The 144,179-nt window shown below is 40.2% G+C and overlaps 1 long non-coding RNA gene across 1 annotated transcript; it reads left to right on the forward strand.

Annotated features, from left to right (window-relative positions):
- The first annotated feature begins 10,321 nt into the window (after window positions 1-10,321).
- Window positions 10,322-106,449, forward strand: LOC133402378 (uncharacterized). Its single transcript, XR_009768512.1, has 3 exons — window positions 10,322-10,395; window positions 12,929-13,006; window positions 106,344-106,449. It is a non-coding gene; the product is annotated as an uncharacterized LOC133402378 (long non-coding RNA).
- Window positions 106,450-144,179: the final 37,730 nt, after the last annotated feature.

The raw sequence follows: 144,179 nt of genomic DNA on the forward strand, positions 1-144,179 counted from the left end.
TTTTTTAAAACTAATGCCTTATATTTTTGACACTCGCAAGAAATGCCAAGTTTGAACTGAAATCTATTTATAATTGCTGGAATTGCCTCACTAGAAATGTTTGCAGATAAGAAAATGCAGTTTGCTGCTACATGCACAATGCAAATTTAAAAAAATACTGTTGATTATCAAAAAAAGGAAAGCAAGTGGTCGTTCATCCATCCACCCATCCATTTTCTGAGCCGCTTCTCCTCACTAGGGTCGCGGGCGTGCTGGAGCCTATCCCAGCTGTCATCGGGCAGGAGGCGGTGTACACCCTGAACTGGTTGCCAGCCAATTGCAGGGCACATAGAAACAAACAACCATTCACACTCACAGTCACAGTCATGCCTACGGCAATTTAGAGTCTCCAATTAATGCATGTTTTTGGGATGTGGGTGGAAACCGGAGTGCCTGGAGAAAACCCACACAGGCACGGGGAGAAATTGCAAACTCCACACAGGCGGGGCCGGGATTGAACCCGGGTCCTCAGAACTGTGAGGCTGACGCTCTAACCAGTCGTTCATTATTAAGTGAAATGTCTGATTTTCTCTTCTGTTTTTATAATTGCTCTGACCAAGCAAAAATATATTTTATCCTTATAGTTGATTATTCTGGTAGAATTGTCAGTAGAAGACTTGATTACTAATTGCTGCAATATTGGATGCTAATTTTATTTGTGACAGGTCTGTTTAATGTCACTTCAGAAATAAAGTGAGAAGAAGTAAGTCATACTGAAAACCAATCAATCAATCGGTTTTGAAGGGGCAATAAAATAAGCCCCGCCTGGACATGTGGCTCCGAAGATTATATAAGCTTATACAAGATGCCGCCTACCCGTGTGTTCGCCTCGGTTACGTGCTCTCTAGTATTGTCTATGTTTTTGTGTTTTTCATTCGTTTTTGGAGACAATACATGACTCACTTACACAAGGGAAGACTTGCTAAACATTGGGTAGTCTACCCTGGACTTTCTTTCACCAACCTTCGCAAATCTGCTCAGTTTTTTCCCCCCGAGTTACTCACCGGGGGGCGGCTGCGACGTAGTGACATAGCCGACGAAGGGGGAAGCGCGCCGGGATCCAGGTGAAGCTCCGCAAGAGAGGTTACAGATTGGCGTTCCCGTCGATCCACCTCGCGAATTTACGCTCCCTACCCAACAAAATGGACGAGGCTTCAGCTTCTGACAAAGACAAGTAAAGACTTCGGACGTTCCGCCGCCCTGTGCTTTACGGAGACTTGGCTTTGTGAACGCATCCCCGATGGCGCCGTAATGCTTCCGGGCTTCCAACTACACCGGGCAGACCGCGTCACGGAGTTATCGGGGAAAACAAAAGGTGGCGGGATATGGCTCTGTATCAACGAAAAATAGTGTACTGACGTCACGGAGCTCAGCACACACTGCAGCCCGGATTTAGAGTTGCTGTTTTTGAACTGTAAGCCATTCTACTCACCTCGTGAGTTCGCATCTTTCATTCTCGTCAGTGTTTACATTCCTCCTCAAGCTAAAACGAATGTCGCACTACTAACGCTCGTTGAACAAGTAAATGAAATGGAAGAAAAACACCCAGACTCAACCCTCATTATTCTTGGGGACTTTAACATGGCTAAACTCAACCACTAACTCCCTAAATACAAACAGCACATCGACTGTCCTACCAGGGAAAATAACATTTTCGACCAATGCTATACTACGCTAAATAACTCATACCTTGCCATACCTCGTGCAGCTCTGGGCTCGTCTGATCACTGCTTAATTCACTTAATACCAACATACAGGCAAGAACTTAAATGCGCGAAGCCTACTGTGAAAACGGTGAAAAAGTGGACCAATGAAGCAAAGATAGAAATTCAAACCTGTGTAGACTGTGTAAACTCTTTGAAAATTCTGCTGGCAGCCTGGATGAATATACGGACACTGTCACATCCTATATCAGTTTCTGTGAAGGTGTGTGTGTGTACCAACAAAGTCATTTTGCACATTCAATAACAACAAGCCGAGGTTCACTGCCAAACTTTGCCAGGCTAAAGAGGATGCATATCAAAATGGGGATAGGGCATTGTATTATTGCGCTAGAAACCAGCTGACTAAAGAAATTAACATTGCAAAGAGAAACTATGCAGTAACGTTAGAAAGTTGACCGCTAACGACTCTAAATCAGTCTGGCATGCATTACAATCGCTAAACAATTACAAGCGACCAACCCGCCAAGCTGAGAACAATAAAAGACGAGCCAATGACTTGAACACCTTGTACTGCAGATTTGAAAAGGACAATTTTCTGTGTTCTTCCATCACAGTCTGGTTTGGTGCTGCTACAAAAAAGGACAAACTCCGATTGCAATGGACAATCAAAACTGCTGAAAAGATTGTCGGTACCCCCCCCTACCCAATCTTGAGGACTCGGACGCTGCCAGAACTAGGACAAGAGCATGCAATCCTGGTCACCACCTCTTACAGCTCCTTCCCTCAGGTTGGCGCTACCGAATAATGTAAACTAAAACAAGCAGACATTCCAACAGCTTCTTCCCTCTTGCCATTAACTTCTTAAATAGTTAACTGACAATTGCAAAAGGCTGACAAACATTGCAACATGCTGCCAATTTTTTGTCTTGAGTTTGTTGTCACATTTCTGTTGGGCCAATTATGCATTACTCGTGTACTCACTGTAGTAGTCTCGCCACGCTGCACTATTTGCATATCTGTTGTTGACCAATACTGGCACCTCATGTGCCTGAGTAGCATCTGCAAAATTTGCACAATCGACATTGTTCCAGATTATCGCACTACTTGTCACTTTAAACTGCATACGTTTCTTGAAGTCTCTGTGCCCTTTGCACAATGGTCATTGCACTGGACTATAGTTCTATTTGTCATTTCAAACTGCTCTAATTGCTAGAGGACTCTGCGTCTATTTGCACTATTGTCAAAACATAAAAATAAATTGTACCGGCATTACCACATTACTGTTGTCGTACTAGAGCGGCTCCATCGACCGGAGACAAATTCCTTGTGTTTTTTTGACATACTTCTAAAGATGATTCTGATATATATGTATGTGTCTATCTATCTATCGATCTACACACACACACATTCCTTTTGTGTTTTTGACATACTTAACAAATAACGATGATTCTGATAGCTGGAGCCTATCCCAGCTATCATCGGGCAGGAGGCGGGGTACACCCTGAACTGGTTGCCAGCCAATCGCAGGGCACATACAAACAAACAACCATTCGCCCTCACATGCACACCTACGGGCAATTTAGAGTAGTCAATTAACCTACTATGCATGTTTTTGGGATGTGGGAGGAAACCAGAGTGCCCGGAGAAAACCCACGCAGGCACGGGGAGAACATGCAAACTCCACACAGGCGGGGCCAGTGATTGAACCCGGGTCCTCAGAACTGTGAGGCAGATGCTCTAACCAGTCGTCCACCGTGCCGCATATATATATATATATATATATATATATATATATATATATATATACACACACACACACACACACACACACACACACGTTATTGCTTGGCATAAGTTGAATGTTACTTGAAGCACTGTGTTGTATTTATTTTAATTCTTTGCACTTTACTTCTTTCCTTAAAAAGTGGTTGTACTACCAGATATTTGGAATGGTATTTATGTCCACTGGATATTTGTGTTTTATTGTATTTTTATTAGTATTTTATTGTGTTATATGAAGAAAATATGTATTTTGTGAACAAATGGAAAAAGATCATCGAAAAATTCCCATTCATCTCATGTAATTTAAAGGAAAAAATACTTTATCGGGATATAGATCATCCTCAGGAAAGTTGTCCATATCGCACAGCTCTAATACAATGTAACTGGAAACTCCTCACACTCATGTGTTCCAATCCTTTTGCTCACATGAAAAATGGGTGTATTCAAACAAAAGGTGCTCTCCTAAATTGTGTATGTATATTTGATCCAGATGTAAATAACAATTAAAAGAGAATCAATGGTTATGTTTCACTGAAATGTATTTAGTTTACAGCAAAAGTAAATTACTTGGCCCTCACTGCTCCAATACTTTTGGAGGAGTGTGTGTATGGTTCATCCACAGTAAATTAATTGGCTCAGCTGATGTAGTCTTGTTTTTCTATCTGTCATTGCAAATGAATAACTGCAGGTGCTTTTTAGCGCTTTGGCTTAAAATGGCTACGCTCACCTACCTGCCAAAGATGGATAATAATCCTGGAAATTACTCCCTTTGGAGAGAGAAATTAACCTAGATTTACATATCAAAGCATTATGAATCAAGCCTTTTTTCCTGCCCAGCCGCTCTGTTGAAAGAAAACGAGTTTGTGGAAGTAGCCTGCAATGATGTGCGAGCCGTACATGGCTCCTTTCTTATACACGAGCAACGCCGCAACAGAGGAAATCAGCAGCTTTGCGCCGTGGCAAAGAATGAGATCACTGGGCTCTCTCCACAAAGTCAACTCAGAGGCGAGGCGCGGCGCGTTTAAAATTCAGTCCCATCCTCGCCGAACACTTGAAAGACACAGTGCCAGCCGGGGGAACCTGTCGCCATTATGCAAAGAGGCAACGGACTTAAAGTAAATACGTAATCTTAATGAATGCTGGGATCTGTGGAGTTGTGGAGACGAGTTGAGAGGAGGAGGGGGGTCTCCCGAGTCAACTAGAGGAGGGTCAGACACGCATGGCGAATAATCCCCTGTCAACAAGAAGCAACTCGCTCCCTCTGTCTCAATGTATGCATGTTTACAGTGAGCGAAGTTCAGAGGTTTGTCGACATCTGACTCTTCTGCCGGAAAAATAGGTGCCAGACTCCACATATATGGAATTACTTTCCACGTGAGACGTTGTTTTGTCCACAAACAACATCTGCATGGTAATTTCGAATGCCAATAAGAGAGGTTTGTAGTCCATCAACATTTTGCTAATTGGTGCTAAAAAGCAAAGGTTGTTGTGTGTGTGTGTGTGTGTTTTTTGTTGTTGTTGTTGTTCTTTTTTGTTATCAGCAGTATGTTCATCTGTAGGCTCGGAGTTGTTTATTTTCCTTACCCATTGTGACCTATGTCATTGTCCTGGACGATCTCCGATGCACAGACTTTAAAGCAAAACGACAGCCATTAGATGACATGTCACACAATATAGGGGTCTCGTTCTGGCCCGCAGCCTGCTGGCTGTGTCCTTTGCTTTGCCCACTTGGCTCTGTGAGATGGCCAGGACATCGAGCCTGACACACCGGAACCGCTGCTGTCTCTCAGTGCCCTCTTTCATTCGCACTATCACTGAGTCAAAGCCCGTAGAGACCGAGCTGTCCAGAGACCCGGTCCCTGCCGGGTTTGGCTTGGCCAAGATCCGATCAAGCCTGGAGGAGAGGGTCATCTTCTTCCACGACTTCCACTTGCTATGATCTCTGAACTGATTCTAAAAAGGCCCCCTGATTTGATACGAGCAGACAGTCCCCCCTTGAAAGCTGCCTTCGGTTCGGCTTGTATAGCCCAGAATGGGGAGAGCGAGGTCAGGCAGGAGGAAGCCTGAACACGCATAGAGAGAGAGAGAGAGCGAGAGAGAGGGCGGGTGTGTGTGTGTGGGGAGTGGGGGGGGCCTCTTGGGCCAATAGCACTGCTCCAGGTGCAGATGGCACACTGTTTTATGTGTGGCCTCAATGGAGTATGTCAGCCAAGCTACTGGAGGCATTTAACATGGGCAGATCACACAAAAACATTGTCAACCGAAATCCAAAGCTTCATTAACAAAGGTCATTTGCGTGACAGCGAATGCCTAATAGAACGGCCAATGAAAGCACACGAAAAGAGAATTTGAGCTGTAATTTCATCGTCATTCATATAGTTTTTACAATGAGGCATACATTTAGTTCCACGCTGAAGTAAGTCTATACAAGAGCGTTATCAAAAATGTTATCAAGAGGTGCACCTCATGACATTACTGGTCAAGTGTAGGTCCTAATGATTTTGTAACTGCTGTATTCTCATTCGACGCATACTACAGGGGACCCTCGGTTTATGGTCTCGAGCTACGGTGTTTTGTGGTAGTTTGCACCGCCAACCACAGAGGTAAATGTAAGGAATTATTTTTTGTTAGTTTTTCATTTAAATATTTGATCTTCATGATGGCTTTTTTCATGCAAAAATGTCATGTAATTAGGATTTTATATCAGCCTTAACACTGGGTTAGGGATAGCGACTAGGTTGCTCCCAACTTGCGTAGAAATTCTGGTTACCTTGATGTCGTGGGAACAGCACTCCGTCATAAGCCCTGTAATTACTTCTTATTAGCAAATGAAGACTGAATGCACATACTCGCACATTCATGTCAACCTCCGCGACCAAACGAATAACCAGCCACAAATGTATTGCATCCAGATGGAACCGCATACAATCTGTCCTGGGACAAAGGTTAGATTTAATTTTTCCCCATAGGAAATTGTGTAACGGCAAAAGAAATAATACGTTCCAGGATCAAAGTTTGGATTAAGTATTAAGTCGTCAGCAAAAAAGTCGCAGTCCAGGGTGTAGCTCGCCTCTTGCTCAAAAGTCAAGTGGGAGAGGCTCCACCTCACCCGCAACCTTAATGACGACAAGTGTGACAGAAAATGGATGGACAACCTTGAATTTTGAGACTCCATTGTGTATTAGCTGCATTTCCGGATATTGGAGTGATAAGATGGAGTCAGACAGTGGGCCCCAAGGACCCTCGGCTGCAGCAACTCCGAAAAACCAATAAGGGTGAGAGGTCAGCAGAGGGGAAGCAAAGATCCAAGTCCCGTCCCATTGTGTGACATGTTCCCTTCGCCCGCTCACCCCAAAGGCTTAGTGTCAGTGTTAACACTTCAAACGCTCAATATCTTCACAAAACACAAAGGACACAAGCGCCTCGCTATCCACATCGTTTCCTCCAGGAAAGGAAGATATGGATCCTTCCCAAAGGTCAGCGCTGGCTGAAGTTTCAATGATTAAGTGCAGCTTTGTTGTTTGACTTTTTTGCCGCTAAGAAATCTACTTTTAGGTGCAAATCGTGTCTTTTACGTCAGCGTTATGAGAACCGAATATAATCTTTTTCTATATGTCAATGTTAAATTGCAAAGGGTTGGCATTTTTTTCTGTAGTTGATAACAATTGTGTTATTAACACTGAATCAAAATGTCAATGAGGGGAATATAACGATAATATCACGCGCTGCACGGGAAATGGCATTTTTAAACAGAATATCTGAATAACAGTAATGCTGTTTGCCAAGTGGAATATAGTGATTAAAAAAGCAATCATGTATACAGTACATATGCAGAGGGCAGTTTTGGGGGGTTGACTATACTGTATAGCATACCACCACTATGTTGCTTAAGCGACGGTACAAAACATCACATTTTTTAACGTTAAAGAGCCAACAAATGACATGGACGAAAATCGTCAAGTGTCTTTTATTGTGGTGAATGACTTGTGAGACACATTATACAAAGACTCAACACTACCAGTTGCTCCTCAATCTATGTCTAGCAACAATTCAAGATTCAGCAAGCGTGCTAATTGGCTATTATTCCACTTTCGTGTCACAATCATTGGACTTGGTGTTCACCACACACATACTGTAAGGAATTGTACTCGTAAGTATTGAACAGGTTTAACATTTCTGTTTTCTGGGGAGGAAAAATCACTCCCAACACACCCCATGCCACAGGATAATTGTTCTTGGTCATTGAGATGTAAGAATCAGGCCTTTTGCAGTCTTAGATTGCAAGGGAGGGAAAATGCTCAAATTTGGTCCAATTATTGGTATGTTTGTGCCCTACTTCAGATAATTTTTGTCTGATCTTTTCTTGCCTTTCTACTCCCGAACCAAACAATCATGTGCCTACACTGAAGGTGCTTTAAAAGCACACTCCCTAAGCAGAAATACAAAACAAGCCATTGCTAACAGATGAGGCAATTCTCTACACTTTTTACACATTTATCAAATCATGCACCAACCCACAGACCGTTTCTGGCTAATCTCCCAAGACTGAGATCTGATTTCAAGAAAGCGCAAAGTAATTCAGCAATCAATGTGGTGAGGTCCTTGTTTTTAGCCCGCTGTTGCTCTTTGAAAGGATCTCCACTTTCCCCGGAATGTGTCCCGCCGCCGAGGTGATGATAAAACATCTTATTTTATGGGTCGCTGATTACTCACCGCATACTGATCTTGGCTCTCCACGAGCCAGCTGGAGGATGCTTTAGTTCCGGCGCACTTCAATATTGAATAACCTTTCCTGTTTTACCTGTAACCGTGCACTGTGTACAAAAATATAAAGCAGAACCTCAAAAGAGCAGCAGATAAATATATAATTGTTTGTTCAAGGGTGTTTTTGCACACTGTGAGACCTTCCCATGTAGAATGCTCCCCAGGCAGTCTGTTGAGGGAAGGTCTCATTTTTTGCCCCCCGCCGTGAAATATTCAGCAGGGCCCGAAATAATACGGGAGCAGTTTCAAGGCTTAGCACTCACTTTTCAAATATGTTGGCAATAATGGACAGGGCATTAAATGAAGTGCAGCCCTCTCATAGCAAAAGGGGGGGGGGGGGGGGGGGGGCAGCAGAGGTTTTGAGTCCACAGCCAGGGTTTCGCATAATACTAATGACGGTTGAAGTGCCGTCTACATGCAGTAGACAGCACGGCGTCGTGATTAGTTGGTGCCGAGGATGAGCACGTGAATTGCAGCCAACACTTTTCCCTGCAGTCATTCAAGGTCTGTTTGGTTTTGAAAAACAAACAATACAGCTGTAATTGATGATAAATAAAATACCGACATTTCGCCGCTGAATGCCAAAATGATACCTCCGCATGTTATTCTACGAGTGTGAAGACGGGAGCGAGAAAAGAGAAGGAACTCAAGGGTGTGCACAATAAATGCAGCGACGGCGAAGAGAAGATTGTTATAGGAGGGCTTCGTTGAAAGGATTCAAGGGTTTAACAATCCCACATCCACTCAGGCTGTCCTTCATCTCCAATAATCAAGCTTGGCCACAGAATATCCCTCTGGATGGAGACGAACCGTGTCGCTGTGTCTGCCTCGCCCTCATCTTTAAACCGCCAGTCTTGGGGTTTCCTCTTGAAGTCTTATGTCACATTTATTTGCTTCAAACACCGAGCGCAGCAGACGGCCATGTCTTTTAAACCAGATCTCTCTCTCTCTCTTTTTTTTTGTTCTACATTAGCATCAGATGAAGGGGAGCATGGTGCTGGTGATGCAACGGGTTCCTTGAGAATTTGGCGCCATTGTAAACTTTGTGCTGCGCAAAAAGGTCGCCGAGGCAAACTTTTGAGCTCAGGTAAAAGTGCAGCATGTGGCTCCATAGTGCCCCAAAAAAAAGATAAACTTTCTGCACGTATCAACCTGCAAAGAAAAATATTCCGTATGATACGGTACAGTTGTGTTGACATCTCACTTCCAAGAAATTCATATGCAGATCCTCAAAGCAAACCTCACCTATCAGGTTATACTATAGAGCAGAAATACTTGTACTGTATTTTATGCATTGTTTCTATTTAATTTAATTTCCATAAAATACATTTACCTTGTTTGCTTGCAATTGTCCTTTAATACTTAATTACTTATTGTTGATTTTCTACTTCACGCTAAGGATGAGTGAAGGGTAATTCGTGTTCAAGGACAATTCAGTAGTGTAATGTCACAAACCATGTGATGTGAAATAGTGAATTGATGACTTGTCAAAGAGATCTATCATAAATAAATACATTGTTTTTATTTTGGAAAATTATGGCAAGACTATTTTCAGACTCTCAACAAATACATTTCTTGTCAAAATGAATGAACCGAATGTATTGTCATCATTTTGTCTCTGTATATTATATAAATTGATTAAACACATGGGAAAATACTTCTTATAAGGCCATTTCGCCCCTAATTCCTATACTATTTTTTTAATGTTTCTTATTTAATCTGATTTCTAGAGATGATGAATTGGGGGGTTGTAACTTTAAACTATAATCATAAATAATATAAAGAATAAAATGATGAAATATTTCGCTGTTTCTGTAACGAATCCGTATGAGTTTCACTTTTTAGTTTGGACTTACTGAAAAATTGTCCACCCTATTTTCAATGTCAGGATCAGCGTTTGGGAAAATGGATGGATTTATTGAGATGAACCTGTCTGGTGCCACATTCTTGCAATACGGTGTTAAAGAAAGCCAGTGGCAGTTAGAACCTCGTCCACTTGGGGGCGCTGCAGGCCGCCATTTCCTTGTCTTCCTTTAATGGGAAGTTGAGGACCAATGGGCTCACTATGGGCCAGGGCGTCCGTCAGTGCCGAGGCTGAGTGTGTGCGTGCGTGCGAAGCGGGACTTTTAGCAGGATGATACCACAGGTAGGTTCACGCCAGGGTCTGTGTCACTATCGATAGGAAATTAAACGCAGAGAGAAAACAAGAGCGTGACCCTGAAATTGTTCACCGGTGCTCACGTCACCTCGCCGTCGTCTAGCCACAACCTGTAACGTTTTGGGCGGTGAAAATAGTCCAGCTGGACGCATTGTGCCCCCCCCCCCCCTCCACCGCCTCTCGTTTGACGCCTTTGTGTGAGCCCTTTACGCCTTTGCCTGCTAATAGCTCGTCCGGTTGAAGGTCAGCTTACTCTAATGAGCTGCTAGGAGGATTTGGATCAGCATTTGAAAGCAAGGAAGGCCACGTTCGGACATATTCGGACGCTCACTGGCCGCAGCATAAGGTACACAGACGAGAGAGCTGTGTCAAAATGTTGTGCTGTATTTACAATGCTATCAGTTTAATTCGGTGGGTTTTATTTTGCAAACTGGGTCCCGCGAGCCGTAGTTTGGGCGTCTGCAAAAATAATTTGCAATACATTTTTTGGTATCGTTGAAAAAAAGCGCATACCTACTTATGGGGGGACCAAGGCTTCAATAAAACCTACATACTAAATCAGTTACGTCTACATACCTTAGCTCTGTGCCGATTAAAAGTTCAGATATGATTGGGACATACTGTTAAATAAAGTTTGAACATTATGACTTTTCTCGAAAATAGGGCAACTTCAGCTAGTTTAACTAGCGTTAGGGTTTTGAAGGGGCCTTTGCAAAAATGTCTCCCCTTTAAGGAGTTCCTGTACCCAAAAGGTTTGAGACCCTCTGGTTTAACGTACACTATTGAACATGATCATGGTTAAGGAAGTGTAGTGTATACTGTTTCCCATATTTTGTCCCTCTTATCACAGAACTAGGATCATCTTTATTTGCCTAGTATTTTAAAACATGCAATAAATTTGTCCGCATTGGTTCGAGTCACTTTTGTACTATTGCCAAAACAGACACTCGAACAAAAACATACATTTAGGGGATATACTCAAATGTCCAAAGTACAGAGCATCATTAAGCAGTATAGAATTGCTACAGTGATGAATACAGCAATAATGGCACTACAAGGATACACAAAATGGCGAAGTGTCACTATGAAATTACGATGCCTATTTATCTACATAAGCACATTTATAAGTTTCTATATGACAATATAGAAAATTTGAAACCCTGAAACGTACACTTCATATACCATCAAACGTTCATATCAGCGTAGTGTGTTTAAGTCCATCTGTTTGTGATGTTTGACATGCAGGAGCACAGAGTCAAGAGCAAGACTGCTAAATTAGCATCTCAAGCCAGTCACCAAGGGTTTCTTAAAATGACTACTTTTTTTTTTTTCTTGTAAAATTACTACAATCCTCCAAATAGTTTTACTTCAATCTTAAAAAAAAACATTTTTCCCTTGTAAAATTACAACTTTTTTCTTCTAATATTAGTCTTTAAAATTGAAAGAAAGATGAAAAAAATAAATTTATACTAATTTATACTTTATACTAATTTATACTTTCTTACTTACCTTCTTAATAATTTTGAACATCACTGCACCATCCTCCTTATTTGACTTCAGATCAGTGAACTTTTCTGATGATGGTGGTAACGCCATTGCTTTCTATACACAGTTGTGAACATAATTACTGGCATTGAAAGCAGTGCACATAAATTAAAACCCCCGTAGGATGCCAACTACAGTCACAACGATAATTATTCAAATTAAATATCCTTCTGGTGGTGTATTGTGAGTTTCATTGCAGCTAAATCTCATTAAATCATCCCACTGTACCTTTTTGAGGCCTGCAAATGTATTTCTAATGCCCGTTTCCTTCAAACGTACATGTATATACTGTACATTTTTTTTATTTTTTTTTTATTCTATGGATCAAATTGAAACGAGCAATTAAGCCTCCAGAAACGTATTATGCATCATGTCATTTACTTGTGTACACATTTTGTAGTTTATTGCTATGAGTAAGCATGTAAATATGTATGTATTCTTAGAAGGCCATACGTCTGGCAAAAGGAACGCCTGTACACTTTCTACACTCCAAGCCTGTCTGGTGTCCCAAGAAAACACGGAGGTGTGAGAGCCGAGATTTCTCCGAACACATACACATTTATGTCTTCAACTTCTGCAGGGTTCGGTTCGGGGTTCCGTTTAAAAAGCCCTTTGCAGAGAGTGGGCCTACAGCCAACTGGGATGGATTGTAGGGTGGGACCCAAACAGATGGGAACTAGCGCAAAAAGGTGAAGACGAGGTCAGTCTGAGCTCAGGCGATAAAGCTGTGGGCAGTGCTCGTAGCACTGTTTTAAAAGTTAACTGGAGAAAACAGCTTGTGTGGTCAGAATAAACTCAGAAGAACATATTGGAGCATTTTTTTCCCCTCCTGCTTTTGTCTAGATTGCCACAGGCGGAAGAAGCAGACACCAAATGTTGGAAAAATTGTCTGGAAATCTGGAGTGTGTTGGATCCTGCTGGTGGGGTGTTTACCCGTGTCCCCCTTTTTTGGTCTAACCCAGATTTTGTTCTTTAGCAGGACCGTGGCACCTGAGACACAGGAAGTTGAAGCACTGTCCATACACCTCACACGTCACATGGAACAACGTCACAGGTAATTAATGAACACCTCGAAAGTTGTAGTTTGGATTTCAAAGGCAAACACAGTGGTCAATCATGATGCAAATCTTAAGAGGTTTCTCAAAGAGCTAAGTGTGTTTCGCTTTTCTTTGGCTTTTTTGTCAAAAGCGGGGGGGGAAAAAGCAGGGAGCGGAACCTAATGTCTGACTCCTGTACAAGATAAGCAATACAATACGTATGTCCAATATCCTGCAAAGCAAATTTATAGTTTTGTTTCTAAATATATTTACCTTTACATGTTTGAAGATAATTGCTGAAAATGTGCAAAGACTGAGAACTACTGTATGTGGTACTTGTGTAGATTTTTCACCATTTCAGTTTTCCTGCCTTTTTTTGGGGGGAGGTGGGGGGCTAAAACGAGGCCCAGTGATGTACCTCATTCTGGCAGTAGTCCTCCCTCTCCCACTTTACAAAAACCTGAGTGCCTTTGTTTGCATCAGTGGTTATCCAGTGCAATTGCAACGTGCAGTTAGCTAGCTAGATATGCCTCCACATGCATCTTCCTATCTCATAATCCGCTTGCGTGGCAACTTTAGAGTGCCTCGTTGTCACGGCGAGGAAAAGCCCAGCGATGACACGGTTGGATATATTCCAACCACCAGAGGTTTTAAGGAGATATATTTTCGCATCTCAAACGTAGTTATTTATTTGAAGGCATAAGAAAGATGCTAGAAAAGTGGCATTCTTTTCAGGTCATAGTACTGGTGTTTGACATTTGACAGTTGAGCATGGAATGGTTTCAGCACATGAAACAGACACATCCACTGACAGAGCGACTTGATTTTTCATGATTTTGAAGCCTCATTTTATATACTTGGCAATTTTTTTTTTAATCATTCAAATTTTCTCGGGTTTTTAACAACACTCTTCTCTGGGGTGTGTTCTACATATTTATTCTCGATTTAATTTTCAATAATGGACACATACATTTTGGCAATCAGATGCCAATGTAAGTAGTAACATGTAGCGTAAAGCATAATGGTTAATGACTAGCATGCAAATGACCAGAGGACCACATTTTTATCCTTCCTTTTGCCTTTCTATCTATGAGTCTGGTAAATAGCTTTATTTTAGCCCGTGCCGAACATCTCTTGAGACTTGTATTACAGGTTAACCATTGCCTGCAATGTTAATAAAAATGTTATTATGCATACAGTTTGACTCAGGGAACACATTTATTAACTTTACATTATATCCATCCATCCATCCATTTTCTTTACCGCTTATCCTCACTAGGGTCGCGGGGTGCTGGAGCCTAACCCAGCTATCTTCGGGTGATGTGGTAGGGTACACCCTGAACTGGTCGCCAGCCAATCGCAGGGCACATAATATCCAATGGCTAAAATTAGTTTTGAAATAATATCTAGACTTGGAAGCCAAAGAGTGTCACAGAACAGATTGTTTGACTTATGAAGGATCCAACTCACCAATTGGGTTTTGCTTTTTCTTTGGCTTTTTTAAAAAAAAAATTTTTTAACTCCTTTGAACATGGAGTGGCTTTATGTTTTAGCTTTTATTGCACCTTGGTTAATGTGTCTTTACACTTGTATGACTTGGAAGTCAAGCATGATCCACTGTAGGAGGAGGAGCTCATACAGGGTGGCGCAGGGAGACCTAGTAGGTCCACTTGGCCATTAGTGAACTCTTTATAATGCTTGACGTGATTGGACACCTCATTGTCCAGCCGCACTCATTTTCACATAACCCCCCCACCCTCCATCGCTGTAAAAACACTCGCCTCAGCCACACCAGATTAAAAGCGAGCCCCCTAATGTAGTAATTACACCAAGCCAAACATCTATTTTTCACCTGTGCTCTGCCATTATTCTCTGTCTTCCTAGCCACTCTATTGGAAGTCACTTACTCTCCTTACAATGACTTATCATTGACTGCCATTTAGACGTTCCTGAGCAATTTGTCTTTTGCTGGCTGGTGTCGTTGCAATGAACAATCTTTCTCCCATCCACTATATAAAACATTCATGGACAAAAAAGAAGAGAAAACGCTCCACAAACAGATAGCGCTGAGTGGTTTAACAGATACTATGAAGGTGACAGACAAGGAAAATAATGTAGCCAGCCTGGCCAGTAACGCCTCAGGGACCAGTAGGAGGGGGGAAAACAACATCTCCATGACACAAATGTGTTAAATGGGTCGTGTGGCTGCTGTTGCTGCTGGTGATTGCGGTTACATACAAACTAGAAGATTTTAATGTTGCCCTTTTTTACGGAAAAGGAACCTTATGTGTCAAAATTGCAGTAGAAGGAGAATTTAACGAAGAGTAAAACTAAGTTTGATGGTAAATGTAAGTTCAATGTTAGTTTGTTTTACTTACTACCATATACTGCTATATAAAGTTACTATGACTACCACAATAATTGTATGTGGTTATAATAAAGTGCAACATTTGATTACTGCTATTCATTTTAGCACTGGATTCAATGAATCAGAAAGTGCTAAACAATGACATTAGGTGAGGAGACACTGGCATTTTGGTTTGAAGCAGACATTTTGGGCTCGTCCTCCAGAGCTCGTCCTCCTACGATGAATATCTGCTAAGGAAATAGCTCAAATCACCCTCAGTCGTAATCAGGTATGCTAGACAGATGGGTGACACTAAATGGTGAAGGATTTCTTTGCCTACAGCCTAATGTGGGCAGAACACGGCCTGAGTTTGATGATCGTTTTGCGGATTCGCCTTGAAAAATTGTCACTGCTTGCAGCGTTAATCTGGCATTTTTTCATTGACCTTTAGGTTATGTTATATTTTTGTGTCTTTTGCAGTAAACTAAGCATTACACACCAAACTAATTTTTGCCAGTTTCCATGCACTGCCTAATTGGCTTGATGACTTCATAATATCAACCAACACTCAAGGTTTCCCATGCATAATATCAATGCTGATGGGTGGTTTAGCCGTGACTCCCCATGTGTACACCGGCAGCCGAAAGGGTTAATCACGTTTTAAACTGGGGGGTGGGGTGGGGGAGGTGGGGGGTGGGGGTGGGGGGGTTGTCTGATTAGTCTCTCTCACCGCTTAACAAAATGACAAATAACCACGATTCTTTTTCTTGCACTGATAATCAGGACAACTTAAACATTTCTCACCGGCCCGAGTGAGGCCATTAATCCTCCCGCGATGGCGCAGATAAGTGGCGACTTCAGAGTAATGGCCTTGTCACCTTCAAAAAAGTGGGAGAAAATGTAAGCAATTAATAAATGACACCCGTTATATATTTTTATAAGCATCATGTTTATCTGTGTCATCTGCCAGTATTAATAGACTGCGTAATGCACTTTTTTGTAATTTTGAATACGGTATTAAAAGTGATGTTCTCCACATAGGAAACATTACAAAATATTGTAAGGTTGACGACAGAAACAAAACAAAAAATCGGATGAGTGCGGAGTTAAGTGACTGGTTGTACTTTTTCCATTGAGTTTACAATATATGAACTGAAAATGACATTGATTTGTCATTGTTGACTCATTCTAAGAATGCAGCGCTTTAAAAAAACACACTTGCTTTGTTTTTGAGACAATGTTGCCTATTATTTGTGTTTCAGCTAAATCTATGTGACTCTTCTGGTGCATTATCACAATGTACTATATGTACAGTGGTAGTACCTTGACTTCCAAGTTTAATTGTTTCCGTGACCAAGCTCGTAACTCAATTTACTTGTGTATCAAATAAATGTTCCCTGTTAAAATTAATTAAAATGCCAATCATCCATTCCAGCTCCCCAAAAATAAAATAAATGTTGTTACATGTTAAAAGAAAAAATAGCAGTGTGTTGTTAAATATAAATTTAAAAACCTGATAAAACATTGAAAGATAATGTAAAGAAATAAACTAGCTTTATCAAATGTAAATAACCGGAAGTCTCACACACACACACGCACATGCATACACCGTAATACATTTGGGTGTTGATGTGCTTTTAAGGGGGTAGGAGCTAGTGAGTGACCTTCAGAAGCTGTATGTAGGTTAGATCAGGGTTGGCATCTTTTCCATGCTTGTTGTAAAGGTTTTAATTTTTAATTTGTATTTGACCATGAAGCGCATCAACTACTACGCCTTTTCTATTTTTTTTATCACACTGAAGCTCACTCGTAAGTAAAATTTTGGTTTAAAAAAATCAACCAAGAGACGGCTCGTAACGTAAAAAAAAAAAAGGCAAGATACAAGTTGATTTGGAATTGCTTTGGAATGTTATTGTTTTTGTATTGAGAAACCTTGTATAGTCAGTCAAATATCTCAACTCATTCAGGTGCTACATTGTGCCCTGTGAATTTAACTTTTTATGATTCACTGGTCACCCCCTCCCCCCCCCAAAAAAACCTGATCTTGTGATAGACAGTATGTCGAAGGCTACAGCTCTGTTTCCATTAAAAGGCTCCCGGACCCCTAGTTTCAAACCCCCTCCAAAGCCCGTTTTGACTACTCTTTGTTTGGCTCATTGGCATTTTGACCCCATGCTTTCTCAGAATTTGAACTCAAAGCTTTCAGAAAGCCGTATTTCTTCTTTAAACACATTATCAGCAGCCTTGGGTTTTAAGAATATCACTAATCACCTTAAGGTTTTAGTGCAGTGTGGCAGCGTCATCAAAGCTTTCCTGGGTCCATTCACAGGCCTGGGACACTATAATAACAATGATATACAGTATACACAAATGTAATAGTGGCTAGTCATTTGTGTGCTATACATTTAGGGCTAGACCAACTTAAATCTTATCAAAAACTGAAATCGACTGCACTACATTTTGTTAAAGTTTCATATTTCTTGCTAATACAAACAAATCAAACTCAGCCACCATCCAGTATATTGTGGGGCACCTTTGCCTTCAACTGAGATTATATCTATATCTATCTATCTATATATATATATATATATATATATATATATATATGTTAAAAAAAAAATGTAAATCAATCCGCAACGTTCATTAAGCCTGAGTCATTTGCTAGGTTAAGATTTCAACCTACGCAACGGTATCATAACATAACCACAACATAATGAATATCTAAATATATCAACCAACAAAGATTGCATGCCTTGTTTTAATGACTGAAACTTGACTTGCTTAGTATACAATGGTTGCGCATAATTACAGTAATATAAGTCAACAGTTCAAGCTGCTGTTCTTGGAATTCAAGTAGCAAGTAACAGCCGTGTTTTGGTGCACACATTTTGTACTAGGGATGGACATGGTTGTTGATGAATTGAATCTTAAGAATTCTGTGTGGTATTGAGTTTAGGACTGGCGATGACCTTAATACAAAGTCTTGATGGTAATCGGCCCTGAGTTGATCAAGGAAATGTACTCAAATGTACATTAGATATGTTCCTCGACGTCTTACCAGATTAATTTAAAATATGCAAGAGTACAGATAGTACTTAAAGAACCTGTGGAGTAGTCTGTGGACTGTACCAAGAGATTATTTTTGCAAAGTAGTTTGGAATATACTCTTGTGATCACAAAAGCCTGTCTTTTTGTGGGGTACTTTGCAGAAAAATGTTTACGCATGTGATTGCACAGTGGTCTGTTTGTGCCCCCTCAGCTCCTCTTAAAGCTCCTCAATCTCGTCAGCCCCTACCCGTGATTGCGAGTTGGCACCTCGAGTCACATTGTCTTCATCTGGAAATATTTCAGCCGCATTTGGAGAGATGAGGGATAAAAGAGGAGAGGGTAAAAACACACCCTGTTGTGTGAATCCTAGAGAAGGCCTTGAACCCTGCCATTCATCCCTTTCACTTCATCAGCTGAGTCTAATTGCCAGAGAGGACAGAATACCCAGGGCCCGATTGTTCTTTATCCTCTTTGGAGCCTCTGAGGCATGAAAAGCGAAAGGCCTGCTTTTGATCTTTTTTTGTTAGTTTTTTTTCTTCTTTTTCTATCATCCCCTACTATCCTCTCTTTTAGAGTGGGACACTCTTTTTTAGATGGTGCCCCTTCTTCATCAACACTAAATAATTATCAAGCTCTGCTTCATCAAATAATGGTGGATAGGGGAGGTCACGATGGGGAGGGCCAGAGGTCCGGAGGGGAGGCCGCTAGGATGCAGTGGCGCTCCCCAACTCATCTTGGAGGCATGCTTCTTAGTGGGGACTACCTTTATATACCTTGACCCCGGTTTTCGTTTGCCTGTCCTAATGAGACCCTCTCATGCGTACCCAGCAATGGAGGTTTCGCAATGGTGGGCTTGGGAGGCCAAAGTACAATGAGACGCAGCACTGTGCTCAAACAAGAGCGCATCTGTGCTATCTTATTAAAGCCTTGGAAAAGAGCTCATGCGTCTCAACGTCCCATAGGCACTGAGAGCAGGTCTATTGACACCTACTTGTCCTTTGCGGTCAACACCTTTCAGTCAGCAGGCAGGCACACCCGAGCTCTCGTCGCAAATAATTCTTTGTGTAGTATTTAGTGATGCAAAGTGCTTAACTTGGTTAGCATGAGGATGAAGAATGCATTTTGGTGAAGATAAAAAAACTCTTTAGAACTAGAGAAATGACGAGCAGTGTCAAAGTCCAACCCCCCCCCCCCCCCCCCCCCCCCCCCGCCCCACCAATCTCTCCTGACAAAAGCAAACATTACTTCTATCAAAAGAATGTAGGGCCACCAACGTCTCTCCTATTGCTTGATTATTTATTTATTTATTTTTAGAAGCATACAGATGCTTGTTGATGATTTTTCTTTCTGAATTACTCATTCACAACATATTTTTTGTTATCTTGCCCTTGGGTATTGGCCTTGGCACACATCCCACGCTTCGAAATGTGTGAAAATGTGACGAAAAAAATGGCACTTCGATGATAAAAGAAAATGCGCAAGAAATACTGAGACCGCCAACCTAGCTAACTCGCGAAAAAAGCGACATGCTACGAGGAGTCAAGCAAAGTGACAAACAAAAACACAAGTAGCCCCAACGAAAACCTTAAAGCAATCATGTTAAGCACGCCTAACATCTGAGCACTGTGCCAGAACAAAGCCGAGCTGCTGTCAGCGCATCGATCCACTCCTGAAGGCGCGCGCGCACACACACACACAAATATCCTTAGCTCTCTGATTGCTCCCTGCTTCTTGCCTTCTCTCCCCCAACACTCCACCCCAGGCCTCTAATGCTCCTCTCTGACTGCTCCCTCAGAATGTTCTTATTGATCTGGCCTACTTCGCCGGAGTTAACTCACTGATAAAACCAGACCGAGGACTTCCAACAGCACGATGAGTGTTTGGCTGGCTGGTAATGATGTTTAAAGAAAACATTTTCAAAACCTGATTTAGTCATGGTTGCACAACTTAATTACACCTATTTGGCAACTGCCATCCGCTCTGGCTGTCTGCTTGAAGCTTTTACTGTTGCCATGCAGGCTATTAGTTGAGAGCGTAAGTAAAGTACAACTGTACTATCAGTGAAGTAGTGTACTACTTTAAATGAAGTTTTAAAAAGTTTTTTTAAGCGTCTAAAATGTTGGAGTGACCCTAGAAATAGAAAGTCATACTTCAGACGAGATAAACTTTGGCTAGGTCCTTTGTGTGGTGCAGGTGCAACGAAAATGTGGCGTAACTACCAAGTATGTTTTTTTTTTTTTTTTTTACAAAATAAAACCCACAGTAAACACAATATAAAACAATATGTTAAGACAAGATGAAAATATGCAGTGAATAAATAACAGCAAGGCACAGTGGAATATTTTTAAGTGCAAGTAGCAGCAGAGTCAGGAATAAATAACAGAAGGCACCGTGGAATATAGAACAGAGAGTCAGATAGCACATACTTCACTGTTTCAATTTAGTAATGTTAGTATTTTAATTTGAAATAATCTCGCTGAATGTTCTGGATTCCTATTTCAATGAAAGTGTTGCAATGAGAAAACTGTTATATAAACCGCAAACACTTAATTAAAAAAAAAAAAAAAAAAAAAAAAAAAAAATTATTTTACTTTTAAAATGGCTAATTTGCAAGCAGAACATATTACATATACAAATAAGAAAGAAAACAATAAAAATGCCGGCCATACTGTAGGAAATAAGCACTAGAGGTATCAGCGCGAGAAACACAATGTATGTACAACATAACAAAAACAAGGTCCAGAATCTTAAGATAGTCACATTTATTCATCATTGTCCTGCTCACTCAATCAACTGAAATTTTTTCCTTTTGGTGTCTCGAGGTAAAGAGAAGCAGCAAAGCCCGTCACTGACTTTAGCCCCGCTTTCATGTCGCATTTTTGGCATGATGAGGGCATGTGTTTGAGCATAGCAGATCTGAATACTGACCCGATTACATCAATGTGCGCCGGTCTGTTTTAAAAATGTGAACAGTTAACACTTCAACATGGAGTTCATTGCACAATTCATGAAGAATAAATGTGAGTTTGGTTATTTAGGGAAGCTACGAATGGACGAGAACATGAAGCTTCTGAGATTAGGAAGCTCTGCAAAATCTGCCAATAAACTGCATCTTTTTTCTGTCTAAGCAGCAGGGATTAAAGCTGGGGGGGAATCATGGTTTATAGTTCCGAATTTAATGCTACCCAGAGGAGGTCTGCATGTAGCTGCTGTAGCTCAACTTCCCATAGCTGAACTCAAGACTGAATCAACAGTGGCTCTATTGGCTGCTTTGCCTCATTTTCTACGAGATGTGATTAATCCACAATGAAATCCACACATTTGATCATATTTTTTATCCCTGATTAGTATGCCCATCCTTGATTAGTATACCCATCCCTAATGCATAGTGTTGCTGTCATCGTTTGATCAATTAATAATTAAGTCTAGGGCTTGACATTTATTTAACTATTTCATAGTTTCCCCCAATTGATAACTTAATAAAATAGCTGTTAGCCGAATATGGTATTTTTGCCAATGATCTGCGATAGAATTGTGTGTTAGGAATAGTACCTTGAGAATCGTTATCAGACTAAACCTATCTTCCCTAAATTACTGAGAAATAACACTGTGTCTCTAGTGAGTGATTAAACTGTATGTCAGTTTTAGGACTTTTTTATAAAAACGTCTTTAGTGCTGTCATGTTCACAGAATTCCATGTGGGAGGGTCTGCTGACAGGCGCGCCATCTGTAGTGGGCCGCAGAATGACATGCTGTAAAGCGAGATTTGAGAGTGTGGAGGGACTTGACAAATGTTGGCACGTAATGAGACAGAAGGGAGTAAAAAAAGCAGAAGTCTGTCCAGAGATAAACAATTAGATTTGTCCCTGAGGTAAAGGCCAGGCAAAGCAAGGACTCTCAGACTAACAAAATCAATATGGCTTCCAGTAGGAAGGCTCTGGATGAGAGGGATGATGAGGTTATCATTCCTTTCTCACATAAACACAGAAACACAATGGAAAACAATTATTGCTAATGAAAAATCATTATTTTTGCTAACATGAGAGCTACACGTCCTTGCCACTGTAAATGGCACTGTAAGTCAACTGTCACCACTCCTTCAATGAATTGGCAGGTCCAGCAGCAACACATTCACAATGTGTGTTTGTTGTTTATTTTTCTTCCAAGAAATCAATTGTCTTTTGGGGAACTGCCATTGGAAAATGTATGCATGTATGTATGTATGTATGTATGATAGGGGTCCATAACACAGGTCTCCCTGGAAAGTTAGAAAAAAATAGCTCCCAACACCAGTTAGGGAATTTATGCCAATGAACTCAATTTGGAAGTAAGGTATACTCGAGAGCTGGGTGACACTAAATTTAAGGTTTTATAATGGTGACAGATTATTTCAATTGTCATTTTTCTAAACCTAAACAAATGAATAGTATATTACACATGCAATATATATTGATACAGAAAGAAAAAAAAATCTAACTCGGCATTCTTAAGCAGCCTATAAATTTGTTTCCTATATATATATACATATATGTATATGTTACTTTTTGTACAAATTTTTACTAATTTCTTGTGCTCTTCAGACAAGAAAATTGCCACTATTTGCATGGACAGTCCCTATGGGATGTATCCCCGTCGGAGGCCTGGTCCAGACTTGCAGGTCAAATCTAACATCTCACCACCACTCCCAGCAGGCTTCACAAGGGTAGCACTGCCAGGACACGGAGGGTGAGGCACGCTCATTGTGCCATTAAAGAAGTCAACTACATGAGATGGTCACGGATTTTGGGTGGGAGTGATATGTGGACTCTCCTCTGAGATGCGTGTCTGGCCACAAAAGTGTGAGTCTGTGCTTGTCACCTCCTTTCCATGGAGGCGGCGACACGACACCCCATTGGGCTTGTAGCTGCCTTGGCCTGGAGCACCAGGGGATGACACCTGGCCATCACCTGGGCTCCAGGGGACTTGGAGGTATTGGTCCAATGACTTCATCTCACCCAAAGGTAAAACATGTCAACAACAAAAAAATCAGCAAGGGATTGGTGGTGGGACATTGTTTGCTGCACCATTGTATCTTTGGACTAAGCTCTTTGTTCCGGTAGAATGAATGAAAGATGTCCTTTTCAGAACATTATCCTACCATTATTCTCTTTGCCTGTATTTCGCTTCCACACAAGGTGCTCTATTTTAGACCTGAATGTTATCTTTCAATGCAAATCCAATTCTAATGCATACAAGTTGTGTACCAATTATATAACTTTTGATTTTTTTATTTTGCCAGCATCCGTTAGATTACCATACTCACCAGATTGAATGTGGCCACGCCCTAATTCAATTTAACATTTCCATCCCAGTAATGTATTTTTTATTTTTTTTTCTACATAATTTCATGGTCTAATAACACAGCCAATTATCTAAAATTCAAAGTAAAAATCAAAGTATCTAAAATTTTAATGTGTAAAAATTAATTGTTAAGCTTAAGTTTGTTAGTTTAATGTTACACTTCACTTTTTTCAGGGTGACGAATGACATTCACTAGAAATGAGGGCATTTTTTAAAATAAATTCAAAGAGGAAAGCACAAAGGATAAGGTGTCAATTTACAGGCGGCATGCATATTGAGCATTTGTGTAAGTTTGTGGAATCAAACCAAATCAAGATCCAATCAAACTTAATTTGTATCGCACCTTTCATACATAAATATGCAACACAAAATGCGTCACCAAAAAAAAAAAAAAAGCACAGCAACACAACAGATGTGAAAAGACCTGCCCCTCATACCCCCGCACAAAGAAATACACACCCAAACACATACATACATACAAACACACAAATCCATACAGTACATATTGACTGGGTTTAGTGACATGGCTCGACACTGAGGACCCAGGTGCGGAAAAGCCAGCAAAGGGGAGTCCACACTAAGATGTGACACAACCCATGGCTGCAGGCAGCGCTGCCCCAGAGACCACCCCAACCCCGACAGACCGGGATAGACTCCACACATTGTGCAGAGCCCCCCCACCATCAGCTGGGCCTGAAATAACCAGAGGATAACGTTCCAAAGACAGATCTTACACACCTCCTAATGTGGAGGCCCCGTAGAGGAAAACACTGGAGCTAAAAGGAAAAGTTGATAAAACATCCATCCATCCATTTTCTGAGCCGCTTCTCCTCACTAGGGTCGCGGGCGTGCTGGAGCCTATCCCAGCTGTCATCGGGCAGGAGGCGGGGTACACCCTGAACCGGTTGCCAGCCAATCGCAGGGCACATACAAACAAACAACCATTCGCACTCACATACACACCTATGGGCAATTTAGAGTTGTCAATTAACCTAACATGCATTTTTTTTGGGATGTGGGAGGAAACCGGAGTGCCCGGAGAAAACCCACATAGGCACGGGGAGAGCATGCAATCTCCACACAGGCGGGGCCGGGGATTGAACCCCGGTCCTCAGAACTGTGAGGCAGATGCTCTAACCAGTCGTCCACCGTGCCGCCGGTGATAAAACAATACAAGAAAATCAGGTAAAAGACAAACTAAAAAGTTGAGTCTTAAGCCTCTTCTTAAAAACATCAACAGTCTCTGCAGTCCTGATGTTCTGTGGCAGGCTTTTCCATAACTTATGACTGTAATGGCTGAATGAAGCCTCCCTATGAATTTTTGTTCTAGGACTTGGAACGATTAAAAGGCCAGTGCCAGAGGACCTCAGGATATATGAGGGCTGATATAATGAAGGCAAGTCAGATAAATAAGATAGCCCAACACCATTAAGACAGTTAACAACAAATTAAAGAACCTTAAAATCAAACCTGAAACGCACGGGGAGCCAACGTAGAAATTTTGTCTGGTCTAATGTGCACCTGCCTTCTGGTCAGCACACGTGGAGCAGTGTTTTGCAGTAACTGCAGATTAGCAGCAATAGACTTTTTCAGAAGACGAGAGAGTTGGGCATTAAAATAATCTTGATGACGAGATAAAATCATGCATCAGCAACTCCGTGTTAGCTTGATAAAAAATTATGATTAAAAAAATAATAATGAGAAAAATTAAGGTCAGAATAAAAAATAACACCCAGGTTTTTTTTTTTTTTTTTTTTTTAAATATTGTGAGGAATTAAAATTGTGTAGTTTTGTCAAAAGTTTGACAAGTTTTCAGTGTAGGAGCTGAATTCTCTCATAAACCGAGGGACCAATGCAATTGCACCTTAAGGCTGATGAGACAACTACAGTAGTTTGTGGCCTAAAGGGAAACATGATGACAGCTATGGGAAGATGAGCTACAGCCACACTATCACACAACTTCTCTGGGCAGCATGATTCTACTCAACACTGGCAGAGTCACCAGAGTTATTTTATTAGTCCATCAACGACATTAAGTAAAAGATTCCCAGAAACATACACTGCACAGTTATTTCCTTGGGTTTTTAATTTTTGGCACATTAATGAAAGGCTCTGTCAAAGTCCCAAATTAAAATAAAGAAACTAGCTTCAATGGCGTGCATACCACATATGTTTAAAAAAAGAAATTTAAATGATTAAATACATAATCAGAGACATCAGAATAATCCCAATGTTTGTTCAAGACCATAGTTGGTATTACTGGAAAAATGACTGCCAAATGCGATGGCAAATCTCTTGCATACTCACGCCATCCAACCATTCCCCTGGGACACGCGTCACATTATCTGACAAACCAAATATAGGAGCTTTCATGGAAGAATACGCGCTTTCTTCCTTTTCAGCCAAAAAGAAATAGGGGATTTTGAATAGAGTGATGATTCTTTATGCAGAGCTGAGGCGAGGCACCTTCCAGACTGTGAAAGATGGTGATCCCTAATAATACAGAGCTATACAATGGTTCTGACAGGCGAGCAATAAAGCAATCAGGGTCCCAGGCATTCCAAATCTCTTTACCGCCCACCCTCTAACAGACTGAGAGATGGACGGCTGACCTGTGAGCTGTCAATCATGGGGGATACCTGCTGGAGCCTGATCAGGGGGAGCCGAGGGCACCAGTCCATCAGATCTGTTTTCACATTCCAGACTCTGACGTTGCAAGCATCACCATAGACATAAAAAGCCCTACCGACTTACTCTTAATTAGGCGATAGTCTATGTGTGGTGCTTTTTCTTTTTGGGCTGGGCAGCAGGTTGACTAGATAGTTTAAACTGGTATGGCAGTGTCTTGAGATGAAGCAGGGTTGCAAATGTAATCCTAGTGAGAGTGTGAGTAACCTTTTTCCTTGGTTTCGGAGTCAGACATTGATCTTTCATGCTGTTTTGTACAAGATGAGGACTCCCTGCATAGCCTCTCAATGTGTTCTCCATTTCATGTGCTGTATATGTGCTGTGCATGCGTGTTTGTCTGTTTGATGAGTGGTGAAGCTTCTGAAGGAGTGGGGGGGAAGGGGGGGGGTGTCTAAGTCTAGTTCATTAGCTGTCTGTAGCTCTTCTCAGCTAATAGTGTGTTACTGTGTGTTAATACTGTGGTTAGTTAATGGCTTTCTGGTGTTTCCTCTTGAGTTTTCCTGTCTGTGGGCTGACTGCTAGAACTCCTCCGCTGTTTCTTTTTCCAAGAAGGCAGCCGTGTGTTCTACTGCCTAATATCGACACTTTGCTTTAGCTGCCCGCGCCGCAGCCAAGACTGCGAACAGCCTGGCCACATGGACTCACATTAAAGAAATAAATGCAACATCACACAAAACATGCCCATCAAACATTCTGTCTCTCAGATGACAAAAAATTTGTTCATTTAAAGCAATCTGCAGCAAGGTTTTTGACAAAAAGCGTCTACATCTTGACTTACTGCTTCAACATTAGCCCATTATTTAATACTAAATAACTTTGACAATTTTTTTTTTCAATTGAGTCATCCATATTATCTTCAAGTAAAGTGAATACCTGATACACTTTGTGCTTTCCCATATCCATCCATCCATCCATTTCCTGAGCCGCTTATCCTCACAAGGGTCGCGGGAGTGCTGGAGCCTATCCCAGCTATCATCGAGCAGGAGGCGGGGTACACCCTGAACTGGTTGCCAGCCAATCGCATGGGACATATAAACAAACAATGGTTCGGTAAAATCCAAAATTTACAGATATCAAGGCACCTTCAATCGGAGGAGGTAGACATTTTCATTTGTTTGTATTAAAAAATGCCTGCAATTGGCTGGTCACAAGTCCAGGGTGTACCCTACCTCTTACCCAAAGTCATTTGAGACAGGCTCCAACTCATCCATCACTCTAATAAAGACGAGCACAATAGTGCTCAAAATATCATCAAAATACATTTAAGGGTTTATGGTCATACATCAGAATTGCAGTGCCAGTAGGTTTTCATACAAGCATTCTGGATGAAGCATTTTTCTATTTAGGGAACTCCAGTATAGTTGCAGAAGTGTGACAAATAACATTGGGGGGTTGTTATTAGTATTGATTTAAGTAATGGGCTTTGTACACAAAAAGAATCTATCCATGTTTGGAGCAGGCAGTCTTTTTCTGTCTAATGGTAATTACATTTTGGTAGAGCCTTTAGATGTTCATAAATCAAAAATATTAAAATGTAATTGACAGATTGTCATAGAATTGACGGGACAGGTCTTGTTTTTTCCCCTCCACAAGTGGATTAATGTGGTTTGTTGACACCTCATTTGAAAAATGTCAGTATCAGAGTATATAGTGCACACAAGTTCATAGTCATATTTTTCCATGTCCTCTTGCTGCTATATGTGTGACAAAGTAGATAGAGGATGAAAGCGGTGAATGTTTTACAGTCAATTGAATGTGGCATGCACTATACGGTATTTGACAGTGAGTGATGACTTGCATAAATCTTGACTTAAATTCTCATGAATGCTCTGTAGATTTTTTCCTCCATTGTGTGGGAAACTATCACTTCTGGGGTCAGCCAGAAATAGCCAATGAAAGGCTTGTCTTGTTCTTTCCACTTCTCTGATTTAATTGTTTTTATGAAGAACATATACATGGTATTCTTGCAGCTGTATCACCAGGAGTGTTTTTTCACTAGGAAAAAATGCTTAGTGGGCATGCACGCTCAAGTCAGGTTGGGAAGAGATTATTCGTAACCCCTTTTCTTGTCCAATCAATTCGGTCACACATTTTTGTTTAATGCTAAAATGGTGTCACAAAAAATATTGACCTAACTACATGCCCCGGGCAAATGAAATGAAATATGCTTCACGTTGAAAAACAAAAGATTTATTGAAATTCTCACAAGAAGTTGTAATGGATATGGATTTTATAACCTTTAGCTTTTCATTGATAGTGAATGTAGTTCTACACCCTGGGGTGGGTGGAATAAAACATGGGGCTAATTGTGAACTTAGGTTTAACATTAAACCGATTTTGTTTTTACATAACTTCTTAAAGTTTTAAATCATTTGAGTGAGAATTGGATCTGTTATTAAAAAATTAAACTGCCAATTTTTGTGGGACACCCTGTATTTCACACATTTACCTGTTTGCATTAATCAATCATGGGATAAATGACTGGCCAATGAATGAATCAATCAAGTGAGAGAGAGAAATTCATAACCAGTGGGGAAAAAAAACCTCAGAAAACACAGAATTTCCTTTTACATGCCAGAAGTGCTGAAACCTTGGAGCATTTATTCAACTTTAGTGACTGGTCAATCTCTGCCAAACGAGCTTTTATCTCATTTGGAAACTTTGCCTGAGGCATCAAATTTCAATGTATTTCTCATTAGCCAAATGTGAGAAATGCTGACCCCGCTAGTGTCGTTCAATTTGTTGTTGTATTCAGCAACTAGTCTCGTTCAACACAAGAAATTAATTCACTAAAACCAAATGAACCACCATCAGAGTGCAATTTGCTTTGCAGACTTGTCAGTTGTTTCATTTCTCAACTTGACAATGCACAGCAAAACCTAAACGCCTTGACAACATGCTTCTTTTATTGGCAGCTGATACATGAAAATTACATTGCCTCGGCCGAAGAAAGCAAGCACTGAGGCGTTGCCGGACCCCTGGACCTTTGTGACCAGTGGTGTGTCATCCCTCACTTTGTCATGTTTAACTAAAACCAATCCCCATTCAAAGCGGCATCCATCAGTGTTAGTTGAGAACAATGACAGATTGCTTTCCTGCCACACTCAAAGCATCTGGATTCTTTCGCTACTCCCCCTCTTTTATTCATGGAAAACAGCCTGAATAACAGCTGGGCAATGGGAGTTTACAAGTTAATCAATTGTTTGTTAGCAGCCACGGCGATGCCCAATCATGGGCCATCTGCGAGCTAATGTTCATTTACCATGCTAATTTTCCCACAGGCAACAGCATATCTTTTGATTTGGATGGTTTATTCACATTTAGCATTGCACGGAATGTTACATTTGACTGTGTTCGGTATGTTAGGTACAACTTGTTAAAACACCAACAGCAGTACAATAAATCACGTTTAAAAACATTTTGGCAGACAAACTACAGAGTAGCACGCATCACCATATGGTCCACATTCAAATTTAATTCTCTTCAAGCCGTATTTAGTTTCACAGAGTGACTCAGTTAGCAGTGTTTATACTGAACACTTTTCTTGCTGTTTAAGTGACATTGCCTTTGTCTCTCCTGTCAGGTATTTTGCGCCCGTGGGTCTCTGCCTTTTTTATAGTCTTTTTATCCGAAAAGATGACCCCACAAGCACACAGGCCTCAAAACGGTCAGTCATTTGTGTCCCTTACTATGTGGACAGCTGCCCATATGCTCGGATTCGAGTATTGGTTTTCTAATTTTACCCCATTAAAAATCCAGCTAAATTTTCTTATCATTGCAAAAAGCAGTTAGACAGGTAAATGTTAATAATAGAACCTAAAAATTAAAAAGCATAGCAAACCATTTTAGTCAGTGCTATCATTGGCAATTTATTCTGGTCCCTGTCATTTTTTTCCCACCCACTGACTTAACACTGGAATACCATCGAAACAATAAATCACCATCACAGACTGGGAGGCAAGAGTAGGGGACAGCGCCAATAAAAGTAAGCTTTGTTCCGTCCGGTTCAGTTTTTGTTGAGATATCATTTCGGTAAACATGCTCACCTTTTTGACAACATTTTCTCCCAAAATACATGACAAATTGTAAGATTGTCAAACAGTGAAGCATTTGAATTTCAATTATATTTTGTATCATGGCGGCACGGTGGAAGACTGGTGAGCACATCTGCCTCACAGTTCTGAGGACCGGGGTTCATATCCCGGCCCCGCCTGTGTGGAGTTTGCATGTTCTCCCCGTGCCTGCGTAGGTTTTCTACGGGCACTCCGGTTTCCTCCCACATCCCAAAAACATGCATGGTAGGTTGATTAAGGACTCTAAATTGTCCATCGGTGTGAATGTGTGCGCGAATGGTTGTTTGTTTATATGTGCCCTGCGATTGGCTGGCGACTAGTTCAGGGTGTACCCCGCCTCTCGCCCGAAGTTAGCTGGGATAGGCTCCAACACACCCGCGACCCTTGTGAGGATAAAGCGGTACAGAAAATGGATGGATGGATTTTGTGTCATTTTAGAAATTTCATGCATCCAATTCCCATTCAAACCTTCAGACAAAATAAAAACTGCAATGGAATCGTAAAATATTTGAGAACAAATAAGGCAAGTGGCCTCATTAGTCCCATTTTATCCGTCCTGTTTTGGCAGCTTCAGGACAATGTTGGGAAAGGGCACCATTTACAACCACGCTGTAGGCACAAGTGTTCACCTCTCCTATTTGCTGTCTGCAGCGCATCTACTTATTTATAATCCCGCCAACCTCAGTATGTTACACTTGCCCAGTTACTAGCGCTCGCATCACACAGCGAGGTCACTTCCTTCTGCACCTCTCCACCACTGCTCTTGCATTCCAACATGGCTCTAGCCAGCAGCTCTGTATGCCTCAAAATCATAAAGAGGCCCTGATCAGAGCTGATGCTGGATGTGATCCAGCCCCTCACAGCTTAGGCAGCTGGGAGCTGCCTATAATAAGTGGGAGATAATGAGAACGAGCGCGCCTCCCACATTTTGCATGAGTTTGTTGATCTAGAATTGAAATTAAATGGTTCCATTGGTTTCCTGAAGACCACACTTGATCATTGAAAAATTGTAATAAAGTCCTCATAAAGTGCGTACCATTAAAGTCAAAGGCTGGATTTACAGTGCTGGCCAAGTGCACTATTCTGATTTAATGCCTATATCCTATATATGCCTATATCTATTTACATGATTATTTCAAGTGGTACAAATCCAGTAAATGACAATTTACATTCACAGAACTCATGATGAAACAAGTAAACAATAATATATACATATAATGAAAGTCACCTTTTATTCATTGCCTGGGCTTACTCCCACCCACTGTCTGAAATAGTTTTACTTATTTATGGTCAAACCTCTAAAGTAGCGTATTTAGACTATATTTAATTGTACAATAGTTTCGATCATTTGATTGCACGAGTAATTCCATTAGTGATGATGTGCAGTACAACAGTACTTTGACTTCTAACTTTATGGATTTTACATGTCATTCCGCCTCCGGTGTTCGAAATCATTAATTTAGGCTACATTAACGGTCAGTGCTTATCTAGAATAAATCTGGGTTGTTAACAATTTGGACATATTTCCCAAAAATATCTGAATCATGAATTTGTCTTCAGATGAGGAAGAAGGCAAGAAGAAGGCAAGAAGAGGAAGCCAGAAATGTCACCGCATATTGCTATCACAATATTTTGTTTCCCTAATGTCGACATCAGAATCAGATAAAAACTAGACCAGACCAAATTGATGTACATTATAAAGCAGAACGTTTATTTAACAATTATAAACATCACAAAGAAATAAATTACTTTCCCCTGCCGGTATTTAGAAATATAATGGTCTCAAAATAAGAGAAGCAACTGTAGCAACCTGACCTGATTGTCCTTGTCCAGCTTCTGATAATTTTATTCATCTTGAAGTCCCAGTGCAATTGTCTCGCCCGTATGATCTTTGGGTGCATAGCTTGTCTGCAAACAGGTACTTTTCAGCTCCCAGTCTTAAAGGTAGTGAAGTACATTGCACTGTGCGACCTCTCCACCAGTCGGTAGTCGTAAACAGTGCTTTACAATCGATACACTTAACCGTAACTTTCTTCATGACATTATTGTAAAGTTCAGGCACTGCTTCCTCTGCAAAATATTTCCTTCAGGGCAACTCGTATCTGGGATCCAATGTTTTCGTTAGCTTTTTGAATCCATCTTTTTTCCCACTGTATAAATAGGAATCATGTCCTTGGCTGCAATATATAGAATGAGATTGTTGATGTTACCTCCCTCCATTCGGCGCTCGACCACTCATGAGAGGAGCTGCACATGCATCCTGTTAAGTTTGTTTTGTTGAGGTTACAGGAGTGGCACAGGGAGTAGCAACTCTCGTAAGCACGATACATACATCACACTTGATAACATGCTTCATTTTCAGGTTGTTTTACACGGCTATGCCTGTCTTTGTCGCAACAGTTTTCATACACGTTTGGCAGACTACAGTTGTTTCCAAATGATAGACGTTACGTGCCCTTTTGTGGGACTATTTCTGACTTGCTAGTCACTTGTGTCTTCTCCTCCATCTTGTCTCCACGCAACAAGAGCTGCCCCGGAAGTCTCGCGGAGCAACGAAATGTCGTGAAGTCGCAAAAATAATCGAATGATGCGCTTTTTCCATTACATTAATAACATTAATTAATTACATTAATAAAATATCGAGCGAATCGAGCTTCACGATATATCGCCCAGCACTCCACAGTCGTCTCGTAAACTGGCTTCGTTTTGCGTGTGGACAACTTTGTAGAACTTTAGCTCAGTCTTGCGCACCCACTAAATGACGTAGTAGAGTGGCAAGACTTGATATTATATGGCCTAATCGTCCAACTCTCTCCGTTAGAGTAAAAACGTAAAACAAGCTTCATATTTGTTTAATTTTTTGTCAATGTTGACGCTGATACTTTGGCTAGGTAGAATGTTTCACTAACAGCTAACGCCGTAGCTCACGCCACAACTATTGTTGTTGGCGGAGCCAAATAACTGCTTTAATAAATTATAATTTTTTTTGTCGGTTAGGGCTAGTCACTGTTCACTAATTTGCGCTTTTAGAACAATTATTTAAAAGCAATATCATTTTGCTTAATTGTCTGTGCTTTACTTCAGATTTACAGCTGGTGGTTTTTTTTGTGTTGTTTAAGAGATGCAGATGTGGTAACATCCCCAATCTGTTTTGATGTCATCAATGACAAGGTACATCCCATTTGTGCGTTTATCTTCATATATTGGCAGGTATTCTTTACATATCTGATTTATATCCGTATTTGAAGTAGGACTAACTCCAGTCTCAGGATATCTGATTCCACGTTTTATTCCCTCTCGCTTTACAGTGCCATTATTCAGAATTGCATTACATGATAGCAAAAAAATCGGAACTGCGTCACTTCTACCATGCGGTGTAAATCCAGCCATATTACATTTTGAGTGAATTATTTTATTTGTTGAATGGGCATCTTTTGGCTGGAACTGACACAATGAAGTGGCAAACACCTCAGAAGAAAATATTTTGCATTTTCAATTTAGAAAATTCATGTCATGTCCTGGGTGGGATTTATTTTGGGTTTATGTTACAATAAAAGGTGTCATCCAAGTCTAGTGATTTACAAACGTGCAAAAATAAAAAGGACACAGAAAAATACAACTTTCAGGGATTACAGGCAGATTTTGAAATTGCTGAAGCATAAAGAAAAAAAACATTAAACCTCTTCACTGTATTCAATCCACTTCTGATGATTTTCTTTGTTCAGGGTTTCTCTTTGCAGATATGTTTGCTATAAGAACACCTCTAGTATGTAAATGGAATGTTTTTTGTTTTTCTTTACACATGGAAAAGTAGCTATATTAAAGGTATTCTATTTTAATGAATAATAATGAACAGTTTGCGATGATGTAGGTTGTGGCGGCACTTTAACGGTCTCTTGTAGCCTCTTAAGCCACTGGTGATAAATCTCGCACAGGCTCACTCGTATAACTAAACCCCAAAGCTCATTCAACTTCACATCCATCAGTGTTTGGCTGAAAGCGATGACAAAGCACTTTCAATTACACCAGTAACTGACTCTGGAAACAGTTCATAGCGAGGTCCAGCCGGGGAGAGTGTGTGTGTGTGTGGGGGAGGGGGGGTGACAAGGAGGAGGGAAGAATGGCTGGTAGGGCATCCGTTTGACTTGCTCCCAAATAATAAAAAGGGTGGTGCGACGAGGGGACACAAGGGGCACCGCCTGCATTGCACACCCAAGGACAATTCACCTATTTTGTGTGCTGTCACCCCCGTAGTCTGATTTATGGTCGGGACATCCTTCTATAACCCATTCGTCCGTCAGCTCCCTGCTGTAAGGATACTCTGGTGATTAAAGGCTGAAGTTTCAAAATGTCCTCAGTCGGGGCTCTTGTCTGGTAGCTTGCGTGGCTGAATGGGGGAAGTGGTGCCGGCGTTAGAGAGCCATTCTTAACCCTGAGCACTAGGCGAGCGGCCAGCCAAAGGGAGGGCTTTTGGAGAATCCATCAGCTTGCTAAATGCCCCCCTTCCCAATGTTGGTGTTTTCTTTTTCCACTTTTCCCCATGGCGGGCTTTTAATTATGAGGTGAAGTGTGAGCCGCTCTTTGAAAAGTTAACATGCCGGTGTTTAATTGGAGTGATTTTTACTCCATAATTGTGTGATCCTCTCTAGCACTTTTGACTTCCCACTCAGTTTGAATAAGCAAGCTAATTTCAGAATCTGTCCTGAAAATTAATCAGCGTGTGGCATGTTTGGTATTGAAAGAGGAAATAAGCAAGAATCCGTCGTGAATAACGGGACGCGTGATCGTCAACAATAACAGCAAAGCCAGCTGTGGCGGCACCAGTCAAGGGAAGGTCTAATTCAGCAATAGATAAATGATAACTTTTCTCTTTCAAAAGGCTTTCATTCCATAAATGAAAGAGGTCTGATCCTCCCGAGTCCCTGATCTTTTAAAGCAGTTCTGAATGCAGCCCCCCTGATGAAAGGCCTGCACTAACATCAGCAGTCCAGAGCCTTTACTCTCTAACTCCAGGCAATTATGACACAGAGGAGATCTTTGCCTTCTGCACTCCCAACAACAAGAAGAAAAAAAGCATCACGTTTATTTTATTTATTTATTTCCCAAGCCGAGTTGTAAAAATAAGGTTGCTCTTCTCAATTGTAATCACCCCGTGCCCTTTGCAATAGAAACAAAAATGTAGCGGAACAAGCCACGAGGCAAAACAAATCGCTGGTGATTTACAGAATTATAAAGATTTTAATAGCTGCAGTGTTTCTCCCTCACATTGGTCTTTATTTTCAGGAGTCAAAGTTTCCTCTTTGCCCCGGGCTTTTAAGAAGCAGTAATTGGCCAATAGAGAGACTTCGGATCTCCCAGAGTGATTGAGCGTATTTGTTGCTATGAACTGCAGGGTATCACTCTAAAGATCACAGGTCCAGGTTGTGAGAAACTGCGACTTAGCAAAGCGCGCTGCTGTTTTCTACCATTTAAGTCTGACTACTTTTCCATTGTGTTTTGTTTTTTCGCTGAGTCTTAACCCGTTGTTGTTTGTCTCTTCTTTTTTATGATTAGATACGTTTCCAAATGATTTAGCATAAACAATTGGGCCCTTTTTATAAACACTGAAGTCATCCTTCATTTATTTATTACAACAAAGAGCCAGACTATTATTCAGGCATCTAATAAATGTCATCAATGCAACATTAGGGAATTGTAGTGTTCTGATCCTGTTTACCACTGACACATACATTGACTATAAATGGAGTTTTCTGCCAGATGCAAGTGGTGTTTTCTGGTTGTTTTTAGGCTGCAGGGCATAGTTGGTCATAACCTGTACCACTGTACCCTGCAACACCAACTTACACCATTCATAACCAAAACCATAGACAGGATAAAATCACCTTGTTCCTTGGCACTTTTTATTTATAGCTTTTAAGTGATCTTTTTAAACCGCTCTTCTGTATAAACTACTTGTGACATTAACAGCGACAGTTTTTATTCCTGGTGTTAATAATAACAATCTCCTATGATAAATGCGTCCAACCACAAGTTGTTAGAAACATGGTGTTAACTTAAACCTTGTCATTGGTTGAGAAGCTTGTGTTAAAAAATCAGCGGCAATCCATGGTTTTAGAGATTTGCTTATATCTCCAAATTCCCTTACTTTTGTAGCATATGAAAGAACATATTAAAGTTTTCGCGGGTGCAGGGCGTAGTTTAAAGTGCCCAAACAATACCAACTTGAACAACATTCATAACCAAAACGAAGACAGGATAAAATATGGTCACGTCGTTCCGCAGGAAATTTTTATTTCCAGCTTTTAAGTCGCCCTCTAAAACTCATCTGTAAACTAATGCTGACATTTACAGAGACGGTTTTAACCCTCTGTAAAAGCCGTAATATTTTACTATTACAAGGCTTGCAACAACAAGCACACCAGTAGCTGAGCTCAACTTACCAGGGAGGCGTAATCAAGTTTGACGCTTTACCGGTGGTCTCCTTGTTAGCGTTGTCAAATTTGCCAGCACAGGTAAGATGCGGGACACCACTTAGGGTTTATAGCTTCAGCAGCTTTTGGAAATAAACAACTGTGAACTGGCGTAGCCCTGAGCCCACATCCCCACACCACTTTCTGCCTGACAGCCACGCAATGGCGAGTGTCTGCCAGCAGACCGGCCGCAAAGGTGTGGGGGGGATACGTTGCCAAGGAGCCAGAGATGGAGATGATTACCCGGTGTCTGTTCACTGCAAGCTGATACCTACTAACAACGTGCTGTCAACATGTTAACGGCGCGCCGAGTGAAACCTATGTCCTACAATGTGCCTGGGAGTGAAAATAATATGTAAGGGGGGTCGGGGCGAGGAGTCCAAACATGTTACGATTAATGGATAGTCCCCCCCACACCACACACTGTTTAACAACTATGGTGGCTCACTTTAAGAATACTTTAATCCTCATTTTAGTTAGTTTCAAGGTCACTGTGTCAATTGATAACATAATGTACAGAGTGGGACCCAAAAATGTACTCACTCTTTGACTGGCCATTACTATTAAAGTGTTGAATTGAAAGTGTTTATTGACAAAGATAAAGTCTAGATAGAGTGAGTTATATTAACATTACATTTAAGATAATTTAATGGCTTGAACATGCAGTTTATTTTGGTCAATTTCTTGATTAAATACCTTAACTCCAATCCTTTAAAGCTGACTTCTCTGCCAAGTACACAATAAATACAGTACAGTTTTAATTTTATTTTATTGTATAAATGAATCACCTACTGGGATGCTTTGCAGATATTTAAGTGAAACGAAGGAAGAAGGAAAAATCAGAACTAACATTTTTTTAATTGCTGCCAAGAAGGGACCCGAAGCAGAGGAAAGAGTAGCTTCAATGGTTACTAATTAAAATATCGTGCCACTTAATTCCTAGTATTTTTTTCTTCACTTAAGCTACTTTAATTTTTTTAAGAATATAAGAATGATCAATTATCTACATACAAACAGGAAAGATGTTTGCTTTTTATTTTTTATTTATTATTATTTTTAAAAATATCAATGATTTTTTGGGTGGGTGGGTAATCATCTGTATTTAGAAATAGTTTAGAATTGAATGGATATTTTCAAGGCAGTTTGTTTAGTAGAAACAATAAGAATAAAATTATCTCTTTAAATATAATTAAATGTGACATACATGCAAACAACAGCAAAATAGAAGTTTTAGCTTTTATATTCCAGTTCTAACTGGAGTATAGGAGTATAAATAAAGTTTTGTCATGTGATTGGAATTGAGGGGATAGTTCTTTGCATAATACCCCCTGTTTGTTTGTTCACTCCAATTACTAAATTATACTAATTAAAAAGAATACACTTGCGTGTAGGCATAGAAATAATAGTCTTAATTGAATTTAGTTGTTTGTGTGGAATTGATCCGTCGGGACTGGAGGCAGTTGGAGCAAAATGGAGTGCACTACATGGCTGTAACCGGCAGAGGTGCTTTTGGAAAAAACGTAGCTAGTATGCCAGAAGGATTATTAAAAATGTGTATCTTATGCCATTTAAAATTGGTATAGAAATATAGCATTGTTAGGTATACTACTACTACTGGAACATACTGATTCTTCATTTTTTATTTTATTTTATTTTTTTATTGTTAAGTAAAGCAGTTCAAGTCCAATGAATAGCTTGAAATGTTACAAACTACAGTAAGTGGTAAACTACCAAAGGTAAAACAAAACAACAGGTAAGGTTACCCAAAACAACAACAACAACAAAATTACAGATTTCCTTTCATTTCAGAGTACAATGAGAAATTGACTGAATTAATTTCTATTAAAAATGACCTGGAAAAATCGAAGTGTTCTTAAACATTTGACCTGTAGCATGTATAAATTAATTTCCATTTTAGTCAATCCAGGAAATGTAGTCTTTCTTTCCAGCTTTTGCTGGTTCAGGTTCACTGTTTTGGATTAGCCTTTTCTAAATGTTCTTGCTAATGGCGCTTATTTTGTCAACTTCTGTTCCCCTTCCATTTGTTTAAGGCTCATTTCCACAGGTTTTGACGTAGATTTTACAGAAAGATGCCCTTCCTAACTCCAACCTTCTCTATTTATCCGCGCTTGGAATCGGCACTGATTCAAGTAAATTCAAATACTACAAATTCTGAGATCTTGTTTGCTGAGCAACAAAATCAAATAAATAAATAAATAAGTAAGCAAAATCAATTTGAAGGAGGGAGACAATGGAAACCAACCTAAGTGCTAGATTCAACCAAGCCCATAAGGCTCGCCGAGAAACCGCCAAGCCTAAGAAGCACTTTATTAGCCAGCAGGGGGGAGGGTCAGGAGGAGCAGCCCTATCATTGATTGAGGTTGGAGGATGCATCCACAGCTGCACTTCCTCTAAATTTTCTAAGAGTAAATATGCACCTTTGAAGTGGGGGGTGCCTGGGAGCACTCTCCTGCACAGATTGTGTGGGTTTCTGTGGGGTGCTGTAGTTACGGGAAAGATCAATGGGCAGGGCATTAGAGGGGTGGAAGAAGAATACACTGTCCAGCCCTCCAGCCTACAGAGCAACTCTGCAGCACTTCCATGGCCAGGGTTCTTTTTTTGGGCTGCAGGCACTTGAATTCTCCATGCTGTTTTCTTAGCTGCAAAGTCTAGCGGGAAGAAAAAGATGAATTAATCTCATGTAGAACTAGTTTGTAATATGTTTCCCCTTTGTAGACTAACAAGCTAATATCCTGATACTTGGTTCTTGTACATCATTTTATCATAAGCTATGACGGAGTAAGCAGGAATAAAGCTAAAAAATATGTCTGTGTTTATGAGGACTGTTGAGGATCTTGTCAATTTTCACACACCATGAAATGGTCCCTATTTTGCAAATGAACAGCACCATCTAAATGTCTTTTTCCTAAGAAATGACTACTGGCTCTTTTCAGTTGTTAAACTAGAATTCAAGTCCTTGGAGAAACCCATTTGACAGTTTACAGTTCTTTATTCTTTTTTTCTTATAATATTGTCTTTGTTCAGATACAAATTATTAAATAGGTTTTCTGTCTTTATTTTTGTAACATTTTTTCCTCTCGAAGTCTTACACTTTTTTTGGAGGTTCTGATACTCCGTATAGTAGATTTTCCTACACGGAACTTGAAATCGTCTTTTTTGTTGGTTTATATGTATATGTGTGTGTGTGTGTGTATATATATATATATATATATATATATATTGACATTCACTCGTTAAAAATAAATTTTTATTCCAGTAAGATTATGACCAAACCCAGGCAATCTCCTTTGAGAGTTAGTTCTTGAGTACTGATTGTTGCGATCAGTGTGTGTGACGTCACTCCCGTTTACCACAAGCAAAGTTCAAAGTAACCAAGCAACTGTAGCGTCCATTTTTCGAGTACGTGCATACAGAACGAATGTCTCCATTCTTCTGTCCCATCTAGCTCCGCAGCACTCCTCAAATCCACCGGGCAACTTTGCCGACGGTCCTCGCTCAGCTCAGCTCAGCTACCCCCTCGCCACTCGTCCAGTTGTAGGGCACCATCATAGGCAGTCCACCAGCTCCAACATTTCCGTGGCTGTTGCAAGACTGCTGCAGTGACAGTCAATTGTCAGTCAAAGTTATCCAATGGGTGTATATGACGTTCTTAGAGAAACACAATAGCTGGGGTTCTTGTGGGAATTCTGACATTCACTTATTAAAATTACAATTTTGTCCTTATAAAATTACAACTTTTTCTTGAAAGATACCATCTTTATGCTAGTAACTTTGCAGCATTTTTCTCTCATAGATTTACTTTCTTGTGGTACAAATACTCCTTATTGTACGACGCAAGCAAACAGTTTTGATGGGAATACTCTACCCAAGCAGGAAACTCTTGTATCCACTTTCTGAAAGCATGGAAAAACCCATATCACGCCCATTGTGCGGCTGCAGTGTATATGCGTTGCGGCGGACTGTAAGTGCATTAGGCTTGTGCTGAACACACACATCTTCATATTGTGGTTAGTGAAGCCTTTTGTGGTAGAGACACTTCAAGATGATGCCTGTCTGCTTGTGGTTTGCAAAGAGTGATTCTTAAAGCTTCTTCCTTCCTCCTCATGCTGTTTTACACATCTGAGACTTGTTTGTGTTAAATGTGTACTTTCAATGATTAACGCTGTCGGTGATGGTCATCTTACTGATTAAAGGTTAATATAGTCCACAGTGATGGGACCGTATGATTACTGTACTTAATTCGATCTTTCAGGTATCTGTAATTGAGTATTTACCTTTCTATCTTTTAATTTTACTTCCTACATTTGAAAACACGTGTACTTTATACTCGCTACTTTGTCATAATAGAGTTGTTACTTTTTTCCAACCTCTGCGGATGTCAACACAACATTAAAAAAAAAGATGGAATAGTGTGATGAAGTCAACTCCAGTTGAGATCTAGATTGATTGAGAACTTGGGGACTTATAAGGCAGAGGAATAGACTTGGAGACCAGCGGCATGGAAGCATGTGAAGAAGAAAGCATTGATGACACTGACACAACAGATTTGGAGAAGCAAAATATTACCCATCCTTGATCTTATTTAAAATAATTGTTTGATGTTAATTGCTTCAAGAATTATTTGTGGCAAATTCGTTCTGATGCCAGCCTAAAACTAGCAGCTTCTGTCTCCAAACTCAACTTTATTTCTAGAACACTTTGAACAACAAATGTGTGTGTGTGTGTGTATAAACACTCAGTTAAAAAATGGTCTGTCTGTACAAAATAGTGTACAATTGTATTTTTTCCCGTTTTCATTGGCTAATTTAATCTGCTTTTTCATTTATTGTTACTGTAATCACAACATTTGCAAAACCAAGAGCACAAATGTTGTTTTGATAGTATAAAAGTTGAGCCAATGATAGCTAGCGATGTGACACGTAATGTTTTTTTTTATCCTTAATACGAGCACTATGTAACTATGTAAAAGAAAAATATTTTGTGTGCAGACATTTTGGTTTTGTTTTGTCAACTTATCAAAATGGTTATTGTATATTTTTGACAGTAAATATTTTTACTTTAACACATTTCAGTCAGAACTTTTTTGCTTTTACTAAAGTATGAGAGTTGAATCAGTACTTTAACTTTTACCAGTCTATTTTTACACACTCATTAATAATACTTGTAAAGTACAGAGTGTGAGTACTATTGGAACCTCTAATAGTCTATGTGCCCCTGAGCTAAGGACGACATGCATCATCTCCGCAGTGTCAAAGTGTAGCGTCTCAGCACCACTAGGTGTTGCCATGCTTTGTCTGCACCAGGCCGGGAGACGCCGCCAAAGGGAGTTAGCATTTACAAGCCCCTGTCAAGCTGCACAAAACATGGTGTCAGTCAAACGCGGTGGCCAGTGTGGCATCTCCATCACTAATGTAGACGATGACATCCACTGACAGAGCGTTTATCTACCGTGTTCAAACCCGAGCAAGTCGACGTCCGAGCCCACCGACCGTGCAGTTTTTTTCCCCCTGTTCATTCCTGAAGGATGATACAATTCGAGGTCAGTCGGCCACGTCAACCCGCCACCACCATTCGCTCGTCAGTTGAACTGCATCACAGGTGTCAGACGCCAAGTTATATTTACATGACTCAGGAAGCATCCCCAGTTTATGCAGGCGCGAAACAGACCTCCAACAGTCTTATTTACATACCTGTGCCACTGTGGTTTTCTCATTTTCCTGCATTGACTCGCACATTTAGCTCCCTCATTGTAAAATAAGATGAGAGCCAATTCATCAGCTACATTAATTAATAACACAGTTGATTGCCTGACAAAAATGTATTGGTGTCATATTTATCAGTGTGCTTTAATCATAATTGTAATTAGGTTTGTGTGTGTAAGATTTGGTATCAATCCGAATTCCAGTAAGTATAAGCCAGTATTGGTGATACTTTGTAATATTGGCGCATGAATCCTTAAACTGAAAATAATGACAAAGGTTTTTGTATGCAGAACAAAATATCATAAAAAGTTTTTGTCCAGAAAAAAATTCACGTTGTCGTGTCTGCATTTTTTTCCTTTAAGTGCACAAATTATCACTAACATATTTTTGTACTAAGAAAGTACAGCACAATACTTTATTTGTTTCTCCCTTCATTGAACTCATGTCTTGATTTTTTTTTTGTAATTTTTATTTTTAATTTTTAAATATTAGGTTAAGATGTACAAAATTATTACTCAAGAAATCTTATACATTTACATAAAAAATTAAAGTAGAATGTGTTAAGGAATTAAGAGACAAAAAGTCTCCCACTCCTAAAAATGTAATTCCGACTACTGCTACTAAACTACAATGTTATCCGTTCAATGCACCTCTTTCTCCAATAAACAAAGTGTACAAATTATTGCTCTAAGAAATATTCCAAAACATTTTTTTAACTCTAAGTAGAATGTGTGTTCACGAGGTACTATACAAAAATAAAACTAAATAATAAATATCAGTCTCCTTCAAATGAACTTATTTTTGTTTTTGTTAAAAACTAAATGTATAAAGTTATTACTGCAAAACTTTATTTAAAAATAAAATTTATCAAGTAAAGTCTGTGTTTGGAAAGAACAATACAAAATATATTTTTGTATGGTTTGAATTAATGCAAAACATGAATACAATACATTGTAAATACTGGAGTTCAAAGAAATATTCACCTATATTTGAAACAAAGATTTATTAATCTTATGCTGTGTCCAGCAATGTTAATAGGAACATTGGTATCGATATTATCCATATATGGATCAGTCTTTCCAACCTGAAGAACTGCAGTTCATCATACTGAGAGCTTGTCACCAAAATAGTTTTTGTTTTGTAAAACTATTCCACAATATCCCAGTTGATTCGCATATTGTTCAGATGATACGGTATACTGTCGTCTTGAAGTTGACAAGGAAAGTTGAACATAAAAGGCAAAAAGAACAGCATCCCTCCACAACGCTCAAAGGGGCTATACGTGTTTCTATATGTATCAGAGACGGCTGATGGGTTCATGAAGAGTATGGGGCTATCTTTAGAGGATTGATTTCCCATACTGCCACACAGTTGGCTGCATTTATATTCCATGCCTGTGGCTTCGTGACCCCAGGTTCTCCTTTGATGTGGCAGGCAGAAGCACAAACCAGGATGAAGCCGAGGGAGACAAGTCTGAGGGATACCGAAAGGTGAAACAGTCTACAATGTGTGTGTGTGGAGGGGGGGGGGGTCTTCTTGGAGGATTGGATGGTAAGAGTTTGCAGGGTGCCGCACAAAGCAATGAAGCCATCATCTGACGGCTCTGAGAGAGTTCGGTGGTGGGTGGGCAGGAGAGAAGCCGTGTGTGTGTGTGGGGGGGGGGGCACAGCAGTGGAGCTGGGGCTGATAGAGACGTCAGCATCGCTTCAGTAATCTCACGACGGCAGGCCGCCGCGAGGGGCCATCAAGGGCCCACGAGAGCAGAGGCGTGATAGAGCGGACCACCCCGACAATGCTAGCAGGAGATGGGGGGGGTAGTGGGAGCCAATGTGGACAAATCAAAGCGGGAAGAAGTAATTTTTGCGAAATTACAGAAATCTCCATGGAAATTAGCATGAAACGTTTTCTAATCTCTTGCTCTTCACCGTGGACGATCGGGGTCAGCGCTTCAAGTTCTCCCGCCACGGCGTCCCTAATTTCATTATTCCCTCTTGATTTTAATTTTTTTTTTTTTTTTTTTTTTTTTTATGTACTCATTTTACAGCCTGACGCTCCCGAGTTGGCACCGCCCTCCGCTCATTCGCCTCAACCATTCATTCGATTGAACCCCCTTTTCACTGACCACAATTAAATGTTTGGATTTCAAAGGCAAATCGAGGCAGAGCCGAGCCTTGCCCTCCAAGTGACACGGGATCAAGCTGCTGGGTGCTTTACAAACAGGAGGGTGGATATCGCTCCCCCCCAAGAGTTGTCCTCTGCACCTCTTCTTTTTGGTCCCGCTGGTGACTGTCAGACTTCAGGACGCTGTTAAAACGAATGGGGAGGAGTGCGGCAACCCCTAAGGTGCCACTGTGCGCTTATTTTTAATCAGCCGCCATTTACAGCGCTACAATAACACCCTAAGCCGTGCTTCTTCTGGTCACAATCGCAGTTCTTTTTTCCAACAATGCACAACAAAAAGCAGACAATGAAAACGGCGGCAGAGCAGCATTGTTGCCGTACACGCCAGATCTTCAAACGCTTGAGCCTTTTCATACACTATTTGGCTCCTTAATGTGCTTTTATTTGGATCAATGATTTCATTGCACATCATCAAGTATTCATGGTCAAGTCATCCTACTAAACTCTGTGGTGCTGCTTCCCTGGACATTAAAATAAAAAAAAATTAAAAAACCTCAAGCACATCTGTTCACCGAAGCATACGTTAAGTAACATTAATACACACACACAGATTTTACACACATTTTAAGCCCCTATGAGTTGTTAAACTCCTTGAAAGCTATGTTTTTATTATTATATTATTATTATTATTATTGTGTTTTTGGGACGTATATAATCAATCTGGATGACTGTCTGATTTTATATATATCTGATTAGTTCTCGCGGTGTAGATTCTTTTTATTAATACTTGCCTTGCAATGGACACGGCAAAGAGACTGACTTGAGGAAATTCTATCAAGCCACGTACCGAAAGGGGGGACACACTCTTGAAGACTTGCTACAAAGAATAGAAAATGAATTGGGTCATTTTAAGTCCCGTAGTACTATAATATGTAAATTTAATTGCCTTTGATCCCTGCATTAACACATCATTCAGCTTCAATTTTTATGAGAGTTTATTTAAAACAAATTGTGTAGGGGTACTGTAAATTCCCAAAGTGCAATTATGCCTGTCTTGTCACTTTTAATTGTCTGCGATTTCTTATTCGCACATCTTTCACACATCTTGTTGGCTAAAAAGATGCATTTGAACAGGATGGAACTAATGGGTGCTAGGTGTGGAAGTAAAATAGTGGCCTTTGATTATCATTATGGGGCATGTGTGCTGATTCATGGAGAGGGAGATGTACAGTAACTGTAGTCGGACTTAATTAAAAGTGCTTGCAGACTTGGCACATTGCAGTGACAAGCAGTGGGAATGTGCGTAAGAAACCTTTTACTCACCTGTAGTTAAACCTGCTCTTGCGTTCTCACCATTTGCCCTCTAATTAAGCCACGTTTTTCCTTTCTTAATTATACACAAGAGATAGAAGAGATGTACATTTTCCTCCATGGGAAAAGACTACGATATGTGGGAAATAATTTACTATTTTGTGAAATATAAGTTTTAGATGGCGTTATAGAATGCAATAGAACAAAGGCGAAAAGAACCTTGTTGAACCTATGCGAGCCTGCATGCGGTTCTGTCAGTAATAGACAGATGGCACTGCATCCAAAGTAGAGTAAAGAGGCCCAAGCCTTCCATTCAGAATCTCCCAGGGTCCTACTCTCATTATCCATCCCAAAATTAACCTGTCAATTTATCAATCAACACCATCTTCAGTTTTCTGCCTCCTGTTTAACACAGGCATTATTGCAACAGCGACGATATCCTGGATATCTATGTGTTTTCCACTGTGTAGTGAATGAATGCATTATCACCTAAATGACTGCTATGAATCACAATCGCTGCCGGGCTGTTGATAAGAGGCGTGAGCAATTTAAAAAAATAAAAAATAAAAAAACCCAAAAAAAAAAACAGGTTTTAAAGAAAAAAACCCTGTCTGTTTTCTTGTAGGTATCGGAAAGAGAGGGGTTTTGCTATGCTCGACACCATATGCTTATAGAGCAGGCTGGACAAACTTTTGTGCTCAAGGGCCACATTTAGTTTTTTAAATGCAAAGATCATTGGTACGAAAAAAAAGTTAAAATGTGTCAGTAAAATATGCAATGTTTAAATAATTATTATGTTCCTTTAATAAATAATAATTATCACTTTTTAATTCATAATAGATTGAAATTAACATTTTTAATCAAAATATTTTTATTAATTTTAGGTGTTTTTAAATTATTATTGAAAGTAAATAATTTAACCAATAATCTAATGAAAGAAGTTAATACAAAAATAAAGGGAGAAATTTAATAAATAGATACATTTTAATTAGCCAATTTTAGGAAAAAAAGCTTGGTGGGAGGGATTAAAGAATGGAGACTGTATGTGGCCCGTGGTCCATACTTTGCCCACCCCTGTTATAGATGATACATATCAGTGTTTGTGTGTTTTGTGGACCAAAAGGTGTATAATTACCTGTGTTAATAATAAATATACAATATGCTACCTTTTATTTGAAGATCGCTTTTTTCAGAATATTATTTTTGCTTAAGTAATTTATATAATGGTCTTTATTTATAATTTGCCTACATTTTATTTTAAAAATTTGCATGAAAATAAAAGTAATACTGAAGAATTATTGACTTTGGAGTTAATATTCCATCACCACACTCAGATAAAAATCCACACCCAGATCGAAGTGTGTGTTTGCGTACTCAGCAGGCTACAGAGTTCCAATGAGCACTGTGTCCCTATCTGTCACTGCTTTAAAATGGACTAACCAAATGTAGACCCTCCAAAAAAAAAAAAAATCCCCCAAGTGCCGCTGCGGGTGGTGGGTGGGTGCAACGAGACCTCAATTGCCTTTCTCCTCTGTGGATAATATAAGCAACGGTGTGACTTGATCCTCTCCAAACGTAACACCATGAACACAGGTAAGATAGTAGAAAATAGCAGGAGGCACTTGTTTTTATTTCGCAAACGGCGTCATTGTACCGAGGTATCACAAAAATGGTGGGGCCTATTTAAAGAAAAAAATGCTTACATTAATATGAATAGAAAAGGGAACATCTGGTAATTTCTTTCAGCGTGCTTAGCCTAATGATATAAGCAGATGTCTTTTCAACAGAGTGGCAAAGGGACAGTCAGTGGCCTTAAATTAAAGAGTGAGATACAACTGCCTTAGCACCCAGTTTGTGTGCTACGGCAGTGATCGCTCTGGTTCCTGCCCCGTCTGTGGATCTTGATCAGAAAATTGCGAGGGCTCTGGCGCGGCTTGTTTTCCAGGCTATTTTAGCACAAGGAGGGGAACCTCCCCGACTATCAGAGGTGGGGATGTAAGCCACTTGATCCTGCGGGCTGCCCCCTTTGCCCAGCGAGCAGAGATCAGTGGCGTCCCCCAATTGAAAGGGAGGACAAGGAACCCGGTGCAATGAAGGGCACTTGCTCACTGTTGGCGTGAGGAGGATGAAACACGTCATTAAGACCAATTTGGAGCATTGCTCTAAATTTCAGCGAGACTGATCGATCCTGACAGGAGGGCTGCCAGATCACTTAAACCACTGCCCCCTTGCCTGCTGTTGCTTAATGTCACGTCATTGCCTATCATTCCCAGTCTTAGTGCTGGATTCCCATTCAATTACTACCTGTAAGATTGCCTTTTTTATTTTTACACATCAGCAATCAATAAGGATTTTGATAATAATGTCAAAGCCATCCCGGTATTGCATTCCCCCACCACCCACCACTACCCCCCACCCCCCACCCCCGCCCACTCTGTTCTTAATCCAAAGTGAAACCCTCTTGAGACTCGCTGTCGTGTTGCTGTATTGATTTTTTTTTTTTTTTTTCTCCCCCTCTTACTCTGTGAACATTGGAGCGAAACTTGAGTCGAGGTACAAGAGACTATAGTCTACTCAAGCGTTTCACCACTAGACTTCATGAAAATAAAAATACATTACAATTACTTTTAGAGGAAAGACAGCTGCTCCACAAAATGAAGAAAAAAAGCCCCAAAAAACATAGCTGTCAAACCTAATGATTTTTTATTTTATTAGTGTGTGTGTGTGTGTGTGTGTGCATGTGTGTGTGTGTGCGTGTGTGTGTGTTTTAAGAGTGTCTTCCAGTCTGGACTAATTCCAATTGCAGTTGGAGTGTATTATATGTCAGGCACGTCGAAAACATGCCCCTGCCGTCTCCTGGCGATGTCTGTCTGCTTTATTGTGATATGCAGAGTCCGGGAATACTCGGGTCTATTATTGCCGCGCGGCTCTCTGCAGGCGCAGCGCTGACATTTTATATGCCATCTATTTATTAGCCGGAATGTTCATCGCGGCAGCTTGGGTTAAGTATCTCGGCTCTGTGTCTGACGGAGATACTGAACCCGTGGCCCTCCTTGTCCCAAGTTCAGTTCCCTAACCGCAACCAGTTTGGCCCCCGTGAAGGATGAGGTCTCGGTGAAGAGTGGCGCTGCCGACAGTGCTCTATACCGCATCTCGTATCGCATTGCAGTGTGGCACTGACTGATGCTACCTGCAAAACCCCCGGCCCGATGATTAGATCCGCCGGGGTGCCTTTATAAAAATCACTTCCTTCTCTTTCAACCCTTACAAGATGCACAGAGAAAGAGAGAGAGCTCTAAAAGAGTCAGGAAAATTATTCCCAGGCAATCTCTTGCTTCATCGCACTGTCAGTCCATCCTTGACAAATGCGACTCATCTGAGCCGCTGACATGCTCCTCTGTATAAACCCATTATGAGCTATGAGTACATTATGGCCGTCGTGACACTTTACAGAAGCATGCTAAGCACATTCGTATGTAATGAAACATAAGGTAATAAAGAACAATGACAGCAACGTAGAAGATTTATCTCCTAGCTGGCTTGAAAATGCAGCGCTGCGTATTACAGTGGGGAATTTTATTTACTTCCATTGTGCACTTGCTGCAACTTAGGTGACCCGTTGCCAGACCTTAGTCTTGAGGGAAGCACATGAAATGCATGGAGAATGTCAATTATTATTGTTATTACCCTACATGTAACGGTGGCGATCCTGCTCTGTGCAGCCACAACACCTAAGTGTTGTACCCGTGCCGGTAACCAGTTGGAAGTAGAGTGCATTGATGGCGGCTGAGCTAAAAGCCCGGGCCACTAATTCGGCAACCAGCACTCTCTTTTAGGATTCCGAAGAGTGAGGTTTGACTACAGTACACTCGCACAGCGCAAGCTGGTAGCCGTTACATACATATTTTTCTACGTTTTTGATAATCCTATACTTTATTCGCGCACCACTGACACACGTAATATGTGAAACCTAACCAACGGATACACACACTTTTCACCCTTTAACCTACTGTCGTGTGAAACTAGCAGCCTGACAACCGGACGGTGAGGGAAAGGGAAGATCCGGTTTCATCCTATATCCTGATTGGTTCAGTTTGCTGTCTATATTGAAGATGGACCAATGGGCTGTCCGTCTATGGTTCAAGAAAAGGTTGGGCTGATTTCATACTATATTCTTATTGGTTCAATTCATTGTCTCTTTTGAAGATGGACCAATGGGCCGCCTCCTCCGTAATTGTGGGTGGGTCTCTTAGAAAAGAAGGGAAAACACAACAGAGGACAGCCATCCACAGGGCATTTGCTCGGTGTGCCCAATTGCCAATCCATCCCTGAAAAAATTTAACACTAGTATTTCTTAACACAAAAATAGCTCTTATGATGAAAGTAAAAATAATGTTTTTACAGATCTGTGCTTCAAGTGTGTGTGTGTGTGTGTGTGTGTGTGTGTGTGTGTGTGTGTGTGTGCACGTATGTATGTATTTTTAAAAAATGATTTACTTACTATGGTGTAGTTGTTTCCACACCATTTTGGTGAGCGCAAGCGGGTCATTTCAGGTGTTCAGTAAATGTGAATGCAGTATTGAATGAGTGTCACTCAAAGACATGCAAGTGGTCAACTAAATTGTATTTGGGCACTTAGCTCCTTAGTCTAGATCCAAAGTTGTTTCAAAGTGGGCTAAATTAATAAAATGGAAGACTATTATTTGACTATGACATCATTTAGACGTAAAAGACTATTGTTGACACTCTTTGAATAAAGACTGGACGGATAGTCCCATGTTGAAGCTGTTGAGATTTGTGTTGAATCGAGTGAACTGGGGGGCCCATTGTACATTTTTAATGATTTGGCCTGGTGTGTATCTTTTGGGGCGGTCTGTGCCCACCAGCTGAGGTGTTAATGCAAATATAGCAGATCATTTGTGGTCTAACCTCCTTTTAAGTGGCTTCCGGCAAAAGTGTGATGGGCAGGTGGGCAGTCGTGAACGAGGTAATTAGGGATTTGTTGTTTGCTGGGTCAGCCATTTTAATTCGAAATCAGCAAAACGAAGTTATTTACTTACAATTGTTTCATTCTCCTCCCAAAATATTCAATAACCATATTAGTTTGAGTTATTCGTGTAAATAAATACTGGGGCAATTGATAAAATCTAAGCCCCACCTTCGCCGTCTCTCCATTTTTGTAAGCACAGACAGTTTGGCATCACGGCATAATTAGTTTGCACGCCACATTTCCCATGAGCCCCAACCTAGCTCAAAGCCAATCGCTTCCTCATCAGCAGCCCAGAGACTAAACACCTACTTTATCTGGTTCCCCTGTGGCTGTCCATCCACGGGGACTCTGGGTGCCCTCAAAAAGGGCTGCCAGTAGAGGCTTCCCTGCCTCAGGGCTGCGGCTGGTTGAAACTTCAGATAGCAGATGGCACGGGCGAGGAAAAACTACTCGATCTTTTAAGGTAAATCTGCCAAGCAAAAAGTGGAACATCATATCCTCGGGGCTCGCCTGCCTCTGCTAAGATTAAAGCATGAAATATATGTAGGGAGAAGCCACAAATGTCTTCATTTCAAAGGCTGTAAGGGATCAAAATGCCTGAAGTGTGTAGGCACGCTGCAGGGTTTGTTTTAATGTGTTAGTAACTAAATCCTTCACTTGCTTCTTCACATGCCGTCATTTCTAAACAGGACTGGCGGAGTTGAAGGTATCAAAGAAAAGCTTGTTATGCCGCGTGTGCCTTACTTGATGTCATTAATACTCCACAACGACGGCATCTTTTTATGTATTGAAATGCCTTACGACTGAGTTCTGGAACACTGTGCGCACACGTGTGAAATAGCTCTGCCAGTCAACAGCAAGAAGTGATCGGGCACTTTCTAATACCGCCGGGCCCATCTGGGAGAAGCACCCTTTTCATTCCACATACTTGGCCGCTCGTCGCCTCTCCATAATGGGTGCTCTGAACGAGCTCTGAGGCAATAGCCAATTAAAAGCCTTGAAGGGGATGCCTCGAGGCCTCCCGCGTGAAAGGCTTCAGGTGTGAAATACTTTTTTTTTTTTTTTTTTTTTTTTTTTTTCTCAAGAGTGCTGCAAACGCTGGCAGCTTTTAAGTTTGCCGTTGCCCCGCTGGCGTCCCCTGCCAGCCCACCCCTGCAGCCCTTCTCATGTGGAGGAGGGTAGAGGCCAGAGGTGGCAGGCAAGAGAAGACCACTTAAGTACAATTTTCTATTCAGTGTTCCAAACCTGTACACTCTGTTTTTCACCACCGCTTCGTAGAACTGAGCAGGGTTTCAGATGATGCAGACAATAGCTTTTTAGTGCACAATAGAGAGAGAGAAGGAGAAGCAGGAGGGCAGACGGGAGGGGGGGGGGGTGGATAGAAATGGATGAGACAGAAAGTCTGTTAATGAATCTAGACTAGCAGACTTTGGCAGTTGAGTGATGGCGGGGTTGGCAGGGATGATGAGGCTTAAAAGTAGGCTTTACACGATCAGGATTTTTGGGGCCATTCACCAATCAGCGAGTTTAAAAAAAAAACGATAACCGATCACCGATCCTATCACAAGATGGAGCAATGTGTCTATTTAAATGACTCATTCATTCATTTACTGTATATACTTGTGTACTGTATACTGAGTATCTTCAAAAGTATTCTCTAGTCAGGTTATGTATTCTAATCACTCAGGTCAAACCAACATTACAACATGACAGAAATAAAGGGTGCTAACTTACTGTAATTAAATTACTTTACTGTAATTAAATTACTTCACACACACCGAAACTTAAGAGCAATGATTCGACACAACGCCGGCATATTTACGTACAACTGTTAGTGGTAGCACTAGCTTGCTAGACTACATAACGTTTTGTTGCCTGCTTGCTAGCCGTATCGTATTAAAAGTACGTGAACATACCTCAACCCTTAAATGAACCTCCTCTCCTGAGCACCGGTGACCACCACCACCACATTTTTCCCCATTTTGTTCTGATAATACACGTGGCGCGAACCACTGTTGTTGTTGTCGCCATGGTAACGAGTGTATCCGGTCGCGTTTGAGTTGACAAGATAAAGCCCTGTCATCGTAAAAGACGGGATGCAGTGGTATCGGAATACAAGATTTGATTGCAGTATATGCTAATTGCCAGCCGATACCGATCAAGCTGATCAGATCGGTGTAAAATCTACTTAAAAGGAGGTGCATTGTTTGTTAATTATTGGTTATTTCGGACCAGATCATGGTGGGTTCAATGACTACCATGGTCCCGTTAGCGCAGGGGTGCTCAATGGGTCGATCGCGATCGATCAGTCGACTGCGAAGGTAGTATTGGTAGATCGCATGACATTGCGTGACATAAAAAAAAAAAAAAGGCATCAGCCTGTCATCCATCCCATTGCTTGATTGATATACATATATAATTGATGATATCTGAATTTTTCTGACACTTAGGTCACCCACATGCGCAAACAACGCAGCTAAAACGTAACTGCAGATGCACAAACAACGGCGCCAAGTGTGTCAAAACTAACAAGCTAGTCAGTGAGTTACCTCCAATTTTTATCTCCCGGTGTTTTCTCTTAAACTTAAGAAAAGGTATAAAAATGAGTGGGGGAGCTGGACCAAGTAAGAAGACAAAAAGTTACCACTATCACACGGAATGGGACGAGGAGTATTTTTTTCACGATGACATTTTCGAAATGCATATGCCTCATGTGCCAGTCTGCCATCGCATTACCAAATAACGGAAATGTGGAGCAGCATTTTAGGACTGTGCATAGAAAATACGACACTGACTATGCATCCCTGGCTTATTCACTTCAGTGCAAGTCATCGGCGTAAACTCAGGTAATGACAAAATAATTTACATTGTTAATTATGTTGTGTTGTGCAAGATTGGCTTATGCGGTGATGCAAGGTACATCAACATAAATTGGTGCTGAGCTGTGTCGGCGGCCCAGAATTTTAGCTCACTGGTAGCACTCTTGCGCTCTCAAACCGGAGACCGCAGGTAGATCGCAGGAGGTTGGCTCCTTGAAAAATAGATCTTGGGGCAAAAAAGTTTGGGCACCCCGGCGTTAGAGTATCCGACTTCAAATTAAGGCGGAGCTTCTGTTTTTAGAAAGTTTCATTCATTTATAATGTATCGCCTTGCGTACCACTTTTGCCTTTTAATTGTTGTTTACCCAGATAGAACGACTGTGGAACATCTTAAGGTGAACTTCCATATCTGTGTGCAATTTGGAATTTGTCAAGTTATGTGTAAAATAATGAAGAAAATTCTAGATATCAGCACAAAGGCCAGGACATTGACAATGAAACCCAAAAAAGACGTTTGTTGAGCCAGATTGAGATGAAGCTATTTTCAACACTTTGTAAAAATAACAAAACCACATGGGGGACTGACCAATAGTATCTATTTATAGAAAATATGAAATTTACCTAATTCGAACATATTTTTCATCTGACAGTGACAATATATAGCTAAGCTGAAGTGATGTGATTTTGTTTTTTTTATTATTATTATTATTATTTTAATTGCAGCAGATTAAAAAACTGGCACTGAGTCTGGTTGACAGTCTGTAATTCTGAACTAATGGGATGTTAACCAGTGTCCCGGAACCGATCTAATTAAAATTTTACATGAACGCCAACTCTGCGATCATTGTCCTGTAACATTAAACAAACCCTGTACGGACTAAGAGGAGGGGAAATCCGAGGAGTATAAATCTTATTAGGATCATACATCATCACAATGTCAGGTGAACAGACAAATGAACGCCTGTCTGTTTATCTGCATTAAGTTTACGTAGCTTACCCATAGCCATCCCTCAGGGCACATATTGCCACGAATAAATTGCTTAAGGGTGATTGCAATGAAGTTAAGGACACTGCACCGGCCGAGCTCACAAGGCCGTTCCCGCATCCCCCCCACACCCCTTTTTTTATTTTTATTTATTTATTTATTTATTTTTATCTGTCCCAGATTGGGAGACCCCTTCCATAAGATCGAGAGGAGAAATCAAAATAAATGGAGTCCATTAAAAGCAGCAATGCATCAACTGTTTGATATAGTGATTAATAAACAGCCCTGGATTGTGATTGATTAAAGCATTTAATCAAAGTGCTAAAGAAACATTTTTGCCAATGATGCATAAATAACCTGCATGACTTAAAGGTACAAAAGGCACAACACACTGCATAAAACAGAATCATTGTTTTGTCTGTCACAATATACACCATGCACTGAGCTAAAACACCTTTCTATGCCCTGATCAGTATATACCTTTACCTTGGTAGCCTACCATTTAAATAAAAAAAGACTCATTCAAGATGGAATGCAATTGCATTAGACTTCCAAACACTTTGTGATCAGTGAATAAAGTCCCTGGCAAATTCCAGGGTTGACGGTGAGTGGGCAGTCACACGGCAACGGCAACATTTGTAAGCCTTAAATGTCATTCACTAATGCAAAGAGATAAATCGAGTAAATTGACATAGCAAGCTTGGTAAAGTTCAGTTTTAATGTATAGCACATTAAGATGCAAAATTACAGACGTCACAATCATCAGCGACAAATGACCCGGTTCGCTTGAGGACGTCAGGTTAAAATACTTTGCTTTTAAGCACGTCAGGCGCGGGAAGTATTGGCACATTTTTTGCAAATGGCAATCTTTTATTGAAATCAATGGCACAAAATGAGAGAACGTAATGTCAGGAATAATTTCTGCAATCTGAGGAGATTTGCATTTATTCACCTTGAGCCATTTTTTTTTTTTTTTTTTTTCTGAGGAATAAGACAATGCAAATACAGTTTAACGCCCTACGTTGCATTTTTGCAACTTGCTCGGGTCTTTTTAGCAATGAACTGCAATATGTTAAGGTTAAAATGCCAATGCTGTATGAATGTATGGTGAGTGGGCTGCAAAGAATTGTCTAGCTCGTGGTCAAATAGCAGACAGTCAATCATGCGCATAGTTTCATTGGTTTGACACTGACTCATAGCAATCTCTCGAATTACTCATATAATCACATTTCAGGTAGTATATTTTTTTGTTTTTTTATTTCAGAGGTCGCCGGGTTTTCATTGGTCGTTTGTAAGTTGTGGAATTACTCAAATGGTCTCGTCCATTTCCACAGTCAGGTTTTTGTGCAGCATAAACGGTGGACTTGTAGCTTTCCCTGGTTCTCTGAGAGAGAGTGGTAAGAGTGGAGTTTACTCTGTAAGGACGCTCCCTGCAACCCTAAAATTATTCAAACTTTTATTATTATGGTTTGATCACAGAAGAAGTAAAAGTTAACTCTTCTGACTTACGTGCAGGTATTGTGGGTTTAGTTCACACTAAGTGACAGTGTGAATGTACTGTAAGTGTAAATAATTGTCTGGAGCTTCATGTGCCCTGTAATTGACTGGTGACCAGGCCAGGGTGTCATACAGTATGCCTTTCACAGGCAAGGCTCCGGCTACATGCGACCCTGAACAGGATATGTGCCACCATGTGGGATTTGAAGCCATCCTGCCTGCACAGAAGCCGGGCTAATGAACCTTTACATTTAGATTTTTTTGTTTTTTCTCATGTAATATTCAAATTTCTTGACATGGTGAATTTGGGGTTTTCGTTAGCTGTAAACCATCTATACATCCATCCATTTTCCGTCCCGCTTATCTTCACCATAATTGGCAAAATTATTAAAAAATTAGATAAAATCCTGAAATATTTCACTCTGTGTAGTAAATCTTTGAGTTTCACTTTTTGAATTTAATTCGTGATATAAATAAGTTTTCCACAATATTCCAATTTATTGAGCTGTATCTGTATGCTTCCAAAACTGCAGCTCTGCTCAGGTTTTTGACTTTGACACGACAGTGTTTCTGTCTAGTCATGGAGTTGCTTGAAAAGGGCAGATCTTTGCCCTGACCAAGGTACCAAGTCACTGGCGGTGTGTGGGTGTGCATGTGTCTGGGGAGGAGGTGGGGGGGGTGGTTGTATGTAAAGTCTTTAGAAATTTAGATCAGCTTGCTCATGGACACATTTTCTTAAATGGTAGACAAGCAATTAAAAAGTCAATTTTCAGTAATATGTTATAAAGACAAAATTTAAAGCATTTGCGTGAAATTAAAACATTTTGTGACGATCCAATTTGGATTTTACCCACCCTGGCAGAGGTCTGCACATTTCTGGTTTTTCAATTGTATACCACTTTCCAGAGGAATATGCGCCTTTCTTCAATATTTCTGTGCTTGTATTCCCCATCCATGTTTAGTATTTAGTAGTATTTTTAATGTATTTTTAAGTTACATGTGAGGTACACAATAACCAGCATGAAATTGTTTTGTAACAGTGATTGTACACGCTCCTTTAACTTTAAACTCTATGTGGCAAAAGACCTCATTAATAGACTTTAATTGGTGTTTTCACTGGTGCTGATCATGCGACGACAGATACAGTGCGCGCCGTGTAATCGGAAGTCTCCGACAAATGAATGGAAATCCAATGAGTGACATGTGAATGACTTGTTAATTATGCAAATAGGGGGTGCAGCAGGAACCTGGTAAGTTGCGGGAACTCTGTCATCTCAAAGGGTATGGTGAGTGTGATAATGTAGCGGCGTGGCACCGCTCTCTTGATGTAATGACAGGTCAATTTGACGGCCTTTTATGCTCTGCGCCCCGCTTCTTTTCCCCGACGTTTACCACCCCGTCCCATCCCCCATTTTCCTCCCATCCCTTGGACTTTGATTCCCCCTTTTGTTCCACCGGCTCCTCCGCTGACACTTTGCAAGAATAAGAGATGCCGTGCAAATGTTGACCTGTTCACACCACGACGACGACCTCTGTCTCTTCCCGGCGCAACCTCTCACCTAGGAGCTGACAACATGATTAATTGAAGAAGGTTATGATTTATGAGTATCTTCTCGCCGTGATTAACAAGGCAACAGGTGGCGCCACCAAAGCCGCTAGCGTGAACATGTCGCAGACGGACTGGCACAATGGTGAATTATTTAGAAAACTTGGTTTTGTTTCATGCTGACTGTCAAATGAGTTGAGCCATACATCATTTTGACTTTTTTTGTCCAACAGTGTCATGAGGTTATTATGGCAGAAAGACCCCCCCTGGCCAAATTGACAGGTCGGTCTTAGCTCATGAACATTGCACACACCAACATTGTTTATCAAGTCTCAGCATAAAAAAATATCAGCTTGTTATGATGATTATGGTTGTTAATTTTGCTTGCACAAGGAGATACTGTGGTAAACTAGTAGTTAGCATGTTTCCCTCACAGTTCTGAGGTTTGAGATGGAGTTTCTCTGAACACGCCAACTTCCTCCCACATTCCAAAAACATAATTTTTTTGGTTAATCAAGACTCTAAATTGTTCATAGGTGTGAATATGAGCATAAATTGTTGAGTTGAATGAGTCCTGCAACTAACTGGTGACCAGTCCAACGTGTACCCTGCCTGTCACCAAAAGTCAGCGGGGATAGGCTCCAGCTTACCTGCGGACACGAATGAGGACAAGCGCTATAGAAAATGGATGGATGAATGGAAGCTAATATAGTAATCCCCTGTATTGGGGATCGTTATCGTTATGAGGCTTACATTCCAATAACTGCAGCCCCCCCTTGTACTGCACAGCAAACCATTTACAGCGCATAAGAAGAATAAAATTTAATAACAAATATTCTTGACTCAATCTTGAAATGATCGAATTTTAATGCCCTGCCTAAATCAGATGGCGTAGGCAAAACACATTTCCAGATTTTCTGAACCTTTCTGTAAATTGTGGTGAAGATGCATTTTTCAGTTATAGGCATAGCTTGCTAGCTAACTGCATGCTGTCGTGGTAGAAATAGGGCTTGTAATAAAAACTTAGTAACTGGCAATTGCACCGGATAACCACTGATGGAATGAAGGCGCACAGTAATTACTTAGTGGGGGAGGGGCCGACTCATGCCAAAAAGGCAGAGTGCGTACCTGGGCTTTGTTTTAGCCACGCCCAAAATATTCTGAAGACTCAAATGGTTAAAAAAGTGTTCAAGGAGTATGAAACAGCCTATGACAACAGCGACGGTGTCCCACCCAACCGTCCCGTCCCCCCATGAAAAACTCGGATCTATAGTATTCACGTAAATGGCCTATTTTGAGTTTAAAAAGGCAAATTTTGCCAAAAGGCGACTGATTTGCATGTATTAAACATTTTAATAAATTGTTAGCTTCGTGGTACACCCTGAACTGGTCGCCAGCCAGTCGCAGGGCACATATAAAGAAGCAACCATTCGCACTCACATTCACACCTACATGCAATTTAGAGTTTCCAATTAACCTAACATGTTTTTTTGGGGATGTGGGAGGAAACCGGAGTACCCGGAGAAGACCCACGCAGGTACGGGGAGAACATGCAAACTCCACACCGGCGAGGCCGGATTTGAACCCGGGTCCTCAGAACTGTGAGGCAGATGTGCCAACCAGTCGTCCGCCGGATTTATGAAATTTTAGCTGTAATTTCTTCTTTTTGTATGCCTTAAAACATTATTTCCATCCCTTTAGTCATGTATTATTATTTCTGTAACTGGGAACTGCTTCTTGTGCTGACCCAAAATCCATGCCATTCTAACTGAGCACTCTGTTGCTTTTTGTTGGTGTCATAGATGTGACAAGAATCCTGCTTGCAGCTTGGTATGACTATTTCAGTGCATTAATTTGTTATTCTTGCCTCTGAATTTTGAGGAAATGTCTCTTCAAACGTCCTATGCTTTGTCTCATAATGCTATTTTAATTTTGAAATCTTCCTCAAAGTTAGTCTCTTGGCATACGTAGCACATTTGTCTGGTCTTCCCCTGATTTTTATCTTCCTTCTTCTTTGATTTGCTTATTTTTACTGTCCACTTCCGAACTTGGAACATGTCATTTTGGTAAAGTATAAGGTCCGACAGCTGGCAAAATAACTGCTCTAAAAGTGAAAGTGAAAGTGAAAGTTAAAGCATGCACTTACAGCAGGGGACTCTGAGTGACCCAGTCACAGGCTGTCTGTGTATCGTTGGCATGGATACAAGTCCCGATAAACACGTGCTTACCCAACCAAAATATACGAAACGTGGTTTTCGTGGCAACCACCTCATGCGCTCCGAGCCTCTGCAGCCTCTGCAGGATGTCGCTGCGCTCTGGCAGCATGTACGCAATGAATGGATTGGTCAACGGCATACTGTGCTGTGATGAGGTAAAAAGGCCTTAACAGTTCAGGAGCCATAAATAGGTGGCCGGCATGCCGGATACTTCCCGGGCTCACCTATTGAGGGCGACTAGTTTAACCCTTAGATGCCTATCAATCAATCAATCAATCAAACTGAGTATATCACTTTTCATTCATAAAATGCAACCCAAGGGCAGTTATTTAAAAAAAAAAAAAAAATTGGGTTTGGTCGTCAATTACTCACAGATTTTCGATTATCGTGTCAGGGCTTGCTCCCTAACCCCTTCGAATAGCATGTGTTCACTGTATGCCTGTTAAGCGACCACTGCTTTATTTGCTGAATGTTTTGACTGAAGACATTGAGTCATGTCTTAAGGCCACTTCCATTTGTGCTTGGCAGCTTAATTCAATTGACAGCTTTGGAGATAAATCTGTCTTGCCGTCAAGAGACTTAACTGTGTCATATTGGTCCAGCCTAGGTGACAAGGCGAACGGGGAGCGTTGAAGAGGTCATGTGAGACCTTCTCATCGACGAAGTCGTTTCCAAAGGAGTGACTTCAGTGCAGCGTAGCAGTCTCTTGACATGGTGCCACCAGCATACCGTCCAGCTGGGCGAGCGTGCATGGTGAGATCTGGCCTTTTTTCTTTTTGGATGCTGAGCTGCGCTGACCCTTAACTGCGAGTTGTGACAGCTGATGGATGACTGATGTGCCATTTCTGCTGTGTCAGTGGGAAAGTCATGCATCTTACACAAAGCCTTCCCCCCTACCCCGAATGACCTGGCTCCAACTTGTGTGGGACAACAAAAGAGAGTCAACTACAGTTTGTGGCTTGCCATCCCCCGACCTGATAATAGCCTGGGATCGCTTGTGTGCTTGTATAAGAAAACAACTCAATTGTGGTGGCTGAAAGGCACTTCTTAAGGATACCGCACTCTTGTGTATACAAAGAGTCACCATCAATGAAAAATAATTATCTGCGAGTCAGCAAAGGTTAATTTTAGTCAGAAACCTTTCGATCTTGCCACACCCGCGCCTTGCCGAGGTGACACGAGCACTGACGTGTGACACAGCCGAGCAGCAACAGAGTAAACCCGGCTGCACTCCCCATGTCAGGTGTGGAGGACAGGGACGGTGTCCTCACCCTTGTCCTCGACAAACCATCCTCGGCGGCACTGGTGCCAACCGCCACCAATTGTCTCCTAGATTTTTATTTTATTTTTTTAAGATCTTTATTGACCCAAGGCACATATTGTACATTGGAAAAATTTCACAGCATACCTCCAAACAAAAATGTCACAAAAAGTATATAGCTAAACTGAAATAATACAAATAAATGAATGATGATGGTCGCATCTCACTTAACTTTAAATGTACTTCCTCGGTGTGAAATCTGAGCCTGTTTAGTTGAGGTACAATGGTTGGGAATTACTGTTCTGGAGCTCTCACCTGGTGCGTCGGTTCCCATAGTGTGTCCTGGACCCTAACCCTATGGGTGGTCGCAGACAGGTAGTAAAATATGACAGTGGTTGCTCGGTTTACAACAGTACTGACATACAACTTTTGTGGTTATGAACGTCGCACAATAAACTACTGTTGTTTGCTTATACCTATATAATATACTTACTGCTCACCATGTATACCACCACTCGGACTCTCTGTTCCAGCAGTTTTATTAACCTCTTTGTTTCAAAAGTGCGGAGTAATTTTGGTCACTATTGTTTTCCATTTCCTGCCCCAAACGGCAGCAACACTCTGCAACAAATAAAAAAATAACACACCTCATTCATCCCAATATCATAGTTTAAAAGGTTAGAGACATGCCGTACATGATTGCTACACCTGTTTTAGTCTGTTTTGAAACTTTTATTCACTTGTTGTCACTTTGGTGTCTGTGTGTTTGTCTTTTTTTTTTGCTCTATTTTACTGTGCTTTCTGCTGCTTGGTTAGATTTGCAATTGATAATCCGTTCTCAATTGCCTTACCTGGATAAATCAAGTTTGAATGTGCAGTTGTCATAGTCTTCAGCATTTCTTAATTAGGTCCCCCGAGAGACACTTTGAACCTTTGCATGTGTAGGTGTTTAAAAAAAAATGTTATACAGTGAACCCCCGCCTATTTGCGGTTCGCTATTCACCTATTCATGGTATTTGTGCTCCTTCTTTGACGCTCTAATATGCCACATCATAGGACCAATGCCCTGGCTAATAGGAAAATATTAATTGGTGTCAAGTATGTTGAAGTGACGCTTCTCGACTGAGAGACTTAAATCCTGTATGTCGGGGAGGAGTTAGGTTTAGCCTGGGATGTTAGTGGAAGGCTACAGAGAGCCTTCGCCGCATCTCCATGTGTACTTCCAGTGCATTTAAAAAAAGAATCTAATCCTCTTTAAGCTATTTAATTTTCAGGGTCATCTTTAAAGATGAGTTTGAAATTATATTAACATCAGCATACGAAAGTTCACCTTTTCGCAGATATTTTTCAGGTACCTATACCTCGTTATTCGTGGCTTTCATCACGTTTGCTTTTACCTGGTCCTCATATTATTTGCTGTTTTTTTCATGGCAGTTATAAGAATTGTCAATCACTCGCAGATTATCGCTATTCGCGGTCCGGCTTGGTCCCAATCCCTTCTGCTGTGTAGGCAATTATACACTGTACATATTTTCAAAGGCTGTTTTTGAACCATACGTTTTCTTTATTGTGAATGTCTTTAAAAGTGGGTCAAGACTTGGCAACAACAGAAAAATGCGGGTTGCAGGGGGACTGCAGTTGAGAAGTACACCGCTGCCCACCGCTGCTTGCCCCATATGTTGGGGCGGCACGCAATGTGGTTTCTCAGGATACCGCTCTTGCTAATTATAAATTTAATTTGCATTTTAATTACAGTGGTGTAGAATTAAAGCCTGCCAGCTGGATCATTTCAGAATGCTGTACCTCCCTCCCTCTTTTCTTTCTATTCCCTTTCCTGTCCTGTTTCAGACAGTCCTGTATTCATTTGTCCCACCCTCCTCAAGGTGGAATGGGGTGCTCTGGCTTCTTATTTACACGACTGTGAGAAAAGCCAACCGATCCCACAATTAAATAACTTATGGTTCATTTAACTCTTCACATAATTTGGTTAAGTTTCATTCCTTCTTCACAGGATTTCTATTAAGTTATCGAATGTTGTCTTGATGAGCAAATCAAGGTCCAAATTGCAGTCACGCTCATTGAACACATTTTACACATGCGCGGGGAAGTAAGCGATCTGCTTGTGTGGGCTGCTAATATCATTCAGTTTTGGTCATTATTTTTCAATCTCCATAATTCGTCTCGTTCCCAGTGTTGCGTCCCCCCCCTATCCCCCACTTCGTGGTTGTGCTCATTCCCTCTCCCTCGCCTACCATAGTGTCCTTGCTCAAAAATTGTCATTAATAGATTGACAGCTCCGACAGAGCCAACTAACCCCAGTTCTGCTCTCGTGTCTGTGTTTTTAAATGGGAGCTTGTACATCCACTGACCTTGTCTGCCCGTCACCTGTCAGCCAGGGTGAAGACAATTCACACGTCTCACCTTAACCAAGTCGACAGTCCTAAATGATTGTAATTGTTTCAGGAATCTATTTTGTGTTGTATTATCGTGTAGTGTTTAAAAGCTGACACGTAACATTTGAGATATGCGATAGCATTGGTTTTATTGGTGTGCTTAAATATTATATTAAATATTTTCTTATGAGTAGGTAATGCATTGTCTTTACCATTAAATGTTGGTTAATAAAGAAAAGAAAATAAATACAATTTAAAAAATTGGTATTATCCAATTTGAATGAGATTTGCAATGCACAGTGTATGCTACATCCGACTGTAAAGTGAAACAAAGTTTTGTCCAGATCTCATCCAGATTTTTTGCCATCAGCAGTTTAAACTACTATCCATCCTCTAAACATGAGAAATCCCATTGATAGTGATAGCAAACTTACCAAATGTCATCAGCTCAGGTTTTAATGTATTTATTTTGCCTATGTATCTGATCTTATTAGTGGTTGTTCCCTTGAAAGAAACTCTTAATTACTGTGAAGGCTAATTACAGCTGTTATCGCATGATTTTGGAGATATACGATATGTTCAAGTCTCTTACCACAATCACAAGGAGTACGAGGTTGTTTATTTTAAAGTGTTTTTGTCCAGTTTTGGATGATTTTCTGATGAGTAGCTATTGCTAATCCATGGATTTACACATTACATATAGGCATTCGTCAACTACTACCACAACAACTACTAATTATAATACTGAATTTAAAATTTAATTTAATGATTAGTGTACAGTATGACCGTAATGTTCAACCAAGATTTGTTTCAGTTGTCAGAAATTTAACATAATCCTAATGACTATCTCCTGTGAAGTCGATTCAGATCACGTTTTAATTTGTTTATTGTACTTATTTTCAGTTCTTATGTTCCCTTTGTGGCTGTTCATGCATTGACTTTGTAGGTATGCATTTATGTTTTACCACAATCATATTCACACTGTGTTTTATAAATTTTACTTTACATGAAATGTTATTTTAACTTCCTTCATAATAATTTCATTGGACGGTGGAAATCAAAACACCTCATATCTGCTGATGTCCATGCATTATCCTTTAACAATTTTAATCAGATTTGTAATGGAAAACCATGGTTTATTAGGCATTTCACAGTAGGGAAAATTAGCTTTACATTTCTGACACTAAATTACCAATATATAGTTGATGTGCAAGATCGCTGTCTTTTAATAAGTTTTCCATTTTTAAGTTTCATATCGTCACTGTTGGCCGGAATCCTTGTACAGTATGTACCAAAATCAAAGTTTTTCAGGAAATTAAAATTAAACAAAACATTTGTTACCAAACTGCTTTATGCATGTTGGTATTATACTGTACCTTACATTGTTCAATCGCTAGTTTAATATGCTAAAAAAATCGCAAATTTATTTTACGCTATCATTCATTAAAATGGTAAACACATCAAAGTCTGCAGTCATGCCGAACCCCAACCAGACACAAATCCTTTGTTTTACTAATGCAAACATCTGTGTTACATCATCATCCCAAACATTTTTTCAAAAGTCCAGCGCCATGAGCGATGCAACAAATAAAATGATCAGCTGACTAACTCCGTGTTTTAGGCGGATATTAATGTGCATGCAAACTAACCTCCAAGGTTGACGAGTGTCCTTCTGCAATGTAGCATTCAGCGTTAGATTTTTAAAAGCACAAGCCTACTAAACTGTATCTAACATATTTTCAGAAACCTTTATATTTCGCGACTATTACACTGCACAGCTTCGATAGAACGAGGAAATATGCAGTTTACATTTCTCAGACATAGTGTTCACGATCGTCATTATATTTGTTCTCAAGCTATTTTTACCACTTCAAATTGGTCAATATTGCATAAAAATAACACACAAAATGGGGACAGACCAATTGTATTGATTTGTGAAAAAATTATTAAATTTAGCATATTTGGACATACTGGATTTCTGCCCAACAGCGACGATATTTTTATCATGAATGAATATATATGATCGCGGAATTGTGATTATCATCGCTCTTCATATTGTGCTTCAACCCCTACCCCAACAAAGAATATGTAAACCAAATAAAGAATATGTAAATCAAACCATGTGCCGGATTATTTCTTTTAATTATTTTAGTTCTTGTTCTTTTTCAGATCAGAAATAATTTATGTTCATTATTGTAGCCTATTTATCCACATTAAAGATCTACCTTTTTGTGAAAGCTGAGCCGTACAAATCCCCCCCACAACCCCCTCCTCTCCCCTCCCCCTCCAATAATTCTTGCATGAACTGTGTGCCGGCCCTGTGTAATGCATGACATTCTTCCAGGTTGTTTTGGTTTGGGATGCTGCCAGCCCCAGTTTTGCACCTCTTTGCAAGCCCAGCTTGATGTGGTGTGAATAACAGTCAGACGTATGCACACGCCCTCCATAGTGTTCACTCGGGAAAAGCAATGCGGGACACCCTCCCTGCTCTGAGGGTGGCATTTGGCAAGGGCCGAACACACCTGGCAACGTGTCTCCATTCTCCCTCCTCCCCTCAACCATCGTGTTCATCACAAAACAAACTATTTTCCTTCCCCCCTCCATTTTTGTTACCACTAATTACTAGTAAATGCATGTATCATTGCATTTAGCCCTGAATCACGGCAAGATAAAACTGCTGAGGAAAAGCTGTCATTGATTTTAATAATTACAACAACAAAAACACTCGAACAGTCCATTCAATTACCCTATTAGGTCTGGCATGGAGTAGAGCCTCCCTCTAAGGCATGGCTCCTTCCTCTCTAGCAACAGTGGCTATGTGATAAAGACTTGGCAAAAGTGAGGCACACATTCTCCAGATCTAAATCTGTCTTCAGCCGCATGGAACAGTCCCTATGTCGCTACACGTGAACTACCGTATCTTCATTCTTGTACTTGATCGCTATCAGTGGTTTCGCACTCGTCGTGACATCACAATCGGGTTTTACTTGGCCCTCCAGGAACACAAGGTCACAATCTAAAGTGTGGCATTATTCGGGATATTTGTTTTAATGAAGACATAGTATGCATTTTTTCCCACAATTTTAAACAGTTCCCATGTATCTTTAGAGTATATTTTTGTCAAAATACCCTAAGAATTCAATCATAAAAGTACTGAAACTAGGACAATACCATGAAGTGAGGTAATTTGTCCCAGGTTAAAAAATCATAAAACCTTTATTAAATGTCTCAGCCTGGGGTGGGCAGACCTTTGTGCAAGAGCCAAATTTGATTTTAATACGTTGATGAGCCCGGTCATCGTAGATGACGTGAAAAAAATAATAATAATAAATTTAACTCTGTACGTAAAATGTCAAAATAAAAAAAATCACATAAAAAATGCAATATTTTCCATTTTCTAATATTTTTTGTATTTACAATAAACCCATTCACAAATATTGGAAATATTTTAATTATTGAATAAATAATACACAAAATGTAATAAATAGATTTTAAAATAACTGTTAAATGAACTGGGGGCACGGTGGCCAACTGGTTAACGGGGTTCAAATCCCGGCCTCGCCTTTGTGGAGTTTGCAAGTTCTCCCTGTGCCTGCGTGGATTTTCTTCAGGTACTCCAGTTTCCCCTCACATCCCCAAAAAAAAACATGTTAGGTTAATTGACGACTCTAAATTGCCCGTAGGTGTGCATCTCAGTGCGAATGGTTGTTTGTTTATATGTGTCCTGCGATTGGCTGGCGACCAGTTCAGGGTGTACCCCGCCTCTCACCCGAAGATAGCTGGAATAGGCTCCAGCATGCCCGCGACCCTTGTGAGGATAAAGCGCTACAGAAAATGGATGGATGGATGAACTGCTTAATCTACACCATCACTGTGCCCAAAGCGCTTTACAACGCCTCACATTCACCCATTCACACACACATTCATACACCAATGAGCGGCTGCTGCCATGCAAGGTGCTACCAGGCCCGCTGGGAGCGAATTAAAGTTCAGTGTCTTGCCCAAGGCCGTTTCAACAGCCACCTGTACTCTTCCTGTGTGGAGTTTCATGTTCTTAACGTGCTTACGTGGGGTTTTTCAGAGTACACCTGCTTCCTCCCACATTCCAATAACATGCATATTAGGTTCATTGAAGATTTCAAACTGTCCATAAATGATGATGTGAGTTTGAATGCAAGTTTGTCAAAATGTGCCCCAGTGATTTACTGTCGATTGCTCACTGGATCTCGCCCAAAATCAGTTGGGATAGACTCGATATCCTTCGTGCCTTAAAATTTTTTTTATGAAGGGATGAATTCTGCAGGCGGCACGGTGGCCGACTGGTTAGAGCATCAGCCTCACTGTCCTGAGGACCCGGGTTCAATCCCCGGCCCCGCCTGTGTGGAGTTTGCATGTTTTCCCCGTGCCTGCGTGGGTTTTCTCCGGGCACTCCGGTTTCCTCCCACATCCTAAAAACATGCATTAATTGGAGACTCTAAATTGCCCGTAGGTGTGAATGTGAGTGCGGATGGTTGTTTGTATGTATGTGCCCTGCGATTGGCTGGCAACCAGTTCAGGGTGCATCCCGCCTCCTGCCCGATGACAGCTGGGATAGGCTCCAGCACGCCCGCGACCCTAGTGAGGAGAAGCGGCTCAGAAACTGGATGGATGGATGAATTCTGCAAAACAGCTTGCTTAAGAGAGAGATTTTTGCACAAAAAAACTGTTTACTTTGGTGTGAAAATTGATGGGTGGGCAGGCACTCCAGAGACCAAAATATTTCTATTCAAGCAAAAAGTAAATTTTCTATCATATGGCTTCTTTAACAATGAAAAGCTATACAGTGAATACATTTTAAAAATAAATAAATAAATCAAAGCCTTAGAAGTTGACTACTGAGGACCATTTTTAGGGTCATCTTTGTCAATTGTCTAATATTTGAGGATATGAAGTGGTGCGATGAGGTGCCAAGACAGCTATTTGAAGGGATTTTAACTCATTTGAGCAATTACATGCTTAACTGGCCCAAGATAATCTGTCACCCAAAGCTTCTCCCTCTCCTTGCCGATCCTCAGCTCTGTCTCAGAGCCTCCTACGCCGCACAAGAGACGTTCCCCAATAGCGGGATTTAGAGCACAAAAGCTCTCTTTGAATGGAAAGAAGGCCTCTGAGAAATTAATTGCCTCTAACAAACAGCATGACTGCTAGCATGTTTTGTGTTCCATTCTTATCAGACCTCCCGATGGAGAAGGGTGGTCCGCACTTCTAAAAGAGGATGAACCTACAAAGTATGGAGTTTGTACCAGAGTTCCTTATTATGCGATTTTTTTAATTATTTTTTTTTTCCTCAGAGACACATAGATGTGAGGTCTATACACTGTACCTTATATACTAAACTCGTGTCAATGAAGTAGAATTGGGGGGGAAAAAAATAAATGTTGGAGTTGGTCCTGTTTTCATACCCAAATTTGAGTCAAGTCAAGAATTTGTCAAGCGTAACATTCAACCATTAAACAAGATTGAATAATTCATTAATAGGAGGTCCCGTTTTGGGATAGGCGTTCAAAAGAGTTTCCTTAATTAAGTGTGAGGTAAAATTAATCATCACTTAATTGATATTTTATTAAAATATTTTTGTTAATTTTAAATTGCTAAAATGTTCTCATTCAATGAAAGATTTTTGGCTAAACCCCCAACTGATGAACTGATTCAGAGGTCCCAATAAGGTATGGGTATTGGACTGTTTTCCTTGATTGAGTAAGTGAGCAATTAACCATCAATTTAGTCTTAATCTTTATAAAATATATAACAAAAACAATATTTTAAACAATAAGCGGTAAGTTTTCAAGCATTTTTCATAAATTCTAGATGTCCAAAATGTGCTCATTCAATGGAAATTTCTCACTCAAACCCTAATCAACACATTTGCTTTTACTGTAATGCAGACAAGTGAGCAGTTACCATTTACCAATTTTGAACTCAATTCAACTTTATATACCCATTTCTGAGAAGTAGGAAATTAATAAACCATAACATTACACCTGATGAGGGATGGGCATTTAACAAATTGTCCTTGATTGAATGTGGGGGAAAATTAATCGCTTATTATCTTTTTCCTCAAGTAACTAGTGTAATTTGAATGAGTCTTGGCAACGTAAATGAAAACAAACGTGGAATTGGAGACAATGGAATCGGTATCAGGCCTCGCAGTGTCAACGCATAGATCGGCTATACCCCGTCAACGTGATGTCATCGAAATACAGCATTTGGTGACCCGCGTTTGCCTAAACAAATAAACACATCAACAACAAATAAACACATTTAAAGACACCAATAGCCTACAGCGAAAAGAAGACAATTATGGTATAAATGTGCTACATCAAAGGCGTGTCCATCATTAAACAAAGTAATTGGAGACAACAGCCAGTGTAGTAATATGGAAGTTACCTCATTGAAATCAGTGAGGTAAAAAGTCAACCCAGGCCAACTTAAATCTATGTTACACTGAATATTTGTATTACTGTTTTTATGTATTATTGTTTACTTCTGTGTTATCTCTGCCCTGGCATTGATGCTTGTGGAGTTATGTGCAATTTGGGTGGCTACGCAAGCGGGATGTTCTGGATATGTGTCACTTGAAACGTATATGGAAATAAACAGTCAACAAAATCTAATGTAGGCATTACATAGAAATTGGGGTCTTGGACCTGAACTGTAAATCCAATATAATATATTATATTAACCAATATATTTTACCATCTACAGCTACTTGAAGAGTACAGTGTCATTCTTTTTTGTCAAATGATACAGTATCTGTAACAGTAATTTAACTGTATGGATTTTCAGGGAACATTCAGTCATGCTCTGCTCAGTTCTGGATTTTTACTGTTTACGCAGAGCGCGTGTGGCACATTTTGCCCCAGTTCTGTCCCTCGCTTGCTCCCACACTCCCACATGTCACTATTCTGTCTTCCACCAACAGTGTGGCATCTATCATCCCGCCACAGACGACTGCCGCACCCCACAAAAGGGAGTCCGGGCACGCACAAAGACATTTGCATTTTTGCATCTCATTACGGTTGTAATTGCACGGTGGTGTTGGCGGCCCGCTTGCCATTATCTGTCACCATTTTATCGGTGACGTTTGAAACGTCGTGTTTAAATGTCAATGATTGACTACAGAAAAAGGAGTGACCTTTTGTGGTGTCATCTCTCTCTCTCTTTTTCTCTCTCTCTCTCTCTCTCTCTCTTTCTCTCTCCCTCGCCCCTTCGTCCCCTCTTCACTCTCATTCTCTTTCACTTTCATTTTTTTGTAATAGTGATGGTGTTTTGTCACTGTTGACATCTGCTCTGCAGGCCATGTGTGTTGTGGTAAGGATCTCACACAGTGGTATCAATATTAGTAAAGGTAATTACAACCAATAATTACTCAATTTTCCATTAATACATTACTAATAATAATAATTACTACAGTTTAGGTTTCATGGGGGAAACGGGTATTTATTTTTAGGTATGATGTTTATTTGGACATACCCCTGTAATTATTTTGGGGCACAGTGTCAATTGTAGTGGAGGCTTCTAACTGAGGACATGTTTTTTATTTATTTATTTATTGTGTGCAATTGTCTTTGATGTATTTATGATGTTTTGATACCATTATGTTGTGTTTTCGTACAATTGTAATTTGTTGTTGTTCATTCAATGTCTTCATTTGTGCAATATACTCAGCAGCTTTTCAAAGCAAGCCATTATAATAAAATCAACAAATATTTTTTTAATATTGGCATCTTATTGTTTTATGTTATTGTCATATTTTAATTGTCAAGATACTGCATTCTTATAACTAGAACATATTCACTGACTTTCCTTACACAAAGCCCTCTTTCTCTAATAGATCTTAATAACACTGGTCAACAGCAAATCTGTTGTCTAAGATTTCTTAAGCTGATTAAGGAAAATTCTGATGTCCTGAATCCAATTATCACATTGGTTTTGCTCAACCAGGTCAACATTTTGAACTATGGGCATATGCTTTTGTTTTCATGTACAAGTATTTTACTTTAGAGGTTCAAATAAACGGAGGTTCATGTCCTCAATTTTGAACAATAACGATGTAACATTCAATTTACAGGTACTTACTTTTGTCAATGTCTGCAATTCAATTTACAGTAAGTAAGTTTGTAACATTTGATTCATAAACTGTTAACAACTTGACATAAAAACCTGACCTGAAGAAGAGAAACGGATATCATTTTCGGATTCAGCAATGCAAAATTCTCCTCAGTCAGTTGAAAAAACAGATAACATGCACACAAGAAAAATAAAAAGTACACTGAATGAATTGCTGCACACTGAGAAACTTGTTGAAGCAAGCTATTGTCGGTGTGATGCTGTACTTACGTATAATGTGTACGCGGTTGTCAGGTGTACACTTCCTTTTATGGGAAAGGTGTGTTGTGTGCGTGGGAGCTATGAATTCACAGATACACTGGATTGATTAGTCTGGATTGTAAACAAGGTTGATAACATCATCTATTTTTCCTCAGGCCTTTGAAATATGCGAAGGACTTATTTAGGTCCCTGCTTTAATCTTCTCTCTGTGGTATTCTCGCTATATGTGACAGCTCACTCATCCCTGGAAAATGAAGGGCTTGAGGGAAACAGAAAGTGAATGAAATGCGCACTGCTTACAGCGTGAACATGCGTGTAATGAGCTGACAACCGTAGGAAGCACAATCTTTAAGAGTTTATCAAACTCTGCTGCGCCTGCTAATTAGAGACAGCCACACAAGCACTGGGATACATTTACATTTGATTTGATCCTGGCGCAGAGAATCTCCCCATTAGCATCCTCCTCCCCGTGAATATGACAGTAATTGCTGTCTCACTGTGTTGCTGTTGTCCCACTCAGCGAATGTACCGCATACTGTAGCTTATTATTGCGCCACACAGTCTAGGGAATCAAATAAATCACTTAGGTTATCTTATTAATTAAGTCCAAATAAATGTGCTTGGACTAATTTATTCCCTCCAAATACCATGGGATCTCCCGCCTTAACTAATGGCGCAGGCTGACATTTCCTGGTCTTAAAAAAAATAACCTCGTCATTTATTCAGAGTTTTCCAATTAGAGGTAAATCCTTTTGTTTCCAACATAACATTATATACAGTACCTATAGTCAGACCAGATATTATGTAAATATGCATTGTCGTTTTAGGAAAAAAATGCCGCAGCAAAAAGATTATTTCTGTTACATTTTAAAACCCTTACGAAAAGGTTTACGGAAACATTCATCTTGAACATTTTCATAGGCCTTATTGACAACTCATGCAAATGTAAATACAAATTATATTTTTCCAAACTGTTTCATGAACAAGCATTTATTGAACATTTTGTGTTGTCATAAACAGACTTGCATCCAAAATGGACAATATCAGTCTTCTTTCTAGGGAACAAAGAATGTAGACCATGGCGAACAGCGTAGCAAACAGTTAAGAGTCTGGTTTATTATGCAATGGCAACTTAGGCTGTTTAAATGCTGCTGGAAGTTGTGTGAGAAACCAATTAACGTTTCTGATGCATGCCTGTCAAAATAATGTTATTTTTAAAATAAAAGGTAACTCCAAGTTGGAATCCACTATATTTTACTGCTCCTATGGTGGTGATCAAGAAAAAAATTAAAATAAAAAAATGATACATCCCATCAAGAGCCACACCAGAAGGATGAAAGGACCACACGCAAGTCCAGACCCATGGGTGGCAGACCCCTGCCATAGTTTATCACAAATTTATGCTAATGCAGGATTATATTCATAATTACAATAAATATTTGTATGAAAACATTTATAGGCCATAAAAATAAAACAATCCAATAAAAAACAGCAAATTGAGTGCTAACTGAGCATGCCTTTTGTACTTCATGAAAACGTATATTTTGTATCCGTCTCTAACCTCGAAATGTTGTATGCCGGTACCGTGTTAAACAGAAGAACCCCTGGAATTTTTACTACCTGTCCGCGACCTACCCAAAATGGCTCTGTGACCCACCAGTTGAGGATCACTGATCTTCAAGGGGACCCGCTGTACCATTCAATATCTGATCTTATCTGAACCTCTAAAGAAGGATCCGGGGGTTCCTTTAGTCCCAGTAAATGCCAAGGGAAGTTTCAAGTTTCAATGTTTAGAATCGTTGAATCCGACTTTCCATCAGTGGCCCGTAAATACAATTGAAAGCCTACGTAGGTTTATTCTTAGCCTCCTGCAACACTTTGCCACTTGAATGATGAGTAAACAAGTGTTTTGTTTCAAAGAACCTCCAGTGGAAAGCATGCCACACAGGCATATGACTGTCCTGAACCCCGGTGCCCACTTTCCTCACCCGCCCCTCAGGCCCTTGTTAGAATAACACTCGAGCCAAAGCTGTCGAGTGCGTGTCCACACCTCCCTTTTATGGCCCGCGGGCATGTGAAGAGCCCGAGCCCAGCCGCGCTTATCTGACCCTAACCTTGGCGTATGGTGACCTTGACCTGCACCTCACCCCTTCCTGGTCCTCAGGGCTGCATCTGTTCCTTTCCCTAGGACACCCAAGTAGTTAGCCATACTGGCGCATCACCTTGGGGCTCCATTTGTTTTCTCTGGAGAGGTCAGCAGAGGGTTGTCATTAAGGACTAAATTTGATCCACTTCTTCCTACATAAATTAGTCTGGTCCTACAAGGAGTGAGTGCACTGTAAATTATGAGTGTATGATGTCCGACGTGAAATGGAATCTGGGACAAAACTGACATTCTATACTTTTCCCAGGCAAATGTGTCAAGATGCCAGAGGAAAACAAGCAACAACCACCAGTCACCTACCAAAGCAGACGGTATTTCTTTGTACAACAATGATTTTATTAAATAGAAAAGCCTGTTTGGCTTCAACTTGAAGATTGTCATTACTTCAGTATTCCCATCAAGTTCTTGAAACAGCATGGTATCCCACTCAGTTGGCTTGGAATAAGCATTGAGTGCATTGGCATTGAGTTCTGTCATTTCAACCCAGCGATTGATATCTTGATTGTGATGCCCTTTGTTAGCTTTAATAAATCTGTGAATTGGCTGACCTTTTTGGAATGTCTCCTCTGCAGGATAGACAAGAGGCGTCCTTGCTGTGAAGCCGTACCACACAATGAGATTAATATTAATGAAGGTACACTGTCGGTGTCACCTTTTAATGCATAATAAATTAAAACAATGGTTAACTACTTGGAAATAAAAACTATTCAGGCAATCGTACATTAAACAAAATGTATTCTTTCCTGTTGTACGGATCAAATTCAGTAACAGAAAGATGAATATGGGAAATCAAGGAGGAGAGAAATTGTCTCCTGGTTGTATCGAGTTCTCTAAGTATGGGAAAATATCCCTCCGTCTCCATCATAGTATCATATCGCTGTGGAGTCAAGGGGTAGGCTAAAGGTTACAACTGTGAAACATGGCATTGATCCCAACACCTGACAACATTGCATTCTCAGTTTCTCTTTGTCTCCTATTTAACTTATTTATTATTATATTTAATTTTCTTGGGTGGGTCTAATTGCAACAACGCGGATCATCTGCTGCTTGCAGCACAGTTCATTCTGATATATCGCTTACACGCCCAAGAAAACCAAATACCAGAATAACGTCAGCTGTTATTGTCTACGACAGGTATGTTGTGTAACCGGTGTGTTATCAAAGTCAGTACTTGAAATTATTATTCCCTTTTCATCTTTTCTCTATTATGTTGGCAATATGTGTACGTCTGGAAGCAAAGGAGATGTGGAGCGCAGTGTGCTCTGCATATCATAAATCAGACCTAAAGAGAATGAATATCCACCCACTCTCTGTGCAAGGGCCACGCTATTTGTATGGTCAATGTGACCTTTCTCCATGGCCTCTCAGATTAGGTGTTCGACATAGAAAATTGCACTCTTGGTGCAGTCCATAAATCATACCCAGCCATTTTTTCCTTTAAAGAGCTATGTAAATACCAGTGTACTGGCTAGGTAAACAACACTAACCCCCGATACAAATGGCTTGAAAATTGAAGAAAAGCACCTTATTTTTCATCTGAAATAGCTTTTGAAACCCCGTCCTGGTACAGGGGATGAGGGAGCCTTACAATGATTTGTGCTGGGGGAATAGGAATGGCTTGATGATAACCACACTCGACACAGTCCCTATGTTGGGGAGCTGTGGCAATGATCAAAGATATCATTGTAGCACATTATTCGCTCCCGTGCAGCCACACCCAAATATTTCTGTATCTGATGTGACATCCAACCCAATGCACTAGCTTTCGTTTTAGCAGACAAAGGGCCCGGCATCCACCGGAGCGTGACGAGCCTGCTTTGGCCAGTCAGTGAGAAAGCGTTGAGAGGATTGATATTACAATGAACCCTTAATTTATTGTGAGGTACCTGTAATTCTGTTGAGCTACACTGATGCTAAAAACCTAACCAATTGTTAATTTTGCTCATGGTTAAGTCAATAAAATGTATTTAAATTTCAATCCCCACTAATCAATCACCTAAGGGGGACCTAAACCCCCAAATTAATATTTTATAATTAGTATTTATTTACTGATTAATATTGCATTAGTGAAATAAGAATTAAATTAATAATTCATCAACGTAACAGGAGGAAACCGTTGTCAGCTGCAGACCGGAAGTGCCGTCCTAGCATAAATAGTGCCTTGCCTGCTAATACAGCGGGCTATTGAATTGTGTCGGCTGAGAGACAGTCGAGAGCGTAGCTTGTTGTGGCTGAATATTTACTTTTTTATTAGTAAATAAAGCGGGCATGACTTAAAATTTGCATTTGCTGTGTTTTAAATGTATTTTTTTTTAATAAATACTTTGTAGATTTCAATAAACCACAGCTGATAAAGCAGATATGCACATTTCAAATATACATTTTTTTTGACATCTTGGGTTTAGTTCTCCCTTAAGACTACAAGGCGTCTTTGGTTTATGACTGTACCGACAGGCAAAGTTTCGATGTTATGAATGGTGAGCAATGAGGGAATTTGTGCAGCGACATAAGAAGACGAGGTCACGCGCCAGAAGACAGCACACTCAGTTACCCCTTACTCTTTTACATTTGATTGTTTTATATTTATAGCCTAGTAGAACAGTTTTTCAAACAAAGATTTAATGTAATTTAATGTATTATATATTAAATCAAATTGCCATTGCTTTTTTTAATAATGTGGTAATGAATGTTATGTGTTCGTGTCTGCTTAAACATCCATCCATCCATTTTCTGTACCGGTTATCTTCACGAGGGTCGCAGGCATGCTGGAGCCTATCCCAGCTATCGTCGGGCGAGACGCGGGGTACACCCTGAACTGGTCGCCAGCCAATCGCAGGGCACATTAAAAGTTTTTGCTGATTTATTAAAAAAGAAAAACTGAACTATCACACAGCCGTAGGTATTCAGACCCTTTGCTTTGACACTCATATATTTAACTTGGGTGCAGTCCATTTCTTCTGATCATCCTTGAGATGGTTCTACACCTTCATTGGAGTCCAGCTGTGTTTGATTATACTGATTGGACTTGATTAGGAAAGCCACACCCCTGTCTATATAAGACCTTACAACTCACAGTGCATGTCAGAGCAAATGGGAATCATGAGGTCAAGGGAACTGCCTGAAGAGCTCAGAAACAGAATTGTGGCAAGCCACAGATCTGGCCAAGGTTACAAAAAAATATTCTGCTCCACTTAATGTTCCTAAGAGCACAGTGGCTTCCATAATCCTGAAATGGAAGACGTTTGGGACGATCAGAACCCTTCCTAGAGCTAGCCGTCTGGCCAAACTGAGCAATTGCGGGAGAAGAGCCTTGGTGAGAGAGGTGGAGAAGAACCCAAAGATCACTGTGGCTGAGCTCCAGAGATGCAGTCAGGAGATGGGAGAAAGTTCTAGAAAGTCAACCATCACTGCAGCCCTCCACCAGTCGGGGCTTTATGGCAGAGTGGTCCGACGGAAGCCTCTCCTCAGTGCAAGATGCATGAAAGCCCGCATGGAGTTTGCTAAAAAAAAAAAAAAAAACACCTGAAGGACTCCAAGGTGATGAAAAATACGATTTCCTGGTCTGATGAGACAAAGGTAGAAATTGTTAATTAATTCTAAGTGGCATGTGTGGAGAAAACCAGGCACTGCGCATCACCTGTCCCATACAGTCCCAACAGTGAAGCATCTTGGTGCCAGCATCATGCTGTGGGTGTGTTTTTCAGCTGCAGGGACAGGACGACTGGTTGCAATCGAAGAAAAGATGAAGGCGGCCAAGTACAGGAATATCCTGGACGAAAATCTTCTCCAGAGTGCTCAGAACCTCAGACTGGGCCGAAGGTTCACATTAAAAAAAGACAATGACGATAAGCACACAGCTAAAATACCGAAGGAGTAGCTTCAGAACAACTCCGTGAGTCTTTTTGAATGGCCCAGCCAGAGCCCTGAGTTAAACCCTAATTGAGCATCTCTGGAAAGACCTGAAAATGGCTCCCCACCAACATTCACCATCCAACCTGACAGAACTGGAGAGGATCTGCAAGGAGGAATGGAAGATGATCCCCAAATCAAGGTGTGAGAAACTTGTTTCATAATTCCCAAAAAGACTCATGGCTGTATTAGCTCAAAAGAGTGCATCTACTAAATACTGAGCCAAAGGGTCAGAATACTTAATGGCTGTGTGATATTCAGTTTTTTTTTTTATATACAACAATTCTGTTTTTTTTCTGTCAATATGGGGTGCTGTGTGTACATTAATGTGGAAAAAAATTAACTTAAATGATTTTAGCAAATGGCTGCAATATAACGAGGGGGTCTGAATACTTTCCGTACCCACTGTATAAACAAACAACGATTCACACTGACATTCATACCTATGTGCAATTTAGTGTCTTCAATCAACCTACCATGCATGTTTTTGGGATGTGGGAGGAAACCGGAGTACCCGGAGAAAACTCACGCAGGCACCCCATTAAGTGAAAAGTGTAAGTAATTGTGCATTTAGGAAGCCTAATCATACTACTGTTGAAAAGAAGATGGCAATAGTAGCTTAACATAGAATGGTGTCTCTAAACATGGGACACAGTTTGGTTTGGCGAAAGCTAACCCTTTCTAGTATTCTTCAGATCAAATAGGCAATGAAGGGTTGGTTTATTTCTAGCTATAATTACTTTGTTCGGTGAACTGAGCCTCGGAACGAATTAACTTCCGGACCAGAGGTTTGCCTGTATTCTGTGCCCGTTTGGCATCTTGTCAGCGCGACAATCCCACTTTTCCGACTTTCATAGAGAACTGCTGGGTACGCCCCGCAGCAGCCAACAGAGACTGCTAATTCCTAACATCTGCTACAAGTCCGGTAAAGTCCCCGTCACAGCGTCGCCGTGGTGGAATCGCTCGGGTGGGATGCAGCTTGGCAGCCTGTCACTTTTCAGACTGCTGAAGAATCACCCCCATCGTGTTTTAAGCAGGTTGGGTAGACAGCAAAGTGTTTCATTTCAGCACGGTAGACCACTGATGCCTGCAGTAGATCCCCTGTTATCTAATCAAACAGCACTGGTCAGTTAGGATGCCAACTCCTAAATCCACAGCCGCTTGTAAAGCCGTGGGGGGAGATTAAGCGCGACAGCTCCAATGTCCTGCATTCAAAGACTTCCTCTTAAGATCTCTTCCCCCCCCCCCCTCTGGAAAGTACAGTTATCCATACAAGTAAACACACAGACATGCAGCCCAAAGTAAGAGTCCTTCATGCTGTAATGGGGCTATCACAAAGACCACACAGCTTGCATTTTGGAAGAAGACTTCATGCTTTGTCTGCAGCCACTAGAATATCTCAGAGGCATGGCTTGTGCCTAGGTAGGGAATTCAAACATGTTTTATTTTGCCTGAAAGAAAATGGTGGTGGAGACAGTCTTCCTCTCCCTCTGATTGTCTGTGACCCCCACACAAGGTCACCCAGAAGCCATTGCATAATAAGAAAATTAACTATGTTGAAAAAAAAAATATATATATATATATATATGTCACATTCTGATGATGCAGTAATATTATCATGGAACTAACTACCTTAAATCAAAAGCAAGGGTTTAAATTTGAATTTGCAGATGGTAGAGCAATGCAAATTTCGTAGCTTTACCTTAATGGCACCTTTATACAGTATAATAAAAACACTACTTAAAAACTGTCATACCAACAGAATTCGAAACGTAGTACCTTATCCACCCCCACCCCCACATACACACACACACGCACGTATATTCATGAAATGGGTCATTTGATTTTATGCCGAAAAAATAAAAACATTTTTAGTTTGAATTTGTTTAAATTAGAATTGTTGTATATAAGGCAAAAGTAATTGGTATGTAGTGTGACTTCCCCTTACACTTTTTTTTTTAACATAACTATACTTTTAGAAAGTGTAAATTATGTATAAATATGAAATTAAGGCAAGCATTTTTATTTTTTTGTAAAAAGAAGCTGATTTGCTGTATTGCAAATATATAATATAATACATACAATTGTAATAGTAAAATGACAACATGAAAGTATGGGTGCTCCCACCCAAATATCTAAACTTGGCCATGACAATTTTGTTTAACGATTGAACGATTTATTTTTTCCTTTTTATTCCCAAAACATGAATCAAAATCATTTTTTGTCGTTTTTCATTGGAGAATGAGTGCACTGTAAATCATTAGTGTTTAAATGCTGATAATATGGGAGTACAGAGTCCTGCCTCTTCCATGTAAACATTAACCAGATGATTCAGTGTCAATGAAAGTTACACTGTTGGGAACAGATGGGTTTCTCTTTAGTGGGATGTATGGTGTCACAGCACACATCTCCATCAAATTAGCGCACGCAGACAGAGTGAGTCCTCCAACCCCCCTTGCCATGACCATACACCGGAAAGCAGGTGTCTGCTTAATAATTTGGTCACAGATCAGTGAGTTAAAGGTTGAGACCAGGGGCAGAGAGGGCTGGGGTCATCCCAGTGGCAGGGAGGTGGTGAGACATGATCTCCTCAAGTCTGAAATGGCCAAAACCCAAGGTCATCCATTAGTGCTCTGGCCTATTGGTGCTGGAAGACCTGCAATAAATTTACTGTGCACCCTTAACCCTTTTAATACTCTCAGTGACCCAGATGAGGAGATCAGCTCCCTCAGGGAGGGGCTCATTACATTATTAGCACTGCATGTTCATTGGCAGCTATTATGTTCCCAGGGTGTATAATGGGTGACTTCATACTGTAAATACTTCAACACGCCAACAAGACAATAAAAAGCGCATTGTGATCATTAGTTAGTTGTGACTTTAGTGTGGCTATAATCGCCAAAATTGCCTAAATAAATCTGCCTCTCCGCGTTGCTAATGATGTGCGCAAGATTGCATCTTTAATTTAACGGACTGAGATATTTTATTATCTACAACTCCCTAAGCCATCTGTGATCACATTCAAACATGCAGATGGCAGTGTTAATGTCTGGCTTAATTCTTAAAGAATATCAGAGTTATGACTGATCCATATCTGCCCTTTCAAACAATGAACAACTTGTCTACCTTTTTTTAATACTGCGGTGAGGAAAAAAAGTGGAAGCCACAGAGAGAGAGAGTAGAGAATGAAATGTCAACAGTGTCAACCACTCCCTTTAAATAGGACTCTCCTATGATCTCTTGCCACCAAGTTCGGTCAAACCTTTCCAGGTGTCAAGACTGGGGTGTCGGGAAAAAGAAATTACAGCGACACAGTGTTGACAGGAAGAAAAGACATCCCGGTTTTCACCCCTCTCAGGACAACGAGGGTGCCATCACCTCGGCCCAGACACAAGCTCTAATGAATCAAGCATCACCTTAAACTTCTACAGTGCCACGGGCTTTTGGCTGAGGTCACCTGTACAGTGTCACTGATAATAAGATCTTGTCGGACTGCTGTTGATTTGACGTCTTCTCCAACCTCTCCGTTGGCCTGTCGTTTTGACATGGCCTCATTTGCCGCTTACTCGAAAAGGCATCCTGTTATAGAAGGGGCTACAAGCAGTATGATCTCACTCAACAAAGGCCAATTATTTTTGGGGGGATTGTAATTGTGTATTATTGCAATCTGAGTAGGATTTTTTATTTTTTTTGGAAGCACTGTGGAGGCGGAGAAAAAAGCAATGTTTACGCAGCTCCATACCCTATCTTGTTATACTTACAGGGGCATTAAGATATTCAGCAACAGCGGATCTTACTAATTGGCTTTTGCATCCACAGGAGGATGTTAATACTGTTTTTCTGACTAATACATTGATTACGAGTGTTGTAATTACAAGTGTATCTGAATGAATTAGAATAGCATGGAAAACAATTTATTTTAGGAGTTCAAATTTTTTTGTAGCTTTTTTGTATTGTGAATTGTTAATGTAATTATAAGTGTAACTGTAAAAATATTTTTGCTACTTTGGCCTTTAATACTTGTATTGTCTTTGTCTGTTTTCTAATTTTACTCTAAAAAGAAATATACAGTATTGTTAAATGTTATTATATGCATATCTAAACTTGGCCATGACAATTTTGTTTCCCATAAATTTTATGTTAAAGCAACAAACCAAATGATGATGAAACTTTTCCAAACGACTGTGAACGTCTTAAATATTGGTACTATAGAATTGACTTAATATGATTCATTCTTGTTGTTTTACACACATACAAGTATGTATGTACACATGCCTCTCAATAAACTTTAATATAACGTAAAAGTCAATGTAGTTCAGTAGTTAAATTAGTTTAATTCAAAAAGTGAAAGTCATGCATACAGCGGCTGAAATAAATATCTAAGACGTCACCATTTTTCTCATTAAATATATTTCCAAAGGTGCTATTGACATTAAACCTTCACCAGATGTTGTGAAAACCCCAAGTAATCCATACATTCAAAGAAAGTAGAACAAACAATCTCAGAAATTAAGTTGTGTGTAATAATGTGTAATGACACAGGGAAAAAGTATCGAACACAAACACCTTTGTTTGCAATGACATCTTCAAGACGCCTCCTGTATGGATAAGCTAGTCGCATGCATTGCTCTGGTGTGATTTTGACCCATTCCTCCACACAAACAGTCTTCAAATATTCAAGGTTCCGTGAGCTTCTTTTATGGACCTTGAGTTTCAGTTCTTTCCATAGATTTTCGATTGGATTCAAGTCAGGTGATTGGCTGGGCCATTTTAGCAGCTTTATTTTTTTTCTTCTTTGAAACCAATTGAGTTTCCTTGGCAGTATGTTTTGAATCATTATCCTGCTGAAATGTCCACCTTTGTTTCATTTTCATCAGCCTCGTAGATGGCAGCAGATTTCTGTCAAGAATGTCTTGACGTCCTTCCTTCAATAATGTGAAGTTTACCATTACCATTTGCTGAAAAGCAGCCCTACATCATCATGTTACCACAATTGAACTTCACTGTTGTTATGGTGTTTTTAGGGTGATGTGCAGTGCTATTTCTCCTCCAAACGTGCTGTGCATTATGGCATCCAGAGAGTTCAATTTTGCTCTAATCCGACCAGACTATATTCTCCCAGTATTTAACTGTGTTGTCCAAATGTTGTTCAGCAAACTTTAAACGAGCTTTGACGTGCTTTTTTTTTCAGCAATTGGGTCTTGCGTGGTGAGCATACGTACAGGCCATGGCAGCGGAGTAAATTACTTACTGTTTTCCTTGTGACATGGTGGTGGTCCTTGGCTCTTGGACAACTCTTCTGATTATTCTTTGCACTCCTCTGTCAGAAATCGTGCGAGGAGCACCTGATCGAGGCAAATTTATGGTGGTATGATTGGCTTTCCATTTATGTATTATGGTCCCAACTGTGCTCACTGAAACGTTCAGAAGCTTAGATATGCGCTTGTAACCAAGGCCAACGTTATGTTTTGCAACAATTACTTTGCGATGGTGCTGACACAGCTCTCTGTTCGTACCCATCATGAGATGTCTTGACTCACACCTTGGCAATGAGACCTTTTTGTGGGCCGTCAGGACTGAAACAGCTAATATTCATTTGTACTGACAAGGGGCTGGATTGCTGTTTGATTGTTGATACATTTTAGGTATTGTCTTGGCTTTCCATGCCTTTTTGCCGGATTTGAACCTACGTCCTCAGAACTGTGAGGCAGATGTCCGTTGCAGATGTCCTTGCCAGTCGTCTGCCGTGCCGCCACAGTCATACATAGACTGTGAAATGTTCCTTATAACCATTCCCAAGTCTTTGCATGACAAAGTGTACTATTATCTTTAAAAAGTAAACTAAATGAAACAAAACTGAAACAAAAATAAATACAAAGAAATAAAATAAAGCTTCTTGAAACCTCAAATATGAATGGAATCAATGATAAATGTCATTGCTAAAGCCAGGATCTTTCCTACAACTTAAGTATTTATTGCGTCAAAATGACTGCTGCTAAACAAGTTTATGCAACACGAACGCTAGTGGTGACATAAGTGTGGAACATATCTTCTATAGAGATATTGTTAGCCTGAAATGAAAAAAAACATTAAATATTGCCACACCTGGTTTAATAAAACGGGAAATAAACATTTGACTTCTTGGCCTTCCATGCCATCACGTTTTAAACACAGACCCCACAACACAACCCCCCACCAGCATGCTAGGTTGGTAACTCCTTTGTGCGACGGTTACATCGCCTTTATCATTTGACCAGTATGTCACAGCAATCCCACTCACTCACGCCTTTTTAATAAAATGCTCCCACAGCCAACCAATTAAGACCCATCTGGCCAACTGTAACAGAAGGTTACACAATTAAAAACCAGTGGAGGGCACGCACGCCGTTTAAAGAAATCATGACAGAGTCAGCCATGGCTTTACAAGTGTGTGTGGTTCTCGATAAACTTGAGGTCATAGATTCCCAGTGGCTGCATCGGGGCAGGGAATGGAGAGCAGCAGGGTTCAGGCCTTGGGTCAGTGGAGCCTCAGAAGTGGCCAGTCAGCTTTGCTCCCAGGAGGGATGATGGTGACTGATTTCGCTGGTGTTTTCTCAAGGTCCACTGAACCCTGCAGCAAAGACACTCCCAACTTAGGGACTGCAGAGAGAGGGGAACAGTCCTCTCATCTCCAGTTCACACAACTCCAAAGTAAAGAGGGAGGTGGGGGGTGCTCTGGATTTAGTCCAAATGCCCTTCGCTTCACAAAATCCTTCTGCAACCTCACGGTGGCACTACCAAACCGTATTTCATTCCATTTCCCATGAAGTTGACCTAATGCTTCATCCCTGAGTAATAAAAGATGGGGGGAAACCTTCTCTCTCATATATTTTCTCTCTCACTCCTATCCAACTAATTGAGAAGCTCAACATGGTCCTCGTCAAAATGGCAGCCCTACTGGCAAGGTATCTCCCAGCTGTGGCTCTGGCCCAGCGTTTTTCCCCCCCCGTTTCCCTCGTACATTGTTCCAGGCAGCACATCCAAGAGCTCTCGCTGTGTTATGTACTTAGCTGAGGTCAAAGTTGTCATTATCTGGGTCTTGTTGGCACTAAGGCCTCCTCTGATGATAGGGACTCGCTTTCAGACCCCAGCAGCTTTTAGCACTGCCTAAGTGTTAACCTCTGTGGAGATCAGGCAATCAACCACGTGCAAATCTTGCTCCGTTTTTAAAAGGCGTACACTTTATGACATTCTGCCACATGTGTGCTGTTTGCTCTGACCCTGTGTCTGTTTAATACAGAGGCTGTAAGAATTAGCTCTGATCTCCCCCCACCCCATTTGGTTGGGGGGATTAGGAAAGTTTACATACAGGTTGCAGAGCCATGTGCATTTGGTAATTAGGTGGCTGAAAATTATTGGAACCCAGAGCCTTATCATTGTAGGAACTGTAAAATTTGGCCTTAGAGCATCAGTATATACAGTACAGCAAGCATTCGATAAATGAAAAATGTGTACTTTTTCTTCTAGTTTCTATCCCATTTAATAGAGCAAATCTGAATACAGATCAGAATGTTTCAGTGTGTGCAGATTTGACTTAAAAATGTGAACAGTTAACACTTCAACATGGAGCTTGTTGAAAAATTCCTCAACAGTAAAGACAATTTGGTAAATTACAGAGAAGCTAGAAATAGACAAGTACATGACGCTCCTCCAGTTGGAAAAAATTGCAAATAAGCCATATTGTTATGGCTTATTTGGGTAATCACAGTAAAATGCAAGCAGCGGATGGTACGTTCTCGGGATGAGCGTTTGACAAATGATCAGTGAACTTTTTTTTTTCAGGATGGGGATAAAGAAGCTCCTGGAATGTTCTGGATTCCTGTTTCAAAGGCAGTGTGAGCAAAATAAAGTTGGAATAGCGGTAGCGCAACTTCTCATAGCTGATGTCAAGCACTGCATTTTGACTCAATTTGCCGTCAATTCCACACAATCAACCAAATTGTTAGCAATCAATTAATCAATTATGCCACTCATAATACTCTTGTTTGAAGCTGCCTCCAACCAAGTAGAATTTGGCAAGGCATTTTAGGATGGATGGAGGAAAAAAAACAGCTTGTCAGAAGTGGAGGCTGGTGAAGGTTAAGCTTATATTTCTCCAGCTAAGCGCTGCCTCTCATCTTGCCTTATTCATGTGAACCCCATGGTGTAAGTCTTAAAGCAATTATTTTCAAGAATATAGCACAATTTTGAAAAGATGTATTTCCCCCCGCTCTCCCTGTATTGTAATGCATGTGGGCAAGCAGACATGCACAAGCCCGTTCTCCACCTCCCATGACAATTTTGTCAGAAGTTGACAATGTCTTGATTTAGTTGTCTGGCTGTTCCAGGGCAGTTTGCCCCGCTGCGCTAATGTGAACAGGACATCCTGCTGGGCACCAAAGAATACCACTTCATGGCGGCCGCGGCTCTGGCAGCTTTTATTTATAGCGCTAGTGAAATGAATGGGTATTAGTGTCCAAACATTTCACCATGCTCCTGCAGCCACACACAAAAGCCACTGATTTTCCAGCAAATCTGCGCTTATTTTATTCAAGATTAAACTAGGAGAAGGAGGCTAGAGTGAGAGAAGGAACACATTCATAATGACTTAAAAGAGGTGAAAAGAAGAATAGCAACGGCATTGGAAAGGATTTTCCGAAGAGAAATGGAAAACGGGGGGAAGTGGCTGAAAGTATAAAATGCCTACATCATGAAAAATATGCTACTTAAAGGAGACATTATGGAAAAGTTACTCTTTTTAATTGCTTGTATACAAATACCTGTAATTGGGGCTCTGGAGTTCCTTCCCATCCATCAAGTGTGAAATTGCACAACCAAGTAAATCTTTTCTGAGCTGTCTTTTTCACAAAATGTGTCTCTGAGCAAGCCATTCTGAATTTTGCCTAATTGTGATGTCACAAGCCAGCTAATCTACATAATACCACCCCCAAACCAAGTTTCTCTGCCCATGAATCGTCATCAAGGCAGGACAAAGATCGGCATTTTCAAGCGACGGCCGGACTACATGGACACACCATCACGTCAAAGCACAATGCTAAATAAGCCGCACATTCTCGATTGTTTGGTGAAGCTGTCGATGTGGTGGGTGGGTATTTGTTTTTGGTTGTGTGTCCGCTCCATGCCCCGCATACACTGATCAGCACACTAATTGAGTGTAGTTCTGAGGCTTGGTGATGAAGTGTTGCCTTCTTGAATGAAAATATTCAATATCAACAAAGTAGCCACTCCGTAGCTCTGCTGCTAAAGAAATCCACTCTCACATTGGCTCACCCCGCAGTAGAGACGGACTGTTAACCTGTTTAATTTCAAGCGAACGACCTCCCCATTAGATAGCAGTAGCTCGGCTGACTCCTCTTGGCTTTTGGGTAGGGATCAGCCTTGGGGAAGGGTGCTCTCCTGGCCCCCGGCTGCTGCTCTTTGGATCCTTCTGACTGTCCAGGACCTCATCAGCACATAGTCTGCTTGTCCTGGTGTCTCTGCCTCTTACCTCGCCGCGCTTCATCTGTCATTCCTGCCCTTCTACCAATACACACCTCTGACATTTGGAAAAAACTCTGGCATTCAGCCCTCCATATGGATTTTTGTTGATTATAGATTTCTCTCTATGAAGATTGCACATGCTATTGACTTTGCAATCCTGTGACTATTTGCACAGCTCGGTCAAGTCCAGCAATACTATTCAGCCTGGTTTCCCCTCATCACCTGCATGCACTTTTCCTTTCCTATTTAATTTGTTCCCTCTTTTCCCTGCATTTTACAAATACCTTTTGGCTGCGACCCTTTTTTATATGCCACCTCGGATCAGAGTTTGCGCAGCGCATCGGTCGCTGATGTCAGAGACAGTGGGATCTGATACACTGAATGTCCATCGGTGAACTGCCCCTTGCCTCAAGTCCCAACTATGTCCTAATTCTAAGCAACAGCCCAATAGGCTCAAGTTTTGCTCTTTGAATTTACATCCTCCAAATATTCCACTGTTAACACATTATTTTACCTTCTCATTTTTAAAGCAGCAGGAAGATATCCTGACAATCTCCCACATGTAGTCATCTTTTTTAAGGGTCAGAGGAGAGTAACTTGACTTAACAGGTCAACGTAAGTTGTCTCCGCCCTTCTCCAGAGGGGGGAAGCCGTGGAACCTTCCATTAGGAGCTGACCCCCGTGACGTGCTGCTCCGGCCTCAGCCAGGATATCACATGCCTGAGACAGACTGCTCATTAGTCTGCTGCCCGTAGCAGGATTAGGGCTTTTCATGGTTTTATCCTCTTCTCTGGCAATAGGCAAGAATAGCAGCTTCGAAATGGAGTGTGCGTGTTATGAATCATGGAGTTATAATTGCTCTTTCATGATGAGAATATTGGAAAATCTATCTGCACGCACAATGCAAAAGAATTAATTGGGGTCTGTTTTTCAAGGGCACATTACTTCACTGGCTGAGTCAAACAAAACTGAGAGGCGGGAGTCGTAATGAGACATTTTCAATACAGTGCAGCATCATTTTAACCAAAGCACTGTTTGCACACATGGGATGCCTTCTGCGTCTAACCTTTCACCGCCACCATACTTCAGAGTTTGCCTGCACTTAACACCCAATGGAGTGTCCTGTTGATTTGAGATTTGATGTTTTCAAAAGAGCGGTGGTGCCCTTAAATACGGCGGATTGATCCGCACGACACAGAAGTAGCCGGGTAAGGGCCGGGTTGCGAGGGCTGGAACTTAGCTGCTTGGAGTAGGACTGTGGTGACAATAGCTCTTGATCTGTGTGGGAGGCAGGAGGCTGGGCAAGGGAAGAGCACTGCTGTCACTGTAGCACCCAGCAGCTGCAGTGTTGTTTTTTTTCCTTCCTTTATTCATATTGAATAGCATGGAAAGTAGTTTTCTTCATGGCAAAGGGGCAGCTCATTGCTTAGCTCACTGGTCCTTCAACCTACATGAACAATTGTCCATACCGTTTTTCTTAAAGAAAGGGTGGGGGTTAGGGGGTGGGGACACACAATGCCTGCTGTAATATCTTACAGCAAACGAGACTGGAACTTGCAATACAGTGAAACATCGCTATTTGCAGGGTTAAACACCAAGCCCTTGGGAATTAAATGCGGCATGACTAACTTGGTAGGGTGGTTGCCTCTCAACACAAAAGTTGTGGGTTCGATACTGAGCTCCTGTGACCATGTGTCTTTGAGCAAGATACTGAAACCCCAGTTGCTGCTGATGCTGCATCATCAATATAAATATATCATATAAACGAAATCTGTACTGTTGGAACACACTATAGTCTATCACTAGCTCATGCTAATGCTGTAGTAAAGTCTTTATTACATATATTTGTATGACAAACTTTTGTAGGCCATGAATATAAAACAATCAAATTAAAAACAGTAGGTACGGATGTAACTGAGTGTGCTTTCTTGTTCCGCGCGACCACGGGTTCTTATACTACTGAGCAAACTACAAAGTAGCTCATTGCGCAGTTTATAACCTCAAAATTGTGTCTCTGGGATCCTTCATAAACCCAGGGTCCTCTTGTAGTCTTAAGTAATTTGTCATTCGGGGATTGGAATTTGACCTAATTTCATTAATTTTACTATGGATAAAATTAACATTTTGTTAGGCATTTAACATCAATGTAGCTCAACAGAATGTCACATACATTGCAGTAAATTCCAAAGGGTATCTAATTAGAAGTCTTGGCAACACTGTCATTGTTTATGTATGCTGTCTTGCGTTTTCACACTGCTCGGTAATGAACAAAAAGTGATAAGGACCAGGTAGTTTCCAAAGGTGTTAATTAACTGTTGGGTAATACATTCTGTTCTATTTTGAAGGGGTTTGATTTCAAGAACCACTTGTTATTTGCTAGTGGGAGAAAAGTTGTATCGTTCATTCTATGTTGTTTCTGAAATGTCAGGTTTGTGACTTGGGCTTTGTTTTTGAGCTGTGTCTTCTATGGTTGCTGAGAATATACATAACATACTGTATATTGAATGCAATCGTGTGTTTATAAATGTTTGTATTGTTGTTAAGACCGTATATTTTAGAATATTATTTAAACTATATACTAAATATCTATGTACTGTCCCTCCAAGTTTCTGTCAATTCTCAGGTGATGGTAATCTGCCAAAGTAAAACTGAGGCAACTGGACTCTTCTTGGTTGTTGAAGACGCAAACATCTGTCTCATAGTTCTGAGAACCCGGGTTCAAATCCCGGCCCCGCCTGTGTGGAGTTTTCTGCAGGTACTGTGGTTTCCTCCCACATCCCAAAAACATGCAAGGTAGTTTAATTGAAGACTCTAAATTGCCCGTAGGTATGAATGTGAGTGCGAATGTTTGTTGGTTTAAATGTGCCTTGCGATTGGCTGGCGACTAATTCGGGGTGTACACCGCCTCTCGCCCAGAGATAGCTGGGATACGCTCCAGCACGCCCGCGATCCTAGTGAGGGTAAGCAGAATGGAAGATGAATGAATGAATGAACTATGTCCAAATTCTAGACAGAGAGGACCATTTAGTTAGTTTTGTTAGAGGTGAAAAAAACCATCTATGTCTAACAAGAAAGTCCCTCTCTTAAGAGATTTGTCATCATGTCACTTTACAAAGTTGTCCTGACATCCCTGCCCCAAAGATTGTCTCACTCCATGGATAAAGTGCCTATTAACGAGCCATTTTGCAATCAGCTAGTTGAGCGACCAGTTCTGGCAACAACAACCCTTATGTGAGTGACCAGTTCTGGCAACAACAACCCCCATGGGTCACACCCACAGAGTCGGTTTGGTCGGTTGGTTCACTGTGAGCGTCTGGGCATGGGTTGTGGCCCTACAACAGCTCCTTGCGAGTGTTCTCATTTTGTATTTGTGTGTTTGACTTTCGGCTAAAAGTGCCTCTGCAACCATGGATCACCTTGTCCACATGAAAGGCCATTAAAATATATTAATTGCTAAAAAAAAAAAAATTCCACACTTCACTCGAGCGGCGCTGTATCAGAAGCTCATTCACAACTCAAAGCAAAAAATCGACTAAGCGACTGCTCATAACTCGAGGCACTCAAGTCAAGGTACCACTGTATCTCAAATGGACATGCCTGTATCTACTTGTATGTAGCAATGTCGATTTCCTCTTTTGAAACAGTGATTCAGTCCAGTAATGTCCACATCCATCCTTCGATTCTCTGTACCGCTTATCCTTACTAGGGTCGCAGGTGTGCTGGTGCCTATCCCAGCTGACTTTGGGCAAGAGGCGGGGTACACCCTGACCTGGTCGCCAGCCAATCACAGGGCACATATAAATAAACAACCATTCACACCCACGGACAATTTAGATTCTTCAATTAACCTACCATGCATGTCTTTTGAGCGTTGGAGAAAACTGGAGAAAACCCACACAGGCGCGGGGAGAACATGCAAACACGCAGCACAGATATGAACCTTGATCTCAGCATTGTGAGGTGGATGTGCTAACCAGTCCTCCACCATGCAGTCTAACGTCCACATAGTTTTGGTAATTCATGAATTTTAGTAAGCAAAAAGAGGAAAAATCTGGAGTGTTGTCAAAAAAAGAGAAAGAGGCCCAAGCAGGGAAGAAAAAAAACTGTTAGAAACACAATTAAACTCTGGTAATGAGGTCAGACATCAGATCCAGGGCAAGGGATATCATTACACACTGAACGGATGGCCTGCTCCAGCTGCCATGCTCTTGCTGTGGGATTAGACTGACTGTCCTGAGGCTGCACTTTTTTACCAGGCTGACCCTTGCCCACCACTGAGGCAAGCAAGCAGCCACCCCCTGGGCTCCTGGGGGCTGCCTACCCCGCCCCCCTCCGTCTCCCCCGGTCCTGGTGCCTGTGGCACCGACGGGATTGAGGAGAAGTGAACTGTGCTGCCACGTGGGATGACAGGACGAGCCACCCCATTAGGAAGCACTGAGACAGACAGGCACCAGCACACAATCCAGCCAGTGTTGCCAGCTACAAATTACTGGCTCCTTCTATTTCTGTCAGCTCATTTGTAAAAAGCAACCAACAATGACAAGGTGATAAAAGGACATTGTAGCAACGATTAGAGTGCCGTGTTTGAACCTGGTGATGCTTAAGGTACGGCAGACGCTCCTTTTTTTGGGGAGGGGGACGGCACCCTTATATTGAGTTAAAAATCCTGCTCGCAAACAAGTTTGAAATAATGAAATGTGGCCGTCCAATTTTACTGCCTCCCTCCCTTCCCGTTGTTTAAAGCAGCAATTTCCAGTTTGGAACTGTCATTTTTTTAAAGAAAATCAATGTTTTTTTTCAGCACAATAACAACATCTTGACTGTAAATTCTGATCATCTTCATTGAAAATGCATTTATTTTCTTTCAAAAAATAAGGCCATATCTCAGTGACCCCAAACTTTTTGAATGGTGGTATGTACTTTTTGGAGGTTTTTCTATTGTCTTATGTGTGAACACTGCTTTAAAGCAGTCACTAGCAGCATTCTGCTTGTCTTTCTTTTCTTACTTGTGTCCTGTTCTCTCCCCCATCTTTGTCTCCCGGGGTATCGTTATGACATTCGGCCACAACAAAAATTCTTCTGTTCTAATTCATATTAATTAGTATGGGATGCTAATGCAAACTGACGGCACAGTGTATCTTGAAAGGCTTGCAAGGATGTTGTGGCGGCAGCACATCAGTGTGCGGCCAAAAGCCACCCTCTGTTCCCCTTTCTTCCCCTTTTCTGTCATTCAGTGCACAACAAGGGGCTCCGGGCCGAGAGGACAATACCAGTCGGAGCCAGTACTTTGATAATTAGTTATTGATTGAGAACAATGACGCGGCGTACACTGCCGTATTAGCTCCGACGCCAGTAGGTCGCGACACTGAGAGCCAGCCATCAAGCGAACAGGGCCAAAACACGCCTGACTCCCTTTAATAAGATATTGCTTCATGTTTTTCCCCCCTCTTTCATTTCTCTCCTCTTTTCCCCTCCCTTTCTCCTCAGGCATGTTAGCGTTCAGGCTACACGGGGGTCAAAAGTATTATAATGCCTGCGCACAAATGAGCCTATGATGAAGGAGAATTTAATTAGAGAATGCCCACTTGAGCTTCTCATGCCACATAGCCCTGTTTTTCCTTTTTTCTTTTTCTTTTTTATATTTCTGTCCTGTTTTTGTCTTTCATTGTGCTAGTCTGCATTGTAACGGCCCAATGGAATTCAAGATTGACTCTGGGAATTCTCTGCTACTGGTATCGTCATGTCCCACCATGGATTTCTTTTATTTTTTTTTAAGGCCCGGGCACTAGGCAGTGTGAAGGCCCTCTTGAAGTTGCTGTTTTTGTTAAATAATTACCTTTCTGAGGGCCTCTGATTTTCTGAAAGGACCTGCATACTGATGATAATGTATGTATTGTAGGGGTCCTGAACACGACCTTCCAAAACTCCCTTAGTAGCAACCTATGAAAAGTAAAACCGCATACACCAGTTTCAGAGAGACATGTGAAGTTCGGGGGAGGCGGACATGTATATCATGACAGGACACATGACAAAGTCTCAAAGACCCATGCCCAGAATAAAACAGGAGGTTAGCCATTTTGGTTTGAAGCAGACTATTTGGAAAAGGTCTCGTGCTTATAATTTGAACTCCTATTAAGGAATTTGCCCAAATGTGCTTCAATTGGAAGCACGTATCCTAGACAGATGAGCAATGCTAAGTTTTTTTTTTTGCCTACTCCATCTAATGTGGGTGGAGCATGGCGTCAAATTTTGATCATTTTTAGAATCTCTTAAAGCTGACAAATTCCTACTTGCGAATTTGCCCAAAAGAGCCCCAGCAGGAAGGAGGTGCTCGCGCTTTTGGAGTTATCTATATGCAATTTAGGCGGATGCGGGTTGTATCATGTTTCGTTTGTGTAAATACAGCCATATTGGATGTGTCACTTAAAATCTACCTGGAAACAGACAGAAATTGATTGATTGGTGTATTGATTATCTTTATAAATAAAAGTAATCAATAAATCTGATATGGGTATCAAATTGTAATTGGGAACCTGGACAAGCAGTTTCAATTCAATCTTTATCTGCCTAAGATGATGTCAGGTGTCATACTTGGTGGTCATCGACAACTATGCATTTTCCATTTCATGACATTAAATCGGTGTTACCCGTCAAAGACAAATGATTCAAGGAGCTTGTCACATTTCTCAGGATTTGCTTATCTCTGCTCGGATTGAAATAGATCAAAAAGAAAAATATCTGTTATCATCACCTCAGCTGCATGCATGACTTTGTCTGGTGTCCTAACAGCGATAAAGGTCACATTTCAACCACTTTTTGTTGGGCGTCACTCAAATGAATCAATTTGTCTTTTAAACCAAACAGTGTTTACTGTACAGTGGATCACTGTAGGATGAGATATTTATCATGCAAAACAGGTTACATCAAGATCTGGTGCACTTCTTAGCCGTTTATTGACCACCAGGAGAATGATACAACACAATCACAATGAGCACACTCACGCAGGAGGTGCTGTCGGCCACAGCTTACATCCCGACAGACTTGCTGGCGGCACGTGCCACCCCACCAAGTCCCGCCTCTTAAAGGTATATACATGTACACACACACTATAATAATTGTTTTTCCTATGTGTTTTATGCTTGCAAGTTGTTTTTCATGTTCAAATATGTGTTTAAAATGTTTTAACAAGTGGAAGTGTTTCTAGTTAAGTTGAAATTTAAAGTGTGTGGGGGGGAGTATTGGTATCACAGATTTTCAAGTATTGCGGGTGGCCCGAGAATGTATCCCCGCAATATACTGGGGTTCATTTTAATAATTTATTTTGTTATTTTCCGGAACCCCCAGGTTACGGCTCGCAGACTGCAGTATGATAAACCATTTTAATAAGTGATTGTCAAAAAAAAACGATGGATCTGCTCGATAAGGAGGGACAAGACAGGTTTGAGAAGCCTCCCTAACTGACTTCACCTGATCTGTGGCCTGCAAAGACGCTCCTGGCATTGAAAGCCGTCAGTGCTAGGCAGCGTCAAGTGAACAATGGGAGGACTGTCAGGAGCGACAGCGGGGCACGGCTCTGACAGGGAGGGATGTAGGAAAGGGGAGGGGGGCGCGGCTCAGAGGCTAAACTGCTTTGCTGGAACTAATTAAAGAGATGAAGTTGTGACATGAATATGCAGATGTTGTTTACATTTTACCATATGGTATTATTTCAGGTAATAACACCGCGGGAGCCCCTCGCCGATCATTAACGCGAGGGGATGGAGTGAAAATGCTGTCTATCAAGAGACACCCCGAGCGTATTGGAGGAATCGGATCAGACCAACGCGCAGGTGTCCATATCTGGAAATAGACGTGCAATTAACGTACATGTTGAAAGACACTTTTGCTTGATTCAACTTGTTAGGGTCGTTAGAGCGGACAAATAATTGCTGATTGTTTGTCACGTTCATCCATTAACACGTCACATATTTCATCTAATTTCAACCAACAGAGTAATTCCTATTGTTCTATAAGTGTTTGACCGGGAAATGTTTTGATTTGCAGCGAAGTTCCATCTCTGATTTTTTTAAACTAACCTATGCTATCCTATTAGAAGAGTCACAATTACATCTTGCTGGCCTGTATTGTGAAGCGTTTGTAAATTACTTTTCAAATGAATTATCTGCGATTGGCTGGCGACCAGTTCAGGGTGCCTCTCGCTCTGATACAGCTGGGATAGGCTCCAGCACACCCGTGACCCTAGTGAGGAAAAGCGGAACAGAAAATGGATGGATGGATGTATTATTATTATTATTATTATTATTATTATTATTGCAGTAGAACACAAGGCCATCAGTAGTAAACGTTTTGCTGCAGATTTAACAAAAAAAAAAAAAACATTATATCTTCTTGCAAATTGGTTCATTATATGCCGTTTGTATTAACAAGGAAAATGTCAAAAGTCGAAACGAGTATTTCCTAATTTATGGGCGAAGGGTCATAACCAAAAAACGTTGTAGATTGAGACGTAAGTAAACTGAGGAGCTACTGTACAATTCAATGTGTCTTGGGTTTGCTTAAAATATTTAATCCATTTTGTAAATTACCTGTGTGTGTATACACACTTACATCCATCCATCCATTTTCTGAGCCGCCTCTCCTCACTAGGGTCGCGGGCGTGCTGGAGCCTATCCCAGCTATCATCGGGCAGGAGGCGGGGTACACCCTGAACTGGTTGCCAGCCAATCGCAGTGCACATACAAACAAACAACCATTCGCACTCACATTCACACCTACGGGCAATTTAGAGTCGTCAATTAACCTACCATGCATGTCTTTGGGATGTGGGAGGAAACCGGAGTACCCGGCGAAAACCCACACAGGCACGGGGAGAACATGCAAACTCCGCACAGGCGGGGCCGGGGATTAAACCCCGGTCCTCAGAACTGTGAGGCAGATGCTCTAACCAGTCATCCGCCATATATATACACACGTGTGTGTGTGTCTATATATATATATATATATATATATATATATATATATATATATATATATAGAGAGAGAGAGACGCACACACAGTATACACTGTGTACAGTGTAAGCTTGCTCAGTTTTGATTGACAGAGACTTTTATTTACAATATTCTGTTCCGTTATGCTTTGTTACGAGGATCCAAAATATTATAAACATATGCAAGCACAAATGGAAACATTTTAATATACAGTATAATTATTTTAAAAAAAAAGTTTCATCAATACGTTTAAAGTTTTTCCTTGTTTTTAATTTTACACTGTTTCATCTCCAATGTAACTGGGGTTTAATTGTTTTTTTTTCTGTTATTAAACAATGTAATTATTATTGTTGAACTAAGGAAGATGCAGCAAAGTGTGTAAAACTTTGGAGTCACTGTAATTTGTGGAGAATTGAGGCCTGTACGTTGGCCATATCGCACCTGCTATGAACCCACTCTTCATTCTCAATGCACAACCTGCATTTGACCCTATTTTCCCAAACTGTTCAAAAGCAGCAGAACGGCCTTGAGTTCTTTTTTTTTTTTCCTGTTGTTTGCTGCGCAGTGCAGCTCGGCCTGTTTCCCCCCAGAACGGCTGCTGAGAGGTTAAGAGGGAAAGGGGCCAATGGAGTCGCGTTTAGTAAGAAGTGCAGGATCACGGGGGCCAGCTGGTTGGGTGATGGGAAGCGTAATTGTGCCCGCTGTGCCGATAGAGGGTGGTGGGGTGAAAGGATGGGGTGAGAAGCCCTGGAAAAAAGGGGGAGAGAGGAGAGGGAAGGGGCGGGGACACCTCAATTACCTGTGCTCCCTCTGACCCCGACTCTCCCTCTGTCTCTCCACGCTGTCTGAGAGGCGGGGCTCTTTTCCACAGCCACATACACATATCCACCCCCTTCCTCCTTTGTTCATCTCATACTGGCTCCTATCAAAAACTTAAGCAGAATACACGCCGATTTCAAAAACAATTTTTTTTTTAGCATCTTAATCCATTTTTTAAATGTGAAAGACGCCACACATGATGAGGGGGAAAAAATCTCTGTGTGTGTGCTTACTGCTTGTATAGTGTGTGGTGTACTCGAGATAACCATATCTGCATATCTGTCATACTACCAACATTGACCTGTGAGAGGCAGCATGGTGCCACAAAGCATCTAGAATGTCGGAAAATACAAGAACGAGTAGTAGTAAAAGTAGAAATGGAAATAGAGGAAGCTAGGCTGACTGGTAACTAGACTACGGAGGCAGACTCTTGTCAATTTGATTGTGTTAGATGACTTATGTGATAAATTATACAAACTCATCACAGCCAGTTGCGTCTCTTTGTGTCTGGCAAAGCGCCAGCTTCAACAAGGTTTCTGATTGGCTATCGTTCTGTTTCACCTCACAATCTTGTAGTCTGTGGCTTGGTACAATTCAGTGTTGACCACACACACACACACAAGGATTTGCCCTTGTAAATATTGAGTCGTTTAAAATTTACAATTGTTTTCTGAGCTGATTGGTGAAGTAAATGTCCATCTTAACACATCCCACACCACAGGATAATTACTCAGGATAATCTTTTAGAGACATCTGATATTTGGGCATTTTGCTGACTTTGATCGGAAGGGAGGGAATAAGGCTCACAATCGGACATATTTGTACCCCTAATATTTACGATAGTTAACCCTGACTGTTTTCAGAGCAAATCGAGCAAGAAAAATCACTTTGAACACACCCCTAACCACAGGATAATATTTTTGAGACATCCAACACTACAGCCTTTGCGGACGTTGATTGCAAAGGAGGGAGAATACTGAAATTTGCCCAGTTATCAGTAGGTGCATACCGGCTTAACGTTTAGGCCCCAGCTCTTTTCCAAGCAGATCAGAGAGATAGAAATTACTCTTAACATACCCCACACTATAGGATAATTGCTCAGGATAATCTTTCAGACTGCTGACAATCGGGCTTTTGCTGTTTTTGATCTAATTGGAAGTAAAATACTCAAATTTGGCCCGATCATCAGTATGTGTGTACCTTGCTGGACATTTAAGACTGTCGGCCCCAGCCGTTTTGCAAGCTGATCGGGGAGGAAAAATCACTCTTAATATACCACACACTCAGCATAATCTTTAAACATTCAGTAATTGGGGCTTTACTAACTTTAATTGGAATGGAGAGAAAATGCTTGAAGTTAGCCCAATTTTTGGTATGCTTGTACCCCTACAACTGTATTTGCTCTGAAACAAAAAATACAAAAGAAAAAAAAAAACAAAGGGGAAAAGCCATTCTTTGTCTTTTACAAAACAAAATCAAATAGAATCAATTTCTGTCATGTATCAGTGTCTGATCCCACAATTGAGCTAGCATAGTGTATATGAGATGAAAGAGACACGGCGAAATAAAAAGCGCATTTACTTGAACTGAGCATTCCTCTCAAACATTTTCTGCGGCTTACATGAGGCTGTCGCCGATGATTTGGGTGCTGCCGCCGGGGGGCCCTCGAACAGTAAGTGACAGAGACGGCTGTAAAAATCAATGGCTGGCAGGAGTGTGATGTCTTAATAAACTCTGTGTGTGTTGTTCAGACAGGAAGACGTGGACGTGTAGACAGCACCCGGCCTTTTGTGAGCCTGTCAAACCGGGCCCTCAAAAGCAGATGAAGTTGTCAGATTATTAATATATTTATACTGACAGGGGCCCTCCTTTCATCGGCCCCTTCTAAGAAAAAAAAACATACTCCGGGCTTCAAACGCGGCGGGGCCACGAGGTTGGATACGAGGTCAGAGGACAAACACATTTTGAAAGCAAATTCTCTTCCTGGCGCAACCTGTTTTTTCACTGGTGGTGGCGTCTGCTGCGATGGCAGCCATTCAGCCACATCTTGGAGCTGAATTGGCGGCGGCTTTCAAAGCGGCGGCCCCACCGGGCTGGGCTGACAGTCTATGTTCAGGGGTCAGAGCACCAGTCCCGACTCCCAGGACCCACTCGCTCAGGCTCTAGCACCGCAGACCCCAAATTAAAATGTGAAAAGCTGAGCCACTGAAGGCATTCCTCGCCCAGCCGTCCCCCCAGCCCCTCCCGTGGCATCTTGCTTTCTGTGTGACAGTTCCTCGGAGACTGCTTTTCTCTTTCATGTTCCTCCGCCTCTGCCCTCTCCCTTTAGATCAGCGGTTGTCAACCTTTTAAAAAAAAAAAAAAAAAAAAAAAAAAAAAAAAAATTAAAAAATTCACATAAAGAAATATTTTGACTGACCAGCATAGAAACAGATATAAACAAATTATATTTAAAAAAAAAAAAAAAAAAGTATTACCTTTATGCTAAATTCCAGTATTCAACCCTTTATTTAGATCTCATGAAATCATTTAGGGCAAGCCATCATGTTGAGAGACTAATGCAAAGCAACAACAGAGCATGCGTTTACATTTCAGTTACATTCAATAGCAAAATAGTTATTGACCATATCATTGAAAAAGTTTCTATTGTAGTGTATTCAAGGAAGAGGGAACTTTGTAAAGCAGTAAACAGTCAGTTGGAAGTGTTGAGTGGTTATTATGAGACCACTTTAATAAAGTGCTGATGTACGGGAGGCATGTTGCCTTTCAAGACTTCTAAATGAAAATGAGTCAGTCCATATCTTGTTGTATAGATAAAGCTCCCCATCCTGCCTTCTGATATAAAGTGCAATGATGGGTGGAGCAGCTGTCGCCAATAATTAAGTGCAGAGTGAAAAGTGTGGCGACAGAGACGTGCTTGTTGTAATTGGTGGGAGTTTCTATTCAACGAGCCGGTCCCATCTTGGGGTAATAGGATACCATGACACCCAAAGTGTGTTATTTACAGTTTGTCCAGCTGACTCCATAATTTTGTTTTGGTCATTGGACAGTATTTAGTGCTTTTTTGGGGGGGTAGTTTTGACTGCTTTGTTGCCTCGTTTGCGATATATACACATTACACAAAGGGGACTTGGTGGGTGAGAATTACTTGTAGTGATAAACCCATATTTTAAGTAGGAATGCTGAAATGGCTCTTAAATGCAGCTGTCTTTTTCTTGGAAATTGTAGCCTTTTCTTCAGTCTTATCGTTTGGCCTTTCCCCCTTTAAGAAAAAAGCTCTCCAAAAACCATTGTTTTAGACTCATTTTTGACAGCTTGTACGCTTACGATTTTACTATTATCACATACCTGAGAAGAGTAGTTTAACGTGTGTAGAGGCACCGAATTTCAATCTAAAATTTCTTTGAGACTTGGATCAATAAATATTTTTTTGTTTAGTCTTATTGTGCTTCCCAGAAGAAAATGTCCCACGGACCAGTACCGGTGGTTGCGGACCGCTGCTTGAAATTATTTAACATGTGAACAGAGTTGTCAGGAGGAGAATTCATGGTAGATTGACAGAGCGAGGGCGTGGCGGAGCCGTCAACGCCAGGGTTAAAATTCGATTTTCCATGCGTGTTCCGTCTGGAGCCAGTTATTGCCCGGGCTTGATGCGTTTTGATGGATCAATTATCCATTCTAGCATGTTGCCGGGCCAACGTGACGCCAACTATGACACCTGTCACAATCTTCTATTAGCGGGGAAAGGAAATTGAAATAATTTAACGACAGCTAATTTGGTCTTTGTTTTGAATCTCATTACGGACCACCCCCCAGTGTAATTGTGTTTTTACAGGGAAGAAAAAAAATGAAAGAAAAATATGACTGCACTCAAGGCATAGCAGCTACTTGTGCTGTTAATGTGACAGTGCAGTGGATAAACTGTTTTATCTGATTGAGGAAAACAATAACTTTGAGAACTTTAAAAGTCCAGGAGAGATGACAGCGGAAAACACAATAGATAAGACAAACTGACACGGGTAAATAAAAGAAGAAAAACTCAATAAGTGCTGTTTGGTAGTTAATAATGAAAATACACGTCCTGTGATAGTCAATATAAAACCTGTATCAAATATTTGATAATCATGCGCAGTTTGGATTGACATATATATTTAGCAATATTATGCGCTGGACTGCAACATGATGAGAGCTGTCTAATATTTTGGGCACCTCTAATATTTAAATAAGAGAGTCAAAGATTATGAAAAATGCAGTATCTCTATACTACAGAGTACACCACTCCAAGCATAATAACATATTATTACATATTGTTTTTTTACATTTTCATAGGTGTCAATCAAAACTGAACATAACCTTTGTAAGGATGAAACAATATGGAAACTTAATGTCACAAATATAGTGACCAGAATGATCGTTACAATATTGCTAAAACAAGTATCAACAAAAAAAACATGTATTGTTGTTTTGAATACAAAAATGTCAATTCAGTAACTCTAGGCACTTTTTAAAAAACAAAATTCATTTTTATGCATTACAACAAAGCAAAGGGTGTTGCTCTCTTTTTATTGGTTACACGAATGTAAACAGGAAGAAGCTATATAGATGATCGAATGATAAGCGAATATCACAAAAAAAAACATGGAGCAAGACTGCTGTTTGTTAATAATTGTAATAATTAGTGAATAATCTAAAGGACTACAACACACCAGCAAATAACCTACTCCAACACCTTAAACTCATTCGTGACACTGGCACGCTAAAATGGACCCAATCTCTATACATTAATTTAACGGTCAAATCTGGTTATGTGCCACCTGCAGTTGCATCACCATAATGAATTTCGAAGAAGGTGGAAACATCATTATCACCAAGCGTCGTCCTGTTAGCTGTCAATGCTAATGCTAATGCTAATGAAACTGAATTTTTAAAAAAAGTAGCAAGTGATGGAGCCATTTACCTTTAGAGGCGTTAAAATACGGTATTAACAATAATTACAATATACTGTAAAACTGTAATTGAAATGATATCACGGTTAAATGGTTTCACCCCTAGCAGAATGTTTGATATAGCTTGTGTTAGCTCTCTTTATATCGTGCAAGTGATCTTCATGTTGTGGCTAGATGCTATATAAATACCTACAAAAATGGCTTCACGGAATATGACACAGTTGCCTTCCTATGGTAGCTACGTAACCCGAATTTGTAAATAAGGCTGAATGCACCGTTGTCTCTCACTAACCTATGCTAACACAGTCACAGTCATAATTGCAAGAAATATTCGTATGGAAAACAATTACAGGCCATAAATATAAAGCAATTGAATGAAGAACTGTAAGCCCGGCAATAAATGGCATGCCTTCTTGTGCCGATAGCAATGTATTCTTACACCGCTGTGCAAACTAGATCACGGTGCACCTTTTCATAACCTCGAAACGCCATATGTCGTAAAACTAGGACACGCTGTTCAAAGAGGAGCCAGCGACAGAGCCAGATATTCTCAGAGACACTAAATCCGGTTTTAAACGATACTTTCAATTTAAATGTTTGAAATGTTACCATTGTTTATCAGCAAACCATTTAATCCTGAGCAGAATCTTTTCAATAGATATGCAGTATATCATGTTAAATATTTAGAATTCTAATCGAATAGCCTCTAATTTGGGCACGTTTTGCAGTGTGAGACCATTTCGGATTTTTTATTGCTGCATCTTAACTTCACTAAATCAAAGTCAATTGTGAAATTGCAACTGTAATCTGTGGTCCTGTTTTTGGTAGAGTTTACTTGAGTAAATTGAAACTAGCACATTTTTTCACTTGCTATTTTATATTTTATATTATATTTTATATTTGTTTTTTGTTTTTTTGTTTCATGGTGTTTGGTGGAACCCTCTCGGATTATGTTGTTTAGTTTGTATATTGGTATTTTACATTGTGTAATTAGATATTTTTGGGGTTTATAGTAACTATACCTGATGTTGTGATCGTTTATTGAACTAGGAGTTTCAAATAATGGATTGAATTCAATTGAAAAATGGAATTGAAAAGATGCCTGTTGTGCGACTATAGATGCTTGTCAACATTATGTGAGAAAGCAGCGTGGGAGCGTCTTACCGGTACATGTCTGCATATACTTGAATTTGCAAATTAAGAGCCTTATTGGGATTACCCGTGGTACATTGCCCCTCATCGCTATCATAAAGAGAAAGAGGGAATAGATGCATGTCCCCCTTCTTTTTTCCTGGGATTCAGTAAGCTCTCTGTCAATGCTTGTGGGATTGAATTGCCTTGGATGGCTCCCCTTCATTCCGCAGAATGATCTCAGACCTAATTTAACGGGCAGCTCAGGATCCAAAGCATACAAGGCCCGCTCTCCTCTGCATAGAATGTGTGAAATAGATAGAGCGAGCCATCCCTCAGATGTGCTCGAGTAATCTCCAGCAAGCGCCGGTCCGGCAGGCCTCGCCCCCTAAAGGGATTGATGCGGTGTCAGAACCTTTGGCTCCGGGGTCATCCTCTCTTCTCGCCCTGGCCCAATCGGACAAAAGCCGAATTTCTTTCCCCTTTGCTATTCGTTTCTTCTTTTATTTCTTCTCCTTGAATTCATCAGCCAGGGGAGAGAGTCGTGAGATGTGAATGAAACATTTTCATTAGAAGGGAGGAGAACGAGGCCAGATCTGATCTGAGCCAATGACATCCCAACCCTTTTTTTGTTGTTTTTTTTGGTTCGTTCTTCTTCTACTTCTTCTCACTTGCCCCAGCTGTCACTCGGCAGAGGCTGATTGAAATCAGCACCGTGTCACGGTCGTCATATCTCCCCGAGACATAAAACATGCAGAAACATCAATAAGCAACAGGCCGCTGACAGCTTTCAGGCTACGACGGTGAGGACGAGGGGAAGGTTAGGGCTCTCGGGGGTGTACGTCGCTGTGTGCGGTTGAAGTGTCGTCTTCAGGCTTCACCGAAGACAAGATAAAGTCTGTCGGGTTATCGCCTGGTTCAAGTTGCTTCTCGGACAGCCGGGGCCACGGGGACGCGCCCTGTCAGACAATCCTTCCGTGCGTGCTGTTTGGCAGGACGTTTGATTTGGAGTGCGTGGGAAATGGTTTCAGTTTGACGTGTCATGTGTATGGACTGCTATTATTGCACACAATGCATCCGACATTCTCAGATGAGGTTTGAGGGGTGCATACAAAAGAGAGGTGCAAACAGTAAAGAAAATAATTACATAAAAATAATACATAATGACTTCAAATTGACTAAATTGAAAAGAAATGATTATATACAATGAATAAATAGAGAACTTATTGAGCGTTGATGTAAAATATGATATTGTCGCCCTTCAATGAAAAGCATTTTTTTTTATTTTGACAAAACTGACATGAAAAAAATAATTCAATACTGAGTACAATAAAATTCAGTGTACAGTATAGTCATGTTATTGTTTCAGTTGAATTAAATTATATACTATGTGAAATATGCTATGTATTATTACATAAATTATTTTGTCGCCCTTCATTCAAAGCCATTTACTCTTTCCAAATGTTGGCTTGAAATGAAAAGTTAAAAGAAGTTTCCTGAGAATATGAAGTGAAAAATTATATGTAAAAGTGCATTATTATACTGCATAGGTATTACTATGGGTATTAAAATATAAATGATATTGTCACCCTTCAATGGATACCATGTACTATATTTGAAAAATGTTTTGATCCCTCCTATCATGTTGACTCATTATAAAGTTTACAACTGTAAAACTAAAATGAGGGTAGGTGGGGTGGGGCGGGGATCAGCTGGTCATTGACCCATGAACATTTTTGGTGTGTCAAAGAAACAAATAACACCAAGATTAAATATAATAATAAAATAAATGTATTTCAAAATTGTGTATGTTTTTTATGTTTTCATTTACCCCCCTATTTTGCAGTTAAAATTGACCCATAATAAAGTTTACAACAACAACAACAAAACCTGCATATAGTACATCTTAAAACTTATTGATTTTATCAATGTTAAATACGCAGTGGGTCAAAGTGACCAATGAAAATTTTTCGGTATACAAAAAAACAAGCAGAACAGTAGAATAAAAAATATATATATATTAATTTTAAAAAATACTTGTTTTTTGTGGCCCCTCCCCACTCCGTTTTATTCACCCTAGTATTATGTGGGTCAAGTTGACCCGTTTTTAAGTTTACAACTGACCAAAACATTTTAATCTATTTCTTTAAAAAAAACATACTGTATATAACGTAAATGCAATGGTTTTTTTTTTAACAATATTTACCCCCCCCCCCCGCCCCTCAAAAAAAAAAAAACAGGAGGGAAAAAAATTATGATTGGTATAATAATAGTATAGCATAATGTATGGAATAGCACAAGTCTATTTCTTCACTGCAAACAACAATTATTTAGTGACTCGTGCTCGTAGCGGAAGATTGGTAACAAATGAGTCGCCCCCATTTGAGTGTGTATTTAATTGACTAATGGGCGTTAAAGGTTGGTGTCGTTTGGCATCGTGTGACACCTCTCTTTGCTTGCTAATGAGCTAAAGTTTGTAGCCCAGCAGGAAGTGCTGAGTCCTCCGGTTCCTCTCACCTGGTCATCGCCGTGGTCCAGCTACCTGTAAATAAAACTTAAGTCAGTAACGTGACAAAGTTTTGGCAGAATTGGAATCTACCTCCGAAAATAATAAAAAGTTAAACCTATCAAATGTGACTCACATTATTTTATTTTTTTGTATCTGTGTTTTTCTAAATAGTGGTGCCTCGCAGCAGTCCTCCATGTTCTCCTCCATCTGCCTCCTGTCCATTGATCAGCCTTCCAGGGGGCATCAGTCTGTTTAACATCTGCTTCGAGTTGCAGAGGCTCAGGTAACTCTGGCGCCTATTGATCTTCGCGTCCACCTGCAGCAACATCTGCCTGGCCGCAACGTCCTTTTTCTCAGCGCTCGTTTGCCTCGGCTCATCTAGTTCACTTTGACTCGTTCGCACAAAGGAATACGCGCCTGTGTTCGCGCGGCTGTTTACATTGTTCCCGTAATGAAGAGGGAATTAGCAATTCCAGAGTGGGCGTAGTACGGGAAAAAAAACAAAAACTGTATGCATAGTTCACTTTTATTTATATGGAAATATTTGAGTGTTAATTTAGTGGGTGTTTATTTCATTCGGACTGGACATTCTGTGATAAAAGAGTAGATGATAAATTATCCATATGTTAATTAACAATCAGTTTTAACTAAAACAAAAAGCACATTACGAAAAAATAGATGACTGTTTGGTTGAAGTCAAAAATGTAATTCAAAAGTACATAAATGTATTTATAATGAATCAATATATTCTATAATAAACAAATTTTTAAACAAATTAATAAATGTCTTTGGTTGATCTTTAAAAATATGTAATTTGCTTAAACATATGCTGTAGTTGTATATCATACAACAAATTTCACTGAATTAATTTAAAAACATACAGATTTGGTTGACATCATAAAGATAATTGCACACATTATGAATCATTATACATTATAATGTCACGCAAACCGATTAATTTCACAAATACATATTTTGTTGAAATCGTAATACTTTAGAATATATAATTAATCAGATATTGTCATATCATACAATTTTATTAAATTAATTTAATTTGAATTAATGTATAAGTATTATCATATGAAGAATGCATATGTTGCATATGAAAAATGTATTTTTACAATTTGTAAATCTGTTCTTATCATGAAATCTTTTATCATGAAAGTAATGAACTTTCCCAAAAATCATCCATTGTCAATAACACCAAAACAGTTTCATGAATAGAATTATAAATTACTAATATTTATATGAATATAAATATGATATTAATACAAATACACTGCTGGTCTGAGAAGCATCATGGAATTGGTCTGCAGAGCTCTGAGGGGAAAAAATGCAGACGCCGCCGAGCTTGTTTAATTTGCTCTATGTGCGTAGGGCGCAGGTTAGTTCATTTCAATTTTTGATTTCAAAAGCTATCAAACACACCTCGCACGAGGAAATCAATTTTCCCAGCTGCCCCGGCTTTTGTGGCGAAAAGAGCGCACGCCATTGGGGGAGCGGCCCCAGTCACGTGACCCAGTCAGAGATTAGTCGAGGAAGGCCGTGTTGCCGCCACCTCAATTACGCTCTGCCTCTTGTCATTTACCTCCAGAACACCTCGTTCATATTTAATTCATGAAAGACTCTGCAAGATTAATTGTCATATCGATGATGTGGAGCAAACACTGAAGCGGTGCTCGACTTATTTGCTGTAATTTGGCGTTCAAAACAAAGATGAAAATTCTATGTTTGTCATCTGAGAGTTCCATGAAAACAATGTGTTGCCGGGAACACTAATTTTGGTTGTATGGAAGACGAAGACATCCATCCGCGGCTTATTTGTCTCTGAAAAAGTGTGACTGGCAGTGAGTTTCAGTGTTTAGACGCAGCTCAATACTATCAGTGGCTGTCTTTCATCAGCATATCACATGCACAATGAGGCCAGTTTGATCACAGCATTACGCTCACAATTACAAACTTTTAAATGCGCGCAGCGAGGAAGGGGGGACATCTAAAATTCCTTTTGATACATTTGACTGATTGTCGACACCAGCATCTCTCGCTGTGTTTGTGAGAGCATATTTTACAATCTCATTAGGGCCTTTTCCAAAAAATGTATTTTTGTTGTTCCGAAACAAACCCAACCCTCTTTTTTAGTCAACCCAAATTGGGAATATATTCAGTAATCAAAGAATGGATCAACAGCAGCAACTGGAGAGGAGGCAATTTGCGGCCATATCGTGAGATTATATCCATTAGACAGTAGTGTGGGTTTGTGTGTGTGTAAGTGTTATTTTATGGCGGGTTCCCATGACAACTGTTTTGGGGCGAGGCCTCAGTGGAAATCCAAGCTCAGCTGTCATCGCTTCACCTAAAAGCTTTGTAATTGCTCTCATTTGCATAGTACAATTAAGTGTGTTACCTCGCAGCAAGAACAATCAACCTCCACTAAAGACGGGGGACGCTATAATTATTATATCAGTGGATTGCGAGAAGCGCGTCACTGATGAGCCTGTCAAGCTCCATTCCTCGGCTCTGTGCAAATACGCGCACAGCGGCAGATCCATAGATTTGCTTGGAATAGTTTGACTAAAATCTACTACAGTGAACCCCCATTCATTGTGTGGGATACATTCCAGACAATATCATTTTTTTGTCTGTTTTAGTTTTGCCTGTCCCACACGCTTGAAACACATTTAGAATGATTAAAACACACTTTTTGGAAATGTATTTGAACGTAAGAAAAAACGTGCAAACGTACATTGTATAGAAAATATTGTACATTTTGTAGCTGTGTGTTAACTGCGTTGTTAAACATATGCCTTTAAGAGACTGGGCTTGGTAGGGCGCCATGTGACACCGGGGAGTCTGCATGGAAGTGTCTGGGCGTGAACTGTGGTCGACAGCAGCTCATGATATACTGTTCTCCCAGCATTCAGTAAAGGGCTCTGCAATTACGACCCTCCTTTCCCACATGCGGAGCATTAAATATTTTTGCACGAAGTAGATACGTTCCACACAAAAATCTGATATGAGCGGGGCCATAGAAGTTGAATTGCGATATAACGGAACAATGTATAATTGGCAAGATTGACGCTCAAACAGTAACATAAAGCGGGTACACGTACCGATTTTTAACTTCTTTACCGATTTTTTTTAAATGTACCCCGCACATCCCCTTATGTCTGCTTACTGCTCTTATAGTGTGCCGTGAACTCCATGACCGCCAGAGCACACCACACACATAACAATGTGTCACAGTACCAAGACTGACCTGTGAGAGGCAACAAGACAGGTTTAAAATTGTCTGTGGCTGCCTCAACCATTTGCCATGCAGGTTGGTGAAGAAGTCACTCTTAACACACTATACACCGCAGGATAATTGCTTTGAATAATCTTTTACAGACATGCAGTAATTGGGCCTTTGCGGTCTTTGAACGTGTGACGTGAAGGAAAATGCTCAAATTTGGCCCGATTGATGGGAAATGGATGGATGGGTATGTGGCTGAATTTGTGTGTAACCCAATTTACAGTTGGTCTATCCGAACAGTGTAATTTGATCAAATACCCCCCAAAAATCTGCCTTTACAAAGCTAATAATGCCCGGTTATACTTTCAAAATATGGCCTCGCTGGTGAGAAAAAATATATATATGAGATTAGATTCAAAATATTATTAGTTGAGAAACCTTTTAAGGGTTGTCATAATTTTACAAGCAAATACATGCTTGGGTGGCATTGTGTGACTACAGCGGAATTTGAAGCGCATGACTGGCTGGGTCTCTGTTCGTACCATTTTAATCAATAACACTGAAATAAATGTGATATTTCCTTTTTTTTCTTTTTTTTTTTTTTTTATTATTCAGCATATTAAATAGCGATTGAACCTAATTTTGGGGTGTTGTTGAGTTGATGTGATTATATAATGGTATATGATAGCAATATAATGTAAAATGCCAAATTGAACAAAGTGGTGTTTGGAAACTCAAGCAAAATGATGTTTTGTTTTGTTTCATTTAATTTCTGAAAAAGTTGTCATTTTGGAGGTGGGGAAGGGGGGGGGGGGTGTCGCCCTCCAAAAACATATAAAACATGAGTAAATACTCCCACTTCATAGTTTAGTACATTTGTTTCGCCACACGGCTCTTCAGCGAATTTCCTCTCCAGTTTCGTCGGTGACGTCACACCAAGACATGGCGGCGTATCGATTTCGGCAATGAAAAAGGTGCATTTCCAGGGTAATTTGTTTTTAACCATTTGCTCCAAAATGGATTGATATGATTGGGAATGACTGCCTGTTTAATTTTCTTGACCAAAAAATACATAATAAAGAGAACTTGTTAGTCAAATATAGGCCATCTGGGCATTATACGTCCTTTGAAACCAGGAGCTTGGGAAGTTACAGTACATAGATGGTAGTGAATGTGTATTTTTAATTATTAGATTGGCTGAATTGTTGTGGTAAATCTTGACAGTCATAAGTTAAAATGACTTTCCTTATCGTATTCTGACTTTATTGTGTTAAGCGCGATACAGCATACCGATAATTGGATCCAATTAGAGTATTTTTTTACCCCCCCTTCCGATCAAAGTCAGCAATGGCCAAGTGGGATGTCTCTGAAAGGTTATCCTAAGCGATTATCCTGTGTTGTGTTTTAAGAGTAAGGCTACTCTATGTTCACACTGCAGGTCAATTCCGATTTTTTGCCCAATGTGACGTATGGTCATTGTGTTTGTTTTACTGTTCTCTAAAGTTTCAATAAACAGCTGAAAAATGCATCGGCGACTGGCTTTCCTTTCCCAGATGCGTGGGCATTAACAGTAAGTAGGGATACTGTAAACCCATATAAAAAAAAGGTTTGCTTGGCGGGGTATTATTAATACAAGTTTACTGTATATGTGTGAGTATTGTTGCTGTGACACTTGAATTTGCCTCACGGGCTCGAGCTCTCTCCATTTTCCTTTTGCAATGTTGTTGGTGTACCTAATGATGTGGCCTGTTGAATGAAACACATTTTCTTTGTTTCAACCCAGCGGCGTTTTGATCCGGCGGCACTCTCGGTCGTTGTCCACCGAAGCCCCGGAAAGGTTACGTGCACACTGTGTGCTCATCATTGTTTCTTCCACCACCCCGCCTGCCCCCCTATAGACGCTTGGGAATCTGTAATGAAGAGCTCTTGAACTGACGGGCGGAGACGTGGTGAGAGGATGCCCCCTTTGGCTCTGCGGGCTGGTAACACACACACAGATACTCTTTGAGTTCACACACATAGTTTGATAAATTGCAGATTGTTTTTCTAGTTGTTTCTCCGTGTTTATACTGGGGGGGGGGGGGGGGGGTAACAAACAGCCTTGACATGTCGCCATGCAGCATTTTCAAAGAGGCACCCATGAAAGCAGGTGCTTTCTAAGCTTTATTATGAAGCCTGTGATCACATAGCTGCAGCACATCTTTGCCTCCAGGGCCCTGCCGTGTAATGGAGGGACCAAATAGCAAGCTCTCTCCGCACAGCCTCCCCCTAACGCAAACTGCTCAAAGACCCGCATCAATTTTAATTTGTATTTATCCTGTTGATGCCCCCCTCCCTTTTTTTCCCTCACCGTACAAATTACAGCCATCATAGCTGTGATTCCAACAGCCCACGCGGTGCGCTATCAGAAAATTAGCGCGCTGCACAACCAGTGGCGGGTTCAAGATGTCACAACACAATTATGCCACGGCGACGACCTGACGAGCTCTGACTGGTTGCCGGTTTTGTGACAACTAAGCCGGAGGGCTGCCATGTCTGTCACATACAGGCGATACATTTAGTCTCCATTGTGGGCTCATCTTTGAATTCACACAAAAACAAATATTAATTGAGGTGATTCGTGTGTGTGCGTCACGAATACACTGTGTTACAAATTTTTAGGGAGAGTTGCTTTTTTTCTTTATTTTTCCTAAGTAGTCAATGCAAGTGGATATGTTTTTATGACGGCATCTACAGTAACGGGGATTTGATTGAACAAAACCACTATGATGACAACAATAGTTTTTTTCACGATGTTGTTAATAAATGGTTAAATATAAGAAATCTGGAAAAAAAAAAGCATCTGTCATTATATTGTACAAAGGAGTATTAGGGCAACCATGAAAAGAAAAGAACAAAAGTCGTAATCTTAAGCGTTATAAAGTTGTATTTTTTTAAATTAATATTATACGTGTAAGTCGTAATCTTACAATATTGAAGTTGTATATTTTTTAGATACATTTTCCAGCTAAATAAAATTTTCGAGAAGAATTGTTGCATATTTCCAAGATTGTAGTCGGAATCACATACGTATCGTCTTATTTTTTTTTCACGAAAAAAGTTTATTTTTGAGTCATTTTTGCGATTAACATAGTAATCTTACAAGAGTAAATTCTAATATTTTTCAATTGTCTTATTTTCGAGAAAAGTCATTTTTAAAATGAAATGTTGGAAATTTAGATTAAAGTCTCATGAGAATAAGAAGAAAGTTGAATATTTTTGAAATAAGTATTAATATTAATATTAATAGTAATTAATAATAATTAATAATAATGAATTATTATAATTAATAATAATAATAGTAATATTATATAATATACATAAATAATATCTTGGATAAGAAGTTTTATACTTTCAAGAAACTAAAGTTATGAGGAACAAATTACATTTTTTTTTAAATAAATGTGTATTTGCAGAAAAAAGCTGTATTGTTTTTATATACAGCACACAGTAAAGTAGGTTTTCGACATTAAACATCGCAAATTTGCAAGAATACTCTTTATATTATGAGGAAATAGTACGGTATTTTGGCACCTCAACTTCAGAATATTGTCAGTATGAGGACTTTGAAGCAGTAGTGTAAATATATGGGGTTATCTAACGAAAATCCTACATGCGTAACCATTTGGAACACAGTGTGTACCCACTGAGCTTCATCTTTGATTCGTCTGTTGCAGCAGAATTCATATAAACCTCCTTAGAGGTGATTTGACTGCTCTGTGTGTGGCATTAATAAAATGAAGCCATCAACGAGAAGTTTAAAATGCTGCTGTGGTAGGAGGCAGCTCACGGTGACTTTCAATCACACCCTAATCCTTGTGTCTCATAAAACTTAGCGCGCAAAAATGAAGGGAAGCTGCTCGCCGTGCTCTCGGTGTCAAGCCATTAGGCTGTGTGAAATGAGGTGCCACTCACCGCTCCTAAATCCGTCCATACGGCGGACGCGCCGCTAAAATACTTATATGGGCTCAACACTGTCGGGTGGACGGAAACATAATTGTGCTGTGATGGTAGTCGTCCACCCGCCAAGGCATGAAGAGGATGCACTAGTCAAAATAATTCCCTCTATGGATTGCTGCGAGATTACTGAAAAATCAGTCTTTGAAAGACACCGTGGCAGTTATTCTGCAGTGGATACTCGGAAAAAGTTTTTTTTCAAATTTTAAACCACCAGTCGTTGAATTTGCCCTAAAGTGTAAAAGTACAATTATAAAAGCATCAGATGATGAATTGTTGCAGGGGCACCTTGACTTACGACTTTAATTTGTTCCTTGACCAAGATCGTAACTCAGTTTACTCATATATCAAATCAAATGTTCCCCATTCAATTTAATTTGAAATGCTATGAATCTGTTGCTAACCCCCAACACCCCCCCCCCTCCCCACCACACCACACCCCAAAAGCAGTGTTTTGTTGATTTTATTAAAGAAAAATAGCACTGTGTTGCATCAAAACATAGAATAAAAAAAGAAATCCTCATAAAAGAGGATGTAAAGAAAGAAAATGCTTTTATAAAGGGGAATTAATTAATTAGTGATACAGGAGGTGGAGTCAGGTTGGCCATTTGGTCTGCGTAGGAGCGTCTGGCCATGAGCTGTGGTTAACAGCAGCTCCTTGCAAGTATTCTCATTTTGTATTGTATGTATGTTCAAGTGCATTGGCGACTATGGCACTCCTTGCCGACATGCCAAGGCCTTGATTGCGGCAATGTTTTTGTTTTTTTTCCCACTTCACTCGAGCGGTTACGTATATCTGAAACTCGCTCAAAACAAACATTTTGGCTTGCAACACAAACCAAAAAAAAACGATCAATTCTCATCGCAAAAAACTTGTGAGATTGGACCCTCGTAAGTCAAGGTGCTACTGTATTGAGTTGTTAACTTTACACAACGAATGTTACGAGTTGCAAAGTAGTCTAAGATGCAGTTCTTTCTGGAAATCATCTGCAAACAACTACATAGGAATCAAACAAAAAAGGTGCGCCAGATACGGGATTTACCCAGAGGTGGTGCCAGCAACAATGAGGAGGAAATAAAGCTGATAAGTGTCACTGGGATGCGACAACACATTCTACATGCGTCTTTCAGATCTCATTTCCATTGGGCAGCCTACAGATACCCTGAAGCGTGCCTGTTAATGGGAGCCTCCATCAGCCTTGCTGGAAACAGCCCGCCTCATTACTCACTGCGGCACAACTGTGCCTGGGGGTGGTCCGTTTCCCCTGGCGGACCCTCGGTTCACAGAGCCTGCTTCTGTGCGTGTGCCTGAGTGCTGAGTTTTTTTCAATTTCTTTAAAGGAAATACAATCCAACTTGTTTTTGTGTAACCTTACTCAATACTTAACTGTCGTTTTTGCGAAACCCTGCTCCTAATTACCTGCCGTTTTTCTGTCATCCTACTCACTGACCAACAAATTAAGTGTAGTTTTAGCATAGTCCTGTTAACTATTTTTGGGGTAGTCCTGCAAACGAACTAACTGTAACGCACTAATTAACCCAGTGACTAGTTTTAGCGTATTCCTGCTAACTACCATTGTAGTCGCGTAGTCCTTCTATAACTCACTTTAAGTAACGAACTGGCTAAATGTATCTTTAGCGTAATCTGTTATGAACTCACTATAGCTTTTGTGTAGTCCTACACCCTCACTAACTGTAGCTTCTCTGTAATCTTGCAACAATGTAGTTTTTGTGTAATCCTACTCTCTAGCGTACTAACTGTAGTTTTACTGTAATCCTACTACTAACTACTTGTGTAATTTTAACTGTACTAACTAAATTAACTGACTATGTTAGCGTAGTCCTGCTACATACTACCTACTTTATATAGTTGTGTAATCCTATGAACTAACGAATGTCCTAATTAACTAACCTAGTTTTTGTATAATCCTACGAACTAACTAGCCAGGTTTTAGCAGTCCTGTGACTAACTACCAACAGTACGTGGTTTTTGTGTCATCTTACTAACTGTTGCGTGTAGTTTTTGTGTAGCTAGCCAAATTTTGGCATAGTCCTGCTACTAACTACCACTGTAGTTTTTGTGTAATCCTACTCACTAATGTACTGTAATGTTACTGTAATCTCATCAACCAACCACACTAATTTTAATTTTAGCGTAATCCGAATGCAAAGTATTGCACCTAGTATATATATTTTTTACATACTAACTACCTTGTGTGATTTGTGTGACCCTACTGATGGTTTTACTGTAATGTTTGCATAATCCTGCTACTAACTGTGTAGTGTTTGCATGATCGTACTCCTAACAGTAATGTTAGTGTAATCCTACTAACTCACTACCCAACCACACTAATTTACTTACTCTAATTTTAGCATCATTCTGATACTATGTACATTGTTTTTGTGTAACCCTTCCATCTAACTGTAATTTGTGCAATCCTGCTACTAATTACCTATGTAGTGTTTGTGTCATTTTAATGTAATCCTGCCAAGTGTCAATGAGCACCTATTCTTTGGCCCAGCGCTGTCTTTGTGAAAAGGATGTTGTACATGTTGTAGACCAGCAGCGGCCACCCCTTCCTGTCATTAGACGTCCAATTCTAAAGCACCCGCTTTGCTATTCAGAGTGAGTTTCACCATTGGCAAAGGTACCAAATACTCAATGTAACCTCCCGTTTCTCCCCAACCTGTGCAATGAATATTTTAGATGTGAATTTCTCATATGGTCCGCCTTTGGAGCTCAATTTCCCTCCTAATGTGAGCTCCACTACAAGATTTCGGCTCTCTCACTCGTCGCTGGTTTCAGTCTTTCTTGACAAAGTCAATAGGGGGCATCCTTCATCTGTCAAAACCAAACATCGGAATATGTTTCATGTCATTCGCTCCTTTTCTTCTTTCTCTGGTTGGAGTCTTGCATTTGTCACCCAGATGATGACAACTGGACAAACTTAAACAATAAAACAAGAGATAACGACGTGCCGGATGACCCTCCGGCCACATGGACTCAGCCCCAGGGTCCGGCAGCAGCATGGCGCGTTGCAATCTGTGGAGCAGATGGCTGCAGAGAGCGGAAGGTCTCAGCCTGGCTGCCTCCGAGCTGCCCCGCTTAATACATTCCTGTATCACAGACTTGTTAATCGTCTGGGCAAAAACTCACAGGACTCGTTCACAAAAGAACAATAGCGCTCGCCTGGCTGGCTGGCTGGCTTGTTTTTGTGATCTCTCCGTCCCTGGTGGCAAAATGTTTGCTGCTATGCCATGTGCCCTTCTCCGCCCTCAACAGTTCACACTGTTTATTTTCTGCTTGGATAGTAGTGGACTGCCAAAGGCTATGTGTAGACACAACTCTAATAGATTAAAATGTGCTATATACTGTCCCCGATATGTTTGTATGATGTATGTATGTGTATATACGGTATATATACTGTGTGTGTGGGGGGGGTGGGGGCAGCGGCACGGTAGACGACTGGTTAGCAGATCTGCCGCATGGTTCTAAGGACCCGGGTTCAAATCCGGCCTTGTCCGTGTGGAGTTTCCATATTCTCCCTGGGTTTTCCCCAGGTACTGCGGTTTCCTCCCACATCCCAAAAACATGCATGGTAGGTTAATTGAATAATACTACTACATACTACGACTAATAATAATAATAATACTATATCGTCCCGTGCCTATGCGGCAGCCATGTTGATTGTGGGGCATTGACGTGGCGGCCATGTGTAGATGGTTATATCTATTTTCTATTGTACATAGAGCAGAGAGAGAGCGGCATGGCTGCGGCATTAACTCTGAGGAGTACAAAGCACAAGTACAATGACTTTGTACTGTACTGAGTGTTTTAGGCCACACAAAAGACTACAAAACAATTATGTACTGTACAGTAATATGGGTGCATATAGGCCAAAAAAGAAAAAAAAAAGTGCAATGTAGCGGACAATCGGCTATATCGGACCCCCGCCGCCCAACACCCCGTCAGTCTGTTCTATCGAGGTTCCACTGTATACCGTGGAGTTTCGTGTGATCTGGCTAGCTGACATTGCCAGAATGCATTCAGGAGCAGTGACGCCTGCTCCCCGGTAGGTCAAGGAGCTGGAAAGCAGTCCTCGTTAGTATAGTCAACGGAATCTCCATCCATCACACAGACGACCGGGGTTCAATTGGTTTCGATCGGGCGTCTTTAGTTTTAGCGCAGTCAGTGATTACCGTCTGAAATGCGACTTGAATGGCTGAGTAAGGTAACGTGTGATGGCTTGTCTCGCATGTAAATGGTCTGTACATTTCGTCACTACCGTAAAGCCTGTAATGCCTGTGCTGCTTTAAGTCTAAGGAAAATTGGTCTGCTCAAAAAACATTCACCAGAATGAACGTGTTCTATTTTTTTAATTGATAAGTATTAGAAAATAGTATGAGTAATTTTATTGATCTTCTCAGGAAAGTTTTTTTTTGTGTGTATTTATTGAAATTTTTCAAACACCCAATTACGTGTACCAAACATACAATATTTGGTTATATTATTATAAAAACTGCATTAACACTGAATAACCTGCTATGAATTAATGAATGTAATTAAGAATTGTGAAGTAGGCAGATTTACGTAATGCTTGGAAAATAGTGAGCCTACTGATTTTGCTAGCTGCAAATGGGACTGGCTTATTATTTGGGTTCCACTTTACAATCGGCGTTACCTTATGAAGCATTTATACAACACACATTGATACCTACAGTACACACCACAATATAATGAACTGCTAGAAGTCATTAAAAAAAAGACTCATGCTTCCCAAACGGTCCTTTTCTAGCTACAAATGAGATCAGCTAATCACTTATACATTACAATAAGGTTTTGTAAATGGGTTTCATTTTATTTCATCAAGACTTAGACCTAATGCTTTCCAAATCGTGAGCCTGAGTTTTGCTAGCTACAAGTGCAACTTGTACTAATTATTTATGCTTTAGAATAGGCATTTGTAAATGGTTTATAAAGTGGTTATTAATACATTTGTTGGCACTTTATAAAAACGTGTACAGAGTAGTGTTTGAAAACTATTTTTCATTTGACTGATGAGTGAACTGTATAATCCACTATATAAAAATCCCTTAACAGTGATTAGGTAGTAGTGACGCAATGATTCTGAACATAGTCATGAATTTTCTTAATGCTTGCGCTTCTGGTTTAAATGTTCAGATGTGTTTATTACTCATTTACAAAGTCCATGTAATGTTATGTTGACTCTTTAACATAAATATTCTGCATGGTGGAAGACTGGTTAGCATATCTGCCTCACAGTTCTGTGGACCTGGGTTCAAATCCGGCCTCGCCTATGTGGATTTGACACATGTTCTCCCCGTGCCTGTGTGGGTTTTCTCCGGGTACTCTGGTTTCCTCCCACATCCCAAAAACATGCATGGTAGGTTGATTGTAGACTCTAAATTGGCCGAATGTGAGTGTGAATGGTTGTTTGTTTATATGTGCCCTGCGATTGGCTGGCGACCAGTTCAGGGTGTACCCCACCTCTTGCCCAAAGATAGCTGGGATAGGCTCCAGCACGCCCGCTACCCCTGTGAAGATAAGCGGTATGGAAAATGGATGGATGGATATTCTCCACTTTATAGGATACATTTATAAATGTTCACAATTCTACATGACATGTTAGTTTTTGTTGTTTTTTTTAAAACCAAGAGACAACAGTGAAGAGGGTCAGCAAACATTTGCTTGATTGATGTTCCTTCACCTCTTTGCTTTTTTTTGGTTTTGTTTCTTTTTGGTCAGTCATGAGCAGGTAGAGCAGAATGCGCCTTCCTTTCTTTCTTTCTTTCTTTCTTTCTTTCTTTCTTCCTTCCTTCCTCATCCTCTCTGGCTTCATTCTGGATGAAGAGTGGCAGGCAGCAGAGTGACAGACTGCCCCCAGAGATGACACCTGTCACAGAGGGGAGCGCTGCTAATCTACAAGCCTCATTTTGTTTGAACTCTTTGTCACCTTGCCGTCAAATCCTCCTCTGCTCAGCCGCTTGCCAGTTCCCCCTCCCCACTGCTTTTTTGGCCCAATCTCTGCATGGCGCACTAGACTGAAAAGCAACACGAGCCTCTCTGATGGCTCTGAAATATCACTACTACTACTTCACAATAAGTGTATCCGAGTACATGCATTATCAGTTGTTTTTAACACTGGAATAACTGTGCATTAAATGCTGAACAATCATTAATTGCTTTCAAAAATGAGTGGGCCCACTAAACGGTAAGTGCCACACATCCGTATTTTAACATGTAAAACAAAGCTATTTATGACGAAGCTACCACCATTTACTATTAATTTGAATCACTTCATTCTTGCTTGGTAGTGAGACCACTTAGCCTAGAGTTTTCGCTAGCATTAAATGGCAGTAGCTCATTCTTTGATTATGACATGGTTATTTCGACATTTAACACTTTAAATACAACTTCATCAACTGTTCCGAGTAATTGAGAACTGCAAGACTTACCTAAAGCTTGCCAAATAGTGAGCCTATTGAGTGTGCTGGCTATAAATGGGGCTAGCTAAATATTTATGTCACAGTGTTTGTAAAGGGTTTACGAAGTGGTTATTAATGCATCTGTATTACGCTAGGACATAGATCTAGAGCTTGCCAAATAGTAAGACCCACTGCTTTTTTTGCAAGCTTTAAAAATGTGTATAGAAATACTACTTCACGGCAAGTGTACCCTCATACATGCTTTATCATTTGTTTTAACAGTGTAATACCAATGTTATAAAACAATGTGATTAATAGCTTTCAACACCAAGAGTGTACCTACTAAATGGCGACTGCCACACGTATTTGAGCTCTTGTTATTGTAAAATGTAAAACTGCTATTTATTACTTTATTATTAGAAATGCCGTAGGACCAAAACAGTACAACCGAGGCAATTATTTTGCTTATATTTATGATGAGCAAGCCTCTAATGTAGTATATTTAGACAATGTTTTTGCCATAGTTTAGATTGCAGTGTGTGTCTGTGTTGTTAGTGCAGACGTGGGTGTGCATAGATGTGTCTTGACCTAATACGTGTTTAATTTGTTCCATGACCAAACTCCTAACTCAGTTTACTGCATCATATCAGTTTGCCTCACTGAAATTAAACCGAAGGTCACTACAACTGGGTGCGTGTTACTCTATTTGTGCTTATTGACACTGTCTCCTGTTATTCCAAATTCCTGGTAATTTACCAGAAAATTTCACAGTTTCCAATTGACTACCATTAAAGCGTATCAGTCAAGAATTCACTCCTCCTTGGATCACTATCCTGCGTTTTTACAAAATTGCCACGAGCTCCTGAGCTGCTTGCAGCGAGTCGCTGGAGGGGCTAGCAGCTAGCTTGTATCTCAGATGTTGTTTCACAACACTAAGCAAAAATTCAATCATGCTGTGGTTCGTAACTGTGGGCCCTTGTAAGTCAAGGTACCACTGTATTTCGTAAACGTCAAGCTGAAATTGATGGGATATATCTGCAATATGTGTTTACGCTGCACACGCATTGACAGATATCCGATATGTATCAGATTTGTACAAAATTTACATTTAGAATCTGAAGATGTGGGTTTTGTTTCTCTTTACATTTTCATGACACATCCCTAAATGTGTGTTCACGATTTGGCAAGCTCAAGGTCGCACTTGCCAGTCTTATGAAAGGACCATTTTGTGTGTTGAGAAATTGACATGTTTTTATGTCAAATTATAGTTGAAATAAGGTCTGTTTTTGTGCATGCATGGATTCATGTGTGTGTAATGTAAAAAACAATTGGCTATAAAAAGTGGAAAAGTGTACAACAGTATTTGCAAATGCAGCGTTACCGTAATATGAATTCCTTCCCCCTTTTAGCCCCTTGTCAATATATTTAATATACTGTACCATGTTTAGCAAATTCAAAAATATTGCAAAAATATACAATACAAACAAAAAATAACCAAATACATGACAACAGAAGTTTTAAGTAATTTTCTTTTGTTTTCCTAAAACTTTTTAACTTCATAACAGGTGGGTCAAGTTGACCTGCAACACAACAGAAGGGTTAAATGACCATTGTACATACATGTGCAGGTTTTTAGACTGATCATATTTATAAAATCCATTTTCCGCCATGTAAAACTGGCCGTGTACCCCCCGCACGAATGACGAGGCGACATCCCTGTTCAAATGTTTTTATTCCCCTAACAAAGCCCCATTCATTCATATTAAGATGTGTCTTAGTTAAATTGATCTCAATAGAAATGCAGTCTGGAGTGGGCCAGTCTCTATGGAGCAGCACACTCCGCCCCCCTGGCCGAATATCTATATTGTCCACTTCTACAGACTACGCTTTGTAATTATAATATAATTCATTATGTCCGTGCTGCATGTGTCACAAAGAGGGTAGACCTCCCCCCGCCCCACCCCACCCCCCACGAAACCTGAGATCCTCCCGCACTGTTCAAGCTGAACATGCAGAAAAAAAGCCTAAAATTACTACTGAGGCGTTTTAATAGGGGGAATTTTTTTCTGCAAACATAATTTTTAATCCAGAACTATGCTATAAATGCCAATGTTCGCAGTAAGCTTGTAAGCCAAGCTACCAGAGTTCCTGCTAAACCCAGCTACACTGGTTTGCTAACCAAAAGAGCAGCACTTATCAAAGCAAGTAAACCATATACTGTATATGTACAGTAGCTGTTTAAATATTGCTGGTGTCGGCCTTAATACTCGCATCTCCAAAACGTCACTGTAAACAAAACAAAAAACGGTATATATTATTATTAATGCATCGTCAAAGAGAGCAAGCCATTTTCAAAACTTTAGATTGGTCAATAATGTGTAAATATAACAGGAACTGGCTACATATTTAGTCTAGATACTTTGTTTGCATACACTTTATTTGCTTTTGCTTGGATATGCGTCGCTGCCATACAAAGCCAGTGAATTTTTTCTTCCCCATCCCCCTTTATCTTTGTGTCTGGCAGGAGGGAAGTCACGTGACTATTGGGAGACAAATCATTTTCTGTGTTGCATCTAGTGCATGTCGAAAGAAGAGCAATCGTCTTTGGAGTCGACAAGTAGCCCCTGCGTCCCATCGCACACCTTTCCAATTAACACTCCGCCTGCCAATCCCTGTTGGGGTCACACGCCGGCTCCCGTGGCGTCGCGCTACCTGTCTGCGGCGCGCTACACGCAATCTGGAATTAACGCCACGTCTCACCTGGTCACACGGATGTGGACACAGATTAGACCGGTGCAGCTGGGAGATACGCTACGCTCTCCAAATGAGGGCACGGGGGTTAAGATTTCAAATTCAGCGTGGGCTATTGTTTTGCAACTTCTTTGATAGTCATTAAACTCTGAGGTGAACATGCCCCCCTCTCACTAAACTGCCTTTCTTATTTTTTTAAAATCCTCCACAAGCCTGATAAGAGATTTTATTTTAATGAATAACTAGAACTTACAAGTTATCACACCAGTTTATGTCCTAATCGGACCAGTAAGCTACTTTGGGTTAAGTAGTTTTGTTTTTTGTTTTTGTTTTTTAACATGGTTTTTCTTTACAAAGGTTATTTCTATCCTTAGCCCTGAACATAACGGTAATGCATGCAATTTGACACGTTCAAACCTGAAGTCATTAGTATAATTACACGTGTGAAGGGTTTAACACACATTGTTGCAATTTAGTATATAGAATTGGCTTCAGTAATCTTTTATTTTCATATTTTTTTTAATGGGGATAAGTAGTAATTTTTTTCACATTTAAAAAAAATCCTTTACTGTTTTTCCACATTTGTCATATTGGGTTTTGGCAATCTTTTTTTTCAGAGTAGATTTATTTTGTCAATTTGAGTAAACTGGGCCGTCCTATACCAAACTTCAAGCAGTCGGTATTATCGCAAAAAGTGTTCCAAACTGGGAAATTAGCAGGTTGATACTATAACCTGTGGTTACAACCTTTACATTTTGATCTAATCTGCTAAGTGTCAGTTCATGAAGCGCAGCTATGTTTTAATCATAGATTATGACTACACTGATATTTGCCATTTGTAGAATCCCACCAGAAATTCACCCTGAAGTATTTGAAGAGCAACTATCTGACCTCAGTGTGTTGTCTGGTTGATAAAAGATGCTTGAAGAGGGACTGTAGTGCAAGGATATTACACACAGCCTGCAATACTTGGTAGAACGCAGGTTATGAGTAAATCTGAAGTGTTCAAAAAAAAAAAAAAAAAAATTCAGAAAGAAGCTAATGGACAGTGGTCTGACGCTAAAGTTAATTCAGTGTAAGATTGACATTGCATTTATACAGAATTCTTGGGCAGTGTTTCCCAACCTTTGAACCTTGGCACATATTTTAAATTGAGAATGATTCTCACGGAACACCGCCAAACAAAAATGTTACAAAACTGAAATAATGATGATCTCGTCTCAATATTCTCACAAATTTACTTATGCAGTGTGAAATCTGGGCCTGTTTAGTTGAAGACAAAGCTGCTATTCTGTTGTATGAATGGTAACACCTGGATACGCAGGTTAATTTGACCTTTGCCATCTAGTGTACGAGCATTTAATTGTTGTCTCTGTCACTTTACATAACTGGCATAGGTGAACAAAAGATACATTATTTTTAGTAAATGAATACCGGTAATAATTTTCACGTTACTTTTTCATGACTCAGGGCTCAACAAGTCGCTCTGCCCCTCGTCATCAATTAAATAGTCCGTAATTAAATCTGTACTCGGCATTGGCCCTGCAGTTGAAGGGGAGAGAGGAGTGGCTGTTTTGCCTGAGACGTGACTGCCCCTTCAAACAAGTAATTTAGCGAGGCAAAACAAAAACAAAAAAAGTTTTGATTTTGGGGGTTATTTGACAGCAGCACATCACAGACCTCTTATGTAACCCGGGAAGTTGTTTTGAAATGTGAAAAAAATGCCGACTGTATGTGTCCTTAAGATTATCAGTAGGTTTATAGACTGAACCTCAAGGAAAAGGTCTTAGGTGGTCCTCTGTACAGATAACAACTGATAGTTTGATACAGAAATGCCTCTATGTGTTAACGTTCAACAACTTCAATAACACTTAAGACCTTGGCTTTTCTCTCTGTCAGAGACGAGCAAAGGGAAATAACATTTCAGGCCAGGTTGGACACAGATACATTGTGCTATCCTGGGATGTTAGAAACCAATAACATCAAGCAAAGTCCTATCACTTTGCAGGAGTGAGCGTTGTATGTGAAAGGTTACACTCACCTCAGTGCGTCCCCGCGGTTATTAAGACAACACTTGTGGAGTCCGGTGGGCGTTTTTTAGCGAAAGAGAGAAAAGGGGAAAAAAAAAAAAAAAAAAAAAAAAAGCCTCCTTATTACACTGCAAGTCAACGACACAAACATGACATGAGTGCAGCTCGGCTTGTCTACACTGGCATGTAATTGGGATTTCTTTATTGTGCACGCTGACAAGAGTTGTGATTTGACTGCCCTTCATGGGTGTCTCATTGATTTAGATTAAAGGAAGACTGCTCGGGATGGTTACTGCAGGGGGGGAAAAAAGAAGCTTGGCTTGGTTTGTCTTTGCTTTGCCCTTTAACTGCACACCTAACATGGACCAACATAGCCCACATGCTGGTCTACATGCTGGTTCACATGCACACGGTGTGACACGGAATGAAGCCATCGGTGGCTCGCTGAACAGCTGACAGTGTAGCAATGATGTTCATGTATACACAACAATTCTGAAGTTCTTAGGTTTATTGTCAACATCTGATGTCAAATAAGTAGTTTACTGGATGTACTAAAATTATTTACTCTTGACTGTGCTGAGTATTTATTTTAGAGGAGGCATTTATTAAAATAAGGTTAAAAAAAAAGGACAAGAACATTATGAAAGCCCTCAAAAGTTGCACAAGTTAAAATAAGAATAAAGTCAATCCGCAGATGTTGTGAAGGATAAAATAAGAATACCGTAAATCCCCCAAATATTTTTCTGGTTAAAATAAGACTTAAATATTCCCCCAAAGTTGTGTAGGTTAATGCAAGGCTTCCCTAAATGCAAAAAAAAGTGTGCCGTTCAAAATAAGATGGTTGTATATCCTTCAAATATTAGGAAGGTAAAAAAATAAAACTAGCATGGAAATGAGAAATGTTTGGCTGGTTAAATTAAGACTGTTGTTAAAAAAAAATAAAAATAATGCAGGCAGAACCTAAAACTGTCTAATCCAAAGTAGCACAGGTTAACATAAGATGACTATTAAACACCCCATTAAATGTGCATCTTAAAATAAGAAAGCCTCAAAGTTACACAGGATAAGAACGACCACCATAAATCCCTCAAAAGTTCTGCAGGTTAAAAAAAAAAAGACTCATGTCAATGCCCGAAAGTTGTGCAGGATAAAATACGACTACCGTGGAAACCAGAAATGTTGCTTAAATGTTGGTTAAATTACGGTTAGACTACGGTGAAACAAACCGGGAAAGTAAAAAGTAAAACGATCATAAAATACATAAAAGTTACACAAGTTCACAGAAGATTACTGTTTAACACCACATAAATTGCATGTCTTAAATTAAGACTACCATAAACCAGGGAAACCAGGTTATAGTAAATGTAATTACACCTTCACAGTAGCACCCTCTGATATTGTTTTTGTTTGCAATAGTTAACTGAGACATTGCATGTATTTGGTATACGATATTGTTTAATATTTAATATGCACCCTAGTCTAATTTGCTGTTTGTCACATTTGAAGTAATGTCCCTATGGTACAATTGTAAGTATGAGTGCACATGCCATGTGAATGACATCATAAACATGAAGTGTGGGCTGAATAACAAAGTATGAAGTCAAAGCCGGACAAAGTGCTCTCCTTTCCAGCTATGAGAGCTCAACTACAAAGTACAACAAGCGAATCCTCCTTCTCGGCTCGCTTTGATAGTGGACCGGCCGCGTCATAAATAATGTATTACAGGATTTACCATGCAGAGAATGAGATCTGCTATCAGGAGAACGAAAATTCATTTTCAAGTGCCTGAAGGAAAAAAAAAAAACCTTAACTCTTCGCAGCCCGACACATTAAGAGCTCACATTTGTTCTTCTTGCATTGTGCAGGTTAAGAGTGTTTCCATTTTTCTCTCCCCTCTTCTTCTTACAGTTTGCGCTAGCTTTTTTTCTTTTTTTTTTTTTGGCAAAAAGGTGTTTGTGGTCTACTGGGAGCACTTAAAAGTTTATGCAGAGGACTAGCCAAGTTGGACAAAAAAGGCCTTGAAGTATACACACACTGGCCCCTTTCTCAGAGCCTCTCAGCTCCGGCTTGGGGGGAGTGTTGTTGGTTTACGAGAGGGAAAATAGCCCCAGCCCTCCGCAAAAGTGAAATGGGATTAAGGCCTTTGTTCGGCCCACAATAGTGAGGGGAATTAGCAATAGTTGTAGGCACTTAGAAGAGCTCTCACACAGAAGCTTATCCCAGATTTTGCACAATAATCATTTGAATATCAACAGTGTTTTGCAACTACAGCGCTAATGTATAAACCTCCCTTTAGGATATCAAATCCCCCCCCCCCCCACACACACACACACACAAAAGAATTGAATTGGCTTCATCCCAAATGTTCACATTTTCTACAGAGAATTATTAAATCTGAGCACGATTTGTGCCCCAGAAAATCATCAGAATTATCATGACTTTAGTGTTTATTGTCTAGAAGTGATTTGCTTCATTTTCAGCCCAGTTCCGATGGGTTGCTTTATTGAATATTTACCTTTTGGCGTGCGAAACACGAGTGTACCAAACCCAACTGTACTGCTTGGTGGAAAAGGACGCCATCCTAAAGGTAACGACAGCTACACCTGATATTGTTTGGCAAGAAAGAAATAGAGCGCTTTTTTTAGTGGCGATGAGAGACATCGCATTTGATATATGGTATTGTTTTGGAAAGGTCCTTACTTTAGACTAGTATTTATTTCAAGTTATTTGCTTCTATTAATTGTATCTGCTATATTCTGCTTCTAATCTTTACTTTCGGTTGAAACGAGGCCATAGCGTAGCTAATTAAGTCTACAAAATAGGGATGTTTGTGGTGACACAGTGAGGCATTGCATTTTATATATGGTATCATTTTAAGAAGGTCCCAATTTAAGACACATTTTCCTTTTTGTATTTATTCCAACATTACTCAGCAGTTTTGTTATTAGTGTCATTATTCAGCAAATATCGATTCTTTTTAGCCTGTGTTTTCTACTGCAGCGCATCATTTGACGGCAGTTTTGCGGAAGGGAGATCCACAGACGAGCAGCAAAGAAGTGTGATGGGCCGCTGCGGTTTTTTTGTTTGTTTTTTTTTTTTTTTTTTTTTTTTTTTTGCGCCCACGCACTGAACACGTATTGTCCCGATCACAAAACATTGAGTGAGATCAGCAGACTCGTCAAGAGGCCCTGGCTGCAATATGAATGATGAGAGAAGAGCAGGGTGGTCCGAGTGCTGCTTCTCGCTGTTAGGCAGGTGAAAATAAGCTCCACTGTCCCTGGCAGCTGCCTTCATCTAGAGTCAGCCAATTGAGGACGACTGAAATGGATTTAGTCACTTTCCCGTCCACGTTTATGCGCAGAAATAGCTCGTTTCCGAGCCGATTCCGTCCTTAGCTGTCAAAACCACAAAATGAAGACATAACGCCTCCCCTTCTTCCCTTTAGCTGAATGCCCTCGAGTGTTCCACATTGTATCGGCGTGAATGTAGCGACTATGATGCGCTGGATGAATAAAGTTATCCGGCGGGGGGCTGAATGGGATGTCGTCGGCGGGGTGGGGAGCCCCCCCCCACCTGGCTTTTTTAAGGGCCCGGCAGCGCAGGGGTCACGGCCCAGCTGCCTTTTAGGGGTGAAAGGGACACCAGCGGGGCCGGACGGCCTCAGCAAAAGAGCTGACAAAAACCCTGAGAGTGTCAAATAAAGACATCCCAGATTGGATGGTGACAGATCACCCCCCACCCCCCCACCCACCACCACCGTTCCCCCGAGTTGCTCAACGCACTTCACACTTTGAGTCTTGGCTCTGGTTTCTATCAAGTGTCCTGGTCAGTGTCCACTTGTTCACCTATAAAAAAAGTATACATTTTTTGTCCAGTTGGCTTGCTTTTATTTCTTTAGTTTAGGGGGTACTTTGGGCAAATCAGCAACATTTCCTCACAGGTAGGATTTCTATTTGATTTATTTCCTACACGAGTTTTCTTTTTTTTTTTCTGGCGAAAATATTGTTATTGGAAATTGGGTGAAATGCAAAAGCAAGCATAATGGTGCATTGTTGTAATTGTCTGTTCATCTGTCTCAACATAACTTCATTAGACAGTCTCCCTTGGCTTTTGTCTACATCACCTACTGTAGGTTCAGCCACATCACCACTGTTCTGTTGTCTTTGCACTGGCCAGTTCATTGTAGGATTCCGTATAGTCACTTATAGTCCTCAACGATCAGGGTCCTCCGTCTTGGTGGATCTGCTGTCATTTTATTGTCCTGTGAGGTCAACTGCGGTCTGTCTTTTACTGACTGTCCCTCAACCAAAAAAGATAAATAAATGAATAAACAAATAAATGTTGACTTGCAATCTGTTGCTCCCAAATGGTGGAATGCACTTCCATTTGAGGCTCTCTTCTGCTTCATTTTTAAAAAGCTGTCAAAAACACATTTGTTTCAGCAGGCATATCGGGAAGATTAGAGTGGTTTTTTTTTTACATTTTTGTGATTCTGTATTTTAAACGTGTAAAGCACCTTGTGAGTCCTCCCTGTGAGAAGTGCTGTATGCAGTAAATAAAATTGACTCCCTTACTAGTTTGTGAGACATTTCAGAATTCTACCACTAAACTGCCATTGTAAATAGCAGGAATTAGGTCCTCTCAATCATTGCCTTTCGAGATAGGGAAGCAGAAATTCTTCCACCAGCTTTAAATTGGCCAGGCTAAGTAGTGTAATAATCAGGTCACATTATAAGGAATTGCCAGTTGATTTACACTGTCAGCAGCCAGCGGTAGCTTGAGTTCAAAGATGTGACGACCACCGCCGCCCGGGGGGGTGGGCAGGTCAAAGACAATTTCCATGTTAAAAACGCCGCTGGAGAAATCCCAGGCACGGCCCCCGCAAGATGATCAGAGTGTGCGACGCGGCCGGCGTAGCGAGATGGAAGTGTACAAGTGTACGACAAACACTCTGTTCCGGCTGACGTGCGGTAATCGTGTTGTTTTCACGCGTAGCCACAGGCGATGATAAAGAGACAAAAGATGCTTCTGTCAAGTGTGCTGTCGAAAAGGAAAATATGGCCCATTATTTGTGTCAGGCCATAATTACACACACATACAAACTACACACAAAAAAAGTAGTCATTTTTAGTTTAGTTTTTTTTGTTGTTGTTGTTTTTTTTAAATTTTATTTTACTCTCCCTTTCATCAAATGTGTGTCAAGTGTCATCAGAGTGCTTTATTTGTTCATCACTGGCTTCACATTTTCCTTCAGGCTCCTTTTTGTTTTTTGTTTTAATTTCTGCATATGTGCAGAGTTTACTTGGAGACAGATCATTTGCGGTGAGAAGAAAGGAGATCACTGGCGCGCCGGCAATTTGTCTGATGAGCGACGAGATGAAGACGCACTTTTACAAAAGGAGCAAAAAGATGGTGGTGACAAGCGCGTTCATCTGGTGCCGTTTACGTCACTCTGCATTTGACGTGACGACGCTGACGTGTTCCATTCTATATATTCTGCACGAAAGGCCTTCACAATTAGATTCGCAATTAGTTTTAGTTTTTGGGCTGAATCTGTTTATTGTAAATTAGATTTAAAGCATGATTTTGGGTTTTTTCTTCATTATTTTTTATTATGACACTGTTAATTATACACGAGTTAATAATGGATAGATTGATTTTTTTTGTCAGTGTTTCTGCTGCAAGGTTCTAGCCATACTTACAGTATGCTACACAATAAGGCTAATCTAGAGGCAATTGAATCAGAAGAAATTCATGTAAATAAAGAAAATAACATTTTGCGTGAATTTTGCGTGTGAGAGCTATACAATAAAAGGATGCAATTTTGGAAAAAATAAGTTGGTGTCGTTAAAAAAAAAAAAAAAAAAAAAAAAAGCCTTGGAACTGTTTTGAGAAGTAAGTCATGGACAGTTTGTATTTTTCTTCTATAGTTGTAATTATACAAGAAAACAGTCAACATTTAAGGTGAGTAAAGTCAGACTTTTTTCAGAAATGATTGTAATTTTTCAGGGGCCAAATTACAAAATGAGAAAAACAAATTTTAAGCAGCAGAATTTTCCCCAAATCGTCTCGTTTTTATTCCGTTTTGTCAAAAAAATGTGACGTTTTTCTTAGACAAAGCTTTTTGTCAAAAATACTTTGACTTTAACTAACTTTGTCAAAAATACAACATAATTGTGCTTTTTTTTTTTTTCTTTCTATTATTTCATGCCCTTTATTGTCAACCATGACTTTATTCTTGTCATATTGTGACTTATTTCGAACGTTTCTCTCATAATGTTACTATTTTCCCTCCTCTTTAGTGTGGTCCTAATGCTCATTTGTAAGCTGCAGAGTATGTTGGGGTGGGAAACAAGCCCCGCAATCTGTTGTGGGGGTGTGTGTGACTTAACAATAGATAGAGGCATGATGACTTATCAAACAGAGCCAACCTGCAGCGCGCCTTTTTCTCATTACCTTTTCACTTCCCTGCCTCAGAAAGGCGTCGGGTGCGCTGACCAAACTCTTGCCATATAATTCTCTCACGGCCCCCTTTCATCGGCACTATTGGGTGGAGAAATATGAAGCTGATTTTTATCTATTCGCCTGTACAAATTCACAAAAACCCTCAAGTTGCCCCCCACCTCCCTCACGTGGAAGACATCTCCGTGATGTGTCCGCCACTATTGCTGATCCCCAATGTCCGATAAGGCTCCCCTCTCTTTTTTTAATGATTTGACCGGCATCTGACATGAACCCTATCCAGATGTTGCATTTTTTTTTTTTTTTTTTTTAATACACTGGTTTACACGACTCTGCTCACATGAAAGCACGTCTATCTTTTGCAACGCTCTCTCTCTCTCTCTCTCTCTCTCTCTCGATGGGTGACATATATTGACGGCTACAGATGCTTGTAATTTGATGTTATGACAATTAAGTGCTAAAAGGAAACAAATAACAAAAATGGTGCCTTTACAAAGATGATAATGCTCACTTTTGAGAGATTCACCAAAAATTTTATTTTGTTGAACTGTCCAGTTAAAACCTAAAAAACATTATTTTGCCACCATGGTATTTTGTGGGTAAGACCTTATTTTTTCCTTTTCACTATATATTTTAAATGCATTGGTAACATTTCTGGCAATTAAACCTAGAAATTTCTTGACAAAATTTTTTTTTGTTTACAAAAATGGGACTACTAAACACATTCTGTTGGCCTTATTTTTTCATTTCTTTTTTTAAATAAGATTCGCATTGTGTCATTATAGTGTTTGATTATTGAATGTAGAATTAAAATAACACTTTAGGTTAAATGTATTCTCTTGGGCTTATTGTGTCTGTTTTTTATTTTTATTTTTTTTTAAGAGAGAATTTATTGTTAATTTTCTTTTGATTAAATGTAGCGCAGGTCACATTAACTCATGCTCATTGTTACTAAGAAACTAACCAACAATATAATGGTAACTACACTATGATGCAGTGCAGTGAAGTTCTACAACTACACTAATAAACACGTTGTTCAAAATAACTCATGACACAAGTGACAAATGCCTTAAAATAAAAAGTAGTGGTAATAAGACATTTGGTGTCACACGTGCTTTCTTTGAACGTGTTGTGTTCACTCCTCGTCTGCTCTAATTCGCTCAACTGCTTTCTGGCACTTTTGCAGCAGTATCCTGGCGTACTTCTCTTTGAAAGTCTACAGTGACGGTGTCACTTGTGGGAGGGGAGGCAGGAAAAAAAACAAAAAAAAAACTTCCATCATGCATGGCTAGCTAATCAATTGAAATCCAGCTGCCTTAGCGCACCCACTGCACCCCACCCCACGCCACCCCCCACCCACACACATGCGCACACACACGCACACCAATTTAGTTTGTAATGTAGACTGGCTTTCATCAGCTCAGCCTCCTTTTAAAAAGAAAACTCCTGCTCTGATGAACATTTCAGTTTGAAACATGCTCTGCTTCCACACCTATGCTGATTTTAAAACCCTCCTGGTGGGTTCATTTAGTTGATGCACAATGAAAATTCCGTTTTTGTATGTAATTTAAATGTAAAAAAAAAAAGAGGAAGGGAAGTTTAACCTAAATGCTCAACAATATTGTTTTTCTAGTTTGTGAAGTGTGTCAGTATGACCCACTCTACGTACATGCAATAGTCAAAGAATATAATAACGCAATGTAAATGATTTTGATGAAAACAAGTTAAACCCTAGTTTTTTTAATTAATGTGGCTCAATGTGACCCGCTATAAGTTTGTGAAACAATATAACGATGGAATTAATTCAATTCAATTTGAAAAAGAAGAATGAAAAGTTAAAAAAAAAAAAAAAAATTCTCAAATATGAAATGGGTCCCATTGTTCTGTTTTAAATTTAATCATCAAACAGTAATAGCATGATTTTTTTTAAACAAAAAAGACAAATTTTGTTTGATCCTATTTTTTAAGACTATTTTTTCTATATTTCAAACAGGTAAATGTGATCTGCTATGAATTCAATCTTCAAAAATATAATAGAACATTCAAATATTTCTTTCTAATTTAAAAGAATGAAGGAAAAAAAAGGTCAATCCAGATTTTTGCAACAATATTTCTTCTTGTTTGTGAAATGGGTTGATGTGCATTTTTTGTAATAAACAAAGACAAGAAACGCTACAGGCTACTCTTTTAACAATAATTTTCTAGATTCTTAAACAAGTCATTTTGACCCGCTCTATGTTTCATCATTAAAAAAAAAAAAAGAGAGAAAATTGGGGGCGTTTTTTTTTTTTTTTTTCTAGGTTTTCAACCTGGTCATTGTGGCTCTCTTTAATCATTAAAAAATATAATAGCACAATACATATTTTGTTTTTGTTTTTAAAAACTAAAATGCCCAATGAAATGATTTTTAGTCCAGATACTCCTTTTTTTCTATTTAATTGCACAATGAGTTGGCAGTTTGTTTGCATATGAGTACAAAATTGATCTTGACCAGCACATCATGGCGTTTATTTTTTATTTTTTTCAATGAGATTATAATAATTGTAAGGTTTGACAAGACCTCAACGTGTGCATTTCCGCCATCACCCTCTCCCTTGTTAACTCTCTGCGGACTGGTCTTGCATCATTATTTTTTCATATTTGCAATCTTCACCTCCAGGGGGGAGAATATTATCTGCAATTATCGCTGTCATCGTCGTCATTCTCGCGATTCTCTTGGTCGCCTCCCAAATAAGTCATTTGGTTGTAAAGCAGCTTCATTTATTCCACCTATTCATCCCCCCCCCTCCTCTGCACCCGCACCCCCCACCCCCTCCTTGCTGTCATATATCTAAATACAAATCTTCATTTTCTAACTGACAGCTTATTACCTCTGAGCACACATGCTGATAAATTTAATTCCAGTGAGTTAGCTTCCATTTTGGGGATCCCATTTATCCGCTAATGTGCTAGCAGACACACACGCTGGAGCACACAACAAAAAAATCCTATACATGTAAATATATAATGTTTCAAATATATAAAACAATAAAGTAGAACTTTATTCCCGTCATGTTGTGACTTTATTTTCTCATATATTACATTTTGTTTTGGGTCCAAAAACAATTTTAGTCTCCTAATATTTTTGTAACTAATTCAACTTATTTCTTGTATTATTCTTTTTACTTAATATTGGAACTTTTTTTGAAAAAAATGACATTATGTACATATCTTGACTTTTATATTGCAACTTTATTTGCAAAAATACGGGTATTGTTGTCATTACTTTTTCGTACAATATTACGAAATTATTATTTTTTACTTAAAAAGTTAGGTTTTTTTTTTTTAAATATAATTTTTTTCTTGGAAATTTGACTTGTTCTCGTACTATTACAGCGTTAGTTTCATGAACTTTTTTTATTGTGATGTTGGTAATTTTTTTGACACTGTGGTCACATCTGAGTACTAATTTATTTTATTTATCCACTAAAGGCCCAGCAGATGCATGCTGCAGGGCAAAAAAAAAAAAAATCATATACTGTACATATTTTACTCTGAATATATAATGTAAAATATATAAATATAATAAAGTATATAATTATCTTTTGGTAATCAATGGTATTGTGTTTTTCCTTGCAGAGGATGGTGTGCGTGTGGCAGCCTGGGATGCATTTTCTCAAGAAGTAAGTAAACAATTATTATTAGCAGTGATGTTGCTCCCTCACAGCACCCGTTAACAATGTGGCTAACGAGCCCCATTAAAGGATGAAAGTGTTCTCAACAGGTACGAGTGGACACTGCTGCTTGGGAGCTGTGAATGTGCACTCCTCTCTCAAAAGGCCCCCCAAGAAAGAAAAAGAAGCTCTGAGGAGGTAAAACGACCTCCAAAAAAGGCTTGTTTGGAAATAAAGGCATGTGGAGAAATAATACCAAATTCAGGAGAAACTCAATGAAATTGTGTCAGGAAAACATGGTGCAAGTATCTGGCCCCTTTTTCCTGTTTATTTACTCTCTGCTTGTGGTGCTGGTCAACGTTAATATTTTTAAAAGCTCCCAAAATCAAATCTGCCCACCCATACTGTGCACATATTTATTAGGGTTTTTTTTTCTGTATTAAACCTCCTGTTAAGTTCCAAGTCAAATTTACCTTTTTGATGAAGAAAAAATAAATCAGCTTATTGTTCCTTTGTTCTTTTTGTTATATATATATATATATATATTACAATATCTTTGCGTTGGTATATTAAATATATTGACAGGGTACAGAAATGTCTTTTTTGGGGGGGTTTTTATTCTTAAACACAGTCACACTGACCCATTAATTTTTTGGGTGTGTGTGTACCAAAGATACGAACACAACAGGAGGGTGTTAAAATACTTTGGGGGAAAAAACTAAGAAAATACCGCAAATGATTTAGTGCGTGGTTTAAATGTTCCCTTTTAATGACTAATTGTAGTTAAAGGAAATGTAAGCCTAATTAGAGGCGCTATTTGCAAATACGGCTTTTGTGGGCAGACTTTCTGCCGCCGCAGCAGCTTTTTTCTTTTTCTCTCTGTCTTGCAGCAGGACTTTTCCCCACTGAAAGGCTTCACGCTCGGATTAGCCGCGGCTCAGTTGTGGAGAAAAAGTTCCTGCTAACGCGCTACATTTCTTTCACGCATCATATTCTCTTCTTCAATTTTACCCGCCACACCCCCCCCCCCAAAAAAAAAAAAAAGATAATGCACAAAAAGTTGAACCTTTAGCCCCTAAAAAAAATAAACAAACTCACCATTTTAAATGCTAAATTATGTTTTTAAAGGGAAATAAAAGGACAAAAGTAGCAGAATGTAAATAAATATGATATGTTGGTTGTTAAATGAACTTATCTTGTTGTGCTAGTCTGTGCAAGTTATGCCAATGTTATCAGCAGTTTCCGCTCAAGAATAGCTTGATGTGTTTTGAGTGTAAATCCGTCCAAAGCTACCAGACACACACAGACACGCACACATACGCACACACACACACGCTCGCAGCATATGCTAAATACAGATAAGAGTATTCCTAATAGATCTGCAAAAAAAAAAAAAAAAAGTCTGGTTGCAGCGAAGCTCAATGGATGTGCTTTGAATGTAGTTGATAAGTTGGCTTAAGCTTGAATGCTGCAGCCCGACGCAACATTGTGCGACTGGGGCCTGTTCTGTCACAAAACTCGCCTTCCAGTAAAGACCCCATTTCTGGGAGGGGGGATTAGAGAAAAGCCTTCCAGATCAGCTCGTGCCTTACTATAATTTATGATTAGAAATACGGATGTGCCGAGAGGAAAAATCGGCGCGTCGAAAAAACACTTTTTAAGCCTTTATCTATTTTGTTCCGCTAAAAAAGAGAAAGTATGGATGAAGGGTGTTCTCTCACATTCTGTCCAGTTTTTGTTATTTTTTAGTCTCTTAATATTATAATAACATAATAACAGATCTAAATTTATCACCAACCAAAAATCTGATGGGTAAAATGTATGTATTCGGTAGATAGTTTGCTCTCTTCAGCTGATTATGTGTTCGAGGAAGCAAGAGGCCGATAAGCCTCTTACATCTTTCCAAGCCACTCAAAGTGCTCAAGGGCCAGCTAGTGTGTTGCTTGCTGCACTTCTACTACTATTACTACTACTAGTACTATTGCTACGACCACGATGATCGGGGAAGAAGACAACTCATCGGTGGCTTAGAAAATGGCTTCTTCCACTCTTAAACGCATTCGAAATACATCGAGTTTGACCATTTGCGCGCTAAGTGGTGATAAAGTTGTTTGTATTTTGTGAAAAAAGCTACGATATGAGGTGAATGAAGTCGTAAATAAATGAAAACAATTTTTTCATTATTTTAAGAATTAAATTATACGTTAATAAAGTAGTAATGTAACAACTGTAATGTTGTACAGGTAATATGTCAAAACAGTTGCAATGTCTAATGACAAAAACTTTCTGATCTTACGATACTAATGTGATAAATTCTTGAAAAAAAAAAAGTTTTTTTTTAGGGAAAAGCATTGTGGTTTTACGAGAATGATGTTGTGATAATAGAAAAAAAAACAGTTTGAGGATTAAATTTATAATGTTGCAATCAAAATGTTGTACGAGAAAAATGAGCTGCGATGCTACGAGAGAATGAAACATGATGTAATATATATTACATATTATGAGAGATATTTTATATAATTTTTTTATTTTATATTATATATTAATTAATGTGGCACGGTGGACGACTGGTTAGAGCGTCAGCCTCACAGTTCTGAGGAGCGGGGTTCAAAAAAAACTCCCGCCTGTGTGGAGTTTGCATGTTCTCCCCGTGCCTGCGTGGGTTTTCTCCGGGCATTCCGGTTTCCTCCCACATCCCAAAAACATGCATTAATTGGGGACTCTAAATTGCCCGTAGGTGTGACTGTGAGTGCGAATGGTTGTTTGTTTGTTTGTATGTGCTCTGCGATTGGCTGGCAACCGGTTCAGGGTTAACCCCGCCTCCTGCCCGATGACAGCTGAGATAGGCTCCAGCACGCCCGCGACCCTAGTGAGGAGAAGCGGCTCAGAAAATGGATGGATGGATGGATATTAATTAATATTTATATTAACTAACAATATTTTGAGAGAAAAAGTCCCAATATTCAGAGAAAAAAGTTGTGATTTTACAAGATTAACGTCATAATTTACAAAAGAAATCTATATTTTTGGAGAAAAAACTTGTAATCTCCCAAGAAAATGAAGGAAATAATGAGAAAAATCGTATTTTACGGTAAAAAAAATTGTAAAGTTTGTGTCTCTATTGTTAGAAGAATAAAGTCTTTCTTATCATGAGGAAAAAAGTTGTGATGCAACGAGAGTAAAACGTAATCATGTTACGGTAATAAATTCCCAGTTACCAGAACTAAGTAGTATTGTTATGAGATCATATTGAGAAAGTCATATTTTTTTCCCCTAAAAAAAACACTTTGTAATCATACAAGAATATAGTTAGTAGGGGGGGGGAACTTTAATGTAATGAGAATAGTCGCAATATGCTGAAAGATTTGTGAACTTGGAAGAGCATCATTAAAAAATATGTATTACAGAAGTAAAATCGGAATATTGAGAGAAAATGAAATGTTTCGGTAATAAATTAGTAAAGTTACAAGATAAAACTTTTAATATTACAAGTGAAGTCGTATCTTCTTGAGGAAAAATTGTCTTATCAGACAAAAGTCATAATATAATGAGGAAAAAGTCCCAAGTGAAAACGATTGTCTGACACTGTCTTAAATTACAAAACATGTTGTCGTCTTACAAGAATAAAATCACGATATTTCAATGTTTCACTACTAAATTCCTGAAGTTCCAAGCAAAGTAGTATTTCATTTTATTTAGTTTTTCTTTTTTTGAGAGAAAAAAGTCGCAGTGTTCAAAATGTCAGAATTTTGTATTTTCTATTTACCATACATGCAAATCAGTCGTCTTTTGGCGAAATTCGCCGTTTTGAACTGAAAATAGGCCATTTACGTGAATCGTATAGATCCGCTGAGTTTTTCCTGGGGGGGGGCTGATGTCATAGGCTGTTTCGTACACCTTGAACGATGGCACCTAGAGCCAATCCACACACAGATGTAGTTTCTGAATATGACGAGTATGCGAGCGCCTTGGCCTGAGGTTCGGCCTGTGCGCTCGGGACCTGCTTTGGTTAAGTCACATGAGTTGACGAGACCAGAAAAAAAACTTCCGCTGCTTCTGCTGTTAAGAAGTAACGCTACTTTGACTCCGTTACAATGATCTAAATGTCGCTCGCTACTTTTATTTATCAATTATTGCTTGTTTTCAGCATCGGGCGCTGTTTAGGCCAATCCAATTTAAGCACTAGTGACGTTTAAGTCTAGTTCACCAATCAAACGACACAAGAAAGTCACATGACCTCACACGTCTTCTATTGGGTTTCCCGGGCATAGGTATTAACACTAGATAAGCCAGCCCCGCTGATCGAGGTGCGTACGTGGCGACCATGTTGGAAAGGTTGTCGTTACCATGAAGGCAACTGCGAGCTACTCGTTTACATTTAGAAAAACAACAGCTTTCATGTATTGTAGTATTTGTCTGCCACTCTCTGCCCAAACGTGGATATTTCAGCTCACTTATAACTTTAGAAAATACCGTGCAGTAAATTGCAGATGTGTTGTAGTTTTCACTGTGCATACACAGACACACACACACACACCAACATCAGAATTTGCTCATTCACATTTTATTTTGTAATTTTGTTTTTATTGATGTTCATGCTGTGGTTAAAAAAAAATCAGAAGTTACTCACTATTTACTCAGTACGTAATTATTTCACTGTGTACTTTTTACTCTTCAGTAATTTTTTGGAGGACTACTTTTTACTTGCGTCACATTATTGTCAAGTAACACAACTCTTACTTGAGTACACTATTTGGCTACTCTACCCACCTCTGGAGCGGACATCCTCGATTGCTACTCTTATGTTTAAGCAACATTTTTCCTCATCAGATGAGCCAGTGTCGTATTTGTTGCACTGGTCTTTTGTATTTTCGCGTTGCAGTGCTGCGGGTCGTGGCCCTGGTTGTGGTCCCGCTGGAACCGCGAAGCACAGGTAACATCGGGGACAGGAGTTGATCCGCTAGTACATCTTGTATTAGGAAACACGCCTACAATTATCTAATTAGTTTACGGATGTTAATTAAATGTACTAAGCGACGGAGTCATGTTAGGGATTATGTCGCAACACAGAATGAACTAACTTCAAATTCACAAATGGCCAATAAAAACAGAAAAATATTGTACTTGATATTTTCCTGGAGGATGCATTTGGGATTAGCCTTTAAAGTTGGTAATAGTGAAAAATGAAGTGAAACAGACAATTATTTGAGTCAATTCTTTTTCAGAATGAGAGTGCTTAAAGAGGAGGATGCTATTCATGCGGCACAGCTTGAAGCAGGCATCAGGTGCAGGTGGAGATGGGCTTGGGTCAAGTTGGAGACCAGAACAAAAAAAAAGCAAAGAAATGGGGCAAATTTTATTTTAATCTTAAATTTGTGCATCAACATTTATTTGCGCGGTGAAAATATTTGTTTCTGCGTGAATAATTTATTTATTTATTTTTTGCCTTGTCGTACTCTTCAGTCTTCTAGATTGCTTAATTTATGTTAAAATTCAAAATCCCCCAGATCCCACCCCCTACAATGTTTTTTAGTTTTGTTTTTTGTTTGTTTTTTTTGTCACCTTTTTCATGCCTTTGGTATTTGCATGTCTGATTTTCAAATACAAAAGTTACAATCCTATGGGACTAATGTCATAGATTCCAGAAAAAAAACTCTTGGAGACTAGCATTCTAAATTACAAAATAAAGTATTATATTTTGAGTATAAAAGTTGTTGTTTTACAAGTCTAAAACCATGTTGTATTTTCGTGTATTTAAGTTGGAATTTTATGAGACTAACATCGTCCCTTTTCCAGTACAAAGGTTGCAATCTTAGTCAAGACTAATGACCAAAATGACAATTTATTTTACTTTAGGATTAAAAAAAATAATAAAAAACCTTGTAATCTTTCAAGAATAAAATCCTTGCTTTTAATGAGGGAATGTAAAAATTACCACATTGGGTTTATGCTTCTAAAACATTTCCTTTTTTAAATATTTAATATTCTGACTTTATTCTGGTAAAAATACTGATTTCTCATAGTATATATATTTTTTGGTTCTTGTCCCATGTAATAAACTCACTAGAATCATCGTGTATATTTCTTTTTGTCAAATGTTTGTGTTTAAAAAAAATAAATAAATAAACGTAATTGAGTTAACTTTTAGAGATGATTTTTTTTTTTTTTTAAAACATGTTATTCGGCGCTATATGGAAGTTTCCCGGGTGCTGTCGGTGAGTCAGAAGGGCATCTCTTCCCTGCCTCCTTAATAAGCTGCTTCTGCGGGCCTCTACTGTAATATATTGCAGCAATAAAGCAATTCCAAAGCCAGCCTGGCCTTTTGACCGATGCTGAGAGTGTGGAAAGCAGCAAGCCCACCTCTGCTAACTAGGCTGCCTCTCTAATATGAGATACCTGTCCCTGGCTTTTCACAAAGGGTGGGGTGGGGGTGTTGAGGGGGATGAGGCTTAGCGCTTGATATTTTCATTTGGTCCCCGCAAGATGCCACCGCGCCGCTTTAATCTCGTGTTTGACGTTGGAGCGCTCTGTTCATGAAAAGTTGGCCTCAACTTTGACCCGAGGGGAGGTGCCGTCATAGAAAAATGACAGTGGTGGGTGGGAGAGGGGGGGTCTATCCTTGACCCCCTCCCATTGGCCTGTCAAAGTCTTTCCCCTGCCCTTCTTAATCAGGTGGGACCCTTCCCTTTTAGCCAGAGAAATGTATTCGCTACATCCAGCTGCGACTTTAATTCCAAGCGGGCACAGATGTCCCCAGATCAAGATGCGGGGCGGACGTCTTGGAAGGAGGAAGAGGATGCTGCTTAGTTGTGTTCAATGATGAATAACAAACAGGAAACCTATTCAACAGACTGGGCGATGAATCCATTTTATCAATTGCAGTGAACCCTGTTTATCGCGGGTGACAAGTTACACACCCACTCGGAATTGGTGTATATCCGGAGTCTTGAGAGAGACCATATCAAAACATGTTTTTCAATTTGATTTTAGCACTCCCACATACTTTAAACGCTTTGTAACCCTATTTGACATAATTTTAAGAGGCAGGGCCTGGTGTTGTGACGAATGACATCAGGGAGGTTGTGTGAGTGTCTGTGTGAGAGCTGTGGTTGACAGTAGCTCCTGCTTGATTGTGCTCTTCATGTTTGTGTGTTTTACTGTTCTCCCAGCATTGAGTAAATAGCTGAAAAGTGCATCTGTAACTTGGGCTCCCCTTTCCCGCAGACATTACAGTGAGTAGCATACTGTAAAAACCCATAAAACAAAGATCCATTTAAAAAAAAAAAAAGGTGATCCACAATGTGTTCACATGGGAAACTTTTGATAGGTGTCCAAGCCGCAAATATTTTGCTGAAGTCGCCTTGCCTCACCTGGACAACTCTACATGGGAAAAGAGGATGAGTTGCTGTCTTTGGCCTGGTACACGCATGAAGCTAATCGGGGCTGTTTTTGTCCCTATTTTGCCCTTTCCCAACCAAGAATGACAAACGCCAGACTATCTTATGTTTTATCAGTTTATCCTTAGGTCTGAGATGTGTTAAGAGTGAACTTGTCCTGATGATAGGGTCAAAAAACAGGTCGGGGTAGACAATCTTAAATATTAAACGTGTTCAATATTTACGACCTAAAATCTTCATGTGTGTGGGGAAAACAGAGGAGTCGTGACTCTGTGAATTTTGATGGGGAACTGAATGTTGCCAATCAAGAAGCACCCTGACTGAGGAACAAGGAACCGGCCGTAAATAAAAACGAACATGTCCTACACAATGGCGTTTTTTGTATAAGTGGGTTCACCAGAGGCAAGAAGTGTTTTCCAAGGCAAGTCTCTTTTGACGACATCACCATTCTTCAATCTTCCCGCCTCTGGTCCCTTCGGTAAAACTATATTGGCACAACATATGTGGTAGAGTTTCTTCTTCATTTTTGTAAGATCACATTTAATCACACAAGATTTCTGTCTTGGAAGAATGGGTTCTACATCGGTAGTGGAACACAATTTTTTGGTGTGGTGTTCTGCGTTGAGATCATCAGAGCACACCACACGCAGTACGACCAAATCTGTTGAATACTTGATTTTTTTCATCTTCATGTGTGGGATCTGTAACAGATGAAAAATCTTTTAAGATTTGAAAACTCCTTGTGTGTGGACCAAGCCTAACTCGCTTACTCGTGCTCTTACATAGTGTCGTGTGCAGCCAAGCCATTCAGTTTGGATGGCTCATTTTAGGATGTTAAATTGTTGAACGTATAAAATGTTCATTCATGTTAAATGTTTACATACACGTTTTGACAAAAGTCAAACAAAAATTCAGAGAGGAAGCACTTTATAAAAATGTGTATATATATATAAAGCAAATTGCAGAAGGGAAAAAAACAAAACTTGAGCTATTGAAGGCCATATCACCCAGCCCTAAAATAGGTCATAATCAATACATCACCAGCCACTTCATTAGGAATATGAACACTCTCCTCCTTCTGTGACACATTACTTCTCATACAAAAACCGCCGTTGAACAATCATCAGAGCATCACCTGACCACTTGTTTTGCTTTTTCTTTGGCTTTCCTGTGACAATACTTGTTTTTATCCCCAAAAAGCGAACACAATTCCAACTTGTGCTTCTAAGCGATGGTTCTAGAAGTGATCAGAGTGATAAAATATTCTCACAGTGAATTTAGCAATATTTCCTCGTCCCTTTCCAGTATCAATGTGTACGCCGAAAAGGAGAAGGAAGAGTCCACTAACGACTTCCTCACGATGGCTCTTCTTCATTTCCAACGCGGTTGTTGTGAGGTGTGGCACAAAGAAGCCACTTCTCCACCGCTCGCTGATTGACGGGCGGAATCAATTGCTCCCCATAGCATCCGTGTCAGTCTATTAGGCCGCCGCCCGCTCTAATGATAGGCTGCTCTCCAACAGATTATAGATCGGAGGCAACAAAGACTCGCCTGCTTGCCCGGCTATCATTGAGAAAAGCCTCATTCTCACTCACGGCAGGTAAACACACACAGATTACAATGTTGATGGCATACGGAATAGTCTACTCGTCTTTAATGGGGAATGAATTATTAATATGGTCGCATTAGTGAGAGACTGTTATGTTTCCTCGGTGTATAGTGAGGGAAATAATGATTTGATCCCTTGCCGCTCACTTACAAAGACATTCTTAAATTGTTATGGTTGTTTATTGATTATGCCAATAGACAGAATACCAATCAAAAGTATGTAAAAACACACTATATGAAAGTTGTAATGTGCATTTTATAGAGTCACCAACACTGCAGGTCGGCCTTAAGTTTGCCAGTAAACATCTCAATGACTCAGAGAAGGCTTGGGAGAAAGTGTTGCTGTCAAATGAACCCAAAGTTGAGCTATTTGGCATCAACTGGACCCGCAGTATTTGGAGGATGACAAAATCCAAATAAGTGGATCCCCA

This window comes from Phycodurus eques, chromosome 5 (genome assembly GCF_024500275.1).
Source record: "Phycodurus eques isolate BA_2022a chromosome 5, UOR_Pequ_1.1, whole genome shotgun sequence".
In the NCBI taxonomy this organism is placed as follows: domain Eukaryota; kingdom Metazoa; phylum Chordata; class Actinopteri; order Syngnathiformes; family Syngnathidae; genus Phycodurus; species Phycodurus eques.